The sequence below is a fragment of the Staurois parvus genome, unplaced genomic scaffold, assembly GCF_062004578.1.
Source record: "Staurois parvus isolate SC_StPar_1 unplaced genomic scaffold, SC_StPar_1.0 ptg000362l, whole genome shotgun sequence".
Classification (NCBI taxonomy): Eukaryota; Metazoa; Chordata; class Amphibia; order Anura; family Ranidae; genus Staurois; species Staurois parvus.
Genome location: NW_028318158.1, coordinates 2,581,653 through 2,716,813, shown reverse-complemented (window position 1 = coordinate 2,716,813; position 135,161 = coordinate 2,581,653). Strand labels below are relative to the sequence as shown.

Below are 135,161 nucleotides of genomic sequence, written 5' to 3'. Positions count from 1 at the left end.
GTGTATTTTACCTATGTTTTTAATTGTCTAAAAGTGGTGTAGCAGACGCAATAGAGTATATGTACTAAAACTGGTACACTCAGAATCTGGTGCAGCTGTGGATGATAGCTAAGCAGCTTCTAACTTCAGCTTATTCAGTGAGGGTCCATTCACACCAATGCGTTTTTTGGTGCTTTGGACGCACCACAGTCCATTTAACATGGTTTCCTATGGAACATGTTCTATGCTTTTTTTGAGCTGCTGCATTTTTGGAAAGGGTCAGGGACTTTTTTTAAAGCAAAAAGCAGCTACAATAGAGTTCAGTGCAGAATCGGCTGAAATGCATGGTAGTGAGTTTTTGCCACGTTTCTGCTGCATTTTTATTCTGTCCAGCAAAAAAAAAAATCCACTTTAAAAAAAAAAAAAAAGGTGTGAATGGAGCTTTAACCACTTGCCGCCCAGCCACCGCATATAAACAGTGGCAGGGCGGCACTCGTAAGCAAAAGCACGTTTTAAAACGGCTGCCTTCAAAACAGGTAGGGGGCGCACGCGAGGCGCGCGCCCTCCCTACCTGTCCCGCGGGTGTCAGCCGACAGGTCACGGTCGGTTTTTACCGGCCGTTTTCCCGCGATTGACGGTGATCGATGACACAGAGCAGGGCTGCATTGTTTACACACCACCCTGTTCTGTGTCAGTTCTCTGACAGCTTGTGAGAAGCTGCAGAGTTTCTCTCCCTCGATCAGCTCCCCCCCCGTCCAGTACACACCCCCGCCCCCTAGTAAAACACTCCCCTTACACTGCAAATTCTAAAAAATGTTAACCCCTTCCTCCCCAGTGACATTAGTACAGTTTCAGTGGTTTTTTTTCACTGATCACTGTATTGGTGTCACTGGGGATGTCAGTGACTCCAAGTCAGTTCCCCCCCCAGTGTCAAAATGTCCGCCGCAGTCCTGCCATAAGTCGCTGGTCGCCGCCATATATCGCTGATTGCCGCCAAAAGTCGCTGATCGGCGCCATTATTAGTATAAATAAAAATTCCAGTATCTTTCCCGCCATTTGTAAACGCTATAACTTTCACGTAAACCAATTAATTTACACGTATTGGGATTTTTTTTTAGCAAAGACATGTCGCAGAATGCATTTTGGCAGAAATTTATGACTAAATTTGATTTTTGCATTTTTTTTTTACTGGACATGTTTTATAGCAAAAAGTCCAAAATATTGTTTTTTATCCTCAAAATTGTCAGCCTTGGTGATCAAATTACACAGAAAGAAAGCTCTATTTGTGTGAAAAAAAAATTTAAATTTCGTTTGGGTGCAGCATTGCATGACCGTGCAATTATCAGCTGAATTAGTGCAGCGCCGAGTAGCAAAAAGAGGCCTGGTCATTAAGGGGGTAAATCCTCAGGAGCTCAAGTGGTTAAACTTTGGCAATAAAACCTGGAAGCTGATTGATTTATATGTAAGCTGCACCAGATTTTGCACTCCCCAGTTTTAGTAAATAAACCCCATATGTCTGTAGGGTTTTTCTGACCCAATTTTATTAAAAGAAGAGTTCAACACAGTTCCAGAAATCAAAAATAAACCAGTTTCCCTCACAGGGATTTTCAATATTGCTCTTCCATCCAAAAATCCAAAATATAACATGCTTCCTGGCCTTTAGTCTGCTCCCACTCCCATACTCTTTGCAGCCCCTGTACACCTTGACAGAGCCCTCCTGACTTCTGGACAAAGACGACCTGTCTGCCAGGGTGGAGACCAGAACCATGGTCAGTTCACTACTTAAAGCCCAGCATGCACCTGCACCATTAATGTGCTGGGTGACTGTAAAATATGGACTCAAGATTGGAAATTTCATCCCACCCAAGAAAGCTCCAGGTCCCAAACCAGGTTTTACCAAACGTTGAGGAAACCAAAAAGTCACAAGTGACACAATTTCCCTGGAGTCCTTCAACATGTATGGATGAGAATCCTGGGTTATAAACTCTTTTTACACTGTGGCAGAGCACTGCACTGCCATGAGAGGTAAAGGTAGAAGATGAACCCTTTACTGCAGACATTTATTTGTATATAAATGTTCCCCAGCACAATGCCCCATGTCGGGGATACATTATTCAGCTGCTCCATTTTGAGAACCACCAGCATGACTGGTGGCTGTTAAGCTGACCATAGATAGATTGAAATTGCCTTCTGAACTGGGTGCATTTTGACCCATCTATGGCCATTTCCATTTCAAAGAACTCAATGATCAACTTTTCATGAACAGGCTAGCTTGAACATTTTTGTTTGCTCAGGGGTGCAGTGCTGATCAGCGTATTCTAGTGTTGGAGTCAAAATACAAAAACACAGCGGAGAGTATTCCTCTATCCACTTTGCCTGTGTGGATGGGGAATTCTGTTCAATTTTTTCTGATCAGCCTGCTGGATGAAAAAAAAAAAGAAAACTGATCCATGTATGACCAGCCCACTATCAGCTGTATGTTTGATTACTAGCTACTGAGGTATTAACCAGGATGATATGCTTTTTACAACTCCTGTCATTAAAACCCTATTGTGTACAAACGTTTTCAGTTCATATAGTAGGAAGCTACGAAATAGGAGAAGTTTTGGTGCCCTTGTAATGCTATGGCTCTTTTTTCCCATGCCACTCTGAAATTAAGAAAATCATTCACTTAACTTTGGACTATATCCTCAACTCCTGAGCAATAAAAACCTAACAGGGGTTCCAAGAATTCCAATATATGAGGAAATTTAATACAGATAATATTAATTGTATATGTAGCACCCTCCTAGCATTCACACATGAATGTTTTGTAGCTTGAAGCTACAAAAATACTCAGACTTACAAAATGAATTGTTCCTTATGGTGCCTGTTCACATCCGATTAAACAATCAGGTGTGAACAGGCACCATAGATAACAACTGATTTTTTTAAAAGTTTGACCATTTTGTAGCTTGAAGTTCTGGGGTATAGGATGCTAGCTAAATTTAGTTTGGCACATCTGTAGCCAGTAAAGCAGTTGTTGATTATTTTAGCCTGATCAGTGTTTCACAGGCTGCTGGTCTTATTATTTCCCATTACATTCTAGAGGATTCTGGAATCACAGTAGGAGGAAAGACAGATGGGCAGTCTGAATAATAATGATGATCGAGCCAGTCCCTGGGGAGGTGTGCCCGATAGGTGGCTGGAGAGCCCATAAACACTCTGGGGCTTGAAGAAGAGTTGTGTTGATCCCAGGTTCAGTCCTGCAACAGGAGTCCCCGGCCTAAGGGGACCCTGCCCCTAAGGGCAGTCCACTGGAATGCTGCATGAAGGTCATTGAGGTCCCAGCTGTAGCATAGCTTGGGGGGGGGGGGCTATTTTAAAGCTCGGGCTGGGATTTTGGTTTGGAGAACTTGCTGAAGAGTACCCATTGAAAGTCAGAGGAGAGTGTCCACCTGTCTTGGGGTATTATGAGTTTTGTTTCTACCTCACTGAAGAGTGCCCGATGGATATTGGAAAGAAGCAACCGATGATCCTGTGGCATTGTCAATACTGACCTGAACTCAGATCCTTAATGACTATGTGCAATTGTCTGTTCTTCAAAAAGACGCTAGTCATTACTGATTCCTTTGGGAACTCTACTCTATCTCATCTTTTTCTCTTGTGACACAGTGACAGATCAGTGGAAAGAGAAGTGTCCTCTAATAATTCAGTATTTTGGGGAATCCCATGTTCCTTTCACCCCATCCAAGTTTAATCTACAATAAAAGCATAAAAGACACCTCCTAGACCAGTTTTGAGCCAGTAAGAGAAAGAAAATGTTGTGCGCCTGGCTGTTTCTACACTAAGTTTGGATAAGGAAATAGTTTATCACAGTGGCCCAGTTCGGTTGGTGTTCTACATACGTATGTATGCATTTTTTTAATACATTTATTCCAACATATTGTCAAATTTAGAGAAACCCATTAACACAGGTAGGATTTTGGCAATCACAAACATCAAATACATAAAACTGTGTTACGTTATGAATTATGAATCTGAAGGTAGGAGAATAGGTTTTATCTGTTGTTCTGACCAAACATTTATTCTGTACACCTAGTAGAACCAATACCAACCTATAAGAATCCATAATATTATTAACTCTCTCATATTGTACAATAAAGCAGTTATGTTTGGAGTTTAAAGTAGGGCTCTTGCAAAAAGTTTTATAATTGTGCTCTTTAAGGTATAAAAGTTATGGGTTATTAAACTTTTTAGAAAATTCAAAAATTTAAATACACACTTCTCAGAAACCAGATGAGAACATTACACCTAGCCTGTGCAATTTAGGATTCAGACATAAACTGGTGTCCACCCCAGTGATAAAGTATGCAAATGAAACATTTGGTCTTCCTCTGACACTGTATTGTTAAATGTCACGAGTAGTCCAAATTAATTCTGCCCTGAATGAATCATGAGAGGCCTGTACTGTGATTTTCAAAATGTTTATGAAAATATGATCCAGGGGGCATGGCCGGCTGCTGACGGGGATGGCCGCATAGTCCAAGAGCTCCGGGATCCATCGGCATCTTCTGAGGCTCACAGCAATGAGGGGCAGAGGAGATTAACCCTAACATACCTGGCACCTGCCCCAACATGTGGGGACCCGACAGGGCATAATGGGGAAGCGTAAAATCAAAGAGGGGGAGAATTAATGGAGTTCCTCACTCCGGCGGGCGGCCCCTCCCAAGATGGCACCGGCCCCAGCATCTCTCCCTCACTGCAGCCACAAATGGCAGAGGAGAGCCCTCGCTTCCATTCTCAGCCTCCTAGTCCAATACAGTCTGCAGGCACTATACCTACCAGCAGCCCTCAAAAGGCAAAACAGTGCTGCTCCCCAGATCCACAGCTACTTGGTGAGCATTCATTTTCTCATAATACCACCAGAGAGTTGATTGAAAATCTGAAAGATTATCCTGCTGAAACTCAGCCTCTGACCGCATCTGTCATGAAAGATATGCTTGTTATTCGTAAAGGATCTTTGCACAAGGGCATGATGAGTTTTGTGTCAAAAGTAAATGCAGAGGTTGAGAATCTGGGGGAGCATGTCAATCGTGGAATCTAAGATGGGTGAGTTTGCGACTGCTCACAACAAATTAGATGCACACAATGATGCGGAAGAGGAATTGAAAGCATTGAAATTAAAAATGGTGGATCTGGAGGATTGCTCGCACAGGAACAATACTAAATTTAGGGGGGTGAGCGAAACTGTCCGTGCCGCAGACCTTAGACGGTATATTCAACAATTGATAATAGCTTTGCTGCCAAATCTGTCAGAGAGGGATGTGATAGTGGACAGAGCACATAAACTGCTGAAACCTTCCTTTCTTCCTAGAATCCACTTCTACCATGTGAAGGAGGCATTGATGGCCTTTGCAAGAACACACAACCCATTACCTGCGACATATAATGTGATATCTCTATATAAAGAAAATGCAGCGCTGCATGGACTTCGGTCTGTGGGTGGTGGTTGTCGTCAGCCAGTGCGTTACATTGTTAGGCCTGCCTGTCCGTTCCTCGGCTCCTGCCCTGACATTTATCTATCCTGTATACTTTAATATGGTACTGAATATTGTGTCTATGAATGCCCACGGTCTCAATAGCCCATTCAAACGTGGTACGATGTGGAAGGAGGCAAAGAATCTGCATGGGGACATAATTTGTGTACAAGAAACTAATTTTTTGGCACTTAAGGCCCCACGCTGCTCCCATAAAATGTTCCCACGTGTTCACAGCTAATGCCCCTCAGAAAAAGTGTGGTGTCTTGATAGCCATAAAACAGTCTGTAGCATTCTCTCTTCTTTCCCTGGAGAGAGACCAGAAGGGCAGGTTCTTAATAATGGTGTATGAATTAAATAACATTCTCTTCACCATTGTGAACCTATGTGCCCCTAATGTCAATCACATCTCGTTTTTCAATTCAATACGGAAAAAAGTTACAAATATTCAGAAAGGTTTTTTACTCTACTGTGGCGACTTTAATGCTATTATCCATAAGTCTTTGGACGTTTCGGGGCAGTCACGAGGTGTGCGGTACTCTATGGCGTCGACTCTTCAGGAATCAAATCTCTGTGATCCTTGGAGATGTCTCCATGAATCTGAGAAAGATTTTACATACTACTCTTTAACCGATTTGCAAACTCCTTCAACACGTCACCAAAGCAACCATTCATCCTATGACATGGTCAGATCATGCGCCCATATTTATCAGTATAAAAAAGACTCTAAAATTTTCACCAGTATTCCTATGGCGCTATGACACGTCTATGTTTCTCAATCCCAGTAGCCGTTCTCATATCTCTAAATCATTGCAGGAGTACTTTGCTATTAATGCCTCTTCATAAACAGATATATTTAATGTGTGGTGTGCACATAAGGCTGTTTACCGAGGTGTGTTACGATAGTTAGCTTCTAGGGAGAAAAAGTGCAAAGTGCTCTGTGTGACATTTTATCTAAAATCGCTAGTTTAGAATCTCAACAAAACGGAGTCTTTCTTCTAAGGTGCTACAGGAATTACAGACTCATAGATTAGCGCTTAGGAAAATTATTTTGCTCCAGCATGAAAAATACCTTAGAAGAGCCAAAACTAATTATTATACTCGGGGTAATAAGGCCGGAAGGTTATTAGACTCTTACATCAACAATAAACAGGCGAAAACCAAAATCCCTTCTATGATAGATCCCAAAACGATGAAAAAGATATTCCATCCTAACAAAATTGCAGAGGCATTTCAGGCCTACTATGCTCAATTGTACAATCTCAAAGATGATCCCAATTTGCACCAGCCTACCCCTGCCCTTATTGAAAGCTTTTTCGAGGGTCTCTCTCTACCTAAATTGGACCAGTCTAAGTTGAATATTTTAAACCAGCCTATATCAGATAATGAGGTGATTGCCGCTATTAAAGGGGAAGGGGAAATCGCCTGGGGCGGATAGGTTTACTGCAGAATAATACAAGGAATTTCAAGACATCTTATTGCCCCATATTAAGAAAGTGTTCTTGGAGGTTGCTAATACTGCAGCTTTTCCCCCCACGATGTTGAAGGCAATCATAGTTACCCTGTCCAAACTAGGCAAATCCCCAGACTGTCCCCAACATTTTTGCCCAAAATCCTTACTTAATACGGATCTTAAAATATATGCTAAAATCCTTACTAGTAGATTAATAACAGTGACTCCTTCCCTTATCCAGTTAGACCAAGTAGGTTTCGTTAAAGGTAGGCAAGCAGCGGACGGCACACATAGACTGCTTAATCTGATAAGGATTGCTGAACTCCGTAATTCGCAGACTGTCTTTTTGGCATTGGATGCCGAAAAGGCTTTCTATAGAGTTAATTGGCAATATCTCAACTCTACTCTTTGTAACTTTGGTATGCATGGTTACATCAAATTGGCTATTACAGCGCTATATACTGTGCCTTCTGCGCAAGTTTTTACATCCAATGCTCTGTCAGAGTCTTTTTTAATCACAAATGGGACTAGGCAGGGATGTCCCCTTTCCCCTATCATTTTTTCACTAGTGATGGAACCCTTGGCAACCTCAATTAGACTGAATCTTTTGATCTCTGGTATAACGACAGCAAATATATCCCACAAGATTGGCCTATTTGCGGATAATGTCATACTTTGATGCCCTTGAATCCCTCGTGTTTTGTTTTGTTACTGTATTGTCTCATGTATAATGTACAGCGCTGAGCAAACCTTTTAGCGCTATATAAATACAGTACAATATAATACTTACTGTAATGGACTCATTGACTTCTTTGACAAAATCCTCTACTCTGGAAACATTTAGCAGTATCTCCTACTATAAACCTAATATTACTAAAACTTGTGCGCTTCCTATAGGTATTACAAGGGAACTTTTACATTGCCTTAAAGACACGTTCCTGTATAGCTGGTCCACTAAAAATCTACAGTATTTGGGCATATGTGTGTCCTTTCCCTCTTCCAATATGTTTAAAGATAATAATGAGAAACTGTATCAGGCAATTTTAACGAAGCTATCAGCAATTGGGAAAAATGAGCTCTCCTGGTTGGGCAGACTAGCAGCCTTTAAGATCCTGACCTTACCTAAACTCTTATACTACATTAGAACGATTCCGCTCCTCATCCCCCATTCCTACTTTAGTAAATTAGACATAGCACTGAAAAAATATATTTGGAAGAGATAAAGACCTATAATTTCGCTCTCAGCTCTCATTAAACATAAATCAGTGTAGGCTTCCCTGTTATATTCACCTATTACTTCGCGGCATTATTAGATCAACTCCAAAATTGGTTAATTCCCTTGGATAAGTTATGGGTACAAATAGAGAAGAGTACAGTCACGGCTCAGAACCTCCAGGCTTTAATACTTGTGAAAGTTATTTCTCCGAAGCTATTACGTAACTACTTTCTCTCTATTTCTGCAACACTGGGTGCATGGTCAGTGGGTTTATCTAAATCTACCTTCGCTACCCCTAACATAAGGATGAACATACCATTAGCAACCTATGAACACCTTATTCCCAATCTTAATATGAAACCTTTGAGAGATTCGGGTTATTATAATTTTTCTGACATCCATACTCCGCATTTCAGGGGAAGTATTTATCCATACCTTCAGATCCGAGCTTATCATGGTACCACTTCCAATGCATGGGTGTAATTGGACTCTAAGATCTGGCATGTTCTGTCGAATCCGTCAGGATTGAAAAAAGGTATATCATGGTTTTACAAATTCTTACAATATGACTCCGATCATTCAGTAATAGCATGCGTGGAAAAATGGGAAAGGGATCTGAATAGATCCTTTACTCAAGAGGAATGGCAAGCGGCTTGGTCTTGTAAGTGTACTAATCAATGGGATAAAAATAATATAAGTGGTGAAGCGCTCAACTTAAATAATCAAAAACTAGTGCAATATCCCCATATATAAATATCACATCCCTAGTGGTATAATGATACCCAAATGATAACTCTTAAGCTATGCAGATATACAAATAAGAATAATATAAATAATAATGAATGAAAAACTAGTGCAATATCTTCATATATACATAATATATCCCTGGTGATATAGTGATAAACAACTAATATCTCTTAGACTGTGCAAAAGTGATACTAAAATACAATTAATAATACCAATTTACATGAAATATTAATTACAATAAATTAAATAGTGATGCCACACTGTGCAAAATTATTGAAAAGTGTTCAAATAATGTCACTCCATGCTACAATAGTGCTCTTCGTGAAAATCTTGACGTGACTCCCCTCAATAGCAGAAATGCCCCCTCATCTTCCACATTCGACCCTTGCGGGTCACAGAGCTTTTTATATATATATCTCTGCCAGATATTAATCTCCTCCACTGCCTCCACCGACCTTGATCCTCCTCCAGGCAGTAAGTAACACTCCAATAACTCCCCTCATACAACGAATTCCTTTTGCAAATGTATGTCTTAAACTATGCATTTGGAGCAACTTACATACATACAAATCAATAGATTGGGATTGGGAATCTATTGATTTGTATGTATGTAAGTTGCTCCAAATGCATAGTTTAAGACATACATTTGCAAAAGGAATTCGTTGTATGAGGGGAGTTATTGGAGTGTTACTTACTGCCTGGAGGAGGATCTTGGTCGGTGGTGGCAGTGGAGGAGGATATTATCTGGCAGAATTCGTTGTATGAGGGGAGTTATTGGAGTGTTACTTACTGCCTGGAGGAGGATCAAGGTCAGTGGAGGCAGTGGAGGAGATTAATATCTGGCAGAGATATATATATAAAAAGCTCTGTGACCCGCAAGGGTCGAATGTGGAAGGTGAGGGGGCATTTCTGCTATTGAGGGGAGTCACGTCAAGATTTTCACGAAGAGCACTATTGTAGCATGGAGTGACATTATTTGAACACTTTTCTATAATTTTGCACAGTGTGGCATCACTATTTAATTTATTGTAATTAATATTTCATGTAAATTGGTATTATTAATTGTATTTTAGTATCACTTTTGCACAGTCTAAGAGATATTAGTTGTTTATCACTATATCACCAGGGATATATTATGTATATATGAAGATATTGCACTAGTTTTTCATTCATTATTATTTATATTATTCTTATTTGTATATCTGCATAGCTTAAGAGTTATCATTTGGGTATCATTATACCACTAGGGATGTGATATTTATATATGGGGATATTGCACTAGTTTTTGATTATTTAAGTTGAGCGCTTCACCACTTATATTATTTTTGTTTTACATATCTTGCGGTATAGAGAATTAGGTGATAGCAGCTAACTCACTAGGTTCTGTGGAGCGCAGGGGGATTTCTGTATAATCAATGGGATAGCTCTCTAGAAATCCTATACCGCTGTTATATTACCCCATATAAACCTTCTAAAATTTACACTGATGCATTGCCTTCATGTTGGAGAGATTGCGTTGGTGTTGGAAACTTACTACATGTGTTATGGGATTGTGGGTGTATATGGAACTTCTGGAGAGATGTTTTTACTTTGATTTCTCAAGTATCAGAATCCCAACCCCCATTTGGCGTTATTAAATCTTACATTGAATTTATTTCTAATCCAATCCCGAATAGTTATCGCTCACATTTTCATTGCTGCCCGGTTAACTATTACTAAAGCGTGGAAATCCACAACATCTCTTTCCGTTTCGGAAGTTGTTAATAGAGTACACTCTCATTACCTGTATGAAAGGTCCTTCGTAATTTCAAATCATACTATAAAGGTATTTGATGCCAGATGGTTACGCTGGAATATCTTATTCAGGCTTTCTGACCTGTGACAGCAATGGCTAATATAACATGGATACTGAAATAGGGTGTACTCTGTTAGATCCTTTATCTCTATGGAGTTACAGTTGTGTTCAAAATAATAGCAGTCAGACATCACTAACCTGATCAATCACTGTTTTTGGTAGAAATGATATTTCTACATGGCAAATAATTTACTAGCAGGTGTAGTAGAATAATAGAAATCCAACAGACCCAACAGTCATGACATGCATGCTGCTGATTCTGTGTAATTGAATCACTAATTGAAAGGGGCATGTTCAAAATAATAGCAGTGTGGAGTTCTATTAGTGAGGTCATTCATTCTTTAAAAAACAGGTGGCAATTATTGCCCTTATTTAAGGAAGGAAGGCAGCAAATGTTGTACATGCTGGTTACAGTGCATTTCTCTCTGAAATTCTGAGAAAAATGGGTTGTTCCAGAAAAACAGCGTACCTTGATTAAAAAGTTGATTGTAGAGGGGAAAACGTATAAAGAAGTGCAGAAAATGATAGGCTGCTCAGCTAAAATGATCACAAATGCTTTAAAATGGCAACCAAAACCTGAAAGACGTGGAAGAAAGCAAAAAACTACCATTCGAATGGATAGAAGAATAGCCAAAATGGCAAGGAGGTCTAAAGATGATATATGAAGCCAAGCTATCTGCAAGAAGTCCCCGCAAAGTCCCACTGTTGAAAAAAAGACGTGCTGAAGAGGTTACAATTTGCCAAAGAGCACATTGACTGGCCTAAAGAGAAAAGGCGCAACATTTTGTGGACTGATGAAAGTAAGATTGTTCTTTTTGGGTCTAGTGGCCGGAGACAGTTTGTCAGACGACCCCCAAACACTGAATTCAAGCCACAGTACACTGTGAAGACAGTGAAGCATGGTTGCGCAAGCATCATGATATGGGGATGTTTCTCATACTACGGTGTTGGGCCTATTTATCGCATACCAGGGATCATGGATCAGTTTGAATACATCAGAATACTTGAAGAGGTCATGCTGCCTTATGCTGAAGAGGAAATGCCCTTGAAATGGGTGTTCCAACAAGACAACGACCCCAAACACACCAGTAAACGTGCAACATCTTGGTTCCAGACCAACAAGATTGACATTATGGAGTGGCCAGCCCAATCCCCAGATCTTAATCCAATAGAAAACTTGTGGGGTGGCATAAAAAATGCAGTTTCTGAGGCAAAACCAAGAAATAGAGAAGAACTGTGGAATGTAGTCCAATCATCCTGGGCTGGAATACCTGTTCACAGGTGCCAGAAGTTGGGTGACTCCATACAACACAGATATACAGCAGTTCTCAGAAACAGTGCGACTACAACTAAATATTCATTAAGTGATTCAAAGGAAAGCAAAATCTTCAAACATTTTTCAGTTTATATAGTGAATGTTTGAGTTTGTAAAGAAGAATACAAACACTGCAATTCTTTTGAACAGTCTGATATTCACTTTTCTTCAATTTTTTTAGAGGAACAACACACATTTGATATATTTTTCTTCATGTTTTGATTTGGAATAGAATGTGTAGTGTTCCCAATGCATTTGTGTGTATGGAAATAAAAGCTATTAGAAGGATTTTGAGCTTTATTCACTTTTTTCAACACACTGCTATTATTTTGAACACAACTGTATAGCTAAGTTGCGATTCCATCCTTTCTTTTCTTTTTCCAGGTTTTTTTTAGATTGTTTTCTTAATGTGTAAAAATTATTTTCTTTTGTGTTTGTGTAACGTTGGGCAACAAACTGTGCATTGTCATGCTCTGAGCGTTATGTCTGCATAATACTTTATAATTTTCTATTCTATTTCTGGATATGTTACCGATACAAATCTCAGATGGTTATATGTATATGTTGATTGCTGTACCCAATCTGCACAATTTTGACATACATGTGATGGTATTTCTGCTAATGTCACAGTCGTTCACTGTCTTGGTATTGTCTTGAAAAAACTTTAATAAAAACGAAAGAAAATATGATCCAGACCAGCTCACTCTTGGGTGGATAACGACAAAAAAGGAGATAGTCAACAATCTCAAATGTGAAGGTGCAGGAATTAGAACTGATCTGAGGTGTGATTTTTGGTGAATTCAAGTGGAATTCCAGGCTATTCCTAACACTCATTGGGGCAGAACCGAGATATGCATGAATTAAGGCTGACCTTGTGAAGGTGCAGGAATGAAGATTGATCTGAGGTGTGAAGGTGCAGGAATTGGAGCTGATCTGAGGCATGAAGGTGCATGCATTGGGATTTAGCTGAGGTGTGAATGTGCAGGAATTGGGATTTATCTGAAGTATGAAGGTGTATGTATTGGGATTTATCTGAGGTATGGAGGTGCAGGAATTGGGATTTATCTGACGTATGAATGTGCAGGAATTGGGATTTATCTGATGTATGAAGGTGCAGGAATTGGGAATTATCTGATTTATGAAGGTGCAGGAATTGGGATTTATCTGATGTATGAAGGTGCAGGAATTGGGATTTATCTGAGGTATGGAGGTGCAGGAATTGGAATTTATCTGATGTATGAAGGTGCAGGAATTGGGATTTATCTGAGGTATGGAGGTGCAGGAATTGGAATTTATCTGATGTATGAAGGTGCAGGAATTGGGACTTATCTGAGGTATGAAGGTGCAGGAATTGGGACTTATCTGAGGTATGAATGTACATGCATTTGGATTTATCTGAGGAATGGAGGTGCAGGAATTGGGATTTATCTGAGGCATGAAGGTGCAGGAATTGGGATTGATCTTATGCATGAAGGTGAAGGAATTGGGATTTATCTGATGTTTGAAGGTGCAGGAATTGGGATTTATCTGAGGCAGGAAGGTGCATGTATTGGGATTTATCTGAGGCAAGAAGGTGTATGTATTGGGATTTATCTGAACTATGAAGGTTCATGCATTGGGATTTATCTGAGGTATGGAGGTGCATGCATTGAGATTTATCTGAGGTATGAAGGTGCTGGAATTGTGATTTATCTGAGGCAGGAAGGTGCAGGAATTGTGATTTATCTGAGACAAGAAGGTGCATGTATTGGGATTTATCTGAGGCATGAAGGTGCATGTATTGGGATTTATCTGAGGTATGAAGGTGCTGGAATTGGGATTTATCTGACGCATGAAGGTGCAGGAATTGGGATTTATCTGACGCATGAAGGTGCAGGAATTGGGATTTATCTGTGGTATGAAGGTGCTGGAATTGGGATTTATCTGAGATATGAAGGTGCAGGAATTGTGATTTATCTGAGACAGGAAGGTGCATGTATTGGGATTTATCTGAGGTATGAAGGTGCATGAATTGGGATTTATCTGAGGCATGAAGGTGCAGGAATTGGGATTTATTTGAGGCATGAAGGTGCAGGAATTGGGATTTATCTGTGGTATGAAGGTGCTGGAATTGGGATTTATCTGAGATATGAAGGTGCAGGAATTGGGATTTATTTGAGGCATGAAGGTGCAGGAATTGGGATTTATCTGAGACAGGAAGGTGCAGGAATTGGGGCTGGTCTGAAATATGAAGGTTTGTAAATTTAGGTGGAATTCCAGGCTACATCAAACTAATCTAATGTCTCACCCCCAACACCTATGCTGATGAACCTGTTTATGAAAGATGTATATACTTATTTCCAGGTCGCGCTGCTCCAGTCACATGATCCTCTGTATCAGCCGGCAGCAGCTGCAGGGGAGAGGGATGGCCTGAACATAGGTAAGTATATACATCTTTTTTTAAACGGAGAGGTGTGGGGAACGGGGAACTTTTAAGACTGGTATAGACTGGAATATAAGGCTGATGTGAGGGGTGAAGGGGCTCCAGGAATCGGGGCCGATGTGAGGGGTGAAGGGGCTCCAGGAATCGGGGCCGATGTGAGGTGTGAAGGGGTTCCAGGAATCGGGGGCCAATGTGAGGTGTGAAGGGGCTCCATGAATTGGGGTGATGTGAGGGGTGAAGGGCTCCAGGAATTGGGGCTGATGTGAGGTGTGAAGGGGCTCCAGGAATTGGGGTGATGTGAGGGGTGAAGGGCTCCAGGAATCGGGGGCCAATGTGAGGGGTGAAGGGGCTCCAGGAATTGGGGTGATGTGAGTGAAGGGCTCCAGGAATTGGGGTGATAGGTGTGAAGGGGCTCCACGAATTGGGGTGATGTGAGGGGTGAAGGGCTCCAGGAATTGGGGTGATGCGAGGGGTGAAGGGCTCCAGGAATTGGGGTGATGTGAGGGGTGAAGGGCTCCAGGAATTGGAGCTGATACGACGGTGAACTTGCAGGACGTTGGCCTCATCTGAGGTCTATGGCTGCTCTCAGGCACACTAGTTCTGTCATGCTTGTACTGATGGCACCTGAATTACACGATTGCCACGCGAACTCCCAATGTTGCATCAGCAACTGTTTGTCACATTATCAACGGAGCGGGCTCCCCCAGCGGCATCACCGAGTATAGCAGGAAGCTCTGTGATAATCTCGAGCCCGGGCCGTAGCCATGGTGAGGGTACGCGGCGTCCGGGCTAAACCTCCCTTGAAGTAGCAGTTATGGATTACAGGCCGTTCTGCCCACAACAAAGATGGCGGCGCGCTGAGCATTGCCCAAGATGGCCTCAGTGCAACGGAAGTATGCCTTGTCAGTGGGCCGGAGGAGGGTTGTGCTGAGCATGTGAGTGCCGGAAGCGCCTGTGCTCTTTCTCATTCAGTCAGGAGCTTCGTGGCAGCCTGCGGGATCCGGAGCAGGAGAGGAAGAAAGCATGGCACCTAACCTGACAGTGTCCAGCAGTCCTCCACTGGGTAATAATTGTTGTCATCTCCATAGTTCAATGTGACTGGCAGGATCGGGGCTGGAGAGGCAGAGAGTGTCCCCAGATGGGGTGCTGAGGGAATATTTGGAGTGTACTGCATGTCTTCCCATGAGCTAAGTGCAGGGTGTTCAGTGTGAGGGAGTGTCATCGTCTATTCTGGGGCTTCTCTGTTAAATATCAGATGGTGATGAATGTTATTGAGAAAACACAGATTTGAAGATGTCAGCAGATGGCATTGCCTTATTCTTTGGGGCCCCAGTGATCAGCAGCCCCCTACAGAGTTTCCCCCTATCCACCGAGGTCCCGGAGGGTGTCCCCCTATCCACCGAGGTCCCGGAGGGTGTCCCCCTATCCACCGAGGTCCCGGAGGGTGTCCCCCTATCCACCGAGGTCCCGGAGGGTGTCCCCCTATCCACCGAGGTCCCGGAGGGTGTCCCCCTATCCACCGAGGTCCCGGAGGGTGTCCCCCTATCCCCCGAGGGTGTCCCCCTATCCCCCGAGGTCCCGGTGGGGGTCCCCCTATCCCCCGAGGTCCCGGTGGGGGTCCCCCTATCCACCGAGGTCGCGGAGGGTGTCCCCCTATCCACCGAGGTCGCGGAGGGTGTCCTGTTCACAGAGATCCTCAAAAATAAACTCCATATTGCTGGGACCCTAGAGAATGGACTGCTGATCGCTGTGGTCCCTAACTTTTTTCCACTTTTCACTTCTGTCCCAGAGAGTGCCCCTCCTAATCACTGGTGTCCTCAAGAATTGCCTCCTGATCACTGGGGTCCTGAAGGGTGGGACCGTGCTGATCATTGTTGTCCTGGAGGGTGTCCTACTTGATCACTGGAATTCCAGAGAATGGTCAACTGATCATTGGGGTCATGGAGAATAGCCCTTTTGATGGCTGGGGTCCTGGAGAGTGTCCCTGTTGATTACTGGTGTCCCCAAAGATGGCCCATTGATCACTAAGTTTCTAGTGGCTGGCAAGTCCCTGAGATTTTCACACTGATTTTGAATCCTTGGGGTCTTGGCGAGTTTCCCTGCTGACCACTAAGGACTCATGGTGTGTCCAAGGTGATGACTGTGTTCTTGGAGAGAGAGTCTGCTCATCACTTTGATCCTGGAGAATGACCCACTAATCAGTAGGGTCCTAAAGAATCGTCCTGGTGGCTGCTGTCCTGGAGAGTGATGCAGCTGATCACTGGGGTCCTGGAGAGCATCTTTGCTGAATTCTGGGGTCCCAGAGTGTAAGGAGCTTATCACTGGAGTCTCAAGGAATGTTGGCTTGATCACTGGAATGTGTCCCCTCTGATTGCTGGGAATCCAGGGAGTGCCCACACCTCCAAGTGTTGTGTTTTGACAATGTTCTGGAATCCTGAATTTGGTTTCAGAACTGTATTCTGCTATAGTTTCAGTTTTGGGACCTGAGCTCAGGGCATGGCTCTTAAAGTGTTACTAAACCCACAACAGTAACATCAGTCTGTAGATGCAGGAAAGCATGCTTGTTACACTCACTGTGAAACCTAAGGGGTTAATCCTCTTCATTGTGTAAAAAGGATGCTTGATCCTCTTTTCTCTGCCCTTCCTCTTGTTCCAATGTACACCTGATACGACGCACTAAACTAGAAGACAGACTGAACCCATAAGCACATGCTCAATTTGGTGTGCATTGCTAGAGAGGTTTTTCTTTCTTGGGAGAGTGCATGTGATCAGCACAAGGCCAATCGGCCCTCTCCAGACAGAGGTCAGGGGTTCTGCATCCTCCTAGAGCAGAAAGAAAACTCATCCTACAAGCTTTAATCAGGGCTCTGCTGGACACTGATAGAAGTCACAAGACTGATCTAGCAGTTTATATTTACTAAAATAATTGCATTTCCATGTTCTGTGTACTGTGGGAGACCAGATATAATAAATGGAGGAACCTGGGTTTAGTAACACTTTAAGTTGCTCATCACTATTCTTGATCTAGGATGCACATTCCGTCCGACCAGACCAGAGCTTGGTTCTCAAAGTTAGATTTATTGGTTATTAAATGAGCATTTTTCTGTGGTGGGGCAAAAAAGATTGACAAATTGAAGACTAGAATTTAGCAATAGTGATACTTGGTTGAAATGAGTGTGGTTCTGTATGACCCTTTAAATCAGGGGCCCCCTATCCAAGTGCCCCCTTATCTCAGGTGTTCCCACCCAGGTTCACCCTTTACATCAGCTGGCCCCATCAGAATGCCTCCAACATTGGGTGCCACTTTGACTGATAAGCGAGAAAGGCCGCAGTCCGCCATGTAGTGATGTACTCTAGATGCTCTGCTCTTCTAGATCTGTGGATTGAGGTTATAACGTATGTGAGATCTGATTTGAAATCTGAAGGAAATATTATTTAGTGTGATTTAAAATGGAAGTACAAAATGCAGTCCTGTCTGCACAGTGAAATAATCAGAACTACCAGCCAGAATCAGATTTACTAACAGGACCACGTTAATGAGAAATCTCTTTGCTATGGCTTACAGCACAAAGACATAAAGCATCTACCTTACTGAATAATCAGACTGTGTTGTCCATAGAAACCAGTTTCCTGTTGTTACATTGCTAGAGCAAGTCAGAAAGTGACAGTTGCCTTTGGATGATTTGGAGAACTTTGTTTATAACCCATTTCAGATTTTTTTTTTCTTGTAGATATAAAGTCAATTTACAAATATTGGATGTTAACTTTGTGCACATCCATGATGCAGGGTGTTCATACTAAATCAATATTATAATAACATTTATCCTAAAGTATACCTAAAGGCAAACATTTATTTTTTGTTTTGGATAGAATGGAGGGGGATTAGATCACCTGTCACGGTTTTATTGTTGTCTTTTTTCCCATCAGGGAGATTCACCCCTCTTGATTTGTCATATTTAGGCTTCATGTGCACACAGGGTTTTTGCAGCCACTTTTATCCCTGGTTCACATATATAGTTGCAAGAAAAAGTATGTGAACCCCTTGGGATTACGTGGAGTTTTGCATGAATTGGGCATAAAATGTGCTCTGAATGTCATCTAAGTCACAACAATAGAAGAACACAGTCTGCTGAACATAATACTACACAAACATTAGATGTTGCCATGGTTTAATTGCACATAACATGTAAACATTCACAGCGCAGGGAGGAAAAAGTATGTGAGGCCCTAGCTTAATGACTTCTCCCGAGCTAATTGGAGCCAGGAGTGAGCCAACCTTGACTCCAATCAGTGTGATGATATTGGATGTGTTGCTGACAGCTGTCCTGCCCTTAAAAAAACACACACCTGTTTTGGGTTTACTGGTTTCAAGAAGCACTGTCTGATGTGAACCATGCCTCGCAGAAAAGAGCTCTCAGAAGACCTACGATCAAGAATTGTTGACTTGCATGAAGCTGGAAAGGGTTACAAAAGTATCTCCAAAAGCCTTGATGTTCATGTGTCCACGGTAAGACAGACTGTCTACAAATGGAGAAAGTTTAGCACTGTTGCTACTCTCCCTAGGCGTGGTCGTCCTGTAAAAATGACTGCAAGAGCACAGCGCAGAATTCTGCATGAGGTAAAGAAGAATCCCAGAGTGTCAGCTAAAGACCTACAGAAATCTCTGGCACATGCTAACATTTTTGTTGACACATCTACAATAAGGAAAACATTAAACAAGAATGGAGTACATGGGAGGACACCACGGAGGAAGCCATTGCTGTCCAAAAAGAATTCTGCAGCACGTTTGAAGTTTGCAAAAGAGCACCTGGATGTTCCACAGCACTACTAGCAAAATATACTGTGGACAGATGAAACCAAGATTGAGTTGTTTGGGAAGAACACACAACACTATGTGTGGAGAAAAAAAGGCACAGCACACCAACATCAAAACCTCATCCCTACTGTAAAACATGGCGGAGGGAGCATCATGGTTTGGGGCTGCTTTGCTGCCTCAGGGCCTGGACGGATTGTTGTCATTGATGGGAAAATGAATTCCAGAGTTTATCAAGACATTTTGCAGGAAAACGTACGACCATCTGTCCGCCAACTGAAGCTCCGCAGAGGATGGGTGATGCAACAGGACAATGACCCAAAGCATACAAGTAATTCAACAAAACAATGGCTGCAACAGCACAGAATACGCCTTCTGGAGTGGCCCAGTCAGATTCCTGACCTCAACCCGATTGAAATGCTGTGGCATGACCTTAAGAGAGCGATTCACACCAGACATCCCAAGAATATTGCTACACTGAAGCAGTTTTGTGAAGAGGAGTGGTCCAAAATTACTCCAGATCGTTGTGCAGGTCTGATCTGCAACTACAGGAAACGTTTGGTTGAGGTTATTGCTGCCAAAGGAGGGTCAACCAGTTATTAAGTCCAAAGGTTCACATACTTTTTCCTCCCTGCACTGTGAATGTTTACATTACATTATGTGCAATTAAACCATGGCAACATCTAATGTTTGTGTAGTATTATGTTCAGCAGACTGTGTTCTTCTATTGTTGTGACTTAGATGACGTTCAGAGCACATTTTATGCCCAATTCATGCAAAACTCCACTTAATCCCAAGGGGTTCACATACTTTTTCTTGCAACTGTATGCGGCCGTGCGCGCCGTGTTTTGTGCGGGCACGAGAGCCCATTAATTTGAATGGACTCCCATGACACGCAGAGAAGAAGTTCATGCATTTCTTCCAAAAAGCAGCCTGCACAGGAACCTCGGTTCCCAGTATGGTTGCGCTTTCCAGTGCGGGCAGCGTGCCATTAGCACTAATGGCACCCGCCCGTGGGTCCGCAGTCCTCTGTGCAGGTGGTGCGGATCCGCAGCGGCACCACCCGCAATGATGTGAACCTAGCCTTAGGGGCGTCAGGCCTTTTTTTTTACAGCTTCCAAACGCCCTTCCATGTTATCCTATGGGTTCATGCACACATAGACCTTTAGAAGCTTTTAGTGGCCGAAGCATTTGCCAGCAGGGGAAGAAAAAAATCCCCAGTGCATTCAGGGATAATTATTCTGCCCATTGAAATGGATTAATGCTTAAGTGCTAAACGCGTCTAAACGTGCCTAAACGCATGTTAACGCTAGGCTTATTTAGTGCTAGAGTATTAATTTCCGTGGAAATAAGTTATTATTCTGGCCAATGAAATTAATTAACGCCCAAGTGCTTGATGCCTGTAAATACACCCAAACACTTGTAAAAGCATTAGACATTTTTACAAGTGCCAGGCGTTTTTACTGCCAAAACTCTGATGCCAAGAGAAGAAGCATTTTTAAAATATCCTTTGTGCATGAGGCCTTTCACACGGGGTGGACCAGTCAGTGGATTCGTTTGCTCAGCAGTGGATCTGTCTGCTAATCCCAGCTGAGCAGGCGGATGACAAGTAAGCATTGCAGACATGGACACAGCCCACCTGAGGATGTGCGTGTGCACGAAATGCGTTTCTTGGAGGCTAGGTGCTGATGTCATGCCACTGTGTAAGTGACTCGGAGGGCTGCCATCTTGGTATGAGATATATTGATTGTTCCACGTGGAATTTTTTTTTATGGATTACTATTAAAACTACTACACTATATACAGTGCATCCAGAAAGTATTCACAGCGTTTAACTTTTGCCACATTTTGTTATTTTACAGCCTTATTCCAAAATGGATTATACTAATTTTTTTCCTCAACATTCTAAAAACAATACCCCATAGTGACAATGTGAAAGAAGTTCGTTTTGAAATCTTTGCAATTTATTAAAAATAAAAAACAAAAAAACCCCACATGTACATAAGTATTCACAGCCTTTGCCATGACACTCAAAATTGAGATCTAGTGCATTCTGTTCCCAATGATCGTCCTTGAGATGTTTCCACAACTCGGTTGGAGTCCACCTGTGGGAAATTCAATTCATTGGACATGATTAGGAAAGGCATAAACCTGTTTATATAAGGTCCCACAGTTAACAGTGCATGTCAGAGCACAAACCAAGCCATGAAGTCCAAGGAATTGTCCGCAGACCTCCGAGACAGGATTGTATCAAGGCACAGATCTGGGAAGGGGTACAGAAAACTTTCTGCAGCATTGAAGGTCCCAATGAGCACAGTGGCCTCCATCATCTGTAAATGGAAGAAGTTTGGAAACACCAGGGATCTTCCTAGAGCGGGCCGCCCGGTCAAAATGAGCGATCGAGGGAGAAGGGCCTTAGCCAAGGAGGTAACCGAGCACCCGATCAGGCCTGTATGGTAGAGTGGCCAGACAGAAGCCACTGCCCAGTAAAAGGCAAATGGCAGCCCATCTGGAGTTTGCTAAAAGGCACATGAGGGACTCTCAGACCATGAGAAACAAAACTCTCTGGTCTGATAAAACAAAGATTGAACTCTTTGGCCTGAATGCCAAGCGTCATGTCTGGAGGAAACCATACACTGCTCACCACCTGACCAATACCGTCCCTACAGTGAAGCATGGTGGTGGTAGAATCATGCTGTGGGGATCGAAGGAAAGATGAGTGCAGCAATGTGCAGAGACATCCTTGATGAAAACCTGTTCAAGAGCGCTCTGGACCTTAGACTGTGGCGACGGTTCATCTTTCAACAGGACAACGGCCCTAAGTACACAGCCCACATAACAAAGGACTCTGTGAATGTCCTGGAGTGGCCCAGCCAGAACCCGATTGAACATCTCTGGAGAGATCTGAAAATGGCTGTGCACCAACGCTCCCCATCCAACCTGATGGAGCTTGAGAGGTACTGCAAAGAGAAATTGCCCAAAAATAGGTGTGCCACGCTTGTAGCATCATACTCATATGACTTGCGGCTGTAATTGGTGCTAAAGGGGCTTCAACAAGGTATTGAGCAAAGGCTGTGAATACTTATGTACATGGGTTTTTTTTTTTTTTTTCATTTATTTATTTTTAATAAATTGCAAAGATTTAAAAAATAATTTCTTTCACGTTGTCATTATGGGGCATTGTTTGTAGAATGTTGAGGAAAAAATAATAAATTTAATCCATTTTGGAATAAGGCTGTAACATAACAAAATGTGGTAAAAGTTAAGCGCTGTGAATACTTTCTGGATGCACTGTATCAACCCCTGGGCTCCGTGTGGTGAGCATCTCTCCTTAGGACCAGTATAGTTGCTGGAGAGTGGATGGCATAGATCTCATCATATACATGTTACTGACCAAGGAGCTCTCTCTGGTGAGTGCATAGTGGTGGAGGACCTTGCACTAGATAAAGAGCACTTTGCAGGACTGAACACTACCTGTCATGATTGACAACACAACTTCACAGATATACAGATTTATATTGGAAGGACTTTATTGTGCATGATTCTGCTGTTGGCTATACTGCGACACATGTAGGTTTAATTTATTTCATTTTCTTTTACTGATTTGCTTCATTATTCATTTTTACGGTTTCTGTATGCGCTGCACTGCTTTTCATTTACTATGTTAACGTTCAACTTGTAAAACAACCCATGCAGTTTAAAACAAAAATGAAATGCAAAACAGGTTTTGTGTATATATCAACTGAAATCTCTGTATATCTCCCAAGAAAAGTAAAACTTTCACCCTTGAAAGTGCACAATGTCAAAAACCTTTTCTTATACTCTTCAACTCCTACCCTAATACCCTTCCTTTAATTCCAAATTTACAAATATAATACAAATATAATGCAATACAAATATAAAAAAAAAAAATGATAGTCACATAGATTTGTTTATTTTTTCACAAGTGTTTTGCATGGTATCACAGAAAATCATTTGAGAGGTAATGCATTATATTTAGTTTTTTTTTTTTTTTTTTTGAGGTATCTTGGATTTAGAATAACAAATTGAACATCTCATCACGTTTGGAAGATTGAATAGTGTGGACATTGGACATTTGGACTTTGATTTTGAACTTTATTTGGGACATTTGGTGAATACTTTGAATGATATGTTTGTATTATATTTGTAAATTTGGAAGTAAAGGAAGGGTATTAGGGTAGGGGTTGAAGAGTATGAGAAAAGGTTTTGTGTAGATGTAAAAATACAGAGAAAATGTTTTTTTTTTTTTTTTTTTTTAAACAAGTGATTACATACCCTCTTCTCAGCTGCATAGAGAGATGGGGGACAAGAAACATAAGTACACCAGTGTTCGCAGTGAATGGCTGTCCGGGGGGGGGGGGGGGGTAGGGGTCAGGAAACGTCTGATCATTTGAGGAGAGCAGGCTGCGTTCCCAGCACAGCCAGATAACTGACCCGCTTTGCTCATATGCCTAGTGTGGTCAGTTTTTAATAGGAAAGCAGAGGGACTGGCAGGAACACCAGGGAGTTCACACGAAGGAAGCAATACAAAGACAACAAGATTTTTTTTTTCCACAAGTGCGTGGTACAGCAAGCACATATCAGAAATATGAAATGTTGGGTTTACATATTCTTTAACTGTCTGTTAAAGCCAACAGCCATACAGGTTTCAGTGTCCTGGGGTCAGATTGGGGACAGTTGACTTCTGATTGGCTGTGGATTGCTTTACATTGTTCTGTAAGTTTGTATAGCTTTGTTTATTATGTCTTTCCACTGGATTTCATCAGATACTGTATACAAGCTGCAGTGCAATACCAGCTGCCTGCCAGAGCTTCCTCTGCTTTCATTGATGATGATTATTACCTTTTACACCCAGTTGCATCATTGTGTCCTGTCCCAAATCTAGTCTCCACACCCAGCACCAGCCCCATGGTTCAGCATTGCTTGTCTGCTCTGAGCGTATTGCTGTCTCATGCTGCTTTACTCAGCTCTAATAAAGTTATTTACCTGTAATGAGTATAATTGAGATCTGGGCAAATAAACAAAATACAATAATATGGCAATTCCGCCTTTTATTAGTGTCAATTATGTACACAAGAAGTTATAGAAACCCCCCCAAGGAAGTAATAAAAGCGATTAAAATCTTAATATCGTGAGACAACCATGTAATTTAGACATACAATTCGATGTTAAAAAGAATGAGGTATATATCCACGTAATAGTTTCAGTGATGAGCCGTGTGTTTTAAAAGATCGATGCAAACATATGGAGCGGGCTCCACAGCAATGCTGAACAACATCCAGTGATGTAAAGATGTGGCACCAGATCTAGAATAATATTATATATGCTGTAGGGATCATTCACACTAGCATTTTTCTTTGAAGAACGTTTTGTGTTCAGATCGCTTTTTAGAGAGCATTTTACAGGTGGTGAGGTAGCGATGTAGCACCTCTCTGGCTGATTTAACCCTATGAATCCCGCACTAGCGCACTGCAACCACTTTCAATGCACGAGGTTGCAGAGCAGCTCAATTCACATGAATGGGTTTGACTTAGCCAGTGGCATGTGTACACACCCAGCTCCTACCTGCCGGAATGAGCGTCGTCATATGCAGTTGAATGTATTTTTAAACACATATACAAAAACAAAAAATTGTGTTTTGATAATCTTAGTTTTCACCTTTTTGTGGTGTTTTCACATGCGTTAAAAAAAAAAAAGTACAGCATGCTGCATTTGTTTGCATGTGAACGCACCGCAAATGCATGTACATGAACCACACGACTGTGGGGGTTAAAGGTAAACAAGCTGCGTCCACACTGCAATGGTTTACTGCTTGTTCATGTCAAGTGGGCATAGAAAAGTAGATTAAAGCTGGCCATAGATGGGTCGAATCTTGTCTGGTTCAGCATCGATTAACTTAGTTACACTTTTTTTTTTTTTTTTTTTACATGCGACTACTGCTGGTGGCTATAGCCGCTTGCAGTAATAATTGTGTTCTGCAGCAGAGAAGGCTCCCTGCCTGCAGAACACAGTAGAGCGTCAGGAGGGCTTCCCCCATCAACACTGACTGTATTGATGGGGGAATTGAGCGATTTTCCTTTCCTTCTGTGGTGGAGGAAATAAAATCGTATCATTTATGTCCTGCTTTACTTATCTGGTCGTCCCCTCCTCCATGCTTCTAGACCGGCACCACAGTTACTGCGGCTCTCTAGCTGTTGTGGAACTACATTTCCCATGAGGCATTGCAAAGATTACAAAACTGACAGTTACAGCTATGACTTGCAGAGGCATGATGGAACTTGTAGTCCTGCAGCTCTCAGGTTGCCTACCCCTGGCCTAGACCTAAATGAGTAGTTAACCCTTGAAATGTGGGGGCAGCTCCACTGCAAGGGAGAATTTTCAGATTTTCCAGAGTTGGGCTTTAGTCTTGCAAAAACTTATATAGTACAGATGTACTTTTGACCTGATAAAGGGCAGGGATGCCTCAAACCTGTTCTCATATATTCCCTATGTACAATTTAAGTTTTTGTAAGATTAAGGCCCCTTTCACATGGAAGATTTGATCAGGTCCGCCTGTCAATTTTTCAGGAGGACATGACCGGAAGGTCCATTCATTCCTATGGACAGGTGAATGTAAAAGGACATGTGTCCGTTTACACCAGCCCACCTACGGCTCCCATCCAGTCCACTCAAATAAAATAAAATGGAATGGGATCTGTCCCCTTCTGTTTAGGTGGATTGGAGGGTAGTTGGGTGTAAGCAAATAGTGGAGTCCATCGCAGTCCTGACTGCTTCGATCAGCAGGGCATCTGTGGTCACGTAGACTAACATGCAGGGGAGTTTACAGGCAGAAAAAAACCCACCAGAAATCCCTCTGAGCAGCTGTAAAAGCGTCCTGTATGCATGAGGCCTAAAAATCCAAATTAAAAAATTGCACTCTTCAAACACCATGGGGTCTATGTATAAAAAATTCCAACGGAAGTCACAAATAATACCTATAATAAGTGTAAAATTGTTTGTTGCCTTTCACACAGTAAACACAACATTCCCTAACATCCTAAGAGAAAAGAAGCCTTAACCCCTTGGTGCCGGCGCCTCCCGGCCCTTTAAGGGTTTCAGAAGCCAGGAGGCGGGGCAGGATTTTAGGGTCATGTGACCGCCGTGATTTGCCGTCACGGCAGTCACATGATCGGGAAAGGTCCCGATCGAAAGAGGAGATCGGGACCTTTCTGTGAGTACCGGACATGTGTGCTGGGAGCGTGCAGGGCGTACACTCTCAGCACATATGTTTTTCTTAATTGCACACAAATGTGCAGCCGCTCGGTGTCTAGGCCCAGATGCTGGGAGGCTGCACATTTGTGTGCGGCCGGCATGAAGAGCTTAAAGTGGTTGTAAAGGCTGAAGGTTTTTTACATTCATGCATTCTATGTATAAAGGTAAAAAATCCTCTGTGTGCAGCAGCTCCCCCCAGCCCCCTCAATACTTAGCTGAGCCTCATTGCGATCCAGCGATGCGAATGACAGCCTCGGCTACCCCTGGTCTCTGCCTCCTCATTTGCTGAGACAGCAAGCAGAAGCCGTTGGCTCCCGTTGCTGTTGATCACAACCAGTTGACCAATGAGGTCAGGGGGTGGGGCCAAGCCACGTCTCTGTGTGTGAATTGACACACGGAGCAGCGGGTATCCGAATAGCAACCTGCTTGCTACGGGGGCACCCGACAGAAAGGAGGAGCCAGGAGAGCCTGTGGGGAACCCGAGAAGAGGAGGATCCAGGCTGCTGTGTGCAAAACCACTGCACACAGCATGTAAGTATAGACAGACATGTTTGTTGTTTTAAAAAAAAAAAAATTTACATTTAGAATCACTTTAATGTGTTTGTAAATCTCAAATATGAACAAGGTTTATCCCTCTATTGTCTGTACTTGTCACAGTCCAGAGCACTGTGTCATTTCTGTTTGATACATCATTCCTCTGCAATCAGCATGAATCACTTCTGATGTTTTCCTGACACCAAGAGAAAATAGGTGACAGGGGAGGGACCTCCAGCAAATTGATAACCTCAGCTCTTTTCCTGTGAGCTGTGTGAAGGAGGGTGTGTCTATTCCCACCAATCAGCTCTCAGAGCTCCCCTCACTGAGCTCTGCAGAGTAATTTCAGCTCTCCACCCCCTTTTTTTCTGAACTCTCAGACAAGCTTTATGAATTCAGCACGGATGTAGAGAAGAGAATACTGCAGATAAATGGGTATGTAAGAGGTAGTTACCAATATGTGTTCTGAAGTTGTAATTCCCAATAGAAGATCTAAAGTAGTAGTTACCAAACCTTGTTTTAAAATAGTAGTCCCCTTTATTTGGAGCACTGACACTGTAATAATGGCACTGGGCAGGAAAGGGTTAACATGTGGGGTGATCAAAGGGTTAACTGTGTGCTGTTTTACTAGGGCTGTGTGTTAGTGCTTCACTGTAAGCACACTGCTTTGCATGGTGTGCACGAGCTGACGGGGGAGAACTGTTTTGTTTACAAACAGTTCTCTGCCCGTCGGTGATTGACAGCCACGGCCCGTGAATGGCAGCATGGGTTGGGCATGTTCACACCTCGAGTGCACCCCCTACCCGGAAATGCAAGATCATGTGTATATATACGTGATTTTGCGCACGCGTGCCGCCCTGTAGCAATGTTTCTGCTATAGAGCAGATGGAAAGCAGTTAAAGGATAAGTTCACCTTTTCGACAAAAATAATAAATGCACATTTTGAAGGTAAAAAAAGTGCATTTATTATTTTTGTCCAAAAGGAACCTGAAAGCATTTCACCAGTGATCAGTAGATTGCTGATGCCATGCAGGTCTCCTGCAGATCTATACAGGATGTATGAGCAAGCAGATATACTGACAGAAAGCTTCAATGAACTACAAAGATGCTCCACAGTGCCGTGGTAGGTAATTAAAAACTACAATCCCACAGCCGCTCAGCATGTCGGGACTTGCAGTTCATTCATTCACAGAAGGCTGTGAATGAGTGATGTGGCCTGTAGGCGGAGCCCCGCACAGCCGCGCTGTTTTTAAATCTGACAGTATGGGGAGACGTCTCCCTGTACTGTCTGTCAGAGGGAGGGGGGAGCAGCAGACGTGGCTGCAGCTATGGGAACATGTTTCATGTTCCACCTTAGAAATAGGGGAACATGTAACATGTTCCAAAGGTGAACTTGTACTTTGAATCTGTTTTATTTGCTATTTTGAACATAATGAAATGTCATGCTCAGAGTAGGGTGGGAGTAGAGGTGTAAATGTAATGGGGGTCCAAACCAGAAGGACTCTGGAGGGGTAGGGGGAAAATGGCAGGATTTTACAGTTGATCAACAATATAAAACAATGAGAACCGGATAGTATTAGTAACCCATGTCCACTGACTGGTATCAGAGGTTATGACGGCATGTACAGGTTCCGTGGAAATGTTGTCTGATAAGAATAAGCACAGTCATCAAGAGACAAAAAGGACATTGTACAGGATTGTGACCCAGAATAGGAAAACAACTGCTGCAAAGGTGTCTGCAGAGCTCAATCTCAGTCTTCACCAGAAAACGTATATATCATATGGTCTGCTAGAGAGGGTGTGATGTTAGAAGGTCAGGAGGCATTGGAAGGCTTCCAAAGGCCAAAGAAGGTCCAGACATATCCATGTATGACAAAAGGAGTTCATCCTAAGTTCTGTAGTAACGAATGTTCCACGTGCATCGGATCATTCATAATAGCGGCCCACATGGCCAATGGGATTTTCAGTGCCTAGAATGGTACCGATATGCCTGTATGGTGGTACGTGTCTTGCAGACACAACAGGATATGAGAGGAAAACTCTGCAAAGGCAGAGAATTCCCTCTCAGATATTTGTCACAGGAATAGGTGCCACTTTAGGAAGATATTATCCCCCTTCTTCCAGATCCAGTGCCAGTTCATACATTTTGGATTTTCTCTCTCTTTTAGTTCTGGTGAAAATATCACCAGGAAAAAAAAAGGGGTAAATCTCCTTAGTGGGGACATAGACAACAATAAAAGCCTGAAAGGTTCTAACTCTATCCAGAATGTAAAAAGAAAAAAAAAGTTTGGAGTTTAGATACAACTTAAAATGTATGTTAAAGCAGAGTTCCACCCAAAAGGGGAAGTTCCGCTTTAAAGATTGGTCCTCTGCTCCCCATTAAGGATTGGCACCTTTGGGGAACGGGTACCAAAAATTGACAGGTACCCGTTCCCACTTCCGCTGCGATTGCCTAGGGCGATCAGGAGCAGAAGTTGTCCTCCTACCCTTCCTCCCCATAGTCTTGTGGGCCACGTGACAGGTCACAGAAGATGACGGGGCCATTCAGGAAGAGCAGTGCTACTTGTGCATGCGCAGTGGGTACCCGGCTGTGAAGCCGCAAGCTGAATACAGGACGGCCGGTGAAACGGGCTGCGGCGGGATCGAGAGAGGTGAGTGGCTGATTTTTAAAAGTCAGCAGCTACAGTTTTTGTAGCTGCTGACTTATTTTTTTTACAGAGTGAGCTTTAAGCTAAAAATTTTGTTTTGTATAGAGTAATGCAGGCCTTACATGAGTCAAATTCCAAACAAATTTTCTTTTAAAAAAACTGTATTTTCGTGCGTTTTGTAATCTAATGGTGCCACCATTGATTTCGGAATTCAACCAACCAAGCCTTCAATTTCACCTCATGTTGCTACAGAAAAGAATTTTCGTGGCCAAGAATTTTCTTTTCTTTCCAGGTCACAGCTCAGGCTTATTTCTTTTTCATTTATATTTCTCGCACGATTCTTCCATCAGCGATTTAAAATTCGTTAATTTTTCAAAACATTTCCAACATGTCTGATCAGTCAGATTCGATGGTTACACAAAAATCATCCGTTTCTGTGGCCCAATAATAGTGCGAAATTCAAACGAAAATTCTTAGAAAAGATTTTCGAAAGAAAATTCTTTCAGAATTCGACCCGTGTGTGGCTGGCTTAAGGAATGGTTAGAACCCCTGTCAGGTTTTGCTGTTAGAAATGGCTTCATGTTAACTCTCACTTCCTGTCCTACGGACAACATTTTACCAGACAGGAAGTCAGGGGAACTCTCCAACAGCATCTCAGACAGGAAACCATGCTTTTCTTTAGTAGATTAGGAAGTGTAGAACCCCTGATTGGTTTCTGTCTTTGTCCCTTTTGCAGATATTTTTTTCTCACTTCCAGTCTGGCAAAACTATTGTCAGCAGTACAGGAAATGAGGGTTAAGTTTCCTTAACAGAGCCCAGGTTAGTAGTAAATACCAAAGAAGAATTCTAATCCCCCCCCCCCCCCAATCTAAAACTAGAAAAAAATGTTGAAGAATTTTTGAAGCTTTAGCATTTTTTCTGTTCTTAGAAGCTAAATAGTTTTGTCCTATTTATCCATGCACACTGCTTTATGCTATTAGCATTTTTTGAGATTCAGTGTGCGAAGAAAAAAAAATATTTTGTAGAGTTTTTTTTTTTTTTTTTTTTTTTTGGAGCGTCTTTCCAGAGAGTTTTTCCAGCAGAAAAAATGCTAAAAGCTCCTAAATGCTCCAAAACACTGCTAAACACTTCTAAAACCCTCCTAGCAGCTTTTTTTTCAAGGTTTTACATTTTTTTCCTTTACATGTACTGTAAAAATGCAAATAAAACGCTAACGCTTCTGAGTTCTTCTAAAAAGCTACTAAAAACACTATTACCAGAGTTTTTTATCTAGTGTTTTTAGAGCTTAAAAGAAAAACAAATAAAAATGCTAGAGTAATGTAGCAGATATAAGAAGCGCCACAGAAAATGCAAAATAAATCAAATAAGAAGCACCTCTAGCCAAAAAAGGTAAAATAGTGTACAAATAAAAAGTGCGCTAAAAAACTAGCGCACTTTTTATTTGTACAAAAATGCTAGTGTGCATGGACCCTTTTAGTGTATATTTGTCTCAATTAAGAAAACTGTGGGGTTTATTCACTGAATCTGGTTCACTCAGAATCTTGTGCACTTCTGTATGGAAACCAATCAGCTTGCAGGTTTTATTGCTAAAACTGAAAGCGATACTAAAGGGATTTTTTTTTTGTAGTAAAATAACAAACATGTCTCTACTTACTTGCTGTGTGCAGTGGTTTTGCACAGAGCAGCCTGGATCCTCCTCTTCTCAGGTTCCCTGCAGACTCTCCTGGCTCCTCCTTTCTGTAAGGTGCCCCTGTAGCAAGCAGCTTTCTACGGGGGCACCCGTGGCTCCCTGTGTCCATTCACACACGGAGCTGCGGTTCGGGCCTGCCCCCTTTCCTCATTGGCCAACAGGTTGTGATTGACAGCAGCTGGGGCCAATGGCTTCCTCTTGCTGTCTCAGCCAATGAAAAGGCAAGGACCTGGAACAGCTGAGGCTGTTGTGCGCATTGCTGGATCTGGATGGGGCTCAGGTAAGTATTGAAGGGGCTGGGGGAGATGCTGCATGCAGAAGGTTTTTACCTTCATGCATAGAATCCATGAAGGTAAAAAACCTTCAGCCTTCACAGCGCTTTAATTGAACAAACTGAAGTTAGAAGTTGTTTGCCTAACATGCACAGGTGCACCAGATTCTGAGTGACCCAGCTTTTGTAAATCTCCCTCTAAGTGTCATTTCTGTCTGCTGTTTTATTCCTCTGCTATCATCATGAATCACGTCTAACAAGTTTTTCTGACGCTAAGAGAAAAAAGGTGGCAGGGGAGGGACCGCCACAGATTAACAGCCTCATCTCTGTTTCTCTGAGCAGGAGGGTGTCTCTTCCCTCCATTCTGTTTTCAGATCTCTCCTCCCTGAGCTCAGCAGTTTATGATTTCAGCTCTCCGACCCCTTTTTCTGAACTCTCAGACAAGGTTTATAAATTCTGCACTATGAATGGATGTAGAAAGGAGAATACTGCAGCTAAACAGGTACAACTTATGTAGGAGGATTTGTTTCATCCTTGTGTATTACCCATCAGTCATGTCACTGGGTTTATGTAAGAGTTTCCAACCATTTAAAGTTTTGAAAACATTGGAATAAAAAAAATTCTGATTAGACTTTGGAAAATAAATACTTCTGCCAATATTTTATTGATGTCCATGAACCTCTGACAGCAGGACAAGAAAAAGAACCAATGGGAGTAGTTGGAAAATATTGGGCTTTACTGATGATCTAACTCTTCCCCATTTTACAGTTGTAGTAGTCCATGTTCCCTCTGGAGAAATTTCCTGATTGGGAGTAGGAGGAAATATCCCTTAATGGGTTAACATGTCAGTGAAAACCTGTCTGTCCAAAACAAGACAAAAAATGTTTGCTGGAATTGGTCTTCCAAAGCTTTGCTTTGTTTTGTGTGTTTTGTATATAAGGTATATAAGTACCTGGGGGAAAAAAAAGACAAGGTGCCTTTTTAAAAAAAAAAACAAAAAAAACGTTTCGGAATAGACTTGAAATTACTTTTTTATCTTGCCAACAAGGCATCATTTCTACTTTTTTTTTTTTTTAACCGAGATCGATCTTGGCTGATTAATGGAAGAAGCAATGCATAATGCAACACAGCTTACAATCCTAAAATAAAGCCAAACAGCCATTTGGAAGGATGCTAATGGCTTTCTGTAATCGGCCTTTACTGTTGGTGATTCAGCTGCTTCTCTCCATTAGAGCTGCATTCTAGGATGTTCCATACCAATAAATGTTACCGGACTCTCTGGGTGTGTTTTTGATATCATTATTTGGATCATGTAGAAAATATGAGGAAAAATTGTCTGATGCCACCAATCATCTGTTAGTGCTTCAGAGGGCTAAATATAAGTGTGTGTGGCTGCCAATTTACGCAGCGGTTTTACACACACACACGCACACACACACACACACACACACACTTGTGTGTATTGCACATTCACGTCAGTCCCTAACCCTCAAGGGGCATACAATCTAAGATCCCTAACTCACATTCATACATACACATACTAGGGACAATTTAGACAGGATCCAATTAACCTACCTGCATGTCTTTGGTGTGTGGGAGGAAACCGGAGTACCTGGAGGAAACCCACGCAGGCACAGAGAGAACATGCAAACTCCAGGCAGGTGGTGCCGTGGTTGGGATTCGAACCTACAACCCTGGTAATTAATCTTATTATATAGACACTTGAATGTGAGCAGCTTAAAGTTGGGCCCCGGCATGTTTTTTCTAAGTTTGGTTAGCAAGGCTTAACCTCCTTTATGTTCTCCCATTTCTCTGGTCACAAAACAAAGTGACACAAGCTGTCATCAAAAGTGTGTGTGTGTATTCAGTGAGATCATTTGACGCAGCCTGCAAAGCATCCCATAATTTGCCCACAGGTTCGGTTACTGTATGTAAAGAGCATGTCTGGGTTTTTGTCCTCTGGATCCTAATACTAAAGCTGGCCATGCATGGATCAACTATTGGCCAATTCTTGCTGATCTGGCTGAAATTCGTTTTGTTGGTACCTCTCTTGGCAGCATTTGACTCAACAAAGGTCAGATTTTAAGTGGACATTTCTCTCAGGAGCTGGGCTGAAAATTGTCGGCTGCACAGCGGTTGCATCCGATCACATGCAACCACAGTTTGGGTATTCTAAAAGCTGCTAGTACCAAGCACTGAAGGTTCACCCATCTGTGCTTTTTTTTAGCATGGATGGGGGAATCAAGTGATTTCTCCTGTTCATCCCACAAAACCATCTACAACTTTTTTGGAGCCAGTTTGGATTAAGGGCCAGTTCACGCCAGAATGTACTGCAGGAAACCCGAGTTCCGTAAGAGTTTCCCACACTGCACTTGTGTTCTGCAGTGGATGCAAGTGCAATTCTAATGACACCCCAAATGCAAGTCACAAAATCGGTGCATTTGCCTGCATCTGATTGCATGGTACAAAAGTAACATGCAATCCGGTACTTCTGCATTTTGTAAAGTAGTGCATGCATTACTTTTGTTGTAGTCTGGTGCGATTTTAGCCCATTTAAATTAATTGGATGAAATTGCATTGCACCCAAATCGCATGTGAATTGCACAGGAACACACCGCACATTCCTCAAACTCAATCTTTCCAAAACTGAGCTCTTAGTATTCCCTCCAGCCCGTGCCCCCTCCCCTGACTTCTCCATCAAGATCAATAATACAAATATCAGTCCCTCCCCTCATGCCAGAGTACTAGGTGTAATCCTAGACTCCCATCTGTCCTTTTACCCCCAAATCCAATCACTGTCCAAATCTTGTAGACTTCACCTCCGCAACATCTCCAAGATACGCCCATTCCTAACCTCGGAAACCACTAAGCAACTTATTCACTCCCTGGTTATATCTCGCCTTGACTATTGTAACTCCCTCCTCATTGGCCGACCTCATCGCAGGCTATCCCCTCTTCAGTCTATCATGAATGCTGCTGCCAGACTCATCCACCTTACTAACCGTTCTGTGTCTGCCACCCCTCTCTGCCAATCCCTCCACTGGCTTCCCATTGCCCAACGAATAAAATTCAAAACATTAACAATAATATATAAAGCCATTTATAACTCTGCCCCAAATTACATCACCGATTTTGTCTCCAAATATCACCCAAACTGTACTCTCCACTCCTCGCAAGACCTCCTGCTCTCTAGCTCCCTCCTCCCATGCTCGTCTCCAGGACTTCTCCAGAGCTTCCCCCATCGTCTGGAACTCTCTACCCCAATTTATCAGACTATCGGCTACTCTACTCACTTTTAGGTGATCTCTGAAAACCTCTCAGGGAAGCCTATCCTGCACTCAGCTAATAATGGAATCTTCTACTCTTCCAACCAGTCCATCCCCCACAGTTACTACCTTTTGTACCACTAGCCACTCCCTCCTAGATTGTAAGCTCCAAGGATCAGGCCCTCCTATCCCTCTTGTATTGAACTGTATTGTTGCTGTATTGTCTCCCGTTATATTGTAAAGCGCTGAGCAAACTGTTGGAGCTATATAAATCCTGTATAATAATAATAATAATTCCTCAATTCATGGTGTAAACTGGCCCTAAAAAAAAAAGAGGTAAGGGGCAGAGCTTCTGTTGAATTTCCTTATTGTCATGGTGCCCCTTGTCACTAGGAGAGAAAGTGATGATTTTACTCTTGTCAGTGAAACGGTACATTTGATTTTGACACTAAATTTGTTGACAAGTATCAAAGTACGATTTCCACTGACCTAGACCTCTTTAGCATCCCTGGCCAGGAGGCAGTAAAAACAAAAGGTTGAGCTTAGAGGTTACCGCCTCTGCCTGTCCACCTAAAGCCTATAAATACAGCTGGATGGGGCTCTTCATGTGGCAATTTTATTGCATCATGTTAAGTTGACAGACTGCACCACTTATCAAATTCAGCTCTTTAAGTCCATGTGGAAGAACAGTAACCACAAGCCAAATGCTTCGCTCACGTTTTGCTTCACTTTAGACCCATTGTAAATTGCCTATTGGTAAAAAAAAAGCAGCCATTCAGGAGGTGGCAGGATCGCCTTCTGAATGTCTGGCAGCGACTTCTTTTTAGAGATTGGACTAGTGTGAATCTAGACTTATTATTCTGTCCCTTTTCCCTGGAAACAGGCAGTATAGGAAAATCTGACACGGACAGGAATGAAAACCTGGCAGAGCTTCTATTTAACCCTTATGTTCTTAATCCAAAACAAGAAGCTTTGGCTTGACTTCTGAAATATATTGCTGAAATACCTGTCTAAATTGTCTCAAGTACCTAATATAGAGTGTGAGTACAGTTAAAAAAAAAAATTAAAATTAATATATATGTATCTAAAACACATAAACACAGCAGTGTGCATGTTAGTGTAAGCCAGTGCTTCTCAATTATTTTCTGTCATGCCCCCCTAGGAAGAAGAAAACATTTCGCGCCCCCCCCCCCCGCGCGACTGTAAATGACACTTGCTGACCCCTGTTGCAGTATGGTGCTGCTGCAGCCAGCATATGTGGTTGCAGCAGCACCTCTGCACTGCACACTTACCGGCTTTTCCCTCACTCGATTTTCGCGGGTCCGCTCGGCTCCGCTCCTCGCCCGTGATTGGCCGCCTGTGTACCTTTCCTGAGCTACAGTTCTGGCGGCCAATCACCAGTGAGGAGGCGGAGCCGAGCCGCAGGAGTGAGGGAGTGGCCGGAGTGACGGAAGGAGCAGCGCTTCCTGGATGGATCATCGTGGGAGCCAGGTAAGAGACAGCAGCCCTCTGCCCACCCCTGTACTTAGTGTCCCTTCTGTCGGAAGGGGGGGGGGACGGCCGGAAAATGCGGTATGTTCCCCGAGGTCAAACGCGCCCCCCTTGACGGAGCCTCGCGCCCCCCCAGGGGGGGCGCACCCCACTATTTGAGAAGCACTGGTGTAAGCAGTTGCTTCCTGTAACCCTGTCCCCCGATGACCTTAGTCATTCAGAAATTTGGATACGAGCTCCTAAATTAGGTTGCCATCCACACATAGCAGAGACTGTTCTGTCAATTTCATATTGTGAAGCATAGCTACTTAGTCTGGTCCATCTAGTTCAGCCAATAAAAAGGGGGAAAAAAATATTATACAATCTTATATACACAATCCTATACCCACAGTTGATCCAAAGGAAGGCAAAAACTCCCAATAAAGCTTGATCCATTTTGCCCCGGAAGGGAAAAAATTCCTTTTTGATCCTCAAGAGGCAATCGGATATTCCCTGGATCAACTTTACCTATAAATGTTAGTATTCAAATATATTGTGTGTATTTATGGAAAGACAGGCCTTTTTTAAAAAAAATCAACTCAGATGGCCAGAACTGGCTCTTGAAGGAGTCTATTCCACATTTTCAGAGCTCTTACTGTGAAGAAGCCTTTCCATATTTGGAGATAAAATCTCTCTTCCTCCAGTCATAAAGAGTGCCCCCTTGTCCTCTGCGATGACCTCAGGGTGAATAGCTCTACACCGAGTTCACTATATGAACCACTGATGTATTATACATGTTGATCATATCTCCCCTTAATCTCCTCTTCTCAAGAGAGAATAAATTCAGTTCCTCTAATCTTTCCTCATAGCTGAGCTCCTCCATCCTCTTATCAGTTTGGTTGCCCTTCTCTGTACTTTCTCCAGTTCCCCAATGTTCTTTTTGTGAATTGGTGCCAAAACTGAACTGCATATTCCAGATGAGGTATTACTAATGATTTGTACCGGGGTAATATGATATCTCTCTCTCTGGAGTCTATACCTCTTTTAATATAAGAGGATTTTGTTCGCTTTAGAAACCGCAGCTTGGCATTGCATGCCATTATTAAGATTGTGATCTACCAGAACTCCCAGATCCGTCTCCACCATTGATTTCCCCAGTTGTACCCCCCTAGTATGTATGATGCATGCATATTCTTAGCCCCCCAAGTGCAGAACCTTATCAACATTAAACCTCATTTGCCACATATTTGCCCGATTAACCACTAGCCTACAATGCACTTATACCCCTTCATGCCCAGGTCAATTTTCATTTTTTAGCGCTGTCGTACTTGGACAATTGCACGGTCATGCAACATTGTACCCATGTGAAATTTTTATAATTTTTTTCACACACATAGAGCTTTTATTTTGTGGTATTTAAATGCCACTGGGTGTTTTATTTTTTGCACTATAAACAAAAAAATGTGAAAAAACTGTTTTTCTTTGTTTCTATTATAACATTTTGCAAGGTGATTTTTCTCCTTCACTGATGTGCGTTGATGAGGCTGCACTGATAGGCAGCACTGATGAGGTGGCACGGATAGGCAGCACTGATGTGCACTGATAGGCTTCACTGATGAGGCGGCACTGGTAAGCATTGATGAGGAGGCACCGATGCTGCTGCAATGATGGCCACTGATAGGCATCACTGATGGGCACTAATGGGAGGCCCTGACTAACGGGCACTGCTAGTGGGCACTGATGGGTGGCACTGCTGGGATTCACAGCAGAGCACTGATCATCAGGTCACTAATCATCAGTGCTCTGATGATCAGTGCCGATCTCCTCTGTGACAGCTGCTGGTTATTGGCAGTACTTTCCTCACGCTGTGACAGCATGAGGAAAGTGCTGGCGATAACCGGCAAACTGGATTTACTCCGTGATCTGCTCTGTCATTGGACACAGCTGATCACGTGGTAAAAGGCCACTGTGATTGGCCTTTTACCTCATCACCTCATCATACCTTGGGTGCTCCTCTTTTTAAAGTGTTTGTAAATCTTAAAATAAATTTGTATGTACAGTTGTGCTCATAAATGTGCATACCTTGGTGGAAATTGTGAAATTTTGGCATTTAAATTAAAAATATGACTGCTCATGCCAAAAAATTGGCTCCTTCTACTGTCTCAGCCAGTGAAGAGGAAGGGGCCCAGGAGAGTTGAGGCTCTCATGCACATTGCTAGATCAAGATGGGGCTCGGGTAAGTATTTGGGGGGGGGGGGGGTGCTGCACACGGGTTTTTTTTACTCCTTGAAACAACCACACCATCTTTTTCCAGAGCAGAGCCTGTATTTCTCCTGAGGTTACCTGTGGGTTTTTCTTTGTATCCCAAACAATTCTTCTGGCAGTTGTGGCTGCAATCTTTCTTGGTCTACCTGACCTTGGCTTGGTATCAAGAGATTCACAAACTTTTCACTTCTTAATAAGTGGTTGAACAGTACTGACAGTAATATTCGAGGCTTTGGATGTCTTATCATATCCTTTTCCATCTTTATAAAGTTCCATTATCTTGTTACACAGGTCTTTTGACAGTTTTTTTTCTGCTCCCCATGGCTCAGTATCTTGCCTGCTCAGTGCATGCACGTGAGAACTAACAAACTCATTGACTATTTATACACAGACACGAATTGCAATTTACAAAGTCACAGATCTGGGAATTTAACCTTTCATTGCCATTTTAACCTGTGTGTGTGTCACCTTGTGTGTCCAAACATTCCAGGGTATTTAAACTTTTGATCAAGGCCATTTGAGTGATTTCTGTTATTCAGATTTAAAAAGAAGCCAAATGCCTATGTGATAATAAATGGCTTCATATGATCATTATCCTTATAAAAAGACAGTTTTTTTGGCATGATCAGTCATATTTTCAATATAAATGCCAAAATTTCACAATTTCTGCCAGGGTATGCAAACGTTTGAGCACAACTGTATCTGTCTTTTTAATGTGTTATTATGTGCTTTCTTAGATTCATAGTGTATTTGTCCTTTTGCCTGTTTCTAGATTACCTGGTTGATCCTGCCAGTTCCCCCCTTCCTGGTAGTAAACTGACCACACCAGCATGGAAGCCGATTCTTGCTAGTGTGGTCAGTTTTCGTCCTCTATCATCTTCTATGGATATACAGGCGCACTGTGCAATCGCATAGCGTGCCTGTATTTTCCATCGTCAGTTTAAAGCCGTGCCCCCCACCCCGCTTGTCCCTCACCCCTCTTTTAGCGATTGAACTTACAGGGAAAGAGGGTGTGACGTAATGCCGCCAGGTCTGATTTTCAACACCTTGAAAATGCAGATGCTCAGTGGCAAATGTCACTTTTTTTTAATAACGTGATACCCTGATGTAGATATGCCCATCTGAAGGTCTGTAAATCACTCAGGAATGATAAGTGATCATGTGGCCTGCAGTTTTCAAGGATACCTAGGATATCTAGGCAAGTTATTTTACAAATAGAAAGGCAGATCTATGAAATGTTCACGTTTATCTATTCAGTATTGTATAATGTGTTACTTAACTTTACAACTACTATAAAAGCTCATGGTTTTTTACCTTCACTCATTCTATACATGAAGGTAAAAAAGTTGTGTGCAACAGCCCCCCAATACTTACCCAAGCCCCATCTCAATCCAGTGATGTGCATGAGAGCTTCTGCTCTCCCTGGTCTCTTCCTCTTCACTGGCTGAGACAGTAGCAGGAGCCAGTGTCAATCACAGCCAGTGAACCAATGAGGAGAGAGCAGGGGCAGAGCTGAGCCGCACTCCATGTGTGAATGGAAACGCCAAGCAGCGGCTTGGGAGCGAGCCTGCTCGGGTGCACTAGGCAGGAGGGAGGAGCCAGGAGCTCTGCTGAGAGACCCGAGAAGAGGAGGATCTGGGCTGCTCTGTGGAAAATTATTGCACAGAGCAGGTAAGTACAACACGTTTGTTATTTAAAAAAAAAAACCAAGAACCTTTAATATCACTAAGTATTACCTTTCTTGGCATAATTTGAGGGCTGGTGTAAAGTGCGGCATCATTGTCCAATCAGGAGTTGTGGTGGGGGCAGGCTAACTGAGCAAGGTGAGATCTGTATATGAGTGCCCCAGGTTATGGGGTTGCAATCCAAATTGATAGGTACATGCAGGCATTTAAAGAAATTTAGCAACTTCTCCCAATCTGAGCAAAGTGACAGGTTTTCTTTTTTGTTTTGTTTTTTTTTACAAATATACATTTTTAATATAAAATATAATGCAACATAATCCACAAACATGATTAGACTTGATACTCTTCTTTATCCGTACACGGATTCCAGTTTTCTTGTTTTTCTAAGTGGAAGTAAATTGTGGTGGGTGGTGGCCAGCATTTGCCAAAATGTGTAAGTATGCTGTTGTGAAGCAGCCAACACACCCAATAGGTTGTTGGATATGTGTGTTCCCTGCTGTTGTCCCACGCTGTGCTTTTACCAGCCATTTGCTATGTCCCTTCTATGTCCATATACAGCTTTAGTGGTCAGCTGGTGATACCTCAGATACAGGGAACAGGTATGTCAGTTAGGACTCTAAAACTTCTTTTACAGGCTGGCTAGTTTTAGTCTTTGGTTTTTTTTTTAAGTGAGAGAGTTGTATTATTTGTACTTTTTGTGATGAACTAGAATTTTTGTAGAAGGAAATAACTGGGTGTGTGCGAAAAAAAAAATGTGACCTCTTGATCTAACATTCGACAAGAGATAGAAAATTTGCACTGGAAGAACCTGTTTTGTATTAAAAGAAAAAAGTTCATAGTAGAAGGAGTTATCTGTGTACATAAACTTAATAAAATATGAAATAATTATAAAGAAAGTAAATGTATTGAAATAGTAAACAACCATAACCTAACCATATATGAATAGCATGCAAGAAAGATTGACTTTTAAAGTGGTAGTAGAAGTCGCTTCTGTTATAAATGCCCCCCTGCCTGTCAGCGGATAATGCGATCTGAGCCGCGCATGCACAGCTCAGACTGCGTTTACGGCCCTCTCTGCGTGCTCTGTGCTCATGCTCTGGAGTGATGTCACCGCAGCCTGGCTAGTCGAGTGGTCGAAGATTCAGAACCTGGAAGTAGGACCGGGTTAACATGAAAGTGCCCGGTACTCTTTGGGAGCCGCGACAGCCCAGCATTGGAGGTCTCTGTTTTGTAACTAAGTCTCTCTTACTGTACTAGTATGCAGTGCATACTAGTACATTATGGCTTAACCTGCAGGGTGGCCCATTATTTTAGTGTCTGATAGAGACATTACTACTGCTTTTAAAGTAAATGTCTAAAGCCAAACTTTTTGCTTCATTTCGGATATAGTAGGTAATAGTTAAAGCTGAACTCTGACCACAAAAGCTTTAATCTAAATATATTCCTCAGTAGCCACTAAGAATATAAATTCATTTTTGTTTACCTAATACCCAGTTATTACCATATAAATGTAGTGATTACATCATCACTGTGCAGAAAGTGGAGCTGTGGGAGGGACCCAGCATGCTCCACCCACTACAGGCTGTCTGCTGAAAACTACAGGGGGGGCGGAGTCAGGACCAGTCACCCTGCACATGGAGAGAAAGCAGCAGTTACCGGTCTTCATTACAAGAGGCTCCTGCACAGAGGGAAAGTTTCACGCTGGATCACTGCACAGTTCTGGAAGCAATAGACAAAGCTCACCAAGATGCAAGTAAAAATATGCATTGTGCTTTTATTTAGATGGCAATTGATTATTCTGGAGTTCAGCTGCAAAACGCCTCTCATTTTTTTTTTTTTTGCCATCTGTGTCCTATTGGGGTGATATTCCATCCACCTTCCTGTTCTCTAGACACAATAGGAAGTGATAGGAAATAGAGATATTACACACTAGAACAAATGTCCCCATTAGAAGACTTCCCCTCTATTCCTGTTCTGGTAACAACCCAAAATGTTAAATTTTTTCAAAGAGAAAGTGAATCTCAATAATGATACGTGGCAATAAAAACCTGACAGAAGTTCTTACCTTATTCATGCACAGGCAGTCAATCACCCAGTCAGTGGTTGAGCCCAAAGAGTAATCCAGATGGACCACATTGCGGCCTATGTGCTGTGTATGAGTCCACAATGGTTAAAGCCTTTTTGTTCTCCTTCTTTGTGTGGATAGGGCAAATTCCTGTCACCTCCTGTTATTGGGAAACAATAGGAAGTGAGAAGATATCTATCCAGAGGGAAGGAAAATGTTGAGTTGTCGTCAGTATGGGGGTCCCCATTGAATGATTTCCATTCTATGCCTTTTCTGGTGAAAATAGTTTTGGATTACCCATCTCTTTCTGTACCGATGACAGTTTCAACACTTGAACGATCTATTCAAAACTAAGTTAAATAAAAAAAAAAACCACAGTGGCTGGAATTGGACTTTATTGTTCTTTGTAAAGGTCTGGGGATTATGTCAGGGATTATATAAATGTGATAAAGTGTTTTCCAAAAACAAGTACCAGCCTAAAATGCAATGGTTGCATGATTTTTTTTTTTTTTTTTGTAACGGGAATGTTAGTAGTCTTTGATAGTTTTTGTAATGCTGTTGTGTTCTCTTCTTTCAGCGGTACTTTGGATTGTGGACCATCTTAAAGGAAAAGTAGAGATCCATGTGGAGGATGGGAAGGAGACTGTCCTGCAAGAGTCAGGGTGAATATCTGCTCTTTGGCATTATGAATGTCCCTGTTATTTTTCTTGATCTTAATTGTTGGTACCTGCTGTTGATCATGTGTGACGGGAGAAAGGACACAAGCCCTGGTGCACAATCCTCGCACCCATTGTGTGCTTCCCGTAAGCATACGTTGAACTGAATGGCCCTCAAGTTCTTGTTTGCTGTAGCATGGTGAGAGTTACCTGTGACTTCTTTTCATTTCTGATGGTGCAACAGATGTACATTTTGCCAGACATGCCTGCTGGGAATGTGCAAAACATTCTGGCTGATAATGGTCCAGGGGCTGCTTACGGGTGGGCAAGCTCCACTTTTTTTTACACACTTAAATGAGATTTTAGAACGACCTCTGCCCCCTTCCACAATTGTATTCATTAGCCTCTGAGGCCTGTGTCAACTACTTTTCATATCAAAGTGGTTGTAAAGGTAGAACTTTTTTTGAAATATGAACAAAGCATATCCCTCTATAGTGTGTACTTGTCTTATATAAGAGCATTAAGTGTCATTTCAGTCTGCAGCTCTGTTCCTCTGCTATCAGCATGAACCTCTTGTGACAAGTTTTTACTTGAGCCAATCTCGATCATTGTGCCCGAGAGCAGCATCGCTGGTCTCTGTCTCTTTCTCTCCTCAGCTCCTGCTGCTGTCAAGCCTGTGAGGAGGGAGCAGGGGGTGGGTCCAAGCCCACGCTCTGTGTGCCAATTGACACACAAAGTGTGGTTCAGGGGCAAGCCTGCACGAATGCCCCCATAGCAAGCGGCTTGCTATGGGGACACTCAGAAGAGGGGAGGAGTTAGGAGCACTGGCGGGGAACCCCTGTAGATGAGGATCGGGGCTGCTCTGTGCAAACCCATTACACAGAGCAGGTAAGGCAACTTAAAAAATTCCTTTTATGTTCACTTTAACTACCGCTGTAGCCTATGCTTTATACTTTTCCTGCAAGAATGGAACCAAGAAAGCTGGAATAATTATACAATTTAATTAAAGCACAGCAGCAGGCATTTTTTTAAATATCCTACAGCAGTAGTGATTATAAGAAATAAAAAAAAATTTTGCTGCAGTCCTCTACTTTATTCCAGAACCACCACCTGCAGTAATTCTCTTTCCACAAGATTTCTTTAGTCTTGTAGGCCCAGCAGAAGACTGAGAACATACTGTCAGTACAGAGCTTCTGAGGGAGTGTCAGCATGGCTCCTGGGACAGTAATGATACAGAGAGCTGTGCCAATGTTATCACTGCTCTACAGATCATTGAGGATCCTCCCTCTACAAAACAGGTGAAGAGAAAGGAGACCCCGTGCCGCAGATGATCCAAAGATGGCTGAAAATGGTTGATATTGCTAGAAAATTGTTTTTGTGAACAACCAACATTTACTTCTGGTTTTTGATGCATAATCTGAATAAAAGATGATCTGATCTATCTGCAGTGGTGTAGTCAGTTTTCATTGAGGGTGATGGATTGTCAATTAATGTTTTGCTGTCATCTTATAGATCTCAGACTCCAGTGCTGAGATTTTGGTTTTGTCCACATTGCCATGATGAGTAAGTGTCATAGCTGTGCTCTCAGTTATTATTGTTTATTGATTATCTGTAGGATGCCGTTGGACACTGTAATTTAATAGTGACTAGTGAATAGAAATTCTGGAAATTAAATAAACCAGCACCTAATCCAATGTTTCTGCAGCCATGCAAAATTGTATTAACTATTTTGGGTGGAGGTGGTCTAAAATATCTTGAGCTTTTTTTCTCTCTTGCAGAGTAACTTTCAATGATGTGAACTCCATTGTCCGGTACCTGGCTCGACTTGCTCCAGAAGCTGGATTATACGGCTCAAATCTGATGGAGCAGACAGAGGTATGAGAAGAGTATGAGCAATGGTCACATGACATGTTTATGGGCCTCCGGGCATCTTTATAGGTTTATTTTGGAAGGTAAACTACTTTGTTTTATGAAAACTGAAAGAGAGAAAAGACCAGAAGTTTTTCAAAAGAGGTAGTCAGACGACCATATGTATTGTATGTGTAACATATAAACTGATTGGTTGTAGTGAGGAACTGAAGTCTCTTTTATTTAACCATTTCAGTACCGGGCAATTTTACACCTTCCTGCCCAGGCCAGTTTTCAGGTTTCAGCGCTCTCACAATTTGAATGACAATTGCGCGGTCATACAACATTATACCCAAACTAAAATTTTATCATTTACTTCACACAACTAGAGCTTTCTTTTGGTGGCATTTAATCACCGCTGGGGTTTTTATTTTTTGCTAAATTAACAAAAAAAGACCAAAAATTTTGAAAAAAACGCACGTTTTTCTTTTTTTCTGTTATAAAAGTTTACAAATAAATAATTGTTCATAAATTTAGGCCGATATGTATTCTGCTACATGTCTTTTGTGAAAATAACCCAAATTAGGATGTATTATTTAGTTTGTAGGAAAGTTATAGAGTTCACAAACTATGGTATAGATCTGAAAATTGATCAATCCTGAAGTACTGACAGCCAATCTAATTTCTTGAGGTCCAAGAATGTCAGAATAGTGCAGATATCCCCAAATGACCCCTTTTTGCAGAGTAGACAGTCCGACGTACTTCATAAGAGAAATGGCAAGTTTTTTGAAGTTGTATTTTTTTTTGTCATTTTTCGGAAAATGAAAAAATAAAAAAAATTATTTTCACTATTTTTTTTTTTTTACATACTGTCACCAGTGCAGTACAGCGTCATCATATAACTGGCATGGCGGTGAACAGGGACACTGACTGGTGACAGTATGAAAAAAAAAAAATATATATTTTTTTATTATTTTTAATTTTTAATTTTTTTTCCATATTTTACTATGACCAAAGTAGTACAATGTTACCATAGTAAGAAGTGATCAGTATTTTTTTTTTTTTTTTTACACAATTTGCTTATAGCAAAGAATTACTTTGCTATAAGCAAGCATTTACCTGAATGAAATCGATTCATTCAGGTTTTTTTTTTTTTTTTGTGCTTAGCTGTGATTTGGCCACAGCTAATCACATGATGTGCATGTGACCTGCTGTGACCATTCACAGCTAGGCACTAGTATATAATGGATGGCATGAATGAAGCCATCCATTGTATACAACTCTCATGTGACCTACTGTGATTGGTCACAGCAGGTCACATGGTACCGGCAACGGGGGCTGGTACTCAGATCTGTCATCGGCCGTGTCCAAGGTACACGGCCGGTGACAGATCGCACCGCTGCACGGCTCTGCAACCGCGCGAACTGCGCATGTGTGGGAGCACGCCAAATGGCGTGCACCCGGATAGCTGAAGCATTTTTGCGGCCGCCAAACGGCTATAGGCCGGGCGGCTAATGGTTAAATAGAGCAGTGATGTCCGAAGCATATTGAAATTACACTCCTGCAGAAGAAGAGGTAGTGTACTCTCCTTTGAGGACCTGTGCCTCCAACCTCCTTTCTGTTCCAGCGCTACGGCCTCCACCAGTTTCTTCAGCATTGCACACGTCTAAGAGTGTCAGATGACTGTGTCCCCCACTGCACACTGTGGTTCATTTCTCCAACCCCTACATCCGTTCAGGTTGGAGCAATAACGTAGGGGTCGGAGAATAGAACCACAGTTGGTTGCTGCAATGTGGTTTGCAAGTATTAAGTATTCCCAGGAGTGTCAAATGCAGATAGTGTGGTGGAGGCTGCAACAAAGGGCATTTAGGAAAGCAGGAAAAGGTTCTAGTAAAAAAATTTTTGATAGAGTGGAGAAGAATGAAAACACCTGATGGGTTTTTATTTCTGTCTGTGCCCCTGCTGGGGATATTCACCTTTTTTGACTTAATAATGTTGTCTCATTGGAAAAGAATTTTAGTAAATCCAAAATTTTAGATTTGTCACGTTGGCAGCAACTGAGGCAAAATCCAACTGGGACTTCTTATTCTATGACAACTCTCTAAGACTGAAATTCTGTTTGCTTTAGACTGTTTTCTTCTCCTTTTCTTTTTCATCTACGGCAATGGAGGGGAATCTTGCAAGCGGGATACAGTAAAAAAAACAAAAACGAACAACCTAATAGGGATTTTAACCTTTCTCTATTCAAAAAAAAGAGTTTACGTTTTAAAAAAAAAAGAGGTAAAATACAAATTCATGAGAAATAGAAGCTCTAAAAAGTTAAATGTCCATTTCATGTTGAAAACTCCAATTCCTCACCTGTGTGATACTTACATTATCAATTTTAATAAGAAAATCCTCTTGGGGTAAATGAAAAATTGCCATTATAATGACTCTTGTATCTTTAGAGAATGGACCTGCAGTTTACTCTTTAATGGTATATCCAAAGCCCAAACTATTTTTATTTTTATAATTTGAAGAAATCCAACTGTGTCCCTATGTTGAGTTTTTCTCTCACTTCCTGTCCCATAGCTGCATATTATTATAATTTTTTTTGTTTTTAAAGTCACATCAGGGCGTGGTCATAAACTGCTCAAATTTTGGCCAATTCTTGCTGTATCAGCCCTTTCGTGAAGTTGATTTTTCATTTGAGTCGGGTGCAGAATTGTTGGTGGAACAGTGACTGTATCCAATACACCACAGTTACTGTTCTTGTATTGTGACAGCCAGGGGTACAAGCTGTCAGAATATGATAGCCGGCAGGGGAGATTCCTTCATTCACGCTGTTTTCCATGGTTGGAGGGATCTATTATTTTTCTGTTGTTCAACCCACGGACTGAACAAAAGAAATCTGTACATAGATGGCCAGCTTTAGGCATCACCATTTTAAAATTTCATCTCTATTCCTGTTCTGGCGACAGCCCAAAACTTTGGATTTCGCCTCTTTTTCAGTTCCCATAACAATGGTCATGTTAAATGTTTTTTCCATCCAGAGAATTAACAGTTCCATACCAATGTGATATTTGATTTTGTGAATTGAACTGTATTATGCAAAAATGAACATGTTGTAAAACAACTATATATAAAACAACTCCTACAACTTTGTACATTGAAGTTCCATTGGGGGAAGATCACTGGAACACCAGAGTCGTGCTGTGCTGAGCCTGACTGATAGCTCTGTCTGTATTCAGGAGATGCTACTTTGAGAGCACAGCTGTTCTGCCACGTCTGCTCAGCTGCTGGGAGGCTCTTGGCAGGTTTATCCTGCTCTAAGTAACTTGATTCTTTTTTTTTTTTTTATTATTCATCTATGATGGCAAGAAAGTGAAACCAGTCACAACTGTCCTTGAGCAAAATCTGAGTAACAGTTTAAAGAGACACTGCCGCCTTTACCAATTCAGGGTAAATTGACAGTGTCTTTGTAAAGTCTACCTCCCTCCCCACCTGAACCTTTGATGCTCACCTTGCCAACGCTTCCCATTGCCCCTGTTTCCCTCGCTGTCGATGACAATGTCAGGGGGCAGGAGTGGTGTAAAAGCACTGGCAAGGAGCTTGGGCAAGGTGATAGTGTCTTTAAAAGTTATTGTTTTGCTTTCCTATGAGATATTTTACATTTGCTACCTTATTTATCTGTATTTACGTTTCCTGTATCTGTCTCGTTTAGTCTGGCAGAAGATTGCCCAAAGTCTGAAAATGCTTCACTTTCAACTGTCTGACCTCACTTTCTCCCAGGTCAGGCAGTTGACAAAGCAGTGACAGTCAGACTTCAGGTGAATCTTCACCAACAACTCAGGCTAAAGTGTTAGGACTTGTTCACACTTGACTCAAAATGCTGACTCTTAACAAACGCACATATAGCATTAATGCGCATTAATAGGTGCATTTGTCTTGCATTTAACACACATTGAAAACACTCCCCCAAATGCCCTATGTGTATTTTTGGCACATTTGATACGCATTAAAACTGCACCACAAACACCTATTTTTTTTTACGGTAAACTGTACCGCTATTAACGCACCGCAAATGCGCTGGCATGTGTCCTAGATTGTAAGCTCCGAGCAGCAGGGTCCTCCTATATCCCTCTGGTATTGAACTGTATTGTCTCTCGTTATATTGTAAAGCGCTGAGCAAACTGTTGATGCTATATAAATCCTGTATTATAATAAAAATTATAATGTGTTACCTTAGACTTGAATGTAAGGCGCTTAAAGGCTTCAACTCCTTCAAACTCCACATGAATCTTCAATTTTGAAGCCAAGAGGCGGGACGCTTGCGCTACATGTTTTGATAACCTGAACAGCACTGCTGTCCATATCATTTGCGTAGGAGTTTTAGGAGCATTAAAAACACCCCTCAAACTCCTGCTTTCAATGCCAATGTGAATAAGGCCTTAGACACAGACAGAGTAAGTTAAACTAGATAAAGAGGCTTTAGGTAAGCCTGCACTGTTATGATAATTTAGTTCTAAATGTTCATATTCTTCCATTAGTCATGTCATTACTGTTTCTTTTTAAGTATATTTTATAACTGTATTAATGTGGCTGTAAAATCGTTTTTTTTTTTTTTTATAAAATATTAAACATGTCATACTTACCTACTCTGTGCAAGGGTTTTGCACAGAGCTGCCCCTTACTTTCTCTTCTGGGTTCCCCAGCCGGTGCTGTTTCTCCTCCACTTTTCCATGTGCCACCATAGGAAACCCCTTCCTATAGTGGCACACATGCATGCTCACTCCTGAGCCAGGCTGTGTGCATCCATAGACACTTGGTGTGGAGCCAATAAGGAGAATGGACATGCACAGCAGCAGCTCAGGAGCAATGCTGCTCGGGTGCTCCCACAGCAAGCTGGCTGCTCTGTACAAAACCACTGCACAAAGCAGGTAAGTTTGACATATTTGTTATTTTTAAACAAACAAAAAATAAAACAGCCTTTAACATCACTTTAAGGTAAAAAACCTTTTGACTTTAGAACCACTAAAACTTTCTATTCAAAATCTGTTACACTGGATGTACAGTTGACTACAGAGATATAAAAGAATGATTTGGGGATAGCTCCAATCACTATCCCTTAATGAGAGAATAAACCCTTTGTTTTATGAAGTTGTGATGAAAGTGCTGGCATACAAAGAACAAGCATTGAGCTTGCGGTAAAGTGATCCTGTCATCAAAGCAGAAACTGCCAATAAGAGATATACCTGTTAAAGAAGACTGTAAATATTGTTTATCCTGTCCTGCCAGAATGCTGCTTCCTTTGTGAGAAATGTTCACGTCCACTGCAAAACAGAACCTTCCAGGGGTGTCCATCTCCTGAGTCCCCCATAACCATTAATGATTCCTCCTGATGACCTCCTCAACACTAAAGGATACAGTGAACGTTTTTTTTCCCAAATATTTTTTATTAAAGTTTTCAGTAATTTACAATTCAAAAAACCAAACCAAATGGAACAGCCCACACACTGGCTGTACATTCCCCACATAAGACATTAATATCTTTATTTACACATAGATATAGTCTGATCAAAGTTAGAAACAGTATCAAAACAGTACTCCCTGGTATCATAGAGCAATAAAACATGTTACAATCACAGTACCTTTCTAACCTAGGTTGCTTATTCCTATAGTGAGGCAAAATATACAACAAATAATTGTGACATAGCTCAAAAAATGACAGTTCGGTAACCCATATCATGTCTTGCCCATAGGTAAGGTGCTTAGTTTATGTCTGCAACATTTCGGGGCCCTCTAACACTAGTGGTGCCGTAAGAGACTGATATTATGATACCCAAATATCTCCCAGCTTGGATCAGTTAACATTGTAATATACTCAGAGATACAAGAGATAAAGGGGGCAAACCTGGAGTCTGAAGCCAAATATTATCGAATTTAGAGGGAGTCCCTCTCTCTCATAATTTTTCTCTTTCAACAAGGTAGAATTAACATTTGTCCGCCACTCTTCAAATGTAGGGGGTACAGATGCATGCCACTTCAACAAAATGCATTTACGTGCCAAACACAGAAGCCTAGTTATAGTGGTTCTGACCTGAGGAGTATATGATTCCTTGTCCAGAAACCCTAGTATGCATGTAGTGGGATCATTAGGTAGCATCACTTGAATGACCCGGTTGATGGTATCAAGCACAATACTCCAGTATCGTACTAGTTGGGGACATTTCCAAAACATATGCAGATTGTCTGCCGGAGCCTCCCCACAGTTATGGCAGTTTGGGGTTTCTCTGCGGTGCCATTTAAACAGCTTGTGAGGAGTTCTATAAGCTCTATGTATAAGGAAAAATTGAGATAGTCTCTGTGTAGGAGAAACAGATATCAAGGGGACCTGTTCTAGGATCGAATTCCAATGCTCTCCATCTAACGTAGGGATATCTAAAGACCAGCCATGTCTAGCCGGTACTCTCAGGGAGGCCTGCAGGCTACTCAAAAAAGAGATTGATATAAAGAGGAGATAAGGCCCTTCTTGTTAGTAGTAGAAGCTAAATGGTCAATGTGTGGGCAGTGAACATTTTGATACCAGCTCTCGCCAGTTGGTGTAGTCTCTGATCTTGAATCTTGATCTATGGCTAGCCATAGACATAATACAGTGCTCAACAGATTAATAAAAATCCTTTTGTACAAGCAATCGTTCATTTAAAAAAAAAAAAAAAGAAAAATACAACTTTTTTTTTTTTTAAAAGTACTGATTATGATCCTAAAATCGTATGCAAAATGCACATGCAGTGTTGTCTCTTAATTACAAAAATGTACAAAAAGGTACAGGAAACACTTAAGCTGTTTATGTTCCATAATTTGATTTTCTTGAGACCTCAAAATGTCATTAATACAATGGAAAGAAGATGGCAATTGTCCTCTCTACTGATTTGTAGACCTCCAGTTCTCTATGGGTAGCCTAAAAAAAAGAGATGCAAGGTCTGTAATTAACACAAAAAAACTTTTCATCACGGATTGGGAATCTGCACTATATTATTATAATAATACATTTTTATAGATTTATATAGTGCCAACTGTTTGTGCAGTGCTTTACAATATAAAGGGAGATAGTACAACAACAATACAGAGGGAATAGGAAGGCCCTGCTTGTGGAGCTTACATATTAAAGGCTGAACATTGGTCCTCTCTTTTAGGTCAACCACTGGATGGAGTTCAGCCAGACCCGGCTTCAGGACAAATCCAGCTTCCCTGCTGCCCTGCAAGAACTAAACCACTGCCTCTCCCTCCGGACCTACTTAGTAGGGCACTCCCTGACACTTGCTGACATCAGCGTCTATTCCACCTTGGCAGGTACCAGGACACCATAATGTGTTTTAGGGAACGGGTAAATGTTTAAAGCTGAACTCTGGGGAAAGTAGTAATTTCCCCTTGCAGTGGGGCTGCCCCAACACTGCAAGGGTTAAATGCTCATTTATGTCTAGGGGACTATGAAAGGAGTTTTTACCAATCCCAGATGGTCTCCCTTCAGGCTGTTAGACCAGTCCCTGCACCCTATTCTCCCCTATGCTGTGGCAGTCATAAGTACTCGGGGGTCATCAAATAGGATGCAGAGTCCCTAGCCCTGTATTGGAAGTGAGGATGCCGAGAGACATTCCATTGCCATACAAGAAGTAGAGGAGAGCTCTGGCTGCTGGGGAAACCGAGGAATCGGATAAGTAAAACTGTATTTGTAGGTCCCCCAGACCTAAACGAGCAGTTAAAACCTTGCAGTCCTTTCTATTGAGATGGGCTTTAATGATCTGATGCCACCTGCTGTTTTTCTATTGGGAATAGTAATCATTGGTTAGTCACCCACCGGAGACAGAAACAAATGAAGTAACTAAAGCCAGCCATGGAGGAGTTTTAAACCGAATGAAATTTGCGTAGATCATCGAACCAACATTTTTTTGCATCAGTAGAGCAGCAGCTGTGACATGCAATTTTTGTGCTGCAATCAAAAGTGCCTGATCCAAAATGTGTTTTTTTTTTTAAAGAAAAATTCAACAAATGATGGGGCACAGTCGTATGAGCTATTTTTGTTTTTTGATCAAGAGAACATTTGGTTTTCGTCTCATCTGTGGCTGGCTTAAGAGCCATGATACACTGACGACAATTTGCCAGTGACAGGATCTCCTAAACATGGTAGAGAGAAACTGGTTTACATTCATTGCTCCCTTGCCAGCCGGGTGAGTGAAGTCTACCTCCTTCACTGGTGAATGAGATTTTGTATGTTTCTGTAAGCAACAGAGTGATGCTTCAATCATCCAACCAGTGGGGTAATGGCATGTGGAGACAGGTGAGTTTTTACTCTATACTTCTTGGTGATCCTGTCATCTATAGTATCATCAGTGTGCCATGAACCTTACTCTGTGTTAAAAAAAAAAAAAATGCTCTGTACATATATCATTTAGTATACTCCCAAAACTGTTTGATAATACAGTGGGGAAAAGAATTATTTGATCCCCTGCAGATTTTATCAGTTTGCCCACTTACAAATAAATGAAGGGTCTATAATTTTTATCATAGGTGTATTTTAAATGATAGAGACAGAATATCAACCAACAATTCAGAAAAAACACAAGATACAAATGTTATAAATTGGGTTGCAGTTCAGTGAGTAAAATAGGTATTTGACACCCACCAACCAACAATAATTTTGGCTCTCAAAGACAGGCTATGTGCTCATGTGATATACAGATTAGTCCTGGCAATTTAAGAAGCTGCTCCTTACGACAACTCGTTATGTGTATAAAAGACACTTATTTACAGGATCGCTTTCTTCATACTTCACCATCATGGGCAAAGGATGTCAGGGACAAGCTTGTAGACCTGCACAAGGCTGGAATGGGCTACAGAATCATCAGCAAGAAGCTTGGTGAGAAGGAGATAACTGTGGAGTGATTATTCGCAAATGGAAGAAATACAAAATAACCATCAATCGCTTTCGGTCTGGAACTCCATGCAAGATTTTTCCTCATGGGGTAAGGATGATTATGAGAATAGTGAGGGATCAGCCCAGAACTACACGGGAGGAGCGTGTGGATTCCATGGATTGAAATCCTGCAGCGCCTGCAAGGTCCCCCTCCTCAAGAAGGTACATGTACATCTAAATGATTCAGAGAAGGATTGGGAGAAAGTGCTGTGGTCAGAGGAGACCAAAATTGAGCTCTTTGGCATTAGCTTGACTCGGGTATTGCAAGATTCTACTCTTCAGCTCTTTTCCTGGTTGACTTGGGAAGAATGAGACATTAGGCATCACATGACCAGCAGATCAGAATTCTTTTGACTACACTACCTTTCACTTGGGCAGTTTCTGAATGCCAAACTGGATCAGCACATCAAGAAAAAATCTAATTTATTATACTAAGTGAGCAGTGGTAAAAATACTGTTATGGCCAAGTCACATTATTTGCAGTGACAGACATTTTACCGCATTGTAAAACGTCTTTCGTTGTTTCCTATGTGTCCTATTCACACTGCAACACAGCATAGCACTCTGCTAAAATGCAGGCATGCTTTAAATATACTTTAATGACAAATGCTTACCTAACTAGGGCCATTTCTCCCTGGTTCCATGTAGTGTTACATTGGACTCTTAAATCCGGAAGTTCACTTTTAGAAATGTTACTTCTACTGTACAGTTACCTCCAGTATCACATTAAATCCCCAAATCTAGAGGGCACAAGCAACAAAGTACTTGTTGCTGGCAACCTCCTCCAGTGTTAAACCAGGCCTTCCTGACCTGGGAATTCAGTTCTGAGAATGGTTAGGTAATGTCAATCATGATAATTTTCGGTATGGTCCCTGGTTGGCATATGTTACAGCCTATTGTATTTTTCCATCACTCTTTACACTGCTTTACCTAATAATTTTACTAGCGCCCTTTCTCACGCTCTGTGTTTTGTTCTCTTGTGCAGTCAGCAGCTTATGGCAAGCAGAGTTGAAACAGAACAAAGCTGCTGTCAATGTCCGACGCTGGTATATGTTTCTGGAGCCCAGTGTTCCTTTCCGAGGGGAGCTTAGTGTCAGCGTGCCTGCGGTAAGTAAATAGATTACCAATAAATCCACTGCTCCTGCTTCCTGTCAGTCTTTATTGTTGTGGCTCTCTGAATTATAGGGAAACTATATATAACTTTCTAAAGGTGTGTGTGTATACACAGTTAGGTCCATATATATTTGGACACAGGCACAATTTTCATACTTTTGGCTCAGTATGCCACCGGAATAAATTATAACGAAACAATCCAAATGAATTTGAAGTTCAGATTTCAGCTTTAATTCATGGGGTTGAACATAAATATCAAGTACAAATTTTAGGAACTGCAACCATTTTTATACACAGTCCCTCCATTTTCAGGGGCTTAAATGTAATTGGACAAATGAATATAATCTTAAATAAAATGTTCATTTGTAATATTTTGTTGAGAATCCTTTACTGACAATGACTGCCTGAAGTCTGGAACCCATGGACATTACCAAAGACTGGGTTTCCTCCTTTATGATGCTTTGCCAGGCTCTAATTGCAGCTGTCTTCAGTTGTTTTGTTTGTGGGTCTTTCTGCCTTTAGTTTTGCCTTCAGCAAGTGAAATGCATGCTCAGTTGGGTTGAAATCAGGTGATTGATTCAGCTATTGCAGAATATTCCACTTCGTTTCCTTCAAAAGCTCTTGGGTTGCTTTTGTAGTATGTTTTGGATCATTGTCCATCTGTACTGTGAAGCGCTGTCCAATCAACTTTGCTGCATTTGGCTGAATCTGGGCTGACAGTATATCTCTAAACACTGCAGAATTCATCCGGCTGCTTCTGTCTTCTGTCACATCATCCATAAACACTAATGACCCAGTGCCACTGGAAGCCATGCATGCCCATGCCATCACAGGACCTCTACCATGTTTTACACATGACGTTGTGTGCTTTGGATCATGAGCTGTTCCAAGCCTTCTCCACACTTTTTTCTTCCTGTCATTCTGGTACAGATTAATCTTAGTTTCATCTGTCCAAAGAATGTTTTTCCAGAACTGGTCTGGCTTTTTTAGATGTTTATTGGCAAAATCTAATCTGGCTCTTCTATTCTTCAGGCTTGCACCTTGTGGTGAACCCTCTGTATTTGCTCTCGTGAAGTCTTCTCTTGATTGTAGACTTTGACAATGATACACCCACCTCCTGGAGAGTGTCCTTCACTTGTCTGGATGTTGTGAATGGGTTTTTGTTTACCATCCACCACTGTTGTCTTCAATGGACATTCATGCCTTTTTGTGATGCTGAGCCCACCAGTGCATTCTTCTTTCCTCAGAATGTACCAGATAGTTGATGTGGCCACTCCTAATGTTGATGCTATCTCTCTGATGGATTTGTTTTGTTTTTGAAGCCTTACCATGGCCTGTTTCACTTTCATGGACAGCACCTTTGAACGCATGATGTAGGTTCACATCAATAGATTCCAAATGCAAATACCACACTTAGAATAAACTCCAGACCTTTTATCTGCTTAATTGATGTAGAAATAATGGAGTAGCCCACACCTGGCCATGAAACAGCTTTTGATTTAATTGTCCAATTAATTTTGGTCCCTAGAAAAAGGGGGGATGGCTAATCTTAAGAGCTGTAATTCCTAAACCCTTCCTCCAATTTGGATATACATATCCTCAAATTAAACCTGAGAGTATGCACGTTCAGACCATATAAGTTAGTTATATAACTATAGCTTGAATATGTTTTGGTAAATACCTGAAAAAAACTAAAATTGTGCCTGTGTCCAAATATATGGCAAGGCCTGTTCTGAGTGGAACCTGTCCTGTTAAACTGCTGTACGGTCTTGGCCACCGTGCTGCAGCTCAGTTTCAGGGTCTTGGCAATCTTCTTATAGCCTAGGCCATCTTTATGTAGAGCAACAATTCTTTTTTTCAGATCCTCAGAGAGTTCTTTGAAATGAGGTGCCATGTTGAACTTCCAGTGACCAGTATGAGAGAGTGAGAGCGATAACACCAAATTTTAACACACCTGCTCCCCATTCACACCCATTTCACTTAGGAGTGCACTCTCCTTTGTTGCCAGTGGTTTAGACATTAATGGCTGTGTGTTGAGTTATTTTGAAGGGACAGCAAATTTACACTGTTATACAAGCTGTACACTCACTACTTTACATTGTAGCAAAGTGTTGTCACATGAAAAGATATAATAAAATATTTACACGTGTGGGACAGCACAATGCTAAATGGTTCGCACTTACGCCTGCCAGTACTAGGGTCGTTGGTTTGAATCCCAGCCACTGCACCACCTTCCTGGAGTTTGCATGTTCTCCCTGTACCTGCGTTGGTTTTCTCCCACACTCCAAAGACATGCTGGTAGGTTAATTGAAACCTGTCTAAATTGGCCCTAGTATGTTTGTGCACATATGAATGTGAGTTAGGGACCTTAGATTGTACACCCCTTGAAGGTTAGGGATCTATGTGAATGTACAATATATATGTAAAGCGCTACATAAATTGACGGTGCTATATAAGTATCTAAAATAAATCAAAATATATACTCACACTAAATCCTAGATTGCTTTATGCACATAAACAGTAAGATATGTATACTGTCTGTGTTACAGAAAAATATTTAACACCGTGTACAGCTATGATTTCTCAAAACATGGGTTTTTCTAAAGAGAGAGCATATGTTATTTGCCTTCAGGATCATTATTATTGATTGAAACTTTAGATGGAACCATACTGAGTGGGAGAGGAGGGGTCACTGCTCTGAATCATTTACTTGTGTGCACATTTCAGCTTGAGCTACTGAGTTCTCTTAACAGGCTTTGTAAAACACGGGTGTTAGGAAGCTCCTATAAAGCACAAAAAGGTGCTGTGCACGCCACCAGCTGTCTGCATAGGAAAATATTTTATGCCCTATGTATTTATTTATTTTAACCCTTTCACACTGACTGTACGCAAATATGCTGCCCCACTGGACTGGGCTTTTTTATCTGGGGTTGCATATTTGCATAACTGTCTTTGTGCTCTGTCCTTTCAGAGAGAACAAAAAGTGTATGGTAAGGAAAAAAAAAAACTTAGATCAAGGTTTGATCTAGGTCAGTGCCAGGGTTAATGTTTGGATCAAGGTCAGGGTCAGGATTTTTTTTGGTCAGGATTTTTTTTTGTAAATCCGTATCAGTTAGTGTTAGTGTATTTTAGGCAAGATAAAAAAAGCAAAAACCGCGCTATTGTTTCCGGGCTGTACTATGGGTACAAACAATACACATGTTGTATCGCTGCCATTATCTGGAGCAGGAGCATTTATTTTGAGTTGTCGATTGGTGGTAGGTTATGGTAGTAGCAATAAATATACAGCTAAATTTAAAACATTTTTTTTTTTTTTTACCATATTGGGCCAGTTTTCATTTGATAATAAAAAAAATTTCAATAGATATTCATTACCATTCACCACCAAATGGAAGCCCAATTTTTCCTGAAAAACACAAGGTATAATCCACCTGGATGCAGAAGTTGTGCTAATATGTACAGTTTTATTAACATTTGTCAAAGTTGCAAAATTGTGCTTAGGCATTTAGATTTGTTTTACCCTTAGGCGCAAAGGGGTTAATTAATGTAAATAAAATAAGGAAAATGTTTTTTTTATGACATTTTTTTGTCCCTACCATAATAAAGACATATCAGCAATATGATGTCTCCTTACTATGTTACTTACTAAGTTACTATGTGCCTATTCTTCCTAGCCTGCTGAAAAGAAGCAAGATGTTGGAAAGTTTATTGAGCTTCCAGGTGCAGAGGTGGGGAAGGTGGTGGTGAGATTCCCCCCTGAGGCCAGTGGGTAAGTAATTTGAGTGTAGGTCCAACACGTGGCCTCATTTCATCTACTTTTGCAACCAGATGCCACTTTTTCAGTCTTTCTTCTTCCCAGCTCCTAAGAAGCAGGAACCATTCAGTGAACTCCTGCTGTAAAAGGAGTGAGTTGCCGTTTAGGGTTATTGCTGCTCTTCAGTTATGAAGATCTGTGGTAGCTATGCCCAAAATTAGGCAGGCAGAGGGCAATAGAATAATCATTGGAATTGCCGGTAAGCTAAGTGCAGCTGGTACTGACTTGCAGTGTCATTTTTGGATGCAGCTCTCTTGGCTGCAGTGCTGGGCCTTGCTTCCTTATTTCAAATCCACTCTTCTGATTGGTAGGGGAATACTCAAGAAGCAGCAGAAGATCAACAGAGAGAATGAAGCAAAAGCAGGGAGAGTGCAATGAGCAGTACAGTAGTGACATCACCAAATCTCACTCCAAATCATGTGATGGCAGCAGATTTTACACTATATACAGTGCATCCAGAAAGTATTCACAGCACTTGTTCACACTGGCACATTTTAGTAATCTACCCAGCAGGGGCACATGAAGTCATAAAAATTCTCAGAGTATGACCCTCTAGGTTTAGGTTTTACCCAACATTAAATAATCTTTTTAATATTTTAACGGTTTAGCAACATGGTTTGTTTCTATACAGTAAAAATTTAAAATACGGACTCTCTGAAAGTACATTATTTTTTTTTAAATAATATATAAAATAGAAATCTTTTATATCCCATTGTTATACCAAAAGAGTGCCCTGTCAGTGCTGAGTTAAATAGTTCAGCATTTTTAAAAATACATTTTTTTGTTAACTAAATTTGGATGGGATCTGGGACTGCAAGAATCTCAATCTCTATTTGATTCACTGTGGGTGAAGCTCCCAGATTCTGGACATCTCCTTTCCCACATGTACAAGCTTGTATTGAGTGTGCAATCAGATTCTACCCCCTATTATATTAGAGCGTGGGAGAGAGAGCTGGGATGCAGTTTACTCCCCTTTAAATCCAGAAAATGATTTAACTGACGCATATTGCCTCCATTAGTACTTGCATTCAAGAATCCTCTTACAATTTTCTTACTACATGGTATAGAACCCCTTCCTCTCTGGTACAAATGTTTCCTGAATGTTTCCAAGCTTTCCTACAAATGTAGCAGTTACAGTGTTGAAATAAACCATTTACTGACAGTGGTGCTTACAATGATCAGCTTTTATTTATGTAAAACATTACCCCAAAAATAGCTGTAACTGCTTGTGTAACTGCAGCGTGAGCTGGAGTTTGACTTGAATTTGTTATTGTATCTACATCTGCTAGTACATCTAACACCCCCCCCCCCCTCTGACTGACAATGCCGCTGCCACTGTGCTCCTTCATCGACAGTTGGGGCAGTATAATCAGAGATGTTGCATTTGTATCGCCCAATGCCCAGGACATGTAGTTCCGGGCATCGGGCAGGTAGCTGTTTTCAACCTTTAACCTGTCAGGTGGCATTCGGACGGCAGCGCTGCCGCATGATTGCTTTCACACAGTCCACCACAGTGCAAGCCGCAACCCCCTCCCTACTGGTCCCTGGGTGCGGTGCTGGAGAGAGGCAGTGAGGGGGGGGGGGGGGGGGGGGAGAGATAAACAGTGCAATGATCAAAAAAAAAAGTAAACGTTTAAGTCGCCATAGAGCCCCTTTTGATTTTAAGAGTCCTAGACATTACTAACAGCGTGTTGGATTTAAATATGGTTTTGGTTAAAACTGATTTTTTCTTTTCTTTTTATCAGGACAAGTAGATTCGGACACCAATTTAGTCCCTGGACAAGTGTTTTTTTCAAAAATTTCCATACCCCTGATAATACAGGCAGTGTGTTGGTGGCCAGATCACCAGGTGAAAACAGGGAAAAAAGTTTAAAAAAGAAATCTAATGCAGCCACCATATCAAATGATTGGTAAGCTGCAATATATTCCATTTTTGGTTGTAGGTGTAATACCACTTTAGAGAGTAACTCCACATTGTTGAAAAAAAGTAGGAAATAACAAAAAATATAGCATATACAATTGCTACACAAGCCATATAATAATTTAATGTTATTAAAAATGACTTTCCTTCTCAAACTGCAGCTGCTGTAATTTTCTGTAAAATTCAATTCAATATTGCAACCAAGAGGCATTCTGTGTACAGTTGGTGTACAGAACACCTCCAGAAATGTAATTTCCTGCTTGGCTAAGGAACTCGGCATGAAGATTCAAGTCAGGTGTTAGGCATCATCTGCAACAAAAATGTCATTTATGGTGAGATACTCCATAAGTGTTAAGCACTTCCAAAGTGATGCAGACATTCTAACTTATTTCATCAGAATCCTGAAATTTCCTCAGCTGTTTATAATGAATTAGTCACTCCCATTTAAAACCACACTGCACAAGACATAATCTAACAAATACCTATTTCTTTCAGAGCAGAAACTGGTAGGAATCTAAGATAAATTGTGGTAAATTCCCTGCAGTATATATTGCTCTCCCAGTGGAGATTCATTTTTTTGTCCTCAACAAATAGTTGAGTTACTCTTTATAGGACTTGGACACGGGTTTGTTTGCTAAGGAGCTTCTTTTCTTTCTCATTCCAATTCAATATAAATGCAAATGATGCTTGAAACAATTCTCTGTGCAATTAAAATACAATTCAAAGTATCTCACAAACAATTTGAAGCAGTTCAGAAGCCTAATAAGCGTAATTTAAAATAAACATTCCTTGCAGTAAACTAATTGTTAAATTCTTAAACCAGCATTTGCAATTTACATTTGTCAGTGCTGCTAGTTCCTGCTCTCTCAGCGCTTCTTCCCTGAACTTTCCAGTCAGTCTGTTAGCTTGGAGGTGGAGAGGGTATGGGAAGGGAGAAGCAGGGGAGTGCCATGCCATGGGGTGGAGTTTTTCTCTTGATGCAGTGTAGGGAGACACAGCTCTAGTGCATGCAAGGGTAACTCCATAGGATTCTGCAAGAGAAAGGAGCCACACTGAAACAGGAAACCTGGGGCGGCAGTCATGGCACCAGCTGAAAATGGGACATAGGCAAGAGATAAGATATAGAAGCTGCATACTCGGTAATTAAATCTGCTGCTGAAAGTCCTTAAAAAAGGATTAATATCACTTTATAGTTTAAAGGATAAGTTCACCTTTGGGAACATTTTACATGTTCTACCAGTTTTTAGGGTGGAACATGTCATGTTCCCATAGCCGCAGCCACCTCCTGCCACCCACCATCCCTCTGACCGATAGTACGGGGAGATGTCTCCCTATACTATCTGTCAAATTTGAAATCGGGGTCTCCTCCCACACAGCTGCATCATTCATTCACGGACTTCTGTGAATGAATGAATTGCAAGTCCCTACAGCCTTAGCGGCTGTTGGCTTGTAATTTTCAATGAACTACCACGGCGCTATGGAGCACCGTGATAGTTCATTGAAGCTTCCTGTCAGAATACCTGCTTGCTTGTACATCCCCTACGGCAAGTGGATATTCTGACAAGTATGCAGGAGACCTGATCACTGGTGCAATGCTTTCCAGGCTCCTGCAGACAAAATTAATAAATGCACATTTTTTTTACATGAAAAAAATGTACATTTATTATTTTCGTCTAAAAGCTGAACTTCTTTAAGAATCTTCTATCATCAGATTTCTCATTCTTGTTGCAGGTATCTGCACATTGGACATGCGAAAGCTGCTCTTCTCAACCAACACTACCAAGTGAACTTCAAGGGGAAACTCATTATGCGATTTGATGACACCAACCCAGAGAAAGAGAAGGAAGACTTTGAAAAGGTACAGTAAATGATCATATTAGTGAATGTATAATGAAGTTCCTCCAGCCACCTCAGTTGAAGCCACCTATGTAAATATCTAAGGACCTGTTCACACTATTGTGTTGCAGTAGTCCAAGTTACATTGGTGCAGTGAATTTCCATTCATTTTAAATAGCACACCATTGCACCTTGTTAAAGGACATATGGTACAGCATTTGAAACAGAGGTTCACTAAAAGCCCAGTCAAGCCGTTTCCACCCCAACCTGGTTGTCCTTGACCTGGCCCTTTCCTTCAGTGGATTTCGGTACATTTTATTCATGGAAATTCAACATGACATATGAGTGTTAACTAAGGTCGTCTGCATGCAATTGTAGCCAGTCTAGGAACTCCCAACCCATCCCAGACTGTTTTCCACCCATTTAATCTGAATTCCAAGAATTCAGCTACTTTGATAAATGTGCAGGCAAGCTATGAGTTAAGTTCAAAAAGGTGCATGCCACATCCTGGACTTATGTGTGTCTTTCCTCCCCTTTGCTGCCCATTCACAGAAGCCTTTGCATTTTTTTTAATGATTTCACATAATACAAAGACTTCTGTGATTGGGCAGGAGGAGGTGAGGGTGGGGCATAGCAGGTGCATCGGCTGTGCACTTGAAGGAGCTGAGACCAGAATGTCCAGGGTCGGAGCTCTGAAAGTTATCTTCCGGCAGCTCCATAAACCTGTCAGATGTAAATTAAAGAGGTAAGTGCAAGTGGTGCCTTACACCTCATTAGACTTAACTCATGGTATGCCTGCACTTTTTACAAAGTAGCTAAATTCCTAGAGTTCAGCTTTAAGGCATTTGACATATGCATAACTCCTTCCAAGACCCAACCTACGGCTTGTATCTGGGCTGAGAGCTCTTGAGAGAACTACTGAGGCACGGTGCTGTGATGATTTCAAGAGGCTATGTACAGCACTCTGTTAGCCATGATCTGCCTAACCTTCAGCCTTTGTCAACCAATTTTTATGAAAAGCTAATGAAGCTGCTGTACAGATTCAGAAGTGTGCTTACAGCAACTAACTTTGCTGCTGTTGCAGAGCCTGACCAAACCAGGGTCTTGCTAAAACTATAGAGCAAGGTTAAAGGTAGGTTTAGTCTAAAGCAATATGCTACCTATACAAAGCAATAAATTAAAAAAAGTGTGTCCTCCTATCTCTGACAGTCACATTCCTCTCTCTTGATTATACTCTGGATGGCTTTAAAACCACCTCCATCCACCAATTTACATAGTGGTAGGGTCACACAACTGGGGTACCCAATAGGCCAGTAGATGAGATGTGAATTCAGCACAGGTTGTCTGTCACACTTGTTCAAAAAATGTTTGTGTGTCCACTTAAGATAAACAGGCCAATTTATTTGTCATGGGCCCTAAACAGGTATTCACAAACCAAAAAATGCACTTGGCTTATGCTGAGGGTCAAGTACATTTGTTTTGGGATGCCATAAAAAATAAATAATGGCACACTTCATAGCCCAGACACTGCTTGTTGCACAATAAAACACACATGCATGAATTGGACTGCATCCTTAGGGATGACAGGATTAGGAATCCATGAACACACTGACTATAAAAATTGAGGATCTAAATTGTGAGATGCGGACTCCCCCCTCCTGTCCTCTGTGTGGTCATCACAGTAATATTCTACTTCACGGAAAATTTGTCAGCCAAATCCTAAACCTTGGCTTAAATGCTCTTGTCAAAACGAATGAAGAAAATATGAGTTGATACTGCAGAAGTCAGCGTTTTGATTTATATAGATGTTGACGCTAGTATTTTTCGCTTAGGTTATCCTGGAGGATGTTTCCATGCTGCATATCAAGCCTGACCAGTTCACATACACCTCTGACCACTTTGAGAAGATCATCCAATATGCAGAGAAGCTTATAAATGAGGGGAAGGCTTATGTGGACAACACTCCCGCTGAACAGATGAAGGCAGAGCGTGAACAGAGGACGGAGTCCAAGCACAGAAGTAACTGTAAGCCATGCATTATAGGTCACATGAGCACTTTAAAATTGTAGGCAGATATAAAAGACCTCAATTAATGTGGCTCTGTAGTTTTTAATACATGTATTAAAGGTGTGGGGTTTTTTGTTTGCAAATACTTGCAAACAGTGTGTAAGTACCTAAATTTGTTTTTGTTAATGACTCCTTGGAATTGCTTTTACAGCAGAGCCCAGACTGAGATGTAGTACCCATGTGCTAGCAAAGAGCATGCTTATAGGAGAGGAGAGACACTGGGAGATGAGCTCATCAGTCTGCTGCTTCTTTCACCCTCCAATCACAGGCTGGGGGGAGGGACAAGACCTGTAGGTGTTACCAAACTGCGGCAAAAAAAACTCAGGTGTTCTGTCCTGCCAGATATGGCTGTGTAACTCTCAGGAGTGAGCAGGTAGAAATACAAATCATTTGGCAGGTAAAAAATCTCCTAGATATGTACTTCCCCTGTATGTTTAGTTGTTTGCCTGGAGGTCAGCTTTTTAATCCATTGATTTCCAAACTATGCTCAGTCCTTTATCAGCAAAGACCATGTGCACAAAATATTTGGCGTAGAAGTTTCTGTAATTAACTTGTAATTAGTAAAGGGTATAGATAGCACCACTAAAAAACACCTAATTAACCAAAAAGTCTTAATGAAAAAGCAGATAAAACCTCACCCTCATTCAAGGTAAAAAAGTGACAACAATAGAAAAAAGGTAGCGCTCTAATCAAATGATCAATAATCATAAAAAACTCATCAATTAATAATAAAAAATATACACAAAAAAATGAAAAAAGTGTATCAAAACCCAAAACATAATCTTAATTGCAACTATAAACTTATTTCATCAAGCCAATAAATAATAGTGTCATAATAAAAAACAAAAATTTTAAATTTAAAAGAAATTGTCTAATAATAGTGTCCTTAGATATTAAAAAAAAAAATACATGAAAGAATCTTTATATAAATCAATCAAATTCCACTGTGCGATATAATAAAGAAAAAGGTGTAAAACTTAAACTTCAGTACTCCAAACTGTTAATATTTCAAACAAACGCAAAACACCATGAAAAATCCACCACCAGATGAATTAAATCAACTCACCAGAGCAACATGCCAGTCAAATTATAAACCTGCACACACACTTTCGCTCTGGGAGCGACGATCTGCAGATTGATAGCTGGCAATAGGGAGGCAATTCAGTGAAAATATCTTCTTGACATAAAACTCATAAAGGAAGAGAGAGGGAAACTAATAGTGTAAAATCGTACGGTACTTTATTAATAAAAACAGTTCATGTATTACACTCACATTCCGTAGTGTCAAAGCCGACACTAACTTGAACAGCGTATACAGCACAAATTCTAAAAAGCCAGCTTCAGTGTCAGCTGATGCCATCAGCTCACTGGGCGTGGTGACGTCACTCCAAGGCTCCATCGTACGCATTTCGTCACTTGACATCCTCACGGAGCGGAAGGACATGAGTCACCAAACACCGGCAATTTATACCCCACACGATATAAAGTGTGGAGGTCAAATAGCCCAGAAAAAATATATTATATTCCTTGCAACCTAACAGCTACATTCTAATACACTAATAATGCCTCAACAATACAAAAAAATAAAAAACTACTATTAATACATAATCAAATATTTAAAGGACCAATGCATGTTAAAGAAGGACTCCCATCTCACAACAAGTGTTGACTGCTGCTTTTTATGTTTACTAATGCTGGTAAAGTGGTTCTAAAGGCGGAAGGTTTTTTACCTTCATACATTCTATGCCTAAAGGTAAAAACTCTTCTGCAAGCCCTACCCCCCCCCCCCTACGAGTATTTGCCTAAGCCTGATCTTGATCCAGCGATGTACACGAGAGCAGAGGCTCCCCCGGGTCTCTCGCACTCCTCATTGGCTCACAGAGCAGCGGGAGCCATTGGCTCCTGCTGCTGTCAATCACTTTGTCTTATAGACACACAAAGCCAGTTTGTGAGCGAGCACAAGTGCCCCCGTAGTAAGCAGCTTGCTATGGGGGCACTCAGCGGGGGAAACCCAGAAGAGGGGGATTGGGGTTGCTCTGTGCAAAACCATTCATGACATTGGTGATCACTAGAACCCAAATTTTCTCCCATTTGTCAGTACTAGGTCTAGAACATGATCACCTTGGGTTGGACTTTTTACTAACTGTTTTAGAGAAAGCCCATTTACTGCTTCCACTACATCTCTGCTCCTGCTTGTAATAGCAGTTTGAGAATTCCAGTTAATGTCAGACATGTTGAAGTCACCCCCAGCAAATCTCTTAACAGGGACAGACAGTAATAAAAACTAACCGGTGTTCTAATCCCTCTCCACTATGTCCAAAAATTAAAAAAAAAAAAATTTTTGCTTTTAGCCTAGACTTTAAAAGATATCGAACAACTGCAGTGGTTGATCCCTTGCCTATGGAATGTGTGGAGTAGATGACTGTAGATATACATTTTAGTTGTTATGGTTTCCTGGGAGCCTTTCATCTTATTTCCCTCCTGCCTTAGAATTGTTTGATCTGCATGGCTTTCTCGGGACAATAACTCTTTGGACCGATTGTGATAACATCAGGGATGCTACTGGTGGCAAGAGCACCCATATTCTTCAGTGGATAAAGCCTAAAGCCAAGTACACAGGGTCCAAATATCGGTTTGCGTGTACAGCTGCCTGTCCAAAAGAAGCCAGTCTCATGAACCAGCATCCAGTCAGCGCTGGCAGCCAATGGCTGTGAGTGTTGATCAGTGTGTTCTGGCGGAGGGGCAGTCCCCCTGTCTGAACACAATAGCACAGCGGGGAAGATCGCTGCACTAACAACGTTTGTGTTCGTATAGTGATCTCAGGTTTTTTTTTTTTTTTTTTTTCCTTCAGTCTGCTGGGTTGAACAAAAAAAAACTTCTTGTGTGTACCAGGCTTTAGGAAAACACTGTGGAATCATTTCCCTCTCTGACTAATAAGAAACATAATTTTCCTTTCTCCACTTACTTGACCTCTGTGTTAGGACCTCCTAGCTTGACTCCCCAGTCCATCTGCAAGGCCTAGCACTCAAAATCTGCCAAAAAGTGTTTGGGGGACATTTGTTAACCTTTGTGGGTGTTTGAACTGTTTGCATCTCACTTGAATTAAGGCGCTGGTATCCCAGGGCCATAAACTGGAGTTTTGCAGATCTCCACAGAGCCCTCTCTGATGTTCTGGATTAAAGTGTCCTTGCCCCAGTTCTGTCCAACTTCTTCTCCATTTCCAAATCCAAAGGAGGCATGCGGCTCATCGTGGATCTCAAAGCTCTGACTGTCTTCTTTCAGGTCCTAAAATTCTAAAAAGAATCCAGCAAATCTGGAGACCAGTTAGACTTTCTGGCTTCTTGAACAAAAAGGATGCTTCCCCTCATGTCTCCATCTTTACAGCCTATCAGCGGTTCCTAAGCTTTGCTGTAGAGTATCCAATGCTTCTTCTTTAACTATCACATTTTTTCCTTTCCAGCGGTAGAGAAGAACTGTCAGATGTGGGAGGAAATGAAGAAGGGTACAGTGTACGGGCAGACTTGCTGTCTTCGGGCCAAGATTGACATGAATTCCAACAATGGCTGCATGCGAGACCCCACCCTGTTCCGCTGCAAGACCCAGCCACATCCACGGACAGGGAACAAGTACAAGTAAGTGCAGCATGACTATTGGTTGGCTGTTTGATCTAGAAGATACACTTCTAATTATATCATTTTTTCCTGCTCTCCTATAAAATGCCATTTTAGTAAATAGAAAAGTCTACTACTTTAACCCGTGTGTTTTTTTTTGTTTTTATTACCCAGCCTGACATGTATCATAAGCTTTGCTTTCCCTTCTAGCATCTATCCAACTTACGACTTTGCCTGCCCCATAGTGGACAGTGTAGAGGGAGTGACACATGCCCTTCGTACAACTGAATATCATGATCGGGATGAACAGTTCTACTGGATTATCAATGCTTTGGGGATCCGAAAGCCCTACATCTGGGAGTATAGTCGTCTGAACCTTAACAACACCGTGCTGTCCAAGAGAAGACTCACTTGGTTTGTCAATGAAGGCCTTGTGGATGGCTGGTATGTGTAAAGTGCAAGTACCTTACTGATTAGTGTTTGGCTACATTTTGGTGATTATTGATTAAGACAGAATGACCACCTCAACAGTTAACATCTAAGCTGTATTTTGCATCAGTAATTGAAATTCTAAATTCAGTCAGAATCAGGATACATCAAAACCTATTTGCTAAGCACTGTTTATATCTAGAATGGCTGCATAATTTGACACCATAGTTATTTAGATAAAAAAAAAAACGCATATTTTATTTTTGCAGTCTCCTTTTCAGTTCTTCTGCTGTTCTATATGATACACTGTAAAAATAACAGACCTAGTCCCTTGGAATATAGTATCCTCAGCCCTTCTTTTGTCCTAAGACCTGGTTCACACCAATGCGATTTCTCATGACTTACCACTTCGAAGTTACATGACAAGTCTCATCCATTGCACGTCTATGGCTCCATTCTAATAGCTGCGACTCAAGTCGCTTCAACTTTGAAAAAGGTTCCTGTACAACTTTTGCGTGACTTGCATTGAGCTGTATGATTGAAGTCGCCTGAAGTGGCAGCAAGTCACACAGAATAGTTGGACAGTAAAGTCACACCTCTTTAAAGCCTCATTGGTGTGAACTGGGGCTAAAGGGAAAACTAATGAATTGATTTTTGTACAATTTGTTACATTGTCTACACAGCTGATATAATCTTTTTTTTCAGACATTTAACATATGACCTGTAATTTCCAGAGCACTTTGGATTTTCTAAAGAGACAGCAAAGAAAAAGTTATCTATTATTAGGCACGTTATCTTTGGTTGGAATATTTGTTTTTATTTTTTAAATGAAATATAAATACGGAGATGGCATAAACATTTGGATTCAGACTTTTAGTATGACTATAGATGGGAAAACTAGGTAGCATGCAGCACCCATATTAGGAAGTAAATCCCTACTTCGGCGGCAAATATATTTATATCATTTATGTATTGTTCTATATGTTATAGGTAACTTTAAAGCTTAAATCCAGCAGAGATATTAAAGCAGAGAAGCAGAACTTAAACTGGCCATAGATGTTTGTTTATTTTATCCAGCCAGCTGAATAAAATAATACGATTCTTCCATCTGCACAAACAAAGGGGATGGAGGAAACCCCCCTTGCTGGGACATTGTATTCTGACAGTGGGCTCCTGATGCTGTCAGAATACACTGATCAGTGACTGCAGCCACTGACAGAGAAAAGTTTTCCAAACATTCTCCTGCAACAGAAGTTGATTAAATAGTTGATTAGATAATCTTCTGTCGAGTACTGATGGCCACACACTGATCGAAATGCTTCCAGTCCTTTCTGAACTTGCTCCAATCCGTAGTTAAAGGAGCATGCTGATAGGAGGAGAAAGTGGAGTGATGCAGAGATAAGCTCATCTCCTTTAACTGTCAATATCCATTCACAGGGTGGGGGTGAGGAGGAGACCTGTAAGTAAATTTAAAATTGCAGTGGTGAAAAATCAAGCCCCCTTACTTTCCCAGACAGGGCTGTGCTGTGTGGCAGGGCTGTGTAACTTTCAGAACTGGATAGACAAATCCTTTAGCTGGTAAAACTGCTCCATCTTATGTATTTAATCTGTTTAATTGTTTGCATGGAGTTCAGCTTTAATATACCAATTTCTCTTTTAGGGATGATCCCAGATTCCCAACTGTACGAGGTGTCCTACGAAGGGGGATGACTGTGGATGGGTTGAAGCAGTTCATTGCTGCCCAGGTTGGTACAGAATACTTCCATTTTAGGTGGAGAAATAGCAAATTACATTTACTTGAAAGTAACACTTAAACTGTTGCATTCAAGGCATTCTGAAAATAAGTGTTTGTGCTCAAACCGTCAAGACATCAAATAATTGGCACCATAACTGAACATATGTGCAGCGCCATGGTGACTTGCAGATCAAAAAGAGGCTAAGATGGCAGCTTCCTTGGCTGTAAGGGACAGAAGAGTTTAGTTCTGCCTTAACAAAGCAGTTATTTTTTAGTTTCTTGGAGCTCCACCATTTCATAATATAGTTTTATTACCTGTTGATCTTGCCAGTAGATACCACTTTCTGTAATAGGCTCTGCTGTTCAGCAAAATGACAGTTACAGATGTTGGGATAAATAATTTTTTTAAAACCTTTAGCTGAAACTTTTTAAAATGTGTTAGCTAGAGTTTGGCTTTACTTTTTGTCTTTCTTAAAGTCTCATTTAAAAACTACATACCCATCTAAGACTGCCATCTCCACTCGGTGATAACATGGCTGTTTGATTTTGCTGCAAAATGAACAGGGTTGTTGCAAGAAGTGGAACATATCTAATAAATATATAATGCAGCGCTGAATTCGTAAAGTGATAAATGCATACAAAGTGAAGCGCAAGGTAATAGTGCTAAAAGTGACCACAGCATATATAAAGTGTGTCATCAAAGTTGACGAAAATAAATGTGAATAGATTATTCAATAGTGACAATAGTGAAAGGTTCCTCACAAAAGGTTATTAAATGATGAACTGGTTAATAAATGATGAATGAATCCAGAAAGAAGATGGATATGAAGAAACATATAATGAGTCTAGAGTGATCCGTAAAACCTTGTGCATGTCACTTCCGTGATAAGGGTTTGTAGTACGATTGCACTCACCAGAAGCGCAATGATAATGCCCATGAATATATTTCCAAATGATCCTTAGCGAACATCTGGGCTCAGGCAGGGAAAAGGGGCTTCGCTGGCACACTGACAGCACACACGGAATTACTCCAGATCTCGCACACCGGACCCTCACAGCACACATGGACAGCTCCTTTAGTACCTCTCCACCAAAGATATATGTTGCCAAAAAAGGATAATTCTCCATCTTGAATAGCTCATAAAAACAAGCCACAGACAAGAGTACTTGTGCAAGCCACCATGCCACACTTCTCCCACCAGCCATAAGTTACGGGTGGATTAAAAAAAAACAAAAAAAAAATGCAAAAACTCCTTTACACTACTATCCCCACATTCAGTGTGCAGTTCAACATGAGAATTACATGCGTTTCGTGGGGCATTTCCGTTGCTGCAGTATGTTCATGTGCAAAAAAAATGCAGCTCTGCTTTTATTGTAAATGAACAGGAAAGCTACACAATGGTGTTAACCAGGCTCATTGAAATACATTAACATTTCTTGCCTATGTACTCAAACTGCTTTTTAATAAAGCATCTGTCGTAAATGAGTCCTTAGGGCTACTGACAGACTGCATCACAGATAATTTTGGTTTTGCTCATATTCACTCTTTAAGATGCTTATCCTGATGCGTTATCTTAGTGAATTTTGAATTTGTAGCATGATCATTTGAAAACACTTTATGCCATGAGCTGATTAGCTTGCTTACAGGAACATCTGGAATCAATGTTCATCTTTTTTTTTTTGTTATCTTTTAGGGATCGTCTAGGTCCGTTGTGAACATGGAATGGGACAAAATCTGGGCTTTCAATAAGAAGGTAGGAATCGTCTCCTCTATTTGTTTTAGGGTAGATTGTATAGTGTGCTCCCATTTTTAACTGATCCAGTACTCTGCAGTCCATTGTAGTATGTCCTGCAGGCTTGTTGGCCCCTAGCCCCTGTGTTCATGTTAACTTATCCCAACCAAACGTTGACTTGTGGGAAGGGAACTTGGCGTGAAATTGATCTGAAAACTCTGCATTTCATTTCTCTGCTTTCAAGCTGCGAGCTATCTGTAAGAAGGTATTACTACTCATTGCTCTTATAAGTTTTTTCTTTCCTGTTGCATTTCGTTTGGCCTTTGGCATATAGCTTACAGTTCTGTAAGCCATCATTGCTTACTTTTTTAATTTTGCGATGCAAATAACACAATCACATTGCATCACTGCTCAACTGACTCGCAGCTGTAGCTTTAGAAAAGCTTTGCAAGGTGCATTCACTGCTCTATAGGGTGGGGCAGGTTATTCTTTGCTCTCACTGACCTTTATGTCACAGTGCCACATACTGACATGTGATTGGTGGCTCTGTAATCCCTATCTGTTCTGCGGCCACCCCCAGGCATTTCTGCTTTTCAGCCAAAGAAAGGCTTGCTTGGTATGGCTGAGTTGTCATGTCAGTTTAGCTTTAGTGTCTACTTGCATTATCAGAACAGAATACTATTAAAACTAGATTATAGAGACAAAAGTTGTTAGTTGAGATATAAAGTTTGGGAATTACAGCTAATTTTAGTAGGTTTCTAAAAATTACACAATTTGAGTAACTGCTTTATTTATGAGAGAGGATGATTTTTTTTTTTTTTTGTCTGTGGATCTGTGCTTTGGTTAAATTTTCTCTAGTGGTCATCTGTATATTGGATATTGTGATAGTTAAAGTGCCCACGCAGGGCATAGTGACAGGTTCTTTTTACTGTTCACCTCCCTTTTGCTTTATTCTCCTTTTGCTCCATTCTGCTGCTGGGAGCCGGAGATCCTCCCTGCATAAAATATGGGCTTTTCAAGCCATAGCTTACACAGGGCTATAGATTCTACCCATGTAACAGCACTGATGCTTGGTAATTAGCCCAGAGCTATCTCATGGTCCTCTTTCCATGTATATCCTTCCAGCATGGCAACTGAATAGAGCAGCAGGGAAGTGAAGGAAAGGTGAGTATGTGCTTCTGGGGAGGGAGAACTAATCAAATTTGTTGTGCTGCGTGCTATGAAGTGTACCGATGGACCAGATGTTAAGGGTAAACCGGAACTGGATGATAATGCAGAGCACCTACTTCTACCTCTGTGGAGGATTTGTTTATTTCCAGAGTGTCCCTGTGCTCCTAAGATCCTGGAGACCTATAAAATAAGCAACCAGGGCTTGCTCTGGCCAGCGACTGTACTTTATGCACCTCTCAATCCAGATTGTGTTGGGTAAACCTCATTGGCCAACATGGACTTGAGGTGGGCAACAGAACAACTACAGGAGGTCCAGTTGCCTTTTGCATTTTACCTTAATCTAGGATAACTATGCACTCTTCAGTTGCCTAAGCTGGCTACATTACTCAGCTTTTTTTCAGTCAGGCGGCTGGCTGGGAATTTTCCAGCAAGCCCAGTCAAAAAAAAATCAATCGATTGATCAACCTCTCGATGAACGGGACACACCATACATGGATCAAAATTTGTCTGGTTCCTTTTGAACCGGCTGAATTTCAATCCATGTATGGCCGTCTTTCTTCTCTTATTGATTTTCTCATAATAGTCATTCAACAAGTAGGGTGCTTGTGCTGTCTGACATTCTGCGGACCACTAGAGAAAGTTCCAGTTCGCTGTATTCGAACATGACTATGAAGATACAGCACAACAGATATTTTAAATAAAACTCAATAAAAATTTACTTTGAGGCAATTACTCAAATTGATCATTTACCATTTATAAATGCAGTGAATGCATCCTGCTTAAAGTGAAATCTGTCAGTGACTATACTCCTCTCCCACAATATTCTGTAATAATTTGGTTGGTCCCTTAGCATGTGCAGTGTTCCTAAACTAGCATGCGCCATAGACTTTAAAGGGAAACTCCAGCTTTTTTTAGAAGAAGAAAAAGGGTTTGTCAAACCAAATTGCAGCTCCTAGCCTGCTTCTGTTGTATAGGTGCTGAAATAGAAAGACTTTAGCAAGTATACTGGAATTATCTTAATGGTACAGAGAAGAGGCCTGTCTTTACTTTAGTTACATGATCATTCTGAATGTTAAGAAACGGTGCACACCAGCCGATGTGCAGCACGTGTTTTCTCTAGAAAGACAATATTAAATGAACAAAACTTAGACTTGGGGAGCGTTTTTTCCTTGTGGCAGGTGGTCTTCATTCCTGCTGAAAATTGCCATGAGGGTAGGAAAGTTGAGACCTGAAAAACGAAGTAGAGACTTTTTTTTTTTCGATGACCAAGGCCATTGCAAGCCCTTTGTGATGAATGCACTTGGGAAGGGCTTTGACTTTTAAAAGTTTAAAATGGTTAATTTGCTTGAAAGCAGAACTGCAGCTGTCCTCCGCAGCACTTATTTTCTTCTGCTAAATGTCTCCAGTATTTGGGTTTAACTGGTGGACCTCGACCTCCACCCCAGTTCCCCTAAGTCTAGACTGTCATGGACCTACCCTCTTGGGCAATGTCATCACTGCAACCTTGGCTTCAAGAACTACTGTACTGAAATGGTCACAGGTCAGTACACAAGTGTCATTTGGAGCAGGAATAAGGACCATCTGCCACAAGGGAAGAATTCTAGAACCCCCTTGGGTTTTATGGAAATCTGCTTTAAACATTTCTTTCAATAAACCTGAGGACATCACAGGAGATATTACTTGTGTTTGAGCTCTGTCCACATTTTGTAAGACAGACAAACATGTACAGAAGCAGGAGAGGATTCTGGGAAATGCCATCTGTGGGTATCATTGCAGTGGTTTCAAGGAAAAGGGATTTGTCATTTTTTGGCAGTTATGACTGGCTACGTATTAAAGTGAAAAGTTAATCTATTATGGCAATGAATTACAAAATGGCTTACAGTGCAATTATATATATTATATCCATTTCTTAATGAGCTGGGGTTTTCCTTTTTAAAGGATAATTTTACTAAAAAAAAAACCAAGAGAATGAGCGGAACCCTGATATCCAGGGCCCTGTGATTGTGTTGTGTTCAGGGACTGGCTGGCAGGCATAGGATAATGTCAGAATGGCCCTTGATCTAAATACAGCATTATTATTAGAAAGGGGCTGATAACTATCATGGGGAACTGTGGGGAAATGTTTGTTTTTTAAAAGAAAAAAAATTATACAGATTCTCCATACCAGTTGCAGTTTCTGTTTTTGACTGTGTTGTCTCTTAAAATAGCTGAAAGCTGTCCCTTCCCAGCCCTTCCCATGGTTCAGATGAATAATTTTACTTTAGTATATCCAAAGCCAAAATGTTTTGTTTTACCTATATATAGGGCAAGGATTGGTTTGCACCTCCATCAGGTTTTTTTCTTTGCTATTTGTGTCCCTACTGGGGAAAGTCACCATTTCTGTTTGTCCTGGTATCCAGACCATTGTTACTGGAACAAAGAGTTTGGCTTTTGATACACTTTAAGAAACAATGTTACTTTTCCCATTCATGACAAAGTGACAGTGCTTTCTGACTTCTTACTCTGCTAGCAAGATGTATTTATTGATCCATGTTCCCTTGCTGCCTTCTTGCTTAGTTGGAACCTTTGCAGGGTCTTCAGGGTTTGGAGAACATCTGCCCTCGCCCATGTGATATTGCTGCTGCCTAAGTGGCCAGTCATTAGGTCTAACACTGCCCCATGCTCCCAGGTAAGCTCTTGATGCCATCTGACTCTGGAACTTATCGAGGTTGAACTCTTGCAGCAGGAAGGCAGTGAAGGAGCATGTATTGGTGAGCATACTTTGATCAGAGAGTGGGCACTCGGGAGGCACTGTCACTTTGCCCTGAATGGGCCTGGAGACAGCGTCTCTTAACTCTGTGGCGAAAACATTTAAAAGCCTCACTTTAGAGACTTAGGTTGCTACATTTAGGCTTTTGGAATTTATCTAACCATGAAACTGTAGCCTCACATATTAATATATCTGAAACAAAAGTCTTTCGTTGTGTGACTTGTACAGTCACTATATGTACATGGCAGATTGCTGATCAGAGATGTAAAAGGTATATATAATGATGATACATGACATCAGCCCCATTTCAGTGGTTCTACCTTTTGGTCCAGCCAGCCCCTGGACTTGCCTTGGTCTTGCTGATTTGCTGCCTTTCACTTGCTTGTTTTAGAATTTATTTTTTCTCTTTTGTTTTCATCTGTCAAGCATGCCGCTTTCTCCCTGTGTTTATGCCTTCCTTCCCTTTATTGCAATGTCTTCTTGAAAATGACATTAACTGGTCTTAACTCTAGATTTGTATGTATTAATAATGTAGATAACATCACGCTATCCCTGCTCTCACGCGATCACAGTCCTGTAGATGTGTACCCTGTTTCTTTATTGTTTTCTACACTAAACACTGTATCATGTTCAGCAAACCACCCACTGTTCTGTCTGCCGGCTAAGAAGAGTGGGACTTGTAGCTTTGCAGCACAAAACAATTAAATATAATCTTTGAATCATGGGTTCTGAACATTTTTAGGAATCCCCAATTGATTGTTTAAAAAGGTCCCTTTTCACAAGATTGCCATTCTCATTCTCATCATCACCAGTCCTATTGGGTACCAGTATGACTTCAAAAGATGTTAGTAGCTTCAATTACCATCACCAGTCCTAATCGGTACCAGTATGACTTCAAAAGATGTTAGTAGCATCATTTACTTTACACATGCATAGCCAAGAACAGAGCAACTGGAAGCATTTTTATTTATTCATTTAAACTGCAAATCACAAATACACAAGATAGTTACAGCTAATGACATTTTGTTCTTGAACAATTAAATAATGGAATTGAGATACAGTTTCTGGCAGTTAACTCGCATTGCACCTGACACATCAATTTCATTTCTCAACTTTGATTTCAGGCTAAAGAATATGTTCACCTTTTGGGGAACATGTTACATGTTCTTCGCATTTTTAGGGTAGAGCATGTAACATGTTCCCGGTACTGCAGCTCTGCCCTCGATAACCCCCTCTGTGATAGTGGGCCGGGGATCTGAAAAGAGCATAGACATGTGGGGCTCTCCTCACACAGACGTGTCATTCATTTAGAGTTCTGTGAATGTTAAGACTACGAGTACCGACAAAGGAACTACGAGGGCACTAGTGAGCATCTTCGTAGTTCATTGATTCTTCCTGGACGGAAGTAACTGACTGCTTTTATTGTAGGTAAGTGCAAACAGCTACACAGTATGCAGGAGTCTGACACTGCACCTGTGATCTGCTGATCACGGGTGCAATGCTTTACAGGCCTGTAAAAAAATTAATAAATAAATGCACATTTGTTTAAACTGAAAAAAAAAATGTGCATATATTATTTTTTTTTAAGGTGGACTTATCCTTCAACTAATGTAGAGAATTCTGTTTCATTCCCGATTGTACAGCAAAATGATACAAACACCCTGCATTCCCAATACTGCTTGGGTAATATACAGAGGCAGAATTGTCAGGTAACTACAGGAACTTAGGAGCTCACTGGATTTCTGGCAGATGAGCTAGTATTTTTCTGTACTTGTAGCATTTAAAGCAGGACATCATGGGGAAATGTCCATGTATTGCAGAGGCTTACTGCATGTGTGTTTTATTTTAATTTTGCCATACTCTAATAAATATAACTAATTTATTAAAAATAAATCTATTATTTTTAAGTGTATATAGTTTAAAGGATAAGTTCTCCTTTGGAACATGTTACATGTTTTACCCGTTTTTAGGGTGAAACATGTAACATGTTTCCATAGCTGCAGCCGCCCCCCCCCCCCCCTGACAGTACGGGGAAACTTCTCCCCATACTATCTGTCAGATTTGAAAACAGTGCAGCCGTGCAGTGCTCTGCCCACATGGCCGCGTATTTCATTTCTGAGAATTAATGAACTGCAAGTCCCGGTAGTTTTTTGCGGATGTGGGCTTGTAGTTTTCAATGAACTACCACGGCGCTGTGGATCGCTCTGGTAGTAGCGCCGTGGTAGTTTATTGAAGCTTCCTGTCAGAATATCTGCTTGCTTGTACATCCCGCACGGGAAGTAGATATTCTGACAGATCTGCAGGAGACCTGCATGGCATCAGCAATCTACTGATGGCTGGTGTAACTTTCCAGGCTCCTTTGGACAAAAATAATAAATGCATATTTTTTTACCTGCAAAAAAATGTGCATTTATTATTTTTGGCCAGAAGGTGAACTTATCCTTTAATTATATTTTGCCATACTCTTTAATAACTATTATATACTCTATAATAAACATACTGGACTGTTTAGTGCCTCTGTGTCTCTGGTACCTAAATCTGCTGGTTGGAATCCTTTCTCCTTCCTCTTTGTCAGTCATTACAGGCATTAATCATAGTGAAGCTCCATCTTTTTTTTTTTTTTCCCCACTCATTCCAATGGAGGTTCACTACTGGTCCTGATGGTGGTGGTAGCAATAGGATGAAGTAAATATCAGTTTAAAATAATTTTAGCAGTGGGGACAGTTAATAGGTACAATTTTCTATGCTGATACCTTGCTGCCACTGGTATACACTGGTATATAGTGTGGCAAATTGTAGTATGTCTTAATGCACTTTATGTTTAAAATAGAGCCAATGTAGCTTAAATCAAAACAGACACACGGTCTTACACTTCGCTCAGTCCACAGCTATAAAATGTTTTATTTTCTGCTTGAAACAAAAAAAAAACCGAATATTTTAGTTTTCATTTTCTGATTTTATAAAAGACCAGTTACTGTCTATGTACTTAACGATGGTTCTGTCCACAAGTTGCATATGCCTAATCTGCTTGTGTGTTTGTCTCTGCTAGGTGATAGATCCTGTAGCTCCACGGTACACTGCCCTGCTGAAGAGCCAGGTTGTCCCAGTCAACGTCCTGGAGGCAGAAGAAGGTGTGACAGAAGTAGCCAAGCATCCCAAGGTTACTATACTAATGATATTATTTACATTTTTGTACGTTTTGGCATTTTAACAAAATATTTTCGAGGTGTAACTATTTTTTTCAGCTTAATGCAAAAAATTAAAACCCCTGTCACTTTTGTTGTTGTTGTCTGTGGTCTAACTGTGTAGGTTTCTCCTCCCTTCCCATCGCCGCCAAGAACTGAAAGATTTTGTCCTCCCTATCTCCTTCCCCAATTCTAACGTTACAAAAAAAAAAAAGCTACTCTTTAAAGTGTGTATATATAGCCAAAGTGGCGTGCTTGTGAAGGTAATTTTTTTTCTTTTAAATAACAAACACATGTTATACTTACCTGTCCTGTGCAATGGTTTTGCACAGAGCAGCCTCGATGCTCCTCTTTTCAGGTCTCCTGCCGGAGCTCCTGGTTTCTTCCCCCCGCCAAGTGTCCCCATAGCAAGGTGCTCTCATGTGATTGCTTCTGTGCTGGCTCTGTGTGTCCATTAGATGCACAGAGCATCGCTCAGCCCTGCCCCCACTCCCTCCTCACTGGCTTTGAATGACAGCTGGAGCCCATGGCCCCTACTGTTGTGTCTTAGCCAATGAGGAGAGAGAGTCGGGAGAGCCTCTGCTTTCATACACATCGCTGAATCGAGATCAGGCCCAGGTAAGTATTGGGGCGCTGAGGGGAGCTGGTTTCTGTCAAACGGTCATACTGGAAAACCTGCATTCGATCAGCCCTTGATCTGATCAGCACAGATCTGTGTACTATGATGGAGGGGAGTCTAGTCTGTCAGAATACAATAGCGCTGTGGGAGAGATAATCATTTGTGTGGATACAGGGATCTGTGAAATGTTTTTTTTTTTTTTTTTCCCTTGTTCACCCTCTGGGTAAATGAAAACAAAAAACTCAATGTGTATATGTATACTGCGCTATAAATTTTAAAGTGTGTGTGTGTGTGTGTGTGTATGTATCTCTCTCCTCACCCCCCCCCCCTAAAATAATCACATTTTGTTGCTTTACAGCCTGAAATGAAGATAGACACAGTTTTTGTTTTTATCCAGCTGTGTTTACTCAGTGCAACTAATTACATCCAAGTGAAAGATATAACGCCAACATGTCACAAATTTTTTTTTAAAACAATTCAGAAATCAATGAGTTGGAAATAGGATCACCCCCTCGTGTCAGTATTTTGTTGAACCACCTTTTGCATAAATTACAGCTGTTAGTCTATTGGGATAGGTCACTACTAACTTTGCACATCTAGACTTTGTAATATTTGCCCACTCTTCCCTTCAGAACTGCTCAAGTTCAGTTACAATTGATGGTGACTTTGGACTGCAGTCTTCAAGTCATTCCACAGATTTTTAATGGTGTTTAAGTCTCGGCTCTGACTAGGCCATGCAAGGACATTCACCTTTTTTTTCTTCTTCACCCACTGTGTGATTGTGACATAACAGGATATCCCCACCTCCATGCTTTACTGTAGGTTTGGTGGTATTTGGATGGTGAGTTATATTGGATTTCCGCCAGACATTACGCTTGGTATTGAGGCCAAATTCAATTTTAGTCTTATCTGATCATAACTCCTTTTTCCATGTGGCCTCAGAATGTTCAAGGTGCGTTGTGGCAAAGCTCAGTCTTGACTGCCTGTGGTCTTTCATGAGGACTGGCTTTTTTCTTGCAAGCCTCTCATACAAGCCGCATTTGTGGGGAATTTGTGATATTGTTTTCACATGCACACAATGACCACTCTTTGTCATAAATTAATGCAACTGCTTCAGAGTTGCTGTAGGCCTCTTGGTAGCCTTTCTGACCAGTTTCCTCCTGGCTCTTTCATCCAGTTTGGAGTGACGTCCTGATCCAGGGGAAATTTGTGTTGTACCAAATACCTTTCATTTAGTGATAGCTGTGCTTCTAGGCATTGATAAATCCTTTGAAATTATTTTGTCTCCATCTCCTGACTTGTGCCTGACCACAACTTTATCCCGGAGATCTTTTGACAGTGCCTTGCCACCCAGAGTTGATTGTTTGCTTAAGTTACACTACCAGGGACTGAAATGCTCCAGGAAAGCTCTTTGCATGCTGAGCTAATCAAAATGACCACAGCTGATTACAGTTGAAAGTCAAATGGCTTGTGTGCCATCGAGAAGGTGATTAGCTACACCTGAGTGAGTGTACAAGTCATTTTTAGGATGGGTGATCCTTTTTCCAACTCCGTGATTCTGTTTTTGAATTTTTAGCAAAAAATTTTTTTCAGCATTTCTGAGCAAAATACGGCTTGATAAAACGTAAATGGTCTGTCTTCATTTCAGACTGGAAAGCAACAAAATGTCATTATTTTAAAGGGGGGTGATTTCTTTTCTACACTCAGAGTTTTGAGCAGAGAAGGATATTAGTTGCATTTTCCTACTCTTCCTGTTCCAGTCGTAAAAGGACATGCTAGGAAATCTCTAAAAAAGGAGACGAGATCTCCACTCCTGGAGAGTGGTCACCAGAAGAAGATTTACTCCCTGTTCCTGTTTTGGAGACACCCGTAAAATATTTAAATTTCTAATTGTCCTCTGTCTCTGTGACAGTGGTTACCAGAACAAACAGAGGGGGCAGAGCAATGCATACTTGACAGGGTGTTCCAGTTCTTTCCTACTTCATCCAAACCAAATATACAATTTAAATATGACATATGCAACCTTTAACAAAAAGACTTTACGTTTAATTTGTTACAGAAAAAAGGTTTAAAAAGCCAGTTCTGCCATAGTATAGGCCCCTTGTTAAGAATTTCTTTTGAACACAAATTTGGCAAGTTTTCAGAGCCACTAATCTTTTTATCACAGTTCATCATTAACATTTGTGACAGTAGAAAGATTAAAAACAACTTATAAAATAACATTATCATATTAAAGCTTCAGTGAGATTTTTGTGATTTGAATTGTATGTACTTTAATGGTTTGAGGTTTGTTTGTTGTTGTTCAGAATACTGAGGTTGGTATGAAGCCAGTGTGGTATGGTCCGAGAGTTCTCATTGAGGGAGCAGATGCTGAAACTCTGTCTGAGGGCGAGACGGTCACTTTTATTAATTGGGGAAATCTCAACATCACCAAAATACACAGGTAAAAATATTTGTTGTCTTTTAAATCATTGGGGTTATTTATTCTGTTACGGGTTGAAATTTTAAAGCAGAAGTAAATCCCTGTTTCAAAAAATATGTTCATAGGTAGTTTTTGTTTTTTTTTTTTCTTCTTTTAATGACAGAGGAGATTCGGTATGTCTCGTCTGTTCATAAATTTCTTTTCCTGCCTGTTAGTGTTTTCTATTTTCTGTGTACACTGAGCCGCATATGCATGCCAGAGTCCAGTAACAAATTTTTTTTTTGCTTTAGTTCAGCTTTAAGGTCAGCTGGGCCTTGTTACTCCACCCACACTAAAGCCAAGTATTTTAGGTCTCAAATAGTCCTGGAGCTGGCTTCCTCTGACATTGACTAGCGATACCATAGTCTTGCTTAGCTGAGGGCGGGGTCTGTATTAGACAGAGGCATTGATTGGTTGTTCAAGCATAGGCAGCCAGTCATACCTCCTCCTGAGATGGAAGTTGTCATTGACAATGGATGACATACAGAACTAACATGGAAGCTCCAATAATAGCCGTATTTCTGGATTAAACTGTTTAGCGTGGGCATAAAAAGAGGGACTAGAACACCTAAAGTCAATTTTTAGTTTAACAAATTAATAAATGAGCTCTCACTATAAGCACCCCCAAGAAAAGTCACACTATCACCCTTGAAAGTAAAATTAATACTACAACCTTTTCTGTTTGTGAAACTCAAAACCCGTTAATTCAGAAATATCGAACGATCAATAATTTATAAATTCATTAATAAATTTAAAAAAATTAAATATAATAAAACACAAATAAAATATAAATAAATAAAGTCCAAAATTAAGTGTCCAAATATAATATCCAAATATGGGTAGTCCACCAAAATATTTCAATTCCGTGTATCCAACTTAATTCTCCATTCCTTACCACATAATAGCTCAAGAAAATATAACTAAAATAGTGTATTACCTTCAAAAAATCACTTAAATGTATATACCTTTTAAACAAATTAGTATATACTTAATAGGTGCCAAATAAATAACCAGATTCAACTGTGAGTGACGCGTGAATCATGCAAGAAAAATCACTCTGTGTACACTCCAATAAACGTGAAACAATGTGTACACTCAAACAAAAAAAAAAGAAATTATAGAAGCTTTAGCTGCCATATTTAACAAGGGCAGCAACTGCAAACAGATACTATCTAATGCTTATTTAACCAGCATTTAAAAGGACCACAATGTATCAAGGCACTTTAAAAAATTTCATAATTCAGATCCCAGTGTATTAAAATTCTGTGGGATAGATACTGTAGAGGCACATTGGAGGGGTAGAAATAAAGGTATATACATTTAAGTGAATTTTTTGAAGGTAATACACTATTTTAGTTATATTTTCTTGAGATATTACGTGGTCAGGAATGGAGAATTAAGTTGGATACACGGAATTGAAATATTTTGGTGGACTAACCCATATTTGGATATTATATTTGGACACCATTATTTGGACACTTAATTTTGCACTTTATTTATATTTTATCTGTGTTTTATTATTTTTATTTTTTTTATTTATTTAGTTTATGTATGAATTTATAATTATTGATCGTTTGATATTTCTGAATTAAGGGATTTTGAGTTTCACAAAGTGAAAAGGTTGTAGTATTAATTTTTAGTTTAGGTCCACTTTATTAAAGCGGAACTTCACTCTCTCAATCAGCATTGACTGTTTTTAATCCGTATGCAGCATTACTAAATAGATCGGAAAGTATATCATATTAACTTGTTTTAAACTTTATTTTTTACATTTTTCAGTTTCTTCTTGGTTTTCATGGCTAGGAAACTTATATCATACATCCCAGGAGTCTTCTGGAGGGGAGGAGGGGTTTTGCCAGCTGAGCATACCCTCCTACCTGCTTGCCTGAGCTACGGGCAGATGGATTTCAGGGAGTAAATTCCATATGAATCATCTGCCCTTTCTCAAGATGGTCATGGCCAGAAATGCCAGGGAGGTGTTTTTCCAAGTGTTTTTCCAGCAAAATAAGCATGGAAATGTGGCTGGAGTGGGTAGTTTGTGTTGAATATTAAAAATGAATTAAATGGCGTTTTTGGTGCTCAGGTGCAGTGTAGTTCCACTTTAAGGTGGATGAACTTGTCTGTCTGTCTCTTTTTTTAAATTTTTTTATTATGCTGATTTCACTGTATGTGCATCTCTGTGCTGTTGATCATTTTTGTCATCTTTCAGGCACTTCCCGTCTACATGCACTCTGTTGTTGGCTACACATCATTGTTCTGAATCAACTTCCTGACAATGACAATAGTGGATCATGGCTGTACATTGTGCGTTTGCACAGCTATTTGTAGTCCCCATAAGGGCTGCATGTGACTGGGTGACAGCACAAGACCTCATCTGAGATTAATTTGTCGCCCTAAAACATGGAAATGCCTGAACAAGGACTTTCATGGCAGGATTACCCGGGATTGTGTGATCGAAAGCTACAGATTTGAAAGGATTTAATACAACTTTTGAAACTACTGTATTTTCCGGCGTATAAGACGACTTTTTACCCCTTGAAAATCTTCTCAAAAGTCGGGGGTCATCTTATACGCCGGTAACGGCATGCTGACACTTTTTAGGGGGGCGTCGCGGTGCCGCTGCCGCCCCCCCCTTCCAACAGAAGAGAAACTAAGTACAGGGGTGGGCAGGGGCTGCTGTCTCTTACCTGGCTCCGGTCCCACGACGATCCGGTCCAGGAAGCGCGGCTGCTCCTTCATTCGGTTCGTCCACTGGATGTTTGCGCGGCTGCTCGGCTCCGCCTCCTCACCGGTGATTGGCCGCCAGAACTGTAGCTCAGGAAAGGCACACAGGCGGCCAATCACTGGCGAGGAGACGGAGCTGAGCAGCCCCGCGAAAATCGAGTGAAGGAGATGAAGGTAAGTGTGCCGTGCTTAGGTGCTGCTGCAACCACATATGCTGGCTGCAGCAGCACCATACTGGAACAGGGGTCAGCAAGTGTCAGTGGGAGGAATAGTGCCCCATCATTGGTGTCACTGATACCAATGATGGGGCATTATTCCTCCCACTGACACCAACGATGGGGCACTTTTCCTCCCCCCCCCACTGACACCAATGATGGGGCACTATTCCACCCCCCCACTGACACCAATGATGGGGCACTATTCCACCCCCCACTGACACCAATGATGGGATACTATTTCCCCCCCCCACTGACACCAACGATGGGGCACTATCCCCCCCCCCCCCCACTGACACCAATGTTGGGACACTATTCCTCCCACTGACACCAATGATGGGACACTATTCCTCCCACTGACACCAAAGATGGGGCACTATTCCTCCCACTGACACCAAAGATGGGGCACTATTCCACTGACACCAATGATGGGGTGCTATTCCCCCCACTGATACTAATGATGGGGCACTATTCCTGCCACTGATACCAATGATGGGGCACTATTCCTCCCACTGATACCAATGATGGGGCACGATTCTTCCCACTGGTGTGCACTGGAAGAGGGGTAGTCTTATACGGCGAGTATAGCCCAAACACTACATTTTAACAGGAAAAGTAGGGGGTCGTCTTATACGCCCAGTCGTCTTATACGCCGGAAAATACGGTATATAAACATGACAAAGATTATGTGAGATTTCAGTGATTAGGTTTAGGTCTACTTTAGTTGCTGTTAAGTGTTTATGCTGAGGCTGACTTTCAGAATCAAAGAACACAGGGCAAATGTGCATTAAATACACATAGCGACCAATCTGGTTACTGTTTCATTTGAAAGATAAAAATGGATTTTCTCTGTTTTATTGCAGAGATTCCAGTGGGAAAATAAAGTCTCTGGATGCCAAGCTGAATCTGGATAACAAGGACTACAAGAAAACCACAAAGATCACTTGGTTGGCAGACACTGATAAAGCTCCCTTTATTCCCACCACATGCGTCAACTACGACCATCTGATCACCAAGCCAGTACTGGGCAAAGATGAAGACTTTAAGCAGTATGTCAACAGAAGCAGCAAGGTGATTGTTTTACATGTTGGGGCTACTCATCTACAATAGTAATAAGCTGTATTTTATGCTTGTGAAAAAGAACATAATGACACCAATGGTGAACAGAGAATACACAGGAACCCGTAAAGAAAATAATTATGAGGTTTCAACATGACACAGTTGTGCAGTTTGTTTAAGTGATATCTAAGAGAAGTAAACCTAGAATGAACCAGACACATGCAGTTTTCTTCCATTCTAGTCCACACGCTGTTGGCAGCCATTTGTGTGACCTTTCTCTCTTCTAGTCGGAGGAAAATAAAAAAGGGAGCAAATGGATTTGTAATTATGAAAAAAATAACCAAAAAACTTTCCTGTATCTAAACCTTGTAAAGTTGGCAGTTATATAAAACTTTAGCCAATCTTTTCATATTTTTTGACTATTTAACACTTTGTAAAATTCCCTTTTTCTTATATACCTGGCTTGCATTTGTGTTACCTTTTTTAAATGCTTCTGAGTTCTTTTGAGTTGCCTCAACTTTGACATTAGCCTCAATTTTAATCTATAGAGGTTAATATTCTTTCTCAATGAGAGCCTATTTAGGATAATAGTCACATGGCTGATAATAGTGATTGTTGTTGTACACAAATCGTACAAAGTACACTTCTTATAGAGTAATAAAGTTAACCTGTTGAATTTCCTGGAATGAGATGCAAAATGTGCACATGTATACAAGCGCACTTTATGTCCTTCAGCTACAAGTGGACAGCAGTTCTTAAATTGACCAACTCGCTCATGATATTTGGTATTTTCTCTTCTGTGAGTTTCTGGCTCCTTCTCCGGAGCATCCTACATATAGTTAAATGATGGCATCACACGCCCTCTGCAAATTTCTCCACATTAAACCTAACCACTAAAGGACTGCCCTATAGCAGATATACTGCTACAGGGCAGTCCCTGTGCACAAAAATCATGTACAGTCAGGTCCATAAATATAGGGACATCGACACAATTCTAACATTTTTGGCTCTATACACCACCACAATGGATTTGAAATGAAACGAACAAGATGTGCTTTAACTGCAGACTGTCAGCTTTAATTTGAGGGTATTTACATGCAAATCTGGTGAACCGTGTTTGAATTACAACAGTTTGCATATGTGCCTCCCACTTGTTAAGGAACCAAAAGTAATGGGACAGAATAATAATCATAAATCAAACTTTCACTTTTTAATACTTGGTTGCAAATCTTTTGCAGTCAATTACAGCCTGAAGTCTGGAACGCAGAGACATCACCAGATGCTGGGTTTCATCTCTGGTGATGCTCTGCCAGGCCTCTACTGCAACTGTCTTCAGTTCCTGCTTGTTCTTGGGGCATTTTCCCTTCAGTTTTGTCTTCAGCAAGTGAAATACATGCTCAATCGGATTCAGGTCAGGTGATTGACTTGGCCATTGCATAACATTCCACTTCTTTCCCTTAAAAAACTCTTTGGTTGCTTTTGCAGCATGCTTTGGGTCATTGTCCACCTGCACTGTGAAGTGGCGTCCAATGAGTTCTGAAGCATTTGGCTGAATATGAGCAGATAATATTGCCCGAAACACTTCAGAATTCATTCTGCTGCTTTTGTCAGCAGTCACATCATCAATAAATACAAGAGGACCAGTTCCATTGGCAGCCATACATGCCCACGCCATGACACTACCACCACCATGCTTCACTGATGAGGTGGTATGCTTAGGATCATGAGCAGTTCCTTTTCCATACTCTTCTCTTCCCATCACTCTGGTACAAGTTGATCTTGGTCTCATCTGTCCATAGGATGTTGTTCCAGAACTGTGAAGGCTTTTTTAGATATCGTTTGGCAAACTCCAATCTGGCCTTCCTGTTTTTGAGGCTCACCAATGGTTTACATCTTGTGGTGAACCCTCTGTATTCACTCTGGTGAAGTCTTCTCTTGATTGTTGACTTTGACACACATACACCTACCTCCTGGAGAGTGTTCTTGATCTGGCCAACTGTTGTGTTTTCTTCACCAGGGAAAGAATTCTTCAGTCATCCACCACAGTTGTTTTCCGTGGTCTTCCGGGTCTTTTGGTGTTGCTGAGCTCACCGGTGCGTTCCTTCTTTTTAAGAATGTTCCAAACAGTTGTTTTGGCCACGCCTAATGTTTTTGCTATCTCTCTGATGGGTTTGTTTTGTGTTTTCAGCCTAATGATGGCTTGCTTCACTGATAGTGACAGCTCTTTGGATCTCATCTTGAGAGTTGAGCGTTCTCCTGATTTAGATGTAAATACCCTCAAATTAAAGCTGACAGTCTGCAGTTAAAGCACATCTTGTTCGTTTAATTTCAAATCCATTGTGGTGGTGTATAGAGCCAAAAATGTTAGAATTGTGTTGATGTCCCAATATTTATGGACCTGACTGTATATCAAATCCAAAAAAGTAACAAATATATAGTACAATAATGCTATTAAATATGTCAAAGAGACACACGAATGATATGAATGAAGCCGAGACACTCTTAAGTAATATCAAAGTGACTTGTATTAAAAAATAGCAATAAACGTTCCCCCCTCACTCCCACTCTATAACGTGACCAGTGGGTAGGACTATTCAAGGTGAGTATGCACAGTTCATAAATGGTAAGTGATGGTGTTCAACACAGTAGAAACTCGTGCATTTTGCGTGATCACACAAAACTTCTGGTGCTGGTGAGTGACTCTCCTCCTATGGCTGAATTGCCTCCTCATCTCCACTCAGCGGCCCACTGGACCTATGCGCCTTCAAGATATCTATAGGATCTTCCTCCAATGCTGTCAGATAAGCTCCTTCAGACCTCTCATCACATGGGGATGATACACTGGATGCACTGGCTCCTGGTCTCCACTGGGTATACCACTCATAAGGAGACACTCTGATAGTGTAGTATGCCAAAGTAAAGTGCTTTTATTTGTAGAATAAAAACTGGCACTTACATTTAAGATGTCATAATAAACCCATGGGTGTACAGCCATGCAGTACACCCATGCTTGTGGGGGCGAACCGTTTATTATGATCTTAAATGTAAGTGCCAGATGGAGTGAGGGGGGCACATTTATTGCTATTTTTTAATACTAGTCACTTTGATATTACTTAAGAGTGTCTCGGCTTCATTCATATCATTCGTGTGTCTCTTTGATATATTTAAGAGCATTATTGTACTATTTATTTGTTACTTTTTTGGATTTGATATAAGTGTGTGATTGAGCGCTGCACTACCCTTTTGTATTTATTAGTTCTACTGTATGGTACCAGTCTGAGTGCGAGCTGCTTATAACTATAGGTACTCCATTAAGCGCAGGAGGATTATTTAATATTGATATAGGGTATTGATCTCTTTAGGCCATACCCTCCCTCATTACAGAAATGCACAACACCTGACATGCTTAAATCCAGTAAGCATTCAAGTTTATACAGCTTGGAGTTGGACAATTATGCATAAAAGTGATAATTTGGTAAAAATACTCACTTGCCTAATAGTTGTGCACACAGTGTACTCTGACATAACAACGCGTGTGTAGATTTAAATGCACATGTGCCGAATTAGTATTTTGTAGCTTTTAATTCAGTTTTTTTGTCTTTTTGCAGCAAGAAGAGGTGATGCTGGGAGACCCTTGCCTAAATAATCTGAAGAAGGGTGACATTATTCAGCTGCAGCGGAGAGGGTTTTACATTTGTGATGAACCTTATGAGTCAATCAGGTAACAAACGACTGTACTGGGAATGTACACTGTTGGGTTTTTGTTATATAAACTATCCTGACTCACCAATGCCAGGATCGTTAGCTGATAACTTACCTTTTGCTATGGAGTCACTCCCTTGGTAACTGAACCAACAAAATGTCACTCCCTCCCAATTCCATTAGGGTAAGGGAAAGCCTTTCCTCTTGCATTCTTCTGTGTGACTTGGCCCTAACTTTCACACAAAATAAATTGGCCTGTACCTTTAGAGACTGTGCTGAAATTAATAGCTGCTCAAAGTGTTACATCTTTGGACCAAACCATACAGTTTTTATCCTTTATTTTATACAGTCCACACAGCTGCAAGGAGGCCCCATGTGTCCTAATTTACATCCCAGATGGTCACACCAAGGAGATGCCAACGTCTGGGTCCAAGGAGAAGGCAAAGGTGGCCAGTGTCAAAAAGGAGGTAAGCAGATGAGCATGAATAGGTTATGGCTTATCAACTTATTGTTCTTAGTCTAGGACACATTTGGTCCACAGGTTTAAGTAATACAGAATAGGATCATTTCATAAGTGTACAAAAATGAAAGTCAACCTTTACTCCAGTTTAACAGACAACCAACTACAAGCTATACTAAAGTTCTTAATAGAATGGATAAATAAAGAGCAGTAAGAGGAGTGAAATACTTTTCCTATGAAAAATGTTCTGATGTTCCTTCCGTGCTTGTAACATTTATGTAGGTAATGTGACTACTGCTGAAAGGGAGGACCTGCCTGACCAAACTAGAACTTACATGACAAATTGAGCTTTTAAACACGCAACAGAAAACATGTACCTGGAAAACATAGAAGCTGCCAAAATTGGCTCTGCATCTAAAAATACTAGTTGCCTGACTTTCATGCTGACCTAAAAGCTTGAGTACTTTCTGAGGCACAGACCTGGAAGAGTTGTTAAAGCTGAAGATAGCCTGGCAGTTAGTAACCTTGGGTCTTCAGCATTGGCTGCCCTTGTTACTACTTTAAGTGCAGGTTTATGTTAAGTAGGTCCCATGCTGTGAAAGCTGTGCCTAAAAAGTCAAGCACTCACCAGTATTGTCTGTAGTCTTCCTGCAGCTCATTTTTTCACAATTACTGACTTTCCTTGCACTTCAGGTCCTCAAATACAGCTTCCTCTCCAGCAAGAACAGTGAGCGGCACAGTAGTGACATCACCAAATCTCCTGAGATAAGCAATCAGAGGCAGCAGTACTTTAGTTCTCACACTGCAGATACAGCTATGAAGATAAGGGTACAGCAGTGCCTAGGAACAAGAAATGCGCTGCTGTTTTTCAGGAGGAATTGTAGAGTAAACCTTCCAGAAAAAATCTTGGGCCCATTTAACAGATCTAGATGTTCTCTATAAGGCCACATTCACAGGGGGATTCATTCCCCTTCCGTTGATCAGATCGAAGGGCATTCAGATGTAAGAGGACAGCTGGTCCATGTACTTCCAAGCCCCCATAGAGCAGATCGGACAGTTCTTCCGCTGAGCAAACAGATTAAAATGTATTTGACCCTGTATGAAAGGGGCCTAAGCAAATCTTTCACTTTTTTTTTAGTTCAGGTTTATTATAGCTTGAAGTGAATATTTGAGTATAGGTACACTGTAACCTCCCTGGCGGTATTCCCCAGTGTAGCTCGGGGTAAAGCTTCAGTATCAAAAGCGGTGACCCCGAGCTACACTCGGGCTTACCATGCGGCGCTGCTCTGGGATCTGTTCTTCTCTTACCTTGTCCTGTGCTCCCGCGATGTCCCTCCTGCAGTGTCCTCTGTAATGCCCTCCGGCGGATGCCGGCATCTGTCATCTGGGTTCCGTCCCCTGCGATGTCGGGACGTACGGGGACGGAACGGCGGGAAATTTGAAAATGACAAAAAGTGACATTCACTAAATACACTAAAATCACATAGTAAAACATTGCTGTATCAAACCATTTCACATACATTTTGTTCCTAGTACTTTGTCCTGTGTCCTGCCTGCATTTTTACTGTTCTTTCTGCCTGGAAACTGAGAAACGTCCATGGCGTCCAAAAAGCATCCCTTTAGGTCAAAAGCGGTTTTAGACCAGCTAGAGAACAGCGATAGTAAATCAGAACCACTTGCAGAATTGATTGATAATAATTCGTGGGGAAGTTCGTCATCAGACACTGAAAACGATTTTGCGACTTTGCTCAGTGATGTGCGAACTTGGTGCTCTATTTCAAATTTTAGTGTTTTTAGTTTGATTTTATTCTTGAATTAAATATAATATTATATTATTATTTTTTATGATTATTTATTAAATTATAATTTATGATTTTGTGTTTCAAATTTTAACATACCTGGGATGTTTACTAGACTCTTGTTCGGACAGATTTCAGTGAGTTATTCCTAAAAATTACAGGCCTACAATAAAAAAACAACATATTTCCATGAAAAAAAATGTACCGCTTTGAGCACAGAATTATGGACATAATTAGACCGCTAGAGAGGTTAATTTCCTTGGAATGTATCAGTTTCTCCATATTTCACATTTCTATAAGCCGATACTAATGCAACTAATTTAATACAAAGACTGGAACATGAAAGTTTGTCACACCTACACTAATTTTTTAATTTTTAAGTCCACAGCAGTCCACTGAACCATCTACTGCCTGCTTTGTCATCGTCTTATTTCCTGACTATAGTAAAAAAAACTTATCCAGCAAAACCTCTATACATTCCCTTAAAAGTTTAGTCCTTCTTTTAGAAATTGATTTATGATTCACCCATATTTAGGGTTTAACATGAAACATGGTTGCATTCCCCAGCCTGTTTAGAACGGTCTAATTGAAATGTCTTATTTACTGTTTTATATCTGTTTTCCACAGACCAAACCCAAAGGAAAGTGTGCAGAAGAGGCAGTGAAGAATGCTCCAGTCCAAGTACCACAGCCAGCAGCGGTTGCAGGTAGTCCTTTAGAACTGTACAACAAGGTCACAGCTCAGGGAGATCTTGTCCGGGACCTCAAGACCAAGAAAGCAGAGAAGACCGAGATCGATGCCACAGTAAAAGTTCTTTTAGCCTTGAAAGCCGAATACAAACAGACAACGGGACAAGACTATAAACCAGGAAATGCCCCTGTACCCACCATCACCCCCACCACCACCACCCCCAGCCCAACAGCTGCTAACAACAGTGATCCTAAAACATTGTATGATAAGGTGACTGAACAAGGGGACTTAGTCCGGAAACTGAAGACTGAAAAAGCACCGAAGGTAAAATTAGTATAGACCTATTTTGCCTTTGGAAAGTTGATGTAAGAATTAAGTGATCCTCCTGTCCATATGTGTTTTACTTACAGTACCACTAATTTGATTAGGTACATTAAGGAATGGAATTGTCTGTTTTGGATTTAAAGTGATCACATGAAAGTTACTAATGTTTGCTATCTCCTTAATAGTAGGATATTATTGTGGTCTCGTGTATAAGACTCTTTCTGTAATACTATATATAATACTAAAAGAAACTTGTTATACCTGATCAAAAAAACCTTATAATTCTCACAGAAATCTAGTACATTGATACCTTCCTCTGCTCATTGCCTCTACTGACTTTAATTACTTAGCATTGTTTCCAGTTTTCTCTCCCTGCTTTGCAGAAATCTTTCCGCTTTGTTGTGGAAATGAGAGGGGGGTGTATTAAGTAGTCCTAACATACCTCCTGTCCTAGGGAGACAACACTTTGTAAAATACAGCACTCTGAATGAGTGTTGTCACCCTATAGCACAAAGTGTATTACTGATAGAATTGCCAGATGAAAATACAAGGAATAAAAATCTGAAAAAAGATAACTAATGCAGTTATCTCATCTAAGGACTGCAGTATATTTAATTGTTTTTAAATTTAAAGTGCATATTTTCTACCTATCAAAGGGATGCATTATTTCCAGCTTTGTTGGTCCAAGGCAGCTTAGAAAATACCCATTTGGCCTATAGCCAAGACTTTTATCCCTAGTTATTAGAGTTGTCCCTTGGAGAACAATAAAAAAAAAATCTATAGATCTGATAATACCTTAAATGTGGTCTGAAAATTACTTTCTTTGTAGCAAAGGACGTATGAAAGAGTTCCCAGAATCCTGTTGGAAAAATATGGGTTTCTGGGAGTTCCTCGGGAAAGCCATGCAGTTATGAATGGTGGTAGCTTTAGATATCACCATGGTTCTATTTGTACATGGCTGCTAATCAGCAGTGGTTGGGGCCATGATGGAGATTTTCACCTTTCTCTATGAAAGCGGAAAACCCCATTGATCCTGAGCTCTGCTGTGAAGTACTGGTGTTATACAACAAACATTTGAGGAATCATTCTAGCAAATCCATGGGCTACATTCCTAAAAAATGACACTGCCCACCTAATTGTCTGCTTCCATGTGCTGGTGATGGGTACTCTTTGGACTTTGCTGCTTTTTAAATGCTGCATGCATCTTTTTCCTCCTAGCTCCTCGCCTTTCTCTTAGTGCGCACTATTTTCTCTTCTGTTTTACACTAGCCTCAGGTTGACGCAGCTGTGAAAACCCTCTTATTGCTGAAATCCGAGTATAAACAATTAACGGGGCAGGAGTATAAAGCAGCCAGCCCTCCCGTAGCTGTGGGCAGGAATCCTGCACCCTGTCTTTCTGCTCCTCAATCTCCTGATATCACGGTGATATACAACAAGGTAGCAGAACAAGGAGAGGTGGTCCGACAGCTGAAAAGCAAGAAGGCTCCTAAGGTAGAGTACATGGAGAACACAAGCCTGCCTCTGTGCTTGGCATAGCCAGCTGAATTCATGGACTCGTTATGACAGTTACAGAGAATTATGGAAAGCGTGTCCAGTTTTTTTTTTTTCATAGCTATGTTTGTCAATGATTGTTGTGCTGTATTCTCACCCAGATAGTTTTCAGTGCATGCACTTTGCATTTCTAAAGCTTTCCCTTTCCTATGCTGTTGTCTTTTCCTCCTCTTTTCTGTGATTAGGATGAGATTGATGCTGCAGTGAAATCCCTCCTAACCCTAAAAGCAGAATACAAGCTGCAAACTGGGCAGGAGTATAAGCCTGGGTGCCCTCCTCCCTTTTCTCAGACTCCTTGCAAAACCTCTCCTCCTGCACAGAGCTCTGGTCCAGCAGATGTTGCCTCCACAGACCATGCTAGTCTTTATAAGAGAGTTGTTGAGCAAGGAGAGGCTGTCCGCAAGCTGAAATCTGAAAAGGCTCCAAAGGTAAAGAGCTCTGAAGGCTGGTACTTGTTATAGGTCTGATTTCTTTTATGAATTTTTGCCTTATAGTATAACTAAAGACAAATCTTTTTTTTTTTTTTATTATTATTATTTTGGATGGAAAGGAGAGGGATTAGAATACCTGTCAGGTTTTTTTATTGCTGTCTGTGTTTACTGTTATCACCAAGAGTGAAAGAAAAAGAAGATCCCTAATTTTGGGCTGTCCCAGGAATAGAAATAGAGGGTAAAATCGCCCAGTGTGGATCTGGTGACAACCGGGGATTCTCGCTTTGGAGGGATTTCCTTTCAATTCCTATTTTGCCTATGGGACAGGAAGTGAAATCTCCACAGTGGGACTCAGATGGCAACAAAAGTATAAAATTGACAGGGGTTATAACCCTCCTATATGCTATTTAAAATGAAAAAAATATTTTGCTTTAAATTCCACTTTAAATATGCTAGGGTTGCAGAGATATCACTCCTGCTGCATGGGCTTGGCTTTGCTGTAGGGGTTTGGGCTGAAAACTAACCATTGAGAAATGATACCGCTGTCTGATGTACATAAATTATCCATTTATATACTGTATATCTAGGTGTTCCATTAGCTGTTCACTTATGGCAAATGCAGTGCAGGTGAACCTCTTCTGAGCTGTCCTGGGCATAAGGATATTAGAATTTTCAGTGTTGTAATCATCATTGGATATTATTGTTTCATTGCAGCTTAGTGTGTATATATACATATTTGTGTTGATATTTGCCTCTCTCTTTAAAGGACAAGGTAGACGAGGCTGTAAAAGCTCTACTTGCTTTGAAAGCAGAATACAAAGAAAAGATGGGTCAGGAGTACAAACCAGGGCAGCCACCTACAAACACAACAGTAGAGAACTCTGTCAGTGTGCAAGAAAATTCCTCCAGCTGTTCAGAACCTGATGACCTCTATAACAAGGTGTCCAAACAAGGTGATGAGGTCCGAAAACTGAAGTGTGAGAAAGCTCCGAAGGTGGGTTTTATGTGCATTAACATTGTGCTTTTTTTTTTTTCTCTAATATTTTGGCTTTTTTTTGTCAAAAAAGCAACTTTATTAACGAACAAGACATACAGTTGCATGTCACAGTACACAGCAGATGATACACAAATAACATCCAAAATACACCCTTTTAAGCATCTATTGAACAAGCTATAGACAATGGATATACTACACTGGAGGTACGGACATAATTGTACCAGCATTTCACATACAAGGAGTCATATAATTTATAGATAGCTGTGAAGTAAATAGTACTAGATGGGAGGGAGTCCTGTGACCTAGTCTCAGATTGCCTGACTCATTTTAGGTCACACAAGTGTCTGGCAGTTCAAGCCACCTGTCCTATATTCTATTATACTTCATAGGGCATCCCCTGTGTAGATGGACCATTTTTTTTATAAGGCAGTGTCGAGTTGACTTCCACCAATCAAGCTTTGCTTGAAGGGTGGGGGGTGCAACCTGCATTCAGTGTCGTGAAACAGGTTTCCAAGTACTGAATAGGGTTTCAGGCAAAAAAATATTTAAAAAACTTGTCTGCTTCCAAAAATGGAATATTGCCCAGCAAGCATGATGGTCTAATTGAAGAGGAGAACCCATACAGTCATGCAGAAAGTTAATAATTTGTTCCCGATAGGCCTGAATTGCCTGGCAGGTCCATATTAGATGGAAAAAAAAGTACCTGTAGCCCCTGAACATCGAGGGCACAGAGAGCTCTGCTCAGGTCGATATCTAGAGGTTCAGAGTGGGGTAAGGTAGGTTCGATGTACTATATAAAGCTGGGAGAATCTGTCAGATAGGCTTGGTGAAACCAGCTTAGTGGTGTCCAGTATCTCATCCCATTCTTCTGCCTCCATGGACCAGACATCCGGGTCCCAGCAAATCTTAGCTTTATCTACAATTCGGGCCATGGTGAGATTATGTAATGCAGTATATAATGATATCAATTAGTGGGTTCTGTGCCTGTAATGATACCTATCAGGGAGAATGGCTTAAGAGAAGGAGACTGATAAGGGAATTGAGCCCGTAGGGCATGCTAGAGCCGAAGATATCAAAACACCTTATGGTTTGGAAGATCAAATTCCTCTTTTAGGGTCTGAAATGTTTTGGGGCCTGCGGTCGTGAGTACCTGATAAAGGTATAGGACCCCTTTTAGAGGTCCATAAATCAGAGTTTGGGATGGAGATTAGCTTGGGTAACTGGGGGTTGTACCAGATGGGAACATGTGAGTGATAGGAGGGGGCATTCACTCGCCTGAGAGCCAGTGGTGTTGTAATAGAGGCTCTCGTACTGCAGGGGCTCCTGTCTACCAACCTCCCCTTAACACCGCTTGTAGGGGGGGGGGAGAATTATGTATGGCCCGGTTGCCTACAGACTAAGGCCTGGTAATAATCAGCTTCAGATTTGTCTATGTGATAGAAGTGGGACAGTTGTGCTGCCAGATAGTAGGAGTAAAAGTCAGAGAGGACTGCCCCACCCATAGTGAGGGGGGGGGGTTAAGTGTGAGCCACAGGAGTTTGTGCCTACCCGAACCCCAAATAAACGAACTAAGCTTCAATTGTTTTGAGTAGGGCAGTGCCAGAACATGTATAGAAATTTGGGTAATAGAATAATTTTAACAAGATTAATTCTCCCCATAACCCCAAGTGGAAGTCTTGCCCAGGATTGTCTTCGGGCGTTCAGGATGGTAAATAATGGTGCAGTGTTATGGATGGGACATTCCTGGAAATCTCTGGTAACAGGAACATATTTTTGCTGAAAAAAATGTGCCTTAATTCTTTTTTCTTTTTCACAGGAGCCTGCAAAGCATTCTGCATGCAGGTGCAATCCCAGGCTTCTGTAGCTCTGTGCCTGTACCACAGTACGGCTTTCAGTTACTGATCAGAAGAAGTGTCAATGGAGCACGAGTATGGTGATTACTGTGCTCATGTTCCAACAAGAAATACAAACCCGTTTGCCGTTGTGACAGATGGGACTTGTAGTTCATTCATTCATAGATCTCTGTAAGTGAATTACGTGGCTGCATGGACAGAGTGGAGGAAGTTTGCTTAGCAGCATATAACACCATAAATTCTGGTGTAACATGTAATATGTTGCAAAAGGTTGAGTTAACCTTTTAAAGAGAGAATGTCCACCCAGAACTGATATTTGTTGTCTCATCAGACATAATAAAGAATCTCTCTGATCACTGAATCATTTGACTACATTGTAAAGTGCAGCAGTAAGCGAGAGACTTTATTGCTTGTCTTAGTAAAGTTTTTGAGATGGAGTATTTCCTTAGAAGTAGCTTCCAGCATTCGTGTCCATCAAAAAATTTGTAAAACCATTGGCTGTTTTATCTCATCAGTATCCACGTATATCTGATCTATGTAGTTAGTGTCTCACATATGCTTTTGAGATATGTTAACTATAAAAATCATCCTCCCATGCTACATCAATATTGCTGATGTTATGTAACCTCTCTACTGTATGGATGCAGGGTGTAAAAAAAACATTTCCTCATCAAGAAACACTGTGAGCATGTTCTGAGTTCTCAAAGCAATGTAAGCTATTCAGATTGGGGGGGGGGGGGGGAGGGGGTGAGGTAGAGCTTACATTGCAACCACAGGATTCTTTATAAAAAGGTATACTGAATCTATGTCCTTCAGTGCTTATTGCTGCTGGAGTCCTTTGTATACACGGTTCTCTAACCCAGTGTATCTTAACTTTTTTTCAGTCCAGGCACCGTTTAAAAATCTGCACAATCTCTTTTACATAACAAGGCAACATCCACACATGTAGGACACCCAATATTAGAGGTGATTTATTTTTCCAAAGCAAATACAACTTTGTACACTGGTACTGACTAGTATTCCAGTGTTTCTCTTCTGCCCCAGATTCTCTCCCTCTTTCAGATAATGTGACCCCAGTGCACAATGAAAACCTAAGGCTTTGTATCACTAAAAGGCTGGCTGATCCATCCGCTGGCTTGTGTGCAATGTTTGGGCAAATTATAGGCATTCTGCCAAGGCACCTCTGAAGACACCTAGGCACCCTGGTTGAAAAAGGCTGCTCTAACCTTTTCAAGAATCATGATAATGGGTGACTACAGGTAAAAAGGCCACTAAAGCTCTGCTTGCTTAGACACCTATAGGCCTCCGGTCTGCTGACTTGAGAGTGATGAGGAGAAGCACAGTACAGTTCTGAGGCTGCCCATATGCGCTCTGCCCTCCTGTAAATAAGTTCCCAATATTAGACAGACAGCACTGTGCAGTGTAGCCCGGTTAGGTTTTGGTTGTGTATCCTCAAACTTTGAGGTTGATTGATGAGTGTTTTACTGTGTTGGTGTGCAGGAAACACTGGATGCCGCAGTAAAGCAGCTTCTGGACCTAAAGTCTCAGTATAAGGCCCTCACAGGTTTGGAGTACAAGCCGGTGTGTGCCGCAGACTCAAGGGACAAGAAGCCCAAAGAAGACAAGAAGCAGAAGGAGAAAGATAACAAGTCTGAAAAACAGAGCAAGCAGACCAAACAGGGTGAAGGGCAGAAGAAGGAGCCAGCTAAGGACTCTGGCAATGGTTCTTCAGGAGGAACTGGAGATGGGCAGGGCCCAAAGAAACAGACCAGGTATGCCTGCATATCTGACTAAGGATACAGACCTCTAAAGGCTGCCTTACCTTGACAAGGCTCCTAACCTGCAAAATGGCTGCTCACACTCCTGTCTATTTTTTGTTGTTGTTCAGGCTGGGACTGGAGGCCAAGAAAGAGGAAAACCTGGCAGACTGGTTTTCTCAGGTAAGTGCTGCTTGGCAAGGAATTTTCTTCCTCTTATATTGACTTTGTCTTGTCTCTCAGACTTTAGATTATCATGCTGAATGCAGTGCTTTGTGCTTTCATATAAAAAGGTAATTTAAATGACAACAGGTTCTTTAAAACACTTGTCCTTTTAGTTAATGCCTCCACTCCACTGAGGACAGCCCATATAGTTAAATACCTTTCTCCTCATTCCAGCGATCTTCATTGTGCGACCCTGCCCAGCACTGCACCGCCTCTGTTGAAAGAGGACCAATGGGTTCTCTTCTTCCTGCACATGTATGCCATGGCCCTGTTTGTTCCTAAGGAAGAGCCATTCTCTACTGGTCTGCTGGAGGCCTCCATGAGTACAGCTCTGTCATAGGAGTGTGAGGATGCTTTGCGCATGCGCAGGAAAAAGAACATCTGGTAGAGACATTGCGAGGGATGCTTTAAAATGTACCTGTCCCAAATGCATCAAACTAGAACTACTATGACCCTAAAAAAACGATACCAATAGTGCTTTTTAAAATCACTGTTAAAGGAGTGATCACCAGCTGGGGTTCGATGTGTTCTGTTTTTGGCATGATGTAATCTCCAATTGTTGATTTTCATGGGTTTCAAGCAGAATTTCACTGCATCTGAGCACCTTCAATCAAAAACGCTGTTTAATTCATTTTTAATATTCAAAGACAACATAGCCATCATCCATGTCTCCATTATTTATTTTGCTGCGAAATAATGTTGAAAAACTCCCCTTAGCTTTTCTGGATGAGGTCTTCTTGAGTAAGGGCAGAAGATTTACTGTAGCATTTACTTCCTGGAATTCATCTACCATTCGCTCAGGCATGCTGGCAGGAGGGTTTACTTAGCTAAGAAAACCCCCTTCTTCCCTTCTGTAGACTCCTGGGATGTATGACATAGTTTTGCCTTCGAAACAAGGAAGTAACTGAAGAAATGTTAAGGAAAAAAAGTTTAAAACAAGTAAATATGATATACTTTCCTATCCATTTACCAATGCTAGCAGCATAAGAATAAACATATTCAGTGTTGACTGAGAGGGCAAAATTCCGCTTTAACTGTATCTGAGCACCACAAGCTGAAAATGCTATTTAATCATTTTTAATATTCAAAGCAAGTTCCCCCATCCATCCATGTCTCCATGTTTTATTTTGTTGAGAAATCACTTTGAAGCATTTCTCGCCGCAACCATCTTGAGTAATGGCAGATGATTCATGTAGCATTTACTTCCTGGAATCCAGCTGCCATTAGCTCAGGCATGCAGACAGGAGGGCATGCTTAGCTGAGAAAGCTCCTCCTCCAGATGAAAGAAAAAAATGCTTATGAAGATTCATGGGATGTATGGCATCATTTTGGCCTAGTCCAGGAAACTGAAGAAATACAAATAATAAAGAACGTTTAAAACAAGTAAATGTAAGCTCCAAGGAGCAGGGCCCTCTTTTCCCTCTTGTATTGAATTGTATTGTTGCTGTATTGTCTACCGTTCTATTGTAAAGCGCTGAGCAAACTGTTGGCGCTATATAAATCCTGTATAATAATAATACATTTCCCTATCTATTTACTAATGCTAGTAGCAGCATAAGAAATAAAGGTTTAGGTAGTGTTGACTGAGAGAGTTAAGTTCCATTTTAGGCACCGGAATGCTATACGGCATATATTTCTGCTGGTTCTGCATTTACAAGTTTCCTGTCCCCACAGGTGATCACAAAATCAGAAATGATTGAATATTATGATGTCAGTGGGTGTTACGTATTGCGCCCATGGTCTTTTGCCATCTGGGACTCCATTAAAAATTTCTTTGATTCTGAAATAAAGAAGCTGGGAGTGGAAAACTGCTACTTCCCTATGTTTGTGTCTCAGGCTGCCTTGGAGAAAGAGAAAACCCATATTGCTGACTTTGCCCCAGAGGTAGGTAAAGGTGGAATTGATCTGTGTTGGCTGCAAGACGACTTCCTTTTCTGTAGATTTTGCTTGGTAGTAGACCCATTTTTAGGTGCAGCCCAAAAGAATGTGGGCTGTGTAGAAGAAAATCTGTACTAGAGGATATACAAAGGCTGCTATTGTTGATTTTCTTTCCTGTAAATGCTGTCTGGCTTTTGATCCAGTGGCTTAAGTACTTTTGAGTCCTCTGACCCAGGTCAAGAGTTCTGACTTCACTGGTTACAAGGCTGTGACTACAGTAAAGCCAAAGACTGCTAGATGACTAGCATTTTCAAAGGGTTGGCAATGGCAGCCCATAATTCTTTTAGTACAGTTACACTCTAAAGCAACCTTCTCACTATACAAAATGTATAAAGCCAAGCCATAACACTGTATATATTTAACTTGCCCCAAGGAACGCCATGCAGATTCTGAGAATTTTTCAGTTGAAGTCTGCTGGGAACTGGCTCAGGGAGTGTTAATCTCCTGGTCCCCTACAGCTCTAAGGGCTCGTTCACACTTAACTGTTTTACCAACACTTGCCAAACGCCCCTATAGCGTTTGGCAAGTGTTGGTCCGGCGTTTGCGGAGCGTTTTTTAACGCTCGGCAAACGCTCCGCAAACGGCGCATGCGCGGTTTAGCGGAGGTTGCTAGGCATTTGCCGAACAATAAAAACGCTCCGCAAACGCCTATAATGAAGTTTAAATGGTGTTACCGCCCCGCAACCGCGCCGCAAACGCTGGCCGGGCGTTTGCGGAGCGGCACCATAGACTAGAATAGGAGGCTTCAACGCCTCCTGACTTGACCAGAGGCGTCAATTTGGCCGCAACGCTAATGCTCCCGTTAGAACAGCACCATGTGCTGCAATGTGCAGAATTGTCAGAGGCGTTTGGGAAGCGGTAAAAACGCTTCCCAAACGCCTCTCTGCCGCCTGCACACAACGCTAGTGTGAACTTAGCCTTACTGGTTTCTCCCTCTGACCTCCACCCATTGCAGGATACAGTTGTGATGTGTTGGTCAGTAGTGAAAGCTACAGGGAACCCAGGAGTTCAACACTTCCTGAAGTGTCGATTTTCCAGCAGAATTATCCCAGGATCAGCGTGATTGAGCTTCATACATCATATGCTTCTATATACCGTATAGACTGTCCTTTGCTGTATCTTGTTAATTTCACTCCTGATCAGCAACCACTGTGATACGATCTGAAGCACACAGAGTGTGCATTGTTTCCAGTCAGTCAAACATGACCCATAGACTTGCACTGGAGGACAGGAGCAGTAAAGCACAACCACTGTGATACGATCTCAAGCACACAGAGTGTGCATTGTTTCTAATCAGTCAAACATGACCCATAGACTTGCACTGGAGGACAGGAGCAGTAAAGCACAACCACTGTGCTGTACTACTAAGCAGGAAGCAGCAGTGTAAGTAATACACAATTATGATTGCTACATGTAATTAAAACATTTTCATTAAAATAAAGATGAAAATTACACACAGATTTATTGGTTTACCTGTGCATAGAGGTGTCCACTATGAATAAAGCATGTACAGTATCCACCAAAGGAAACCTAAGAAACATAAACATTACCTTTTAAATTAGAACTTCAGGCACAACACAAGATCAAATTGAAAATATGTAAGCTGCACGCTTTCTTAGCTTCATTGTTTGTGATCAAAAAAAGTGCAGTAAGGCTTATACCTGTAGCAATAAAGTCTTTCTCAGACAATGTAATTCTGGGTGAATTCTCAGATGAAGCGAAGCATTTTGTACAATGCACTTCCATCCAGTTCAGGAAGCTGATAGAAATGTACCTTTAGTCAGGGAGACAATCGGTATATTGCAGCCTGCACAGTGCCGAAAATGCATAACCTGACGAATGATGTCAACTGATGGTTTTAATGCCTGGTTGGTATAACCTGATTGACAGATTAAGAAGACACGAATATAGCTCTGTATTTGTGAATTAATCATTAGATGTATTTTTTTAAATGCAAGCAGCACAAGTACCTGAATTTGACTTGGTATTGTTGTACAGCAGAGCTCAGACTGGGAAAGGGGAAAGCAGTGCAGTCAGTTGTGCTGAAGTGCTTGAATACTAATAAGCAGTGCTTCTCTTTTCCCTGTCCAGTCACAGGCTAGGGAAACTGAAGCAGAACAATTGGGTCTCTAGCCCTGCTAGACAGGACTGTACTGTACTGTGTAATTCTCAAGACTGGATGGACAGAAATACAAATGCTTTGACAGGCAGTGAAGCTCCCTTGTGTATACTTGATCTCTGTATTTGGCTATTAGCTTGGAGCTTAGCCTTAACCAACTTTTGATTGACAGGTAGCTGGTTATGTTTATTTATGTTTTTCTATTGCTAACTAGATTGCTTCGATTTTTTTTTTTTTTTTTTTTTTTTTTTTGCAGGTGGCTTGGGTTACCAGATCAGGAAAGACGGAACTGGCTGAGCCAATTGCTGTTCGACCCACAAGTGAAACTGGTAAGTTAATTGGACAGGGCTGAACACTTGGGTAGCAAGTGTGCTTAAAACAATGAAATAGAACTGACCATGGGCATACCATGGGCATATTTTAAACTGGATAATGCATTTTTAATAGTTGCAGCAAGTTAGTATTGTGTATACAGTTTTTCCAAGGGCTGAATGTTGTAACACCGGGCACCGGAATCTTCTGCAACTGAGCCTTTCCTCGGTGCTGTACTGAGGGTCACGATTTTGCTCCACTCCAGTGACATATCTTCTTGTTCAGATACTCTCATCTTATACTCCAACCAAACACCAGGATATCAGGCCCCATCACAGTATCTGATGTCACAGAGGGTGTGATATGGGAATGTAGAGGGCCTAGAGACCCTTCCCCTGACCTAACCTAACCCATCCTTCCCCTTTTATAGGTGCATACTTGCCTTGGTCAAACTGCTGCAGATCAGCTGTTTGTGTACATCCAGTGCCACATGTCTTCACTGTCCTGGTTACTGCCTGCATAAGGCATCACTATAAACTTCTGTGAAACCTTCTGCAATCATCTCCATCCCCAGGACACAACCTTATGAAGTCTATGGGGCACTAATGTGCAGGCATGGTCAGGACTGTGAAGACTTACACTGCTGGATCTAAACAAACAGCAGAACCAGAGCTATCAGTTCAAGGTAAATACACATCTTTAAATGGGGAAGGTGGTTAGGTTTGGTCAGGGAAAAGGGGGCAAGAATGGTAAATGCGCTTTTTTTTTAAACAAATCTTTTAGTACTTTTTAAAACAAAAATAGTGCAATTAAAGTGCAACAATGAGCACAAGAAAAAAATAGTCCAGCAGCGGAGCCTTCCCACACTACAAGGGTTAAATGTTCTTATGTCCAGGGTTGCAGGAGTAAGATGTAATGCTTACCTAACTCCTCACTCCTGCACGCTATTCAACTGGTTCTCCAAGCCTCTTCTTTAAGGTGCTTGGACCGGCAGTTGCACTCTGATGTCATCTCATCCAATGCATGACCAATAGTCTTGCATTGTATATGAAGACGGTGAGGGCCTGTCCACAACCTGGAGCATCGGAGAGAAGAGAATAGCCCCAACGGCCAGAGGGGTAATAAGTATTTCATCTTTTTTTCCCGTACTCATTTTGCCCCTTCACTGTAAGGATATTATCTGGAGTTGGGAGTTCAGCTGTAACGCAGCACATTCCATAAACCACTGTATATAAAATATACACACTTTTGTGTTTTCTTTTGCAGTTATGTATCCCGCATATGCAAAATGGGTTCAGTCTCACCGAGACCTCCCCATCAAACTTAACCAGTGGTGCAACGTTGTGGTAAGTGCAGATCTACATATCTTCAATTTAAATGTGATCATTTTTGTCAGATTATCCATACTTTAGTTTAGGTAGTTCTGTAATATCTGTGAGTCATGTACTAAACAAAACTGTTTTGTCTTGTACAGAGATGGGAGTTTAAGCACCCCCAGCCGTTCCTGCGCACCCGTGAGTTCCTGTGGCAGGAGGGACATACTGCCTTTGCTACATATGAGGAAGCAGCAGAGGAGGTATGTAACAGTCTGCAGAGTTTTTATTAATTGTTGACCTGGTAAGACGTCATATCTCCAATCACAGCAGGGGCCTGAGATCCACAGGGGACTGCATGGGGAAACCATAATCTATATGAAGAATAAGGCATTGTTTGAATTTTGCTGATTCCTGCTGAATTGGCCGAAATTCGGACCTTGGGTGTTCCTGTTGGCATTACCCAGGTCAATAAACTTTGATTGACAAATTGCTGAAGCTGGGCAGAAAGTTATATGCCAATCAGTGATTGCAGCCAGTCAGATGCAGTCACTGTTTTGGTATTCAGACAGCCATAGGTGCTGCAGCTATCTGAATACAATAGCTGGCAGGGGAGGTTGTTCCATCCACACTTTTTACTCTAGGCAGGGGAATCAAGTGATCTCTCATGGGGCTGAACAAGCAAAATCTAACCACAGTTACTTGTTAGTAATGTCCCTTTTAACACAAGCCAAATCCATTTTTCTTAGCAGGGGATATGTGTCCATTGATCCCCTGCTGAGCAGAGCAGGCAGATGACATGTCCTTGTATGGACACAGCCCACTCTGCTCTATGGGTAGTCTGATGTAAACGGACCGGCTGTCCGTTTACACCCAACCACTCTCCGATCCGACCCAGACAGACGGAGGGAACAGATCCCCTTCTGTTTGTTGTTTATCAGATTGGAATTACGCGGATGTAAACGGACACGAACCCATTTACATCTTCCGCTCCATGGAGGAGAATTAAGTGTCCAATTGGATCCTCCTGAAAAACTGACAGGCAGATATGATTGGATCACTCAGGTGAAAGGGACCTTATTTTAGAAACACTTTAAGCCAGGCCAAGTTGACTTTATAATAATTCTGCTTGCTACAATGGTATGGGCAGAGAGCTGTAGGAAGTCTGCTGAAGCCTGATATTACACCTGCAATGCACTTATTGCAGGTGCAGTCTCCTATAAAAAAAAAAAAAAAAAAAAAAAAAAAATATATATATATATATATATATATATATATATATATATAAAAATATGTATGTGCATTTATTATTATTTTTAATAAAGATGAAATTATCCTATAAAGTGGGAAAGAAACTAAAAGAAGGTAGTTGCTTTCCTCTAGCTATCCTCTGGATGGCACCCTCAACACACTGTACCGACCCTTACCTGTCCTTAGTTTTAAATCCAGCTGTCTTATGTCCTCATTTCACCCCAGAAGAACTCATTCCGTTAGGGTCATATAAGCAGAGATTTGCTTGAACTCTAGTAGACAAGGAGCTTCATTTTTATTCTCCCCCAAACTTTTGTTGTTTTTTTTTATTCCAAGCAAGTCTGAATACAAATATCTCCAGCTCCTTTTGCACTGGAAGTTTACAGAAAATGTTGCTACACGAGTGACTTGGTTTTACTAATAAACAACCAGTCTGATGCCCTATTTCTTTGCTTGCCTGTAACATAAGACTGTAGTGAAACAAGCCAAGCTGACATCCTGTACTGCTCCGATTTGTTGAAAACTCCATTAATAAATCCACTTAGTAATTTCTAACCTCACTGTTTGTTGTGCTAAGGGAGCAGGCTCGGTCTTTTGGCATCTTGTGCTGCTTTAATAAATGTTTGAGCTAGGATAGAGCTAGAAGCGGGTTATTTCAGTCACTGAGCCAGACTTCTCTTTGGTTCTTTGCATTGTAAGAAATATTATGATGTTAATAGCTGCCGTTTTGTTAGATGTATGATGAGCATTGCTTTTAGCCATGATTAGGGGGCTCATTAGAACCTCAAAAACATGTTAGCTCGCCCTTCCAACAGTTTATGATCAAATAAGCTTGTAATAGTCTCAACATATTGTCTAATGCTTCTTATTTTTCTGTATCTCATGAATTTTCCCCAATGTGCCCTCAAGAGGCATCATCATGACTGTGAGCTGCCAACCAGAGTCCTTGTACACTTCAATACTTTTTGTACCCTGATTGTGAGATTGATCTGGATTCAGGTTTATTAAACCTAGTCAGCTCAAGGCATTTTTACTAACAGTCTGCAGCAGGCTGTGTATTTAAGGGTTACCTACCACTTGGAGCAGTTGTCAGATCTGGCTTGTCCCACCTATCAGGCCAGGGTTTTGAAAGCTTTCCAAAAGTTAGAAGGAAAGCACTTGTTTTTTAAGTTATATTTATTGATTTTCATATGGAGACAAAAAAACAAACAATGGTCCATTATAACGGCAATAAAAAAATCAGGGCCTATATCGGGTACAATAAACCAAATCGCGTGAGAAGTCTGCAAAAAAGACAACCAACATTTAAATCTTAACATCCTTGATCTAAAGTGTCCCATATCTTGTCAAACACCTCTGGTTTGGGAAAATCTTAAAGCTAAAACTGGCTATGCAGTGATTGGAATTAGCCCGGTCAGCCATAATTGGGTGAATTTTGATCAGAGTACAGCAGTCCCCAGTTGACAGAAGTCTAATATTTGATAAACTTCTGTCAAAGGGACATCCTGTAAATTGTTTCTGGACCAGTGGCCACAGCTGCTGTTCAGTTTATCCTGACAATGGCAGGTGCAGCTGTCAAAATACAATGTCCAGGGTGGTGAGCCTACCTTCCAACTGGGTTGTGGAGCATAGCCCCATTCCACTGCTTTTGCAGGTTATGGGGTAGGGCTGTAAAAATGCTGCTCAATGAAGTCATGTTTAAGTACTTCACACTTATGCTAGTTGACTTTTTAATGAATACATAACTGCACTAATTAACATCTTTTATATGTGCCTAGAGTTCAGCTCTACTTTTTTCTTAATCTGGTTTCTATTGCAGGTCCTGCAGATTCTGGATCTCTACGCCCGTGTTTATGAGGACCTCTTGGCTATTCCTGTAGTGAAAGGAAGAAAGACAGAGAAGGAAAAGTTTGCAGGAGGCGATTATACAACTACTGTTGAGGCATATATATCAGCCAGTGGCAGAGCCATACAGGTGAGTACAAACAGGTGGTTGGTCCAAACTGCACCAAAGTAGTACACAGCAAGGAGGTCCTATTTTAGTGGTTTATGACGACCCTTGAGTAGGACTGATCTGACAAGAGGAACTAAACAGGCTTGGGTGCTATATAAATTCAGACCTATTCATTAAAGAAGTAATATCACCAAAACTCATTGACTCTTCTAGGTTCAATATAGAAGAAGGGTTAGGACTAGACAAGGCAGGGATGCAGATTAACGGGGGCTATCTGTTGCAGACGGGATGCTGGAGCACAGCAGAGCTCTATTGAGCTTTAGCAGCAGTTGGTACTGCAGTGGGGGACAGCTTGTTTCAGCCAACTCTTCTACTTCCATCACACATGCCTTTCTGTTCCTTATTTGAGCGTAGGAAGGGACAGAGAAGGCAGGTGGGCTCCTGGGGGTCTGCACTAGGCACAAAGGTAATGTGCCCTAGTGGCTGGAAGTCTCATAGGCTGCAATTTGTAATCAAGCTGTTTTCACAAGAACACTGGGCATAGGAAGAGCCAGAGCAGGTGGGTGGGATCCTGAGGGGTCTTCAACAGGCCAAAGATGATGCTCTTTGGTAACTGCAAGTCTTGTAGGCTGTATTACTAGACTGTCATCACAAGGACACAGAACATACACAGTCCACGGTACGTAACAAGTCAATAAGCATAATAATAAATGCTGAGTTATAAGTGAGAACTGTACAACTACCTGCAGTGGGCATAGAAAGAACCAGAGCAATTGGGAAAGATCCTGAATGGTCTTGAGCAGGCATAAAGATGAAGCGCTTTGGTTACTGCACGTTTATAGGAAGTATTACCAGGCTGTGGTCACAAGGACACAGAGTATACACAGTGCACAATACGTAACAAGTCAACAAGCATAATAATAAATGCAGAGTTATGAGATAATACATGTGGGGAACATGATTCACAGTGCTCATGAATGCAAAATTAAAACTGATATTTCTCTCAATTAACCCCCACCTCAAAATTGGAGTAAAAATAACTCTAGACAGTCCACTATTCTAGCATATGCCAGTGATACTTTGTTTAAAACGTGTTTGACAGGAGCAATACCTCAGCAGTATATATCAGTTTTTTGCACAGTGAGAATCTGAGTAAAGGGATGGTGACTACTGTGCTGTAGTTCCCGCATAGAAACCTCTATAAATTGGGCTTTCAGTCTGGGGTGGAGCTGACGTCAGCACAAACAGATATAAAGATGTGCTTTTATTTCCTTACACTGCCGTAGATCAGAATGGGACCAAATGTTACTACTACTTGTGGTGTAACTATTTTTATTGTCTAGCTCCAGTAGTAGCAACTCTTACAGTTTAGGATAGAATGGGGAATAGTTAAAGGTCCTCTGTTGTGGAAAATATTGTATTCCACCAACTGTAAGGGCTTACAGCATATCTAAGTCCAAAAATAAAAAGTTAATATGCAGCTTACCAGTTCTTCTTTGTGGTGGCTGCATTTTTTTAGGCTGTTTTAACCTATTGATACTGCCATTATGTCTGTGATATTTCCAACTTCCCTTAACAGACCAAGCTGTCCAGCAAAAGTGGCCTATAAAGGGATGAGACAAATGATTTAATACTGACAGGGGTCTTTACAATGGTCAGCTTTTAATCATTTAGTGAAAATCTTTTTCCCAAAAGATAAAAAAACTGTTTCTGTAATTTGTGAGTCACTTTTGTAAACTCCATCTATATCCACTAGTCCATGCAACGCTACCATCTTTAAATACTAAAAATGTATTTTGTCCCAGACAAAGTGGCTCCACTGATACAGTGAAGACAAGAGCATAGCCATCCTAATATATCAAGTGTGTTACTGACAGTTCACCAAGTGAAAACAAAGGTGAAAAAGCCAAAACCTGAAAACAAATGCAGCCACCACATCTAAGGATTAGTAAGATGCCACTTCCTTTAAGCTTAAAGGGTTAGAAAAAATACAAAAGTGAGCTAACACTGGACACCCTCCCCACCCCTTGGTTCTCGCTGTATTTACCGTTGGGTTGCCGAGCTCTCATCACCTTTGCAGCCACTCCAGCGATCTTGGGTTTTGAAATTCCCACTCTTCTCCATCAGTGCTTCTGGCACAGACCAGATCTATTCTGGTTGGTCAGCGTTGTCAATGTGACTACGCTGACCAGCCAGATTAGATCTGGTCTGTGCCAGAAGCACTGATGGAGAAGAATGGGAAGAACGGGGATTCCAAATCCCAAGACCTCTGGAGCGGCCGCAGAGGTGCTGACAGCTCGGCAACCCCAGAGATAAGTATAGTGGGTACCAGGGGAGAGGATAGGTTGTCCAGTGTTGGTACCAGTCATATCTTTTCTGCATGAACTGTAGTCCAGCCTGGGAAGCTTCACTAGTCTTTCCCATAGATACTGGTGAGGAGTGAATGTAGCCACCCAGGGACAGAAAGTGTGTTGTTTGCAGGTTTACCAGGTGAAAATAAAGAGAAAAATTCTAATTATGAAATTTTTGTTTTTGGGATTAGATGGGCAATAAAGTGACCATAAAATATATCCTTATTCTGCAAAAATAATTATACACTTCCACTAATTAATGGCCATGTAGTACAGGGGGTGGCAACACTGCTATGTAGTTTAATTTAGAAACCAATGGTTGTGTGACTAAAATTTAACATGGCTTTGACTCCTCATTTCAGGGAGCAACATCACATCACCTTGGACAGAATTTCTCCAAAATGTTTGAGATTGTGTTTGAAGATCCAAAAACCCCTGGTGAAAAGCAGTATGCCTTCCAGAACTCATGGGGTCTTACCACCCGAACGATAGGAGTCATGACCATGGTCCATGGAGACAATATGGGCCTTGTGCTGCCACCACGAGTGGCCTGTGTGCAGGTAAGTGATTGGTTAGAAGTGCCTGTGTCTTTTTTTATTTTTGGCATTGGGGTCACCTTATATATACAGGGCCATTTTAAGACCTGGTTCCTTGGCTGGTTATTTATGTAGGTGTTATTAAAAGTTATATGGAGGCAGGGTCTCCAAAGTGGAGCGATTGGTTTGGCCATCAGCAGTATATAATGGAAGTCATCCCCTGGCATTGAAAAGGGCTAGAGTTGACCTCTAGGCAAACGGCTAAATACACATTAAGGAGCGGTTTATCTGTCCATCCATTCTGAAATTTACACAGCTCTGCTACACAACACAGCCCAGTTTGGAGGGGCAGGAGACATGACTTTTCTCTGCTGCAATCAAGTAACTTCGATCTCTCCTACAACATGTAACTGGACAGTGAAAGGAGAAGCAGCAAACTGATGGGTTTCTCACTCTGTCACTCAGCTTTTCCCTCCTATCAAAATGTTGCTTGTTAACACATGTGCACAGTAGAATATCTAATTGGCTGCTTGTGCTGCTTCTCCCTCTCCCACTCTGAGCTTTGCTGTACAGTGGATTGTAAGAGGCTAATACGAGGTCAAATGCATGTACTTACCCTGCTTGATTTAAAAAAAAAAAAATAATTCTTAGATGTGTTCATAAATACAAAGCTGCATAGATTAATACCTTCTATATCTGCCTGGAGTTCAACTTTAACCATTTTAATCCATCAGACTGTCACCTTCCCTCCTCACCTTCAGGCGCTCCCTGAAAACCCTCCTCTTCAGGGAAGCCTACCCCACCCTCACCTAACAGCCGTTCTCCTTCATTCCTCCTACCACTCCATCCCCCACAGCCATTTCCTCTTGTACCACTATCCCCTCCCTCCTAGATTGTAAGCTCGAAAGAGTAGGGCCCTCTAACCCCTCGTGTGCTGTTTGTAGTTGCTGTACTGTTTCATGTACTGTCCCCCCCCTCTATTGTACAGCACTGAGCAAACCCTTTGGCGCTATATAAACTCGATGTAATAATAATAATAATTTTCCCTCCAGAGGATTTACCTGCCTTCCTGACCAGGCCATTTTTTGCGTTACGGCGCTGCGTTACTTTGACTGAAAATTGCGTGGTCATGCAACACTGCACACAAATTAAATTTAAGTCCTTTTTTTGCCCCACAAATAGAGCTTTCTTTCCGTGGTATTTGATCGCCTGTGCAGTTTTTATTTTTTGCGCTATAAACAAAAACATTTTGTGAAAAAAATATTTTGACTTTTTGCTATTAAACACGTCCAATAAAAAAATTTAAAAATTCTAATTTCGTCATGCATTTAGGGCAAAATGTATTCTGCTACATGTCTTTGCTGAAAAAAAAAAATCCCAATATGTGTAAATTAATAGGTTTACGTTAAAGTTATAGCGTTTACAAATGGCGGTGTATATATACTGGAACTTTTTTTTTTTTTTCACTAGTAATGGCGGCGATCAGCGACTTATAGCGGTCCTGCGGTGGGCATTCTGGCACTGGGGGGAACGGACTTGGTGTCATTGACATCCCCATTGACACCAATACAGTGATCAGTGCTAATAAAAAGCACTCACACTTTACTAATGGCACTGGGCAGGAAGGGGTTAACATCTGGGGCGATTAAAGGTTTAACTGTGTGCTGTTTCACAGTATGCGGTGTGTGTGCTTTCCACTGTAAGCACACTGCTTTGTATGGCTCTGCTATGAAGAGCCATACAAAGCAATGTGCAGGAACTAACAGGGGAGAGAACTGTATTGTTTACATACAGTTCTCTCTCCCGTTGGTAATACTCAGCGATCACCGGGTGTCAGCGAGTAATCATCGGCCGGGACCCGGTAATTGACAGCCGAGGCCACGCGTATGCGCCCCCTACCTGGAACTGCAAAATCACGTATACATACATAATTTTGCGCACCCCTGCCGCCCTGTAGCAGTATTTCTGCTGTAGGGCGGACGGGAAGCAGTTAAGGGTAAACACTTGTCTATTTAGCAAACAGGGATGAGCTCAGGCATGTTCAGACACGGCCTTTACAAGTGGTTGTGGAGCTGGGAATGCATCTGCCACTTATGATTGGCTGTCCACAATGACTGCTTCCTGGCAGGATAGCTCAGGCAGGTTCAGACTCATGTCCAAAAATTGCTGAGCTTATCCCTATTTGTAACTCTGTCCAGGTAGTGCAAGAAAAGCTTTCCTTCATCGTACATCCCAGGACACAAGCTATCTTTATATCTATTAGGAAAGGGTTATGTTGCCACCTTCAGCTGATTGGACACTGGCAAAAAAAGGATAATGCCTGGGAGTGATATTCCTGTCATTTTTGCCAGTGTCCAGTCCGGCTGCAGACTGACAACTCATGGGGCCCCCGGGCAATAAGGAATCACGGGGCCCCTGTGTCCTTGCCCAAATTCAAAAAAGCCTATGAAAAAGGTACCAGGGGCATCTCATGGGGCCCCCTACTGACCCTGGGCCCTCGGGCAGTGCCCGAGTTTCCATATAGTCAGTCCGCCCCTGGTCCAGTCACCTGAGAGGGGCAGTATCAACCCCTATTGTAATTGATCTAAAGATACCCTATGTCCTGTGACGCACTCCAAAAAAAGGATTTTACAAGTTAACTAAAAATCCAAAGAGAAGGAGTACTGAGCCTTTGATATCAAATTGCAAATTCAGTAAAGGAAAAAACAAATTATACAAACATTATACTATTTACTGCATATACGGTTTGTCTAAATTGGCATATCATTTGGCATGTCACAAAGCATAATAAACCACTTACAGTATATCTTTTTTAAAAGGACTAATCTATATAGTCCCTTATCAATGTGCGTGTGCGCAGGATTTTGTGGCTAAAAGCCAGAACCCTCTTTTTCTTTTTTCTCGTTAACCATTTCAGTACCGGGCAATTTTACACCTTCCTGCCCAGGCCATTTTTCAGGTTTCAGCGCTCTCACACTTTGAATGACAATTGCGCGGTCATACAACATTGTACGAAACTAAAATTTTATCATTTTCTTCACACAACTAGAGCTTTCTTTTGGTGGTATTTAATCACCGCTGGGGTTTTTATTTTTTGCTAAATTAACAAAAAAAGACCGAACATTTTGAAAAAAAAAAACACGTTTTTCTTTCTTTCTGTTATAAAAGTTTACAAATAAATAATTGTTCTTCATAAATTTAGGCCGAGATGTATTCTGCTACTTGTCTTTGGTGAAAATAACTCAAATTAGGATGTATTATTTAGTTTGTAGGAAAGTTATAGAGTTCACAAACTATGGTATAGGTCTGAATATTGATCAATCCTGAAGTACTGACGTCCAATCTAATTTCTTGAGGTCCAAGAATGTCAGAATAGTACAGATATCCCCCAAATGACCACTTTTTACAGAGTAGACAGTCCGACGTACTTCATAAGAGGCATGGCGAGTTTTTGAAGTTGTATTTTTTTTGTCATAATTTTTCGGAAAATGAAAAAATAAAAAGTATTTTCACTATTTTTTTTTTACATACTGTCACCAGTGCAGTACAGCATCATGATATAACTGGCATGGCGGTGATCAGGGACACTGACTGGTGACAGTATGAAAAAAAAAAAATATATATATATATATTATTATTTTTTTATTATTATTTTTAATTTTTTATTACATTTTTTTTATTTTTTTTTCATATTTTACTATGACCAAAGTAGTACAATGTTACCATAGTAACATTGTACTACTTTGGGGAAGTGATCAGTAATTTTTTTTTTTTTTACACAATTTGCTTATAGCAAAGAATTACTTTGCTATAAGCAAGCATTTACCTGAATGAAATCGATTCATTCAGTTTTTTTTTTTTTTTTTTTTGTGCTTAGCTGTGATTTGGTCACAGCTAATAACATGACATGTGCATGTGATTAGCTGTGACCATTCACAGCTAGGCACTAGTATGCAATGGATGGCATGAATGAAGCCATCCATTGTATACAACTGTCATGTGACCTGCTGTGATTGGTCACAGCAGGTCACATGGTACCAGCAACGGGGGCCGGTACTCAGATCTGTCATCGGCCGTGTCCGAGGTACACGGCCGGTGACAGATTGCGCGGCTCTGCATTAGCGCAAACTGCGCATGTGCGGGAGCACGCCAAATGGTGTGCACCAGGAATGCCGAAGCACTTTTGAAGCCTCCAAACGGCCATTGGCCGGGCGGCTAATGGTTAAAGAGGTTTATTGCCATATGCACAAATATATACAGCGTAACAGATCTTGAAACACAGTTTCCGATACAGAATCCTAAAGGAAATATACAAAAAGGAAAAAAAAAAGACAAAAGCAATTCCACAAGTATTATCCAGTCATAACAGGACATTGCACAATGTGGTGCAGCCAAATGTCCAGTTGAATGTTATCTGCAAAGCCATACTGTGTATAGTAATAAGGATACCATAAGTACATATAGCAGTTTTGTATGTATTATTTTGAATACAGCAATTAGAGGTTGCTGAATAGTAAGGAAAAGAAAACTCAAACAATAAGAGAAAAAAAGAAAGTAGAAAGAAAAGAGATTTGAAACCAAACTTTTTAGAGTAAACTCCTACTCTTCCCCTACATATTAACGTGCTAGCATCATTATGATATTATTTACCAGTGCATCAAATAGCCTCATTTAACAGTGGACAAATGGTCCATATATCACACACAATACACCAATGATACCACTCCAGGACTGTCTTCCACCTTATCTGAGGATTCTATCCATCTAGACCAGATTTGCAAAACAATTTTTTGGACATCCTCTGGCTTCATATGTCATTTCATATAGTGGGACATTATAATTCACCAGTTTTTTCCAGGCTGCTTAGCCAGGGACATCTATTCGTGTCCAATGTAACACTATCAATTTACACACATAAAAGAATAGTAATCTCAAAAAGGTTCTCATGGCATTATCCATAATATCATCCTCAATTACTCCCAGGAGGCAAATTAGCAAGCTAAAAATGTTTGGCAAATCGAAAGGTCAGCTATAAATTGAATAACTTGGTACCACGGTGGTCGGACTTTAGCACAGTCCCAAACCATATGCAGGAATGTTCCTTCAAAATGGGACAATATGATTCACATTCCAGAGGATCTTTCCTCGGCTTAGGTAATAAGACTATCAATGCCTCTCTCATAGAAGGTAGTAGTTTTCCCTGATGTCTAGCTAAGTTATATACTCTGAGTAAGCAAGGCACCAGCATTTCCTTATAAGTTTGATACCACTCAATTGAGTAGCCATCCAATCCCGGAGACTTTTGAGGGGCAAAATAAGCAATTGCAGCCTAAGGGCCAGTTCACACCAGATGCAGTCCAGCACATTTTTTTGCATGCACAGTGTAGTCCATGTATTCTAATGGCCCTAGTTCATACCAGTGCAGTCAGTTTCCTGTGCAGAAAAAAAAAAGTAGACCATACTGCATTTTTTCTGTACTGAACTGTACTGAAACATAGCAAACTGCACCGGAACGGAATGTGGTGTGAACTGTAAGCAAAAACGTATCCGGAGTGCGTTTTTGTGGTGTGAACTGGCCTTCAATCTCATCATTTGTAATGGCCTGATCCAATGCTTTACTACTTTCCCTGGGCAATCTAGGTAATAAAATAGAGGAGAGATACAAGGAGATATCAGAATCTGAAACCCCTCCTTGCAATCAATAAAGAGCTTGATAGAACTGCTCAAACGTATGTAATACTCCCTGGGTGTCCTCTACTATGTATCCCCGAGATGTCCGAAGACAAAAAATAGGAGGGTCTTGCTAAAAACAGAACCCTCTTTTTCAGTCGGCTACCTGTTGGATGCGTGTATGCTGCAAATCCTGTATAATAATAATCCAAATGCCCTTCCTTGTTTAAGGATTTTATGAGATTGTTATAACGTTGCTATTGCTGTGCTAAGTTAGTTATACAGTGCTGTGAAAAGTATTTGCTGCCTTCCTGATTTTTTTTTTTTTTTTTTTGTGTATGATTCAGGTCATCAAACAAATTTTAATATTACACAGAGATAACCAGAGTAAATACAAAATGCAGGTTTTAAATGATTTAATTTATTAAGGAAAAAAGCTTTGCAAATTTGCCTGGCCTTATGTGAAAAAGTAATTGCAACCCTCTCTTGCTAAAACTTGAATGAACTGTGATTAACCACATTTTTTTTGGAAAGCTCAGCTAAGTTTCACTAGCCACACTAGGCCTGATTACTGCCAGACCTGTTGAATCAAGAAATCACTTAACTAGAAGCTGACAAAGTGAGGCACGCTAAAAGATCTCAAAAAGCAGCACATCATGCCTCGACCTAAAGAAATTCAAGAACAGATGAGACACAAAGTATTTGACATGTATCCGTCAAAGGGTTCGAAAGCCATTCCTAAGGCTTTGGGACTCCAGTAAATCATTATCTACAAATGGAGAAAACGTGGAAAAGTGGTGAACCTTCCCAGGAGTGGCTGGCCTATCAAAATTACTCCAAGAGCACAGCAACGACTCATCCAGGAGGTCATAAAAGAACCCAGAACAACGTCTAAAGAATTACAGACCTCTATTGCCTCAGTTAAGGTCAGTGTTCATTAAGCAACAGTAAGAGATAGACTTGGCAAAAATGCCATCCATGGGAAAATTTCAAAGTGAAAACCACTGCTGATCAAAAATAACTCAAATCATCTTGATTGTCACCAAGACTTTTGGGCAAATATTCTGTGGACTGAAGAGACAAAAGTTGAACTTGGAAGGTGTGTGTCCCGTTACATCTGTTGTAAAACTAACACATCATTTCATAAATAGAACATCATACCAACAGTCAAACATGGTGGTGGTAGTGTGATGATCTGGGGCTGGTTTGCAGCTTCAGGACCTGGATGACTTGCCATAAGTGTTGGAACCGTGAATTCTGTGCTCTATTAGAACATCCTGAAGGAGAATGTCCAGCCATCAGTTTGTGACCTCAAGCTCATGCACACTTGGGTTATGCAGTAGGACAATGATCTGAAACACACCAGCAAGTTCACCTCTGGATCAAAATAAAATTAAGGTTTTGGAGTGGCCTAGCCAAAGGCTGGACTTAAATGTGATAGAGATGCTGTGGCTTGATCTTAACCTCTTAGCACCAGGTGGAGTTTTAGGGTCATGTGACCGCAGTGATTCGCCATTACGGTGGTCACATGATCGGAAAAGGTCCCGATCGAAAGGGAACATCGGGACCTTTCCTTGAGTCAGGGACACATGTGCTGGGAGCGCGCAGGGCGCGCACTCTCAGCACATATGTATATTCTAATTGTGCGCAAATATGCGTCCACTTGGCGTCAAGGGGTTAAACAGCCCTTTCATGCTAGAAAACCCTCCAATATGGCTAGATTCCTCCATGGCGATTTGAAAGGCTCGTTGCCAAATGCTTGATTGCAGTTGTTGCCACCAAAGGTGGTACAACCAGTTATGAGGTTTAGGGGGCAATTACTTTTTCACATAGGGCAAACCAGGTTTGCACAGCTTTTTTTTCCTTATAAAATGTAATCATCATTTAAAAACTGCATTTTGTATTTACCTGGACTATCTTTTGTGTAATATTAAAATTTGTTCGATGATCTGAATCATTTAAGTGTGACAAATATGCAAAAAAAAATAAATCAGGAAGGGGGCAATTACTTTTTCACAGCACAGTATAAAAAGACAATGGTTGCAACAATGTATAAACTTAATGTGATAAAATGAGTTATATTCTTAAACTGTAATCTACTGTATATTGCCTCTGTGTTTCTTCTGAAGAAGCAGGTCATCTAGCCCAAGCTCCCCATCAACCAAGATGTTAAGGTTTAACACATTGCATTAGAAAGAATATGATGATATATAGCCATAAGCCATTATTTTATGGGAGTCCAAATATCAGATGTCATATGATGTACAGGTTTATGGATAACATATAATGCACTGGAGCAGCATTCATATTGTGTGCAATACTTTATTAAAAAAAGTTTTTTTAATATTTAATAAGGAGAGATGGATTTGAGATAAAATGCTGATTTATTGAGAAATAAGGTACCTAAAAAGTCTCCATATGAATCCACTACATGTTGGCTCTCTTCTTTCTCATTTATGGCTAAATGAATACAGGGAATGTTGATGCAGCGTAAGGGCTGGTTCACACTATATAAACACAGTCTAGATACGTTCTGGATGCATTTCTGCATGCATGTCTCTGACGTGGTTCTAGTTCATTTTGTCCCCTTTTTCTTCAATTTAAATAGGGGCATGTGCATTTTTGGTGCAGTTTACCGCATTCCAGTACAGCTCTGTGCAGGAAAAATGCAGCCTGCTCTACTTTTTTTCTGCATTCGGAACGCACTGGAACTGTAAGCACTGATGTGAACTATGACATTGACCACCATATAACCTACTTTCTGTGCATGTTTGGATGCATTGGGTGCAGAAAAAAAGCACACTGAAATGCATGTAGTTTGAACTGGCCCTAAAAGAAAAAACATTTAGTGGAAGCCTTTGCTATATGAGGGGAATTCTTAGTACAATAATGCATAGAGCGGCACTGACATCTTGTTTACAAAAAAAAGTTGGCTTTTAAGGGCCGTATTATAATCAGTCCTAAGCCGGCCATCAATGGTTCAAATCTCAGGCGATTCAGCAGGGGCCAGCCAAGATTCGAACCATGTATGAGAATGCTGAATGTACCCAAGTTGATCGATCAACTTGGGTACAACCAACTTGTTGGATTTTACATGTGATTATTGCTAGGGACTGTTATAGCCGCTAGCAATAATCACTATTTTCTCTCGGTGGGGATGGCTTCCTCTGCCAGGTGAACACAATGGGTGAAAATTGCTCCATCTCTGGCCAGCTTTAGTCAGTTGAAGCAGTTATCAGTGTGTTTTTTGGATTGTGAAAGAAAACTTGAGTACCTGCAGGTAATCCGCACACACCAAGAAAACATACAATTCTCCATGCTAAAAATGTTCTGCTTGCAGTAAAATAAAAAATTGAAGACCTTGGCAAGACCACGAACTACAAATCTATTTTTTGCATTAGGATATAAATGTTTTGTATAATGATTGCATTTGATTGTACACTTTTGGTTTGTCTTGGTTTAATTTATAATTCTTTTTTTCTTCCTAACAGATTATTGTAATTCCATGCGGAATCACGAACACATTACCTGAAGCAGAAAAAGAAGCCCTTCTGCAGAAATGCAATCAGTATTTAAAACGCCTTCTGAATGTGAACATCAGAGCACGAACAGATTTGCGTGACAACTACTCACCTGGGTGGAAGTTCAACCACTGGGAGCTTAAGGTGAGGGCTATAGCGTGATGCTGCATATTCGTACCATCCATTCATCTCTTTCAGTGTCTGAGGTTATTCATAGCAAATAAATATATTTTTGAACATCTATAAGTTGTTGTCATAAGACAGAACTTTTTATTATTCTTTATGGTTTCCTCATCCAGCCATAATGAACTGTAAAAATAATATATTTTTAAAACATACCATAAAAGCAATAACTCCTTGTACTTTATGTGTGACTGATTAATATGCTAAGCTCAGACTGGTTAAACATTGGCGTTCACTTGCAGATGAAGTATCTTAGCAATCCTTTTTATTGAACAAATTGTTTGCACTGAATTGAGTGGAGAACAATGGTTTTCATAGATATCGGCAGCACAGTGGCTAAATGGTTAGCACTTCCACCTGGCAGTACTAGGGTCGTTGGTTCAAATCCCAGCCACGGGACCACCTGCCTGGAGTTTGCATGTTCTCCCTGTGCCTGCGTGGGTTTCCTCCGGGTACTCCTGTTTCCTCCCACACTCCAAAGACATACTGGTAGGTTAATTGGATCCTGTATAAATTGGCCCTAATATAGGTATGAATGTAAGTTAGGGACCTTAGATTGTACACCCCTTGAGGGTTAGGGACTGATGTGAATGTACAATATATATGTAAAGCGCTGCGTAAATTGACGGCGCTATATAAGTACCTGAAATAAATAAATAAATAATATCGGATGTTTCAAAGTAAACAGTTTTTGGCAAAAAGAAAAAACAGCATTAACCAACATTCAGGAAGTGCCAGTACATTACGTCTCTGTTCTATGCTAACCCCTCCCAGAGCACCCCATACAGCCATGCCCATATTTTTAATATTGTAACCTGTGAGCCAGTGCCATGGGTGGCAGGTAATGTTGGCAGCTCCTCATGGCAACATTTTTTATTTTCTTCATAAAGGCTCCCTCTGTTGCTGCTGGACATATTTTAGTCAATCGAGGCAAAATGAGGAGAGCATGAGGGGGCTAGGCATTTGTGCCACAGACCTGGAGTCTAGAGTTGTCTGGTGGAGCAAGAGTGGGGCACCTACTATTGATGTCACCCTGTGATTTGCTGATATCTTCAGCACATAAATCTTCTGGGACTTACGGACTCCATAGTCACTAGTGGAGTCTAAGCTTTGGTGTCAGGGAACACAGAGCAGAGACTGCAGCCGGCCAGGGAGTCTGGTCTGAATGACGTCATAAGGTATTCCCACATCAGCACTGGACTTATATATGCCCTAGGTCAGTGGTCGGCAAGCCGCGGCTCGCGAGCCACATGCGGCTCTTTACACGCTTTAATGTGGCTCTTGTGTGCCGGGCGCCCGCTCCCCTCCCTCCTCTCGGGCGGCAAGGACTCTGCAGCGTGATCCAAAAAAAAAAACAGCCAGGGCAGCGCGCTCAAATGCAATGATTGGCCAGTCTCGCTGCCACTCACATCCTAATAGCCAGTGATTGGCTGTCAGGATGTGTGTAGGCGGGGCAGCGTGACGAACGTGAGAGGAGCTAGGCTCCTCTCACAGTCCGCCCTGAAGACCGGAACGGCGCGGGAACACGGCGAGAGGAACGCGCGGAGCAAAGGTAAGTGAATTGACACAGGGGTCTTGGCTTATTACTTGCTACTTACTTACTACTACTATATGAGGGATGAATTACTATAGGGGGGATGAATTACTATAGGGGGGATGAATTACTATAGGGGGGATGAATTACTATAGGGGGGATGAATTACTATATGAGGGATGAATTAATATGGGGGATGAATTACTATAGGGGGGATGAATTACTATAGGGGGGATGAATTACTATATGGGGGATGAATTACTATATGGGGGATGAATTACTATGGGGGATGAATTACTATATGGGGGATGAATTACTATATGGGGGATGAATTACTATGGGGGATGAATTACTATAGGGGGGATGAATTACTATAGGGGGGATGAATTACTATAGGGGGGATGAATTACTATGGGGGATGAATTACTATATGGGGGGTGAATTACTATATGGGGGGTGAATTACTATATGCGGGATGAATTACTATATGGGGGATGAATTACTATATGGGGGATGAATTACTATATGGGGGATGAATTACTATGGGGGATGAATTACTATATGGGGGATGAATTACTATATGGGGGATGAATTACTATGGGGGATGAATTACTATATGGGGGATGAATTACTATGGGGGATGAATTACTATGGGGGATGAATTACTATAGGGGGGATGAATTACTATAGGGGGGATGAATTACTATATGGGGGATGAATTACTATGGGGGATGAATTACTATATGGGGGATGAATTACTATATGGGGGGTGAATTACTATATGGGGGATGAATTGCTATATGGGGGATGAATTACTATATGGGGGATGAATTACTATGGGGGATGAATTACTATATGGGGGATGAATTACTATATGGGGGATGAATTACTATGGGGGATGAATTACTATAAAAACTTATTGAAACTAAAAACAGTGTACCATCCTATGTATTTTCAGTTTTGAAAATGTGGCTCTCAAAATAAATTTCAATCGTGGTTTTGGCGAGATTTGGCTCAGTTGAAAAAAAAGGTTTCCCACCACTGCCCTAGGTTAACAGAGAGCAAAGCATCTCCCTTGTTCCACCATAAGAGATCGATCTGGGCCAAAAACCTGTATTATGGATGCAGGGCTCTATGGGGAGGACATCGGTTAAGTCTTATTTGATAATTGATGCAGTGCTTAACGTGGGACCTGTACTATGTCTATGCAGGGCAAAGCAACAAGTTCACAAATGACCCCCCCACCCCCTTTTGTGGCTTGAGGCTTTCACGGCCCCACAGAATCTCTCCTTGTGACAGCAATGGTGCTTGATGAATGACCTGGTGCTGTCACATGGAGTGAGCTGCATGCTTCTCTATACTGGGAAGTACCCAGCTGTTTTCAAGGGAAAACCTGTCAGTAGTGGAGATGGTCCTCCCCTGTATATTCTGTATTTTTCTAGTATCTCCAGTTTCACCACAGAGGAGAACCTGACATGTCGGCAAAGAAACAAGTATTGAAAAAGGGATGGGCTGGCAGGGTGCACATAGGAGATAATGTTTGTACAGTGTGGGAATTTTCAGGTGGAGTCTAGAACATATGTATAGTAATTACTATTTTGGAAAGGTTTAGTATTAGCAGCTGCTTTTAGGGACACTTTGCAGCATAAGATGGGGGTGCTGATTACTTTACAGTTGTGGGCATAAAGCGCTCCGCAGCAATAACTACCATTGCTGAGACCCAACTTATCACACCTCTGAAGCTGAGGAGAGTCTGTGGAACCACAGTGTACAGCAGTGGATGTAGGCATTTAACACTCAGAGATGTCAAATGTTGAAGAATTTTCTGGAAGCCACAGATAGAGAATATTTGGATAGACAGAGGAGGTTTGGCTGCTTGCTATGGATGCGAGTATTCACGGTCTTCTGTTGCAGAGAGCTTTTTACGTTTATTGGGGGAAGTAACCGAGTCCATTTTATAAATCAAAGAATATCAGTGTCATATTATTATAATGTTGCAGCTTAAATGATTGTAAAGCCTTACATATAGCCAGTGAAGTGACTGGATTCAGATGATGCACAGAGATTAAAAAACAAATCCTACTACATAAGTTGTACCTGTTTATCTGAAGCCCTAAAAAAAATAGGGGGGAGAACAGAGCTAAAAACTGCAGAGCTCAGTGAAGAGCTCAGAGCTGATTGGAGGGAGGGGACACACCCCTCTTCACACAGTTAACAGGTACAGAGCTGAGGCTGTGCCCTCCCCTATCACCATTTTTTTTTTCTTGAGGTTAGGAAAACTTTTCAGAGGAGACGCATGCTGATATCAGAGGAAAGAAGTGGCAGGCAGAAATGACACTTGCGACAAAAACACTACAGAGGGATATGCTTTGTTCATATTTCATGTCTGAGGTTTACAACACTTTAAAAGGAATACCCTGTTCAAGGTATTTGTCAAAATTCTTTTTTAAAGTCTAGGTCCAGACGGTTATTTTTTATTTAGTTTTGTGTGTTTTTCATGAAATGGTGTAGCTGTCACTGGAACAGAAGGGCACCTACAGCAATAAAGACATTGTCAGAGGTTCATACCTATGGCATTCTATGAAAAAAGTGTTATTGGTTTTTCTGGAAACAATATCCATCATTTCTTGTTCTAACAGGAAGTACAGGTAAAACTTCCCAACAGGGTCACAGGCTGCAATATTCACCTGACAAAGACTCTAACCCCTGCCCACTTTAGCCAAGGCAAAATAAGCTTTTAGTCTTTAGTTGGGCTTTAATGAGATCAAACTTTTTGATATGTTCGTTTTTAGGGTGTACCTATCAGGCTTGAAGTCGGCCCTAGAGATATGAAAAGTAACCAGTTTGTAGCAGTCCGACGAGACACAGGAGAGAAACTGACCATCACAGAGGACCAAGCAGAGACTAAGTTAAAAGATATTCTGGAAGAGATTCACACTAACCTCTACAACAGGTAATATTTTTGTCTGTGATTTCCATGTTTAAGATGCTTCAACTGGATCAGAAGTTTCTGGTGTCCAGAGTTGATGAGTTTTCTTGACAGGGCCCATTTATACTTATGCATTGTGGTAATGTGCAGTTAAAGGATAAGTTCACCTTTGGGAACATGTTACATTTTCCACCCGTTTTTATGGTGGAACATGTAACATGTTCCCATAGCTGCAGCTGCACCCGCCGCCCCCCTCCCTCTGACAGATAATATGGGGAGAAGTTCCCCCCTACTATCTGTCAAGTTTGAAAACTGTGTTCTGTGAATGAGTGCCTACAAGTCCCGGCAATCTTAGCGGCTGTTGGCTTGTAGTTATTATACAGTATTTATATAGCGCCAAAGGGTTTGCTCAGCGCTGTACAGTAGTAAAGTACCACGGCGCTGTGCAGCACTGTGGTAGTTCATTGAAGCTTCCTGTCAGTACATCTGCTTGACCATACATCCCGTACGGCAAGCAGATATTCTGACAGGTCTGCAGGAGACCTGCATGGCATCAGTGATCTACTGATCACTGGTGAAATGCTTTCCAGGCTCCTTTGGACAAACATAATAAATGCACTTTTTTTATGTTCAAACAAATGTGCATTTATTATTTTTGTTCAAGAGGTGAACTTATCCTTTAAACGGGTTTTTAAGTGCTTTAAAGCCATGGAAGAGGTTAATGCTGTGGCACTGAGCACCGATGTCATTCAGTAGGGAGGAGTGTTACACGTGCGCACACTTCATTCTCCCTTTCCTGCCAAAATGGTATTAAAGAAGCATCTCCCCACTGCTCCTCCTGTCTCAGTGTAGAACTTTGATCTTTGACCTGTTCCTTCTGCCCACCTGCGGTTAGATTTAGGCAGCTAGGACCACTCAACACTTTGGTCTTCTTTTGTGAGCTACCTTGTTCATACAAAGCAGTGACAGCCTGATAATAGCTGTCTGCCAGTGTTTGGAAGTAATTGCTCAGGGAGCAATTACCTACAGTTGACAACAGATGATTGCCCCTGGACACAAGCTGCTTGCGTCCAGAAATCCTCATCTGTCCCTAACCACAGGTAATCACTCACACTGCTGAATTACTTCTGAATACTGGTACAAAGCTGCAGCCTGTCATGGCTTCCCGACCATGGCTGTCCACACGCACCTGGAATCTGGGCGGTGTTTTCCACAAGATACCTGCGGGCCATTGCTGATTTGGCCATGTGGATGAGTCTGCCACACCCACTGACAAGCCTTTCTCAGCATAAAACACTAAGTGCTTTTTTTCCTGTGGGGAAGGGGGGCCTTTTTGCCTTTGCAGATGCTTGGACTGCTTGCATCCCCAGTGCCTAGGGGCCCTGGTGGTGTCATAGTGTTACAAACTTGAGTTTTTCCCTTTCCCTCTTCTTGCTTGCTGACTGACCTCCAAACTCCCTGTGTCCCTTTAGTGTCTTACTGATCTCCGTTGGACACTCTGTGGACTCTTACCAAAGTGTCCTTGCTCCAGTCTTTGCCACAGAGCTTCTACTCCTAACTGTTTACTGTTCCCAAGCCCAGATTAGGTGTTCACCCCATCCTGGACATCAGGGTTTTATATGCTTCCTTTTTCAAGTACAAAAAATTTGCACTGGAATTACAGAGATCGGTCATCTCTTCCCCCTACTATGGAGAATTTCTGGACCCAGTGGACATCATTGAGCTTATTTACATGTACATGTCTTTCCAGCACATCCGATGTTTTTGTGCATTGCGGTGGGGCCTCTGCATTATCAGTTTGTGGCTTTTCTATTCAGCCTGTTCTCTGTACACTGGGTGGTCACCAATGTACTGGCCTCAGTGTTAACACTCTTGAGGTATCCTAAAGTGGGCTATTTGGATGAAAGCCTCTTAAGGGAACAGTTGGCAAGGGCTCTAAAGGACAATGTGCCTATGGTTGTCCAGATGGGTCAACCTGCTTCCTCTTTCACCATAGCTAGGTGACACAGTTCATTTCCAGGGTTTATGCCCTCAAAGAATGGGTTCCCTCTCATGGCCCAGTCCACCAGATCTGTTGATGTTTCTTGGGCCTTGCAGCATCAAGCATCCATTTCACAGATCTGCAAAGCCACCACCAGGTCTTTCAATTCATACCTTTTCAAAAATTTTCCAGGTGATATCCGGGTCTCTGCTGATGCAAGTCTCAGTCATTTTTGGGTTTAATACCTCATTAATCTCTCATGTTAAGTTCAAGCTGCTACTTTCCTATGCACAGAGTGGGTTGGTTTTGTGTTTAGTTTTATTGATTGTGATTGTATTATTTTTTTGTAAAACTTTTCAAAGCTCTTTTGATTGCATCCTTCTTGCCTTTGATTTAGGGCACTCGGTGATCTGACAAGCCACATGGTGGTAACAGATTCTATGGAGGATTTCCAGAAGCAGCTGGACACAGGAAAAGTATGTATTTTTTAAATTTTGTTTTACGAGAAGTAGGATAAAACGCAATTCATAAAGTTAACACACAACTATTTTCTGGTTTGTGTCAATAGATGTTAAAATCTATGTGGCTAAAAATCCAAAGATCCATATCCTCATGTTAAAGCCTTGTGAATTCATCATATACTGTAGACTCCTACTTTTTCTGGCAGATTTTCAGGTTTTCTCAGACCACATAGTGATGTTTGTGCCCCAAAGTGATGTGGAACAGGCTGCTGTAAAAGCAGCCTTACAGTTGCCTCTTAACTATATGTAAACACAGTCACTAAAATGAAGGTCCTTGTTTGGTCACTTCCTGTAAGGCAACAACATTCTTTCCTGGCCTCTTAATTGTGCTTCTACGTTGTCACCCTTTCAAGCAGCGATGGAGCTTGGCATGTTTCCTGATGGTGATATCAGTTGCTCGTACCTATGCTGTGTGATAAGTAAGCTACTTGTAGTGATAGTGACAAGGCAGGAGAACACTTGGGACACAGGGACAGACAGTTGTCATCCTTGAACGGGAAGTGCCTAAATAAGGATCACTAGGAAATATGCTAATGAAAAGTTCAGATTTAAAAATATATATTAAAATATATTAAAGTTAAGGATCATATGAGATGTTAGCAATTTGGATTTACCTATACTTAACAATGGTGGTACAGATCCCTTGGCATTGCTGTGATAACTGTGGGCTTGAACCAGGGAACGTGGTTTCTGCAATGTACCGCACCCTCTTCCCATTCTGTTGCCAACATTATGGGAGCCTGTAGGTACACAATGGTGAAACAGCCACTTTGACACTGTCTTTCATTGTACAGGCTTTCAGTCCTAGGCATCAAGAATTGCTCATTAGAAATAACAAGTGCTTGCCAATCACACTTGTTGATGCCCATGTGCATTGGAAAAAAATGGGAAATGAAACGTTCTGAACACCTAGGGAACTTGCATATCATTGCTTTGTTTTGTTTTTTTTCTGCTAGTTTTGTCAACTAAGGTATTTGCTTTTATGGAGGAAGCAAGCAATATTCCCTACATATGAAGTATCCTGGATCTTTTCTCTACTTTACACTAACTACCCTTAAAGCCATATTTGCAAAATAACCATTTCCTAAAATGGCTTCAAATTCCAGATTTCTGTCTAGATAAGAAGCAATAAAATTTCAGTGAGATTTGTCTCTGATAACTAAAAGGCGTGTTCAATTTCAAGGTTGGTCAAGCTGATGATAGTTTATGTATACTGTACATCAACAGGAAGCCATAGGTTTTTTTTTACTGAGCAATGGCATAATTTATCCTTTATGGCAGTTAATTGCACTGTTATAAGCTGCTGTTGTCTCCGGCAGCAAGGGCTCTGTTTTCAGTCTATAGGCCTCTTTAGGGTCCTCAGCTATCTTGTTTGTTAGAACTTTCTATATCATTCTATAGCGTGAAAAAGTTCCAAAATTTTCATAAACTTCCTTAAAGGGGTTTTATTAGCAGTTGCTGACTAGTGCACAAATGTTTCAAAGGATCAGAGGAGATCATATCATTAGTGGAGAAAATAACATGGCCTTCGTAGAGAGTGTATAGTGGTTTTGTATTTTTTTATATTGTTAATTTCAGTTAGCTATATATAAAGACAATTCTAAAATGAATTGCTAAAATCTCATCCTGATGTGAAAATGGCATTCAACACAGTGAGGGCAAAAATGATTTGATCCCCTGCAGATTTTGTAAGTTTGCCCACTTACAGAGAAATGAAGGATCTATCATTTTTATCATAGATGTATTTTAAATGATAGAGACAGCATATCAACCAAAAATCCAGAAAAAAAAAAACACGTTACAAATGTTATAAATTGAGTTGCAGTTCAGTGAGTAAAACAAGTACTGGATCTCCAAGCAAAACTTGACTTTCTACTTGGTGGAGAAACCCTTGTTGGCAAGCACATAGTTAAGACGTTTCTTGTGGTTGGTTATCAGGTTTGCATACATCTCAGTAGGGATTTTGGTCTACCCTTCTTTACAGATCTCCTGTAAATACTTAAGGTTTCTTGGCTGTTGCTCGACAACTCGAAGTTTCAGCTCCCTCTATAAATTTTCTATAGGATTAAGGTCTGGACACTGGCTAGGCTGTGCTTCTTGAGCCACTCTTTTGTTGCCTTGGCGGTATGTTTTGGGTCATTGTCATGCTGGAAGATCCATCCCGACCCTTCTTCAGTGTTCTGGCTGCGGGAAGAAGGTTCTCACCAAAGATTTTACAATACAATGGCCCGTCCATTTGGCCCCTCAATGCGGCAAAGTCGGCCTGTACCTTTGACAGAGAAATAGCCCCAAAGTATATTGTTTCCACCTCCATGCTTGACTGTAGGGATGCTGTTCTTAGGGTCATAGTCTGCATTTTTATTCTAAGCAGGGTATACTCACTGTGTTTTTTTTTTTATCCTTCAACCAGCGGGCTGAATGATAAAAAAAAAAAAGTACTGATCCTCACATCCACATGATGCTGATGCAGGGATCTCCTCCCACCTCTCTATTGTTATCTGACAGTGGGGGCGCTGTCTCCCCCTAGTCAGAATACACAGAACAACACTGCATCCATTGGCCACAGGTTCTGATTGAATGCTGGTTTTCTTCCAGCAATGACTGTTCATTGTTATACAAGCTTCTGTACTTCTGTTAGACAGCGGTACACACATACCGAAATTTGTCCAGTTCCTGCTGAACCGCTGATTTTTGGTACATTTATACACTGCTTACCAGTCAACTTCTGCTGAATAGGGAAGGGACGCACACACATCAAAACTGAGCTGGTCCCTTGCTGAACTGGATGAATTTCAATCCGTCTATGATCAGCTTTACTGCTGTGTTGGGAATAGATATCAAAAGCAGGAGAACAAATTACACTCGCCGCTAAATTCCTCTGAGGAGGTACCCCTTCCTCTTTCCTATTATCTGGATTAGCAGTCTGCAGAAGCAGTCACCAAGTGTGAGGGCAATGCTGGTCTTTAGTAGCACAGCGTGTGCTGGAAAATACCATGAATTACCCTGTAATAAATAAATATTTGTTGACATGTTCTACTAAGAAAAACTAAATTAAAATAAATAAAGCTTCACTGAAAAAAAAAGTTAATAAAATTAACCAAAAACCATTTTGGGCTCCCTTTATGTCCACTGCACATTTATGCATTGCTTTAACATGTTAAAATGCAAGTTTTGCCAAGTGTGATTGTAGTACATGGAACATTTTGAACACACAAGTAAAGTAGGTACCAATGAACCATCACTTCAGCGCACCAGCGGTATGTGTGTTGCGGTGCATAGAAAAATCGCTGCAGGCCATGCTCCAGGCACCTTTTGTGTTAGCTGCTGTGCATTGGAATTGATTGGTTTATCTGAAAGTAAAACTAAAGGCAAAACTTATATTTCATTTTAGATAGAGCAGACTTATAGGACCTCTCAGTTTTTTGTTTTGTTTTTTTTAGATCTGTGTCCCACTGGGGAGATTTCCCTTCACTTCCTGTCCCATAGACAAAGTGAGAGGAAATCCCTCCAAAGTTAGGGAATCACTGGTTGTCACCAGAACAGTGTCCTAATTGGGAGATTTCCCCTCTATTATTTTCCAGGGACAACCCACAATGTGGGACTTTTTTTCACTTTCCTGACAGATTTTTGAATTCCTTTCCACTCTATCCAAAAACTGAGAAAAAAAGTTTTGCCTTTAGTTATACTTTAATGCAATGCACGGTCACACGTGTGGGAATGCAAAAGCATGAAAGGGGCCATATATCATGTTCTGTCCCCCTTTGTAATGTACAGCGCTGAGCGAACTATTGGTGCTTTATAAATACTGTATAATAATAATATAATAATAATAATATATTGAATTAAATGAATTTCATAAAAAGTATGGGGCTGCCATTTCAGGTGGCCTTATGAGAATGTGGAGCACCTGGCTTTGTATGTCTTCAGTATATTTCATTCACAGTCCCACAGAGTGTCAGAAATACCTATCTCTATACTTGTTACCAGTCAGCAACTCAGACAGCACTGAAGTCAAAGGCTCAAAATGACTGCCAGGGAGCTAGCATTCTCAAAGGGGAATTTGGCAGCCTCTTTCAATCTCCCTTTGAATATGACATGCTTGTGTAAATTGTAATATTGCTATTTATTTTATGTCCATTAAAAAAGTGGCCATAAAGGGCAGAGGGTCTTTATTTCTTAGGGAATATCAATACACCCAATGTGACTTTTCACTCTTTTCCTAAAGTTCAGTCTGGGATGTTCTCTTCTTCTGCGCATAGACCAGTGCTTAGCCGTTAATGAACATCTTATGTCTGTTGAAATCCATTACTTAGGTTTACATTTTTATAGAATTTATTTTTGGCTTCTGCTCTATTAGCTGAGACATAAGTGTTTTCTGTTCCTTTGCAGATTGTACAGATTCCATTCTGTGGGGAGATTGATTGTGAGGAATGGATAAAGAAGACCACCGCCAGGTAATCTCATCTAACAAAGCTCACATTCATCACAGTGCTATTGTAAGACTACTCAGTCTGATTTTTATTTTGCCTTATCTTATTCCATGAATACAGTATGTATAGTGTAGTTCCAGGAAAGCAGGGTTTACACAGACAGTTTTGTTTTTTTTTTCCAGCCAAGGGTTGAATGAAAATAACCTGACAGATCCCTGCATCAACACAAGCGATGTGGATTCGGGGAATCTCCATGCCGTACTATTGTGTTCTGACAGCAGGAACCGCTGACCCCCTCCCTATCGTCAGAATACACAGTGCTGCAGCCAGTAGCTTCACTTGGGTCAGGGGTGGGCAACTGTGGCCCTCCAGCTGTTGTAGAACTACAAGTCCCATGAGGCATTGCAAAACTGACAGTTACAAGCATGACTTGTAGTTCACCAACAGCTGGAGGGCCACAGTTGCCCACCCCTGACTTAGGCGATCTGACCAGAAGTGGAAGTGGGTACTTACCAAAACTAGATATCTAAACCCCCCCAATGTCCAAAAGTGGATGTTTGGACATGTTGTTTCCACTGATAGAATCGCAGTGTGCGCACATACAATTGTTTCTAATTTGTGATCATAATTCATGCTAAGAGCAAATGCTACTGAGAAGTTGGGCTGTTCGCTTGCTTGCTCCCTTCTGCCCTCTCTGCTATCCATATTGCTCATTTTCCTATTCTCCCACAGTGCATTCTGTGTATGGAAGAGGAGCACTTGAATAACAGGATCTCCAGTATCCATTCACAGATGCATTTTGTGAGAGTAACATGAGCAATATGAATGGCAGAGAGGGCACTCTCACAGCCGCACAAGGTAAGCAGCCACTCAGGGTAGTATCTGTCAGCTATTGAGCTTACCCTGGGAAGATGTTGTTTTTTTTTTTTTTAAATCAGAATTACCCATTTGCAGGTAACGTTTACTTTAACTATTTTAATGCAGTATACTCTCTTGCATGGCAAGTACTGTAATGAACTAAAACGTTCTGCCTTGGCTCATAATTCTAAACTTTTCCTTCTTTTCTGTAATGCCACAGGGATCAGGATCTAGAACCCGGGGCTCCTTCCATGGGCGCCAAGAGTTTGTGCATTCCCTTTAAGCCACTGAGAGAGCTTCAACCTGGAACCAAGTGCGTGTGTGGCAAGAACCCTGCCAAGAACTACACACTATTTGGACGCAGTTATTAGTAGAGAGTCACCCGAACCCCGTACTGAGCTGTTTATTTTTATTACCTAACCTTAAAACAGATTTTAGGACCCATCATGTGTGTTGAAATGACTCCCATTTCTGCACATGCTTTTTTCTGAGTACATCCCAGATAATAAAAGCTATAAGGAAATTATTTGTTTGTCATTACTGTATTTTGTACTGAGCAAGCTGGCGTGTAACACTTCATTTTTTTATCTACTGCTGCAGCAAAGGACATCATTTATAAAAGTCACCAGAATTTGTGGCCAATCACAACTTGTTGCCAGTCATGCTTCCTTTTGTTCTTCCATGCTGCAACTCTGAAGCCATGAAAGAGAAAGTCTTCTGCTTAACTGTTACATTTTGCCTGTTACATAAACTATCATGATATGTATTGGAAGTGTTACACAGGTATCGGCAACCTATGGCTTTCAAGCTAGGTTAGGCATGCTATGCCTTTTAACTGGCAACCAAAGACCCACGGTCATAGGCTGCAAATGGCAGCTCCCTAGCTGGTCAATTACAAAGCCTGGCCTACACACATCTCGCAGTCCTACCTGACATCACTGACAGCGTAGGTCTTCTGGCAGCTGGATGCGGTGGTGTGTTGGAGAAGCCTACTGGCACTCTTCATCCTCTCGATAAAAACTTGCAGTAGGTAGCTAAAACTCATGTGTTAAAGTGTAAGATTTGAGGCTGATCTGAGTGTTGAAGATATATGCTTTGGGGATGGTTTGATGTCTGAAGGTACATGCATTGGGGATGATGTGATGTCTGATGGTACATGCATTTGGGATGATTTGATGTCTGAAGGTGCATGCATTGGGGATGATTTGATGTCTGAAGGTACATGCATTGGGGATGATGTGATGTCTGAAGGTGCATGCATTGGGGATGATGTGATGTCTGAAGGTGCATGCATTGGGGATGATGTGATGTCTGAAGGTACATGCATTGGGGATGATGTGATGTCTGAAGGTACATGCATTGGGGATGATGTGATGTCTGAAGGTACATGCATTGGGGATGATGTGATGTCTGAAGGTGCATGCATTGGGGATGATGTGATGTCTGAAGGTGCATGCATTGGGGATGATGTGATGTCTGAAGGTGCATGCATTGGGGATGATGTGATGTCTGAAGGTGCATGCATTGGGGATGATTTGATGTCTGATGGTACATGCATTGGGGATGATGTGATGTCTGAAGGTGCATG

The 135,161-nt window shown here is 41.3% G+C and overlaps 1 protein-coding gene across 7 annotated transcripts; it reads left to right on the top strand.

Annotated features, from left to right (window-relative positions):
• The first annotated feature begins 15,428 nt into the window (after window positions 1–15,428).
• EPRS1 (glutamyl-prolyl-tRNA synthetase 1) lies at window positions 15,429–134,099 on the top strand. 7 transcript variants are annotated; one of them, XM_089685019.1, is made up of 35 exons: window positions 15,429–15,569; window positions 43,063–43,147; window positions 44,920–45,016; window positions 52,165–52,321; window positions 54,928–55,049; window positions 58,730–58,824; window positions 62,522–62,648; window positions 64,459–64,651; window positions 68,154–68,325; window positions 68,515–68,748; window positions 70,394–70,478; window positions 72,163–72,222; window positions 72,446–72,466; window positions 79,170–79,280; window positions 82,231–82,367; window positions 86,188–86,395; window positions 89,992–90,104; window positions 90,435–90,552; window positions 92,972–93,358; window positions 94,628–94,849; window positions 95,095–95,337; window positions 96,107–96,334; window positions 99,691–99,962; window positions 100,079–100,130; window positions 101,847–102,056; window positions 104,486–104,558; window positions 105,808–105,887; window positions 106,016–106,117; window positions 108,925–109,080; window positions 111,773–111,970; window positions 121,108–121,281; window positions 125,647–125,807; window positions 128,162–128,240; window positions 132,675–132,739; window positions 133,794–134,099. In XM_089685019.1, the coding sequence occupies exons 1-35, from the start codon at window positions 15,530–15,532 to the stop codon at window positions 133,942–133,944; spliced, it is 5,028 nt and encodes a 1,675-aa protein (XP_089541145.1). In that variant the 5' UTR covers window positions 15,429–15,529; the 3' UTR covers window positions 133,945–134,099. The 7 variants fall into 7 exon arrangements, with proteins under 7 accessions (XP_089541145.1, XP_089541146.1, XP_089541147.1 ...); XM_089685020.1 differs by lacking the exon at window positions 72,446–72,466; XM_089685021.1 differs by lacking the exon at window positions 94,628–94,849.
• The last annotated feature ends 1,062 nt before the right edge of the window (window positions 134,100–135,161 follow it).

What these genes read in the sequence shown, in the direction of transcription:
- EPRS1 (XM_089685019.1), top strand. Translation starts at nt 15,530, where the DNA reads ATGGCACCTAACCTGACAGTGTCCAGCAGTCCTCCACTGG. An exon ending in AGCAGTTCATTGCTGCCCAG is followed by an intron (nt 70,479 to 72,162) that starts GTTGGTACAGAA and finishes GTTATCTTTTAG; the next exon opens with GGATCGTCTAGGTCCGTTGT. An exon ending in TGGCAGACTGGTTTTCTCAG is followed by an intron (nt 100,131 to 101,846) that starts GTAAGTGCTGCT and finishes CTGTCCCCACAG; the next exon opens with GTGATCACAAAATCAGAAAT.